The sequence below is a fragment of the Musca vetustissima genome, unplaced genomic scaffold, assembly GCF_032173495.1.
Source record: "Musca vetustissima isolate MV318-11 ecotype Yass unplaced genomic scaffold, APGP_CSIRO_Mvet_v1 utg84657, whole genome shotgun sequence".
NCBI classification, from domain to species: domain Eukaryota; kingdom Metazoa; phylum Arthropoda; class Insecta; order Diptera; family Muscidae; genus Musca; species Musca vetustissima.
This window is the reverse complement of record NW_026872574.1, coordinates 1-134,820: the sequence shown is the minus strand read 5'-3', so window position 1 is coordinate 134,820 and position 134,820 is coordinate 1. Positions and strand designations below refer to the sequence as shown.

Genomic DNA, 134,820 nt, shown 5'->3' with positions numbered 1-134,820 from the left:
CTAATTTTTGTAAAATCGCACCAACTAATAAGGAAAGTACTTAAATATTGAAATTGACGATTAAGACGAGCTTAGAATTTCCGTATGTGGATTTGCCTTAGGTAAAAAAACATTCGGTCTCTTTGACATTTGTAACTTGATGGTACTAAAAAGGTACCGATGGTAAAATTGTACTTTATTCTAAGGTATGTGTTGATGTTACATTTATTTTATTGTACAATTGCTTAGGTTTTTAGAAACAGGTGCTTACCATGTTTTATAAATCGACTGGATAAACACTATCTTTGTGGGTGGGGGTAGAAGTGAATAAATGCGTACCAAAATTTGTTTTAAAATCTCGTCCGAAAAGTTATAATTCGCACCTAATTTAATCGATTTGGTGAACAAATAGAGAAATGAGAGAAATATTGCATTTTCTCATAGCGATACATGTTTGTAGATAAATGTGGGTAAAAAGAACAGTTTTTTTTTGGGAAATTCGTTTTGCAGCTGTGCAATAAGTACAACTATTTACCAAATTTACTACCAAAGGTATTGAGTGGGCAAACAGAGCTACAATTTTAATATACATAAAGAATCTTTAAAATTGTTGTGAAGTTCAGACGAGGATGTGGTTTCGATAATTCGTACAAAAATAATACGAATAATTGTAAATGGTACAAAATTTAGTACAAATAATACAATATTGGTGTTTTGAGTAGAGTTGAGATCGTTAAACGTTCTGTTGCTATTTGAGTGTCTCTATAAAATCTGACCTCAGGTGGTCTGACCCCTGGAGGGTGTTTTGATAGAAAAAAAACTCTTGGCAGAATACTAGAACTTTTGTCACATTCAAAAGAGGACCAAATCTAGAGAGTTTTTTTAATCTATAGAATACCTCTATAGATTAAAAAAACTCATGGAAATTGACTCATGGAAATTGTTTTTAGATGAATTCGAGGTGATCTTAAAAACAAATGTAACCGTCAAATATAGAAAAACTAAAACTTATTTATATATTGAAAACTTGTACAGAACCAAGCTATAGAGAATATATGTATGATATTTTATTTCTGGAACACATTTATAGGATCTTTTTGAAGGGTCTTCTATTCATTTGAATTTATTAACATATTCCAGAAGGACGACTTCGGAACCACTAGAAAATTTTAATTTTTTTAAAAGAACGTTGGGTGATCGGTAAAAATTATATTAATAGAAGATGTTCAGGATGCTAAAAACTCGAACTTATATGAATAGAAGATGTTCAAGATGTATATAATATATCCTAAGAGGGATTGTCTATAAAAAAAATCGATGTTTGATGTTTTCAGGAAGCATTTAAGTTATTTCAAATTATATTTCCATTTTCCATTAGAGCCTTCCTCATTGTTAAGACTGCGGACCAAGTGTGGAATTTGTTGGGCCTCTGTTAGAAAGTCCTACCATCCTCAGAGGCCATTTGAATAGATAGAAAATTTCCAAAGGAACGTCTTCGAGACCACTGTAGGGTTATCACTTTTTTAAGAACTTTAGGGTTTTTAAGGACATTTGGCATGACCTTCTAGGGGAACAAATATGAAATGTTATTTATCTATAATATAACTCAGGAGGGTCTACCTATAGATTAGAAGGGTCTTAAAAAAGTTAGTGTCATTTGAATTTACAGAAATTTCCTGAAAGAGTTCCATCTCTTTTTTTTGCAAAAAGCTTATTTCTGGTAGAGTGAAATCTGGAGACTTTGAGCTTTACACAAGAACACTTTTATATCACTGTGGGCCACTGTTAACAAATGACATGAGGTCAAAATTTCATATTTTTGTGAATATAATTTATATTTGAAAAATGTTATGTAACACTGACATGTGTCAAAATATTAACATGAAATTACGGACAATTAAACAGATGCAACTGGTTATTACAATGAAGGTGACAATTATTAGTAATTTTAACATATTCCTCAAAAATCTTGTATTCAATACCCATAAATACGATTTTGTTGCAAAAAAATATGTGTTCCTAGTGCCGGATGATATTTTAACGGTTATATCACCAATCGAAGCCGTGATATATTCTCTGTTCACAATTTTGCGACCACCGTTCATAAATTTAAAAATTATTGCGGATAGTAAAAAGTAAAATCTAATAAAAAAAATAAAATTGAATCTTATTAAGATAAAATTGGAAGATATTAGTTTGGGGAAAAAGAAATTCATTATGGGAATATAGGACTTTATTTAAAATCCTTCGGATTTGAGCCAAATATGCAACGTTTTGTTGTCATTTTAGTGGTTACTTCATAATGACTCTCTCATAGAAGTCCTGATCTCTTTTTGGAAAAAAGAAAACTCTAGTAATCGATTTTCACAATCCTCCCTAGATACCATTTTTTTCTCATTAAAGAAACTTTGCAATGTAAGAACAAAATGATAATCGTTTCGTGCCAAGTCCGGACTGTATGGCAGATGCATTAAAAGTTCCCAACCAAGCTCCAGAAGTTTCTGGGGAGTCACTGTAGATGAGTGGCGTCTTGACGGAGCACGACACCTCTCCTGTTTGCCAATTCTGGCCTTTTTTGGTCAATTGTAAATGGTTTAAACAGTTTTATTGCCGATTTTAGGTCCTGGGCGATGTTACAACTGCTAACATGCCGGTCAACTTTGATCAGTTCTCCGATTTTATCGAAATTTTCGACTACCGGCCGAACTGTGCATCATTAACATCAAAAATTTCTGAGCGGAATCTACGAAACCAAAATTGCACATAATAGGCTTTTACAGTATCGGAACCATAAACAACATTCACAATTTTAGCCGCTTGGCTTGCATTTTCGCGTTTATCAAGGAAAAACTGTAAAATGTACCGAATTTTCTCTTTGTTTACTTCCATTTTTAACACCCTGTAACTCACAACTGAATACACCAAATATGTTTTTACTGCGAAATGTCACCCTTCCAACGAGCATAAATCCGAAATTGTATGATCGATACTTTACGAAAAATCGACCAATACAGACATCTGCCGAACAAATAATGGATTTCTTTTTCATCAAACTAATATGTAAAAACGTGTTCTATGAATTTTCTGATAATAATTATTTTTTTAAAATTTAATTGTAACAGTTTTCTTTACAAAAAAACATAAAAAATTTCGTATAAGCCAAATTGGCATATATTTTTATTTATAGAACTCGTCTGGAGATACTCCTTTTGTGGAGTATCCTCAGAATATTTTTGCTAATAGAAAACTAATTCGTTGTTTTTTTTTTCTCTGACAAATATTTTGAGAACTTTTCCGTCTGTTCTTTTTAATCATAACTTCTGTTCACAGAATAACTTTTGATATGGATTTTATATTTATTTTCAAAAGAGCGCATTTTTGGCCCAAAAAAAACTTTTCCCTCCATGTGGCAACGTGGCCTACACTTGACAGTGCGTAAATTTTCCTCCTCACATTGTTGTTGTGCTTGCCAAAGGAATACCATGGAAATGAAACAAAGTGGGCCAAAAAAGAGCGCCCAACAAAACACGAATGTATGGTGGAACACAATATGATGCTTGTTCCGTTGTTTTTCTTTAGATATTTCCCCTCTCCCTACCAGACACACACACACCCCGCGGTTGGTCGTTGTTCGGTTGTATCAACAGCATCCACAACATCATTATCGGCCCCAACAAACATCATCATCATCGTCATCAACACGATGTGGCTCTGTCTGTCAGCTGGTTGGTTGGCTGCTGCTACTTTTGCTTCTTTGCCTGTTTGCTTGCCTCTGTTGTTTGGTGCTTCTTTCAAGAGCCTCGACGGAAAAAAAAGCGGAATGTGTGTTTAACGTAAAATTTTACGAACAAAAGTAATGTGAATAACGTTAAACTGTAATGGCACGTTCAGCGGATGGATGCCGTTTCTTTTTGTTTAGTGTGTGAGAACGGTTCTCAAAAAAATAAAATTTGAATGAAATAAAAAATAAAAGAATATTTATGAAAGTTTGAAAAAAAAATTAAACTAGAAGCGATATGAAATTTATAAAAGAAAATACAATAATAAATATGAGAAAAATTTGTTAAATAAAATATCAATTAAAAAAACAAAATTTTAAAAAATTGGTGAATGAAAAGTAATTGAAAAAGTGAAGTGAATGTTTCAAAACAAAAAAAGTAATGTTCTGAAAAATATCTACAAAATTTTATAAAACAAATATAAAATTTTTCAACATAAAAAAGTACACAATTTTCAAATATCCATAAATTTTTAACAAAAAAAAAAATAATCCCCTTTTTTTCTGGAGAAAAAAAAATAATTTAAAATAAATTAAACCCAAAAATTTCCAAGAATAAAGTGAGCACCCAATATTTTTTTTTTATAAATATATATGCAGTGTTATTTCTTTGATTGTTTTTTTATAACAATAAAAAAAAATAAATAAAAAATAAAACACTTTCGTTGGCTGATGCTGCTGCTGCTACTTAACCTTGACATATCACACAACAAGACAACTCTACTCTACCACTCTATATACTACGAAAAATAATAAAAAAGAAGGAAATTAAACGGATGAGCAACATTTTCAAAGCATACCGAACCAAAGATTGAAAGATAAATTACGGAAAATTATAAAAAAAATAAATAAAAATTCCCAATTAAATATTACTTAAATCTAATTTTTTGAAAAGGAAAAAAAATAAAAAAAAAAATAAAACCATTTAGTCCCAACTGGAAAAATATTGTCAAAAAAGAATGCAAATTTATTTGTGTGCGTAACTCTCCCCATTACATACATATATATTTTTCACTCTCTCTCGCTCTTTGGAATATACGCGTGTGAAAAAGTGTTTTTTGTATATCTCTCTTTGAATTTGTCGCGCGCTCTCTCTCTCTCTGATGTTCTCGCTGTAATTTTCCGATGGAACTTTATCTCTCCAGCATCCAGCAACAATAAACACCGTTACAAAACGTATGAAAGGAAAAAGAAATTCTCTCACTCTCTACAACTCAGTGGTCCACATAAACAACTAACTCACTCACACATCTACAACCAACAAAAAATATAAAGAAAACAACAAAAAAGTTTACAACATTATAATCTAAATAATGATTTCAACAAAATAAAAAGAAGAAGAAGCAGAATCAGAACAGATGAAACACAAAATCAAAACTATTCCCAAACAAATGGAAATAATATTTGAATTTATTATTTTTCTTTCGTAGGAAGAAAAAAATCCATAAAATCTACTACTAACAACAAATTTCAAACATATTGTAGGTTTTTCTTTTTTTTAATAAAAAATATGTTAATTATTTTTTCCGATTTTCTTATTTTCTTTTCGACAATTTTCCACTTTCCCTTCCTTACTTTTCCACTTTCCCTTCCTTACTTCTTTACTTATATATATAATTTTCCGTTTTAATGTCTCTCAATACATATATTTATATGTACGACCAACAATACATATACATATGTATATATATCTAGTAGATGTGTTGTTTTTTGTTCGCTTCTTGTTATTCATTTGTAAAACCTGTCCTTCTTAAGGACATTCCAAAGGCAATTTTATACGCGTAACGAAACAAAAAATCAACCAAAAAGAACACCGAATGGAAAGCAGTACTGAGTGTCGTTTGTTTTGGGCGTTGGGTGGATCAGTTGTAAAAAAAGTGGAAAACATCATAGATTTGAAAAAATCTAAACATATTGGAAAAGAATATTAAAAAAATGTTTTTAAGGATTTGAAATTTTCTCAAAAAATTAATTTTATCAGCTTGTGCACATTTTGTATAGGGACCCGATTGTTTCACATTTGTAAAACAATTTCTATTTTCTTCTCGAAGAAAAACAAGCAAGCAACATTGGGAGAAGTGTGAATAGTTGTTAACTTAACAAAAAACATGTATTTATAACTGAAATAATATTTAAATCCAACAAACAAATTTTGGAAATTATCTGTAAGGATGCATGGGATATATACCATACACAATTATATTGTGTGTGTATTTATAAGTTCGTGTGGCCTCAAGAATATGTAACATGTGGGGTCAAATCGGATAATTATAAAGATTCGTATTAGATATAAAAATTTCCACATACAAAATTCCATATAATCATTCACTATAAGGAGTGGATCTATAAATACCTTTTCACTTTAATCATTGCACACTTTCAAAATATGGACCCTTTGTGGGAGAGGTACGTAAAGGAGTGGTTTGGAATAATTCCCACATTCGAACACGATATAGTTTAGTAAAAATATTAGATTATGCAAAGTTTGGATCACAGCGGATAATTCGCAAGGCTTAATTCATTTCTTTTTGAGCAATTTTTTTTTTCATTTGTAGGGGAGGTACCAAAAGGATTTGTGTGATAATCTCCATCTACGAGCTTTACATCCGTAAATCTAGTGTTAAACATTATTTTAGAAAAAAATCGCTATTATAATGTTATAGAAAGTCAGGAATTATAATTTGAAGATCCTTTCCATATTTAAGATAGAGCTTTCAATTATGCTTTAACCCCTTGTACCCCCATTTTTTCGTAATCATAGAACAATTTTCTGTTCAGATATTCAATGTAACTACATCGCTACATCCTTGCATTCGGGAGATACAGTACATTCCTTCTGAAAAATAAAAATCCAATATCAAGAAAAGCAAATGCAAAATCGACGGGAAAATAGTTTAAAATTATTCTCTATATTCTTTTTTACAAGAATCAAAAATAATTGTGATGACAGAATTCGTACAATTCGAACACGAAGCGATTTATATTATTTGGGCTGTATACACAAATTAGTACTGTACACTTATTTGTCCTCTTCTCTACATTGAAAAGCTCATAACTTTACCAAAAAAAAAAAATAATAATTTTTAGATTTTTCTTTTGATATGTGTCGTCCGTAATCAGGCCTTCACATATGAAATCCAAAGAATATATATATATATATATATCTACTAGCTGCATATTAAATATAAGCTCTAAACCATTTTGTTGCTTGTGGCCAACATTGGGCCATAAAGGGTCAATTTTATATTTTTAATTATTGGGTGAAAATCTCCCTACCAAATGATGAACATAGACTCGAGGGGCTTCCACGACCGTTATATCTCCATTGTCCCGATGTGTTGGAAATCATTGGAACGTTTTCAAATGTTATCTATGAAATGTTATCAACTTCGATGTTATCAACATCGTTCTATGAAATGTTATCAACATCGATTAACGCTTTGGAATAGCCATATATATTGTGGGTAACGATATTTGACATTTAATTCGATTTGCAACCGAATTGACTGTAATTATAATTTTTGGTGGTAAATATTTCTGCCAAAAATTATCAATTACGATTAACGTTTTGGTATAGCCCCCTATTTCCGTTACCTTGAGGATGAGTGGCTGTCATTTGACATTCTGGGACCTAAGAGGGAAAAACTTATTTACAGAACACTACACTTTTAGGGTATATATGGGGTATTGATCCAACTCTTGGTAATGGCATACAAATTTAGACCGAATATAATGCCGTGTTTTTGTTTAATTTTTATTATATTTTTTATACCTTGCATAACTATGTTGTAAGGAGATTGTAACGCCGCGAACAAATTATAATTTGTACTGTACACGTCACAGGGGAGACCAAAGAAGACTGGCTTAATAAAGATCGGTCAATGTTTAGTGGGTCAAATTGACCCAGACTTTTGTGTGAGAAATTACAAATTTTGTATTCTATGGCGTATCTATTGACTCCTGAGAAACACCGGTGGAGTTAATAGACCGATTGAGAGCTTGACCTGCAAATTGATAATAAATATATTGATGTATGGAAGAGTTATACGTAAATATATAGAGGTGTATATGTGTTATAATATTGTTTAGTATCACCACTAGAGGGTGATCGCTGATCGCTTTAAAATTTTACATGACGTTCCGGTTATGGTCAAAAACGACGCCAATAATTTTCGATGATGATGAGATAGAAAACATGATTTTTGTCGGGTTTTCTTGACGCCAAAAATGTAACAGAATTCGAATCTTACTCCGAGAAAACATGGTTCGAAAAAGGTGCCGCAGAGGAGCTGTAGAAATCTAATCAGCCAAGAGGTTGCTAATATCGCGAAATATTAGTTTGGGGAAAAAGAAATCCAATATTTTTATATAAACTATATGACTTTATTTAACATGCTTCGGAATGTCAGATTTGGACCAAATATGCACCGTTTTGTTGTATGATTTGTAGCCATTTTAAAGGAAACTTCATAATGTCTCTCTCATAGAAGTCCTGCTCTCCATTTGTAAAAAACTCTAGTAGTCATTTTTCACATTCCACCCAATACCCAATACCAATTTTTTATCATTAAAGAAATTTTGCAATTCCATCCATCCTATTTTTTTTAGTTGGTTTGGAACCTAAACATCGAGCTCCTGTTTGAATCCAGCTTTGTGTAAATGGATTAAAACAGTTTTATTGTTGATTTTTAGTTCCTGGGCGATTTTACGGCTGCTAACATGCCGGTCAACTTCATAATAATAAATTAGCCACACAGCTGATGTCCCAGGAATATTTTGAGTAGAGCTAACCAATTATTGGATATTTGTATGTATGTTTCTTAATTTCTTAATATTTTTTTATAAATCGATTTCGTTTGAGTATGTAAACAACTTAAGTTGGAATAAATATTCGTGTTCCAGCATTTTCTTATTTGGCAAGTTTTGAACAGAATTTGGCAATATCAGCTAAATTTCATAGTAGCTGAACAAAATGTACGAACCTAAAATGGCTCCGGTACTCCAGGCACAAAAGTTTAAAACCCTTGGAAAGAATACTGGTCTGGGGTCAATTTTTATAAATCCTCGCATTTTCAAATAAAAAAAACAAAGCTCTCACAACCAACACATGAAGTGATGTGAAAAATAAGAAGAAGAAAAAGCCAACAACAAACACGCTTTTCATGAATTTTCACTTTAACCGTTGAGATTCATGCTGTGTGTTTGTGTGTGACTGGCTTTTGTGTTGTTTTGTGACTGCCTGTTAACTATCAAGCATCATCTCACCTACGATGTCAGCAAACAACAAACGCACACACACACACACACCTATACAAATTGCATACAACTACACATGTAAGTAGGCATGTTTGAGTGTGTGCTTTGTATAATACACATACAAAAAAGTTAGTTGAGTGAAAAAAAGTCAACGTAAAAAATGTTTTGAAAAGAAGAAAAAAATGTTGTATTTTTCACAAACATTCCTTTCTTGTTGCACAGGCTACAAAATGAACGAACGAAAAAATAAAGTTCATATGCATATAAGCCTGCTGCTGTCATTGTCAGAATGTTTGTTCATAAGTTCTTGTTGGCGTTTTTTTCATCATCGTTTTCTACACACTCAACCTACTGTCATACAGCAATGACTGTCAAGTATCATTAAAGTGTAGTAACGACAGCATGGGATTTTTTTTCAACTATTTTTGTTTTTCATATTTTTATTACGGGGTTTTGTTTGTTAGTATACGGGGGGTATTATGTTGGAATTGTTGTTTGTCATACTTTAAGAGTCCAAAAGTTCAATTGAGCTATATAATTGTTGTTGTATATATATATTTGTGAGTTACAGAATTAGAATTTTCAGCTTGAGTGAATTTTCATGAACTATTATTCGGTCCATTAAGGGAAGTCGAGTTCTAACTACCGCCAGTACATTTGCACCTGTTAACACTTTGGACCCAATTTTCGATTAAAAAAAATGTATTCGAAAAAGGCGATATTTCACCATCAATATTGTGTTGAGCTCTTCCAAGTAGGCGGGATAATAGGAGATCTCACGCAGAGACTCAAATCAGCGACTTTATGAGCGGACCGGCGTAGAATGGAGCATCCGCCTGACTTGGCATCTACTTACTGCTTTCTCAATACGCCTCCCCTATTTGTATCAATTTTGTCCCCAATAAAATTTACACAAATATATTTTCCAAACTATATCCGCTTTTAAAATACCTCCCTCCATATAGGTTTTTTATTTCAACATAACTGAAAAGAAATTCCGTATGGCATTTTTCTAGTTTGTTGCTGTTGTTGTTATTATCGCCAACGATTGTTGCATATTCATTATATGGGATATCAGTACACCATAGTTATAATACACTGGTTTTTGTTTTGTCCCGCTTATCTTTTTTATGTGGTGTCGGCGGCACAATTCTTTATGCCACATAAAGAATTGTGCCGCCGATGTTGTTGTGGTTGTTGTTGCTGTTATTTTATTTTCCTATATTTTTGCATAAATATGTCGTTTGGAATTCTAATCAGTACTGGATTTAAAGCTTTCAAAGATACACATTAAACCTGTAATAGTATTTAACATATTTAAATATTATTACGATTACGATCGTTGATAGTCCGGAATAAGTTATAACAACTAAAATGCATAGAGAAGAGGGTATAGAGGATAGATTTTTTAAAAAAAATATGGTTTATAGTTGTAAAAAGAACGAAAATACTGGACCCAGACCACAGTTCTATTCAAACTATAACAATTCTACGATCTAATATAAATATTTGAATCTTCTGGTGCCATCTAACTGTAGACTCTTCCGCATGACCAACGTAGGTGGTCAATTCTGAACGGAACAACACAATTTGCTTGCCTGACGTATTGGGAGAAAATCGAAAAACAAAAGGAGAATATGAATTTTAAAGTGTTCCACTCCGATTAAAAATCTCCAAGTCATGGTTTTTGAACGCTTCAACAGAATAGGTTTTCGACGATCATCGTTGACCTTGAATTTATTTTTCTTGATGTGCGGAATAAGAATAATTCATGAATGACCACGAGTCATGGCGAGTGACCCATCAATTCCAAACCCGTCAAAATAGTGGTGATATCATCCTTTGGACAATAAGCAGAAAAAAACGTAGATCAATAACCATGGTACCCATCCAAAATTAGCTCTGTAATTCATCCAAAAATCCGAAATTTACTAATGGAAATTTAATCTACATGGATTTGAGGAATAAATATTAAAATTAATCTACCCACCTTATTTCATTATGTCTCACGAATGGATTAAGATTTCTTAATTGTTTTTTTTTTTATAGGCGTATCTCAACCTCTCTGCAAATTTGCATGATAGCCCCATTTTTGAATGATTCCTCAAATTTCCATCTAAATATCTCCATTATTGAACAATTTGTAACATTTTTAATCAAAAAAGGTACAAATGTGCCCTGTTATTGATCGTAGAGTTAAGGCAATGTGTGAGAGCTGCATTGCCATAGTGCAAGCAATGTAAGTATGCTGCACCCCTCAGAATTGACGGTTAAACCTTAATCAAGCAGAACAGATAATCAAGCAGAACAGTCGACACCCGACCAGATTTAATGAAGAAATTGATTTTTCCACGAACACAAACTTTCTGTGGATTTGAATTGTTTCCGAAGGCCCATACGGCCTATTCTAGTTATCAAGTGGCGTCAGGAAATATACTTAGGTCTAGGTCAGAAATATCAATGATTAGCCATCGAACCCTATGATTAAAGAATGCATTAAAATTAACTTCGGTTGAAGTTTTTCTATACTATTTTGATAAACGTCTACCCTCCATTCATGAATGCATTCACATAGGCCTTTTATTTTTAAACACCATTAGGAGACATTTAGAAAGTATTTTGAAGGTAGAAGCTCCTCTATGAACATGTTTCTTTTTGCATGTTTCTGGGAAAAATAGCTCTATTTAAGAATCCTTTCTGCCGACCTTTTTTATATTTCCGATATGTCCGATTGTCCGATTTGGGCCATATATGCAACGTTTTGTTGTATGATTTGTTGAAATTTTAAAGGTAATTTATAATGCCTACCTCATAGATGCCCTGCTCTCTATTTACATAAAACTCTAGTTGTCGATGTTCACAATCCTCCTTAGATACCAATTTGTTTATCATTAAACAAATTTTGCAATGCACGAAAAAAATAATAATCGCTAGGTGCCAAGCTCGGACTGTATGTAATAAAACTTCCCAGCTCCAGAATTTTCTGTCGAGTCACTGTAGATGTATGTGGCCTAGCGTTGTCCTGGTGGAACACGACTCCTCTCCGTTTGGTCAATTCTGGCCGTTTCTGGCCAATTGCTATCTTCAAACGGTCCAGTTGTTGAAAGTAGAAATCAGAATTTAGTGGTTGGCAATATGGATGCAACTCATAGCACATAATCCCCTTCCAGTCCCACCAAATGCATAACAGAACCTTTCTGGCCGTTAGTACTGTTTTGGCCACCGTTTGAGGTGTTTCACCGTCATTACACCACGATCGTTTTCGCACAGGGATATCGTATCCATTTCTCATCTCCACTCCATTTCTCATCTACAGTCACCATCCGTTTAAGTCAACTTCGATCATTTCTCCTATTTTATCGCCATTGTGATAAAGTATTTCCTAGAGTAGACCTTTATGAACATTGATGATGAAGTCTTCTTTGGTAGATCTAAAAGATAGAAACCCTTATATAAGCCTGTCCTTATATTTGCATATAAAAACATTTCTACAGGACTTTTATGTATATTCGACTTCGGGACTTTTATATATGGAATCCCTCTGTGGGATATTATATGTTATAATAACTTTGAAGGACCTTCTATGTATTGGAGCGCTTATACAGACTCTTCACAAATAGAAGTCTATTAACAGTCCCCACCGTCTGTCTACAAGCGTAGATTAATAATGATTGAAGGGCTGGCTGTAAGAAAACTTAACAAAAAAATTCTGGAATGACTGTCTATAGGCATAGAATTTATAAAAATGCATATTTCTCACCAGTTTTCTATTAGACCGTCATAGAATCCTTATGTTGATGAAAATCCATATATAGTCTCCTTTTGATAGAAGTCTTTATATATGTCCTCTATATGTAAAAGCTCTATCTATAAGTCTCGAATATTGTGATTTATTTTGATAATATGTAATATGTGTGAGGAAGAATGTATACAAGCCTCACAAAAATAGAAGTTCTTCTTCATACGCGAAAAATTTAAAAAATATATATTTCAAGAACTTTTGAGAAGATTAGATTAAAATAAATTGAAGTACAGAAGCGTTGACTAAAAAGTATTTTTGGAGGACTTTTTTGGACTATCTATAAGCGTATTATAGGATTTATATTTTGAGGACTGTGTATGAGCGTAGATTTTGTACAAAATATTTTCAAAGGCCTTCCATGAATTACAAGAGGTTTTTTGGCTTTTAATTTGCAACCGAACTTCATCAGGACTTAAATAAAGTTATAACATCTATCATTAAAATAATATAAGTCAGGCTTTAGGACTTCATTGAATAGAAGCCTTACATCCTGACTACATGAGCAGTTTGATGTCCAATTTACTTAAAATCGGGCGAAAATATATATGGAAAATAAATCTGGACCGATTTTCACGAAACATGACAAATATCACCCTGACAAACATCACTCGCTCAATTCAGTACGTTATGCCAAATTTCGTGCAAATCGAAAGATAAATAGGGACTTTGGTGCACCATTTACATGAAATCGGACGAAACTATATATGGGAGCTATATCTAAATCTGGACCGATTTTTACAAAGCTTGGCAGACATCATTCTAGGCTCAATTTAGTACTTTGTACCAAATTTCGTGCAAATCGACAGATATATAGGGTCTTTAATGCACCATTTACCATAAATCGGACGAAACTATATATGGGAGCTATATCTAAATCAGAACCGATTTTCACGAAACCTGGCAGACATCACTCTAGGCTCAATTCAGTACGTTATGCCAAATTTCGTGCAAATCGAAAGGTATTTAAGAACTTTGGTGCACCATTTATCTTAAATCGGACGAAAATATATATGGGAGCTATATCTAAATCTGAACCGATTTTCAAGAAACATGGCACACATCATTCTAGGCCTTATTCAGTACGCTGTGCAAATCGAAAGTTATTTAGGGACTTTGGTGCACCATTTTCCTTAAATCGGACGAAAACATATATGGGAGCTATATCTATATCTGATCCGATTTTTCCCAATTTCAATAGGGTTCGTCCTTGGGCCAAATAAGTGACTTGTGCCAAATTTCATCCAATTCGGATAATAAATGCTACCTGCACTTTGTTTACAATTTAACATGGACAGACGGACGGACATTCGTAAATCGACTGAAAGTGATTCTATGCATATTCTCAAAAGGATTCTATGCATATTCTCAAAAGGGTCTATCTCGATTCCTTTTGCCTGTTACAAACATATGCACAATGACATAATACCCTGTACCACAGTGTGGTGAAGGGTATAAAAAGAAATCTAAAAAAATCAATTTTTTGGTAAAGTTATGCGCTTTTCAATATAGAGAAGAGGGTAAATGTATGTACAGTACGAATTTTACGAATTCTGCCATCAGAATGATTTTTGATTCTTGTAAAAATGAATATAAGATTTTGCTTTTGGTTTTCAAGATATTGGAGTTTTGTTTTTCAGAAAAAGTGTACTGTATCTCCCGATTGCGAGGATGTAGCGATGTCAAATTTTATTCATATCATATTTAGGATAGTTGCATTAAATCTGTGAACAAAAAATTGTTCTATGATTACGGAAAAAAATTTCGGGGCTCAAAGGGTTAAGCATATATTTAAACAAAATTTTCCAAGGACTATATATTTGCAATTGTGTGTGTTTTTTTTCAATTAATTTTTAAACTATATATTTTACAAATTATCTTTCAAGGAATCGTCGCATATGTAGATTTTCCATAATTTACCCATTTGAAATCTAATACAGCCTTCCCTGCGTATGACTTATCTGATTTGGGGGTTTATTACTTATACGCTTTATTGGCCATTCATTTTATGTGTTATTATCTATTTACAAACAACCCAGATATGAAAGCTAATGAATGATTCCCGTTATAACAAACTAATTTCCCAATGAGGAAAATATGATTTTCATCATTATGCGGCATAAATAGGAAACACATGCACCCACATGTATATATGTATACAACCATGCATGATGCTTTATCCTTCACATGGTAACACATTTGTTCATGTAGTTTTTGGCCAAAAAAGACCAAACAAACTACACAGCAATTCAATGCCAGCTATAACAGACCATTCATATTGGCTATTTATACAGAGAGTTTTCATATAATGGATTTTTGGTGGGGGGGATGGTGGTGGTAGTGGTGTTGAGTGTGTGTGTTTGTGAATGGTGGCTAAAGGACATTGTTGAGTAAATTATCAGCTAGAATTTGTTTTTTTTTTTTCATACAAATCATAAACAAATATACGATTATGTACAATGTAAGGATGGTGGGAAGGAGGGAGCGGAGTAAAACTAAAAATAAACCCACAGAAAATTATGATAAAGAAACCCAAAAACTGTACAACATTCCTCGCGGGAAAAATTCAACGATAATAGTTAGCTATTTAATGTTTGGTGGTGGCGAACGGGAAACGAAGAGAATGGAAAACGAAACGGAATACTCTACAGCTGCATTTCATTGAATTGAGAGTTGTAGTTATTGTTGTTGCTGTCGCCAACAACAACATTGGTATTTTGTAGACATGTGGTTTTAAACTATTTTATTTTTTCCCCAGTTGGCTTTCATCATGGATTTTTAGAATGAGATTGTGGTTGATCGTTAATATTATTCAACCATATTCGCTAGCCAACTAGCACTCCTCCCATCTGAAATGAACGATGGAATGTACCCATGGTAAAACCCATGGAAAAAAATTATATGCTAATATTTATACTAAACGAATCGTTGCTGTGGTGCTACTTATTGTTTTTTGGGCATATATAGTGAAAAACATAATTATGAAAGACCAAACATCACGACCACCATCATCGTATATCCCATATATTGTTAATGCACTAACCCAGAACTGTGCCATAAAATATATACGTCAATATACATATATATTTTTTTATTGTGCTCAAAATATTATAAATATTAATAACATATTGTAAACATAAATTGGTATTTGGTAACTTCATCCGGACTCAAAAAAGTAGAACAAAATCTATAAGCTTTATAATAACAGAAGTCCTTCTACAAACATTCATATAGACCTGTTGTTAGTAGAAATACCTATAAATGTCTTCTATAGAGGTCCTCCAAAATTCTGATTTAATTGGATAATGTGTAACAAAACTTCTTTAGAACTTATATAACTCGAAACCCTTCTATATACCTTCCAAAAATATAAGTTCTTCTACAGACCATTATAGAGGTATTCTATTGGAGGAAATTCATGTAAAAATGTTGTAATAGACTTGCGAGCCTTTTAATTAGCAACCGAACTTCATCAGGACTTAAATAAATGGATAAAATCTATGAGCTTTAAAAAAAAAAGAAGTCAGAAGTCTTCTGTGGGTGGATAATCTTATAAAGGCCTTCTTTGGATATAAATCCATACATTCCCAACATTGTGATTTGGGTAACGTACAACAGAACTTCCTCAGAATTTGTAGACCTTTATATAGACCTTAGACCTTAGACCTTTATATACAGGGTGACATAAAAAAACTGCATCAAAGTCAAGCGCCATAATTTTTACACTCTTTTTAAATTTTATTGAATGAAAGCAAAAATGTCGGAAATAGAGTCACATTTTAGAATAAGTTTAGATTTGTTCGAATTGGTCACCTTTGGCGCGAATTTTGTCCTTCAAACGGCAAATGAAACCATCACACGCTGCCCGATTGTTGCTCTGCGGTATTTTGGCCCATTCCCGGCGAAGCGCTTACTTGAGGTGATCGACACTTTGGTATTTTTTAGTGCCAACCTTGCTTTCCAAAATACCCCAGACACAATAGTCCAACGGATTGGTATCAGAATATATTGGTTGGTCCTGTTGGAATGTCCAAGGTCTGCGGCCAAAATGTTTGCGTGCCCAAGGCTTTACTACACGCTCCAGAATATTTTCGCGATAATATTCAGCATTTATTCTGATGATATTCGATTAGTACGAGCGAAGAGCTGCCATCGGCTTTTATGGCGGCCCACACCATCACCATGGCCTGCTCTTGAGTTTTGGTGGCCAACCGAAGGTTCACATTTTCAGCTAACCTCTTTGGCAAGTAAACACGATCATTTTGTTTGTTTACAAACTGCTGGACAACGAATGTTTTCTCATCGAAGAAAACCAAATTCGACAGTTCACTACGTTCGACCATGCTCTTTAGCTCTTTTCAGTCTATTTTCTTTCTGTTCCATCACGAATAACTTTTTTCTGGAAAATTCTTACCAAAATGCTTTTGTATGCTTGTAAACAACATAATGAGCTGTCACTCGAATGTAATGAGCTGTCGGACAAGTGGCTTAGAAATGACAGCAGTCTGAAGTTGTTTGCAGTTTTTTCATCTCACCCTGTGTGTCTTCTGTAAGTGGCAAATCATCTAAAGGCCTTCTTTGGTTCGAAGCCCTAATGCAGGTCCAGTAAAAGTAGAAGCCCTTTCCATAGGTCTCTAACATTGAATAATGTGTAACAGAAGTACTTCTTATATAACTGGAACACCACTGTACAGGTCTTCTTCCTTCTATAGAAATTTAAAGATGTCTACTGTTGTTGGAAATCCATCTGAGGGCCGTTTTTTGCATATAACCTCCTATTTAGGACTCTAAATGAATAAGTCCCTTCGACATGTGTATAGAAACCTTTCTAGAGGATTGCTAAAGATATTAGACTTTAGGTTTTTAATTTGCAGCTGAACCTTAATAAGGGGAAAAATAAACATCAAATTAAAAGTCCTTCTATTGGTCTTTATTCTTAGGTCTTCTGTTGGTGGAAATCCATCTAAATGTCTTCTTTGGATATAAGACCTTAAAAGCTCCTTCCACTGGTCTCCAATATTGTGTGTTAATTGGATAATGTGTAACAGAATTTCTTCTGGAATATCCTCTGCATGTCTTCCAAAAATAAAAGGCCTTCTCTAGACTTTTATAGAGGTTTTCTGTTAATGGAAATCCATCTAAAGGCCTTCTTTGGGTAGAAGCCCTTATGTAGGCCCTGTAAGAGTAGAAGCCCTTTTCATAAGTTCCCAACAGCGTTATTTGATTGGATAAACTGTAACAGTATTTCCCCAAAAATTATATATCTGGAATGATCTTTCTCCTTCTATAGACTTTTAAAGAGGTTTTATGTGGGTGGAAATCCATCTAAGGGCCGTTTTTTGCATATAAGCTCCTTCTGTCTAGTGGATTTCTATGTATATAAGACCTGAGGTTTTTAATTTGCAGCCGAACCTCCTCAGGTCTTAAAAAAGGGAAATAATAAACATAAAATTAATAGTCATTTTATAGGTCTTTATTGAGATCTTCTGTTGGTGGAAATCCATCTAAAGGCCTTCTTTGGATAGAAGCCCTTAAAAGCTCCTTCCACATGTCTCCAATATTGCGTGTAATGTAATAATGTTTAACAGAATTTCCCCTGGAATATCCTCTGCATGTCTTCCAAAAATAAAAGGCCTTCTCTAGGCCTTTATAGAGGACTTCTGTTGGTGGAAATCCATATAAAGGCTTTCTTTGAATATAAGTTCTTATATAGGCCTTCTAAAAGTAGAAATCCCTTCTACAAGTGTTCTATATATAGAAACCCTTCTGCCACATTTTTATGTATATTAGACTTGAAGATTTTAATTTACAACCGAACTTCCTCGGGACAACATATCGTGTTACTAGGACAAACATTAGGATTTTGGTACACCATCTATGTAAAATCGGACGAATATATATGTATATGTGGGAGCTATATCGGAATCTGAACAGATTTTTCCGAAACTTACCACATATCATTCTAGACTCAATTCACTACGCTATGCCAAATTTCGTGAAATCGAAAGATATATAGGGACTTCGGTGCACCATTTACATAAAATCGGACGAAAATATATATGGGAGCTGTATCGAACTCTGAGCCGATTTTTCCGCAACTTAACACACATCACTTTTGACTTCATCCAACACGCTATGCCAAATTTCGTGCAAGTCCAAGGATATATAGGGACTTTGGTGCACCATTTACATAAAATCGGACAAAAATAGTTATAGGAGCTATATCGATTTCTGAACCGATTTTCACTAAATTTAACACACATCGTTCTAGACTTAATTCAGTACGCTGTACCAAATTTCGTGCAAATCGAAAGATATATAGGGACTTTGGACGAAAATATATATGGGAGCTATATCTAAATCTGAACCGAGTTTCACTAAACTTAAGACACATCACTATAGTCTTAATTCAGTACGCTGTGCCAAATTTCGTGCAAATTGAAAGATATATACGGACTTTGGACATGGACAGACGGACATGTGTAAATCGACTTAGAAAATGATTTTATGCATATTCTCAAAAGGAACCATGTCCCTATCTCTTTTCCTTTTGCATGTTACAAACATATGCACAAAGACATAATACCTTGTGCCACAGTGCGTTGAAGGGTATAATAATTTTGGGAGGTGTGTCTACAAAAGTGGATTTTTTAAAAGTTCTTATTTAAGGACTGTGTTAAGCGTAAATTTTCAACAAACAGTTTTTTAAGGAATGTCTATAAGCGCAGATTTTTTACAATAATTTGTCATGTCTTGTCTTAAGTGTGGGTATGTAAAACAATATTTCTCAAGGACTCTCTTAAGTGTACACATGAAGCAATATTTTTGAGATTTTTTACAATAATTTTTCAAGACCTGTCTGAAGCGTAGATATGAAAAAATTATTTTTCATGTACATTCTATAACCGTAGATATTTTAAAACAAATTTTAATTTAAAAAATAATATTTTTTACAACAATTTTTCAAGACCTGTTGTTAAGGAGCGGGAGAAAGAAAAAACAGAGGACTTGTAAGGTTGAGTGTAAATTCAATTCTGATTTTATTATTTAAAATTATTCCTTAAGAACTACCTAAACTAATCTAACTTAGCCTAATACACATAAGAGATAACAATTGAGATTAGTGTGCTCATTTGTTTACATCACCCAAATGAGCACAACAACATCCTTGTGTGTGGGCTGCTATTAATTCTTCATTATCAGCTCACACACACAGAAAACCACATTGTAGTGATCTCTATTTTCTCACCCGCTGAGCGCATGTGTATGGAGATATCCTTTATTAGATATGCGTCTTCAGCAGCGTGGAGTGTTATCAATCCTTATGTGCATACATGCACACACAAATAGATTTTAGGACTGCTTATCTATTATTTACGACATATGTATATGCCTAAAACATCCTAAACTAATACAACCAAATATCATGTTCATATTTTTATGAATACCTGTCTTAAGCATAGGTCGGTAACAATATTTTTTCAATGACTATATTAAGCGTAGATATGAAAAAAAAATGTTTTTCAGGGACGTTCTGTAATCACAGATATTGTAAAAAAGATTTTTCAAAGACTGTTGAAAAGGTCTCCCAAGGTAAGAATAACATTTCTAGCAAAAATCTGTAATCGAAGACTTTAATAAAAAATTAGCAAAGCTTGTCTTAAACGTAAAGCCTAGATCTGCGTAGATTTTTTAATAAATATTTATGGACTACCTTTATAAAATATTTCGAAAAAAAAATTGATGACTTGTTAAGGACTGTCAAAGATGTATATTTTGGAAAGATACATTACATAGAGACCCGAAGTGGTTTAAAAGTTTTTTTTTTATTTTTTTGTAGCATGAATACCTTTTATATATGGCGACCTACATATAAATGGCGGCCATTATTGATTCCACATACAGTTAATGCAGTTTAAAATATAAATCCCATCAACAGGACTTCAGATGGCAGAATATATCCCCACATGTCTGAGCTCTACCAAAACCAAATGTCTTCCGTAAACCAAGCAATAATTATTTGATTTAAATAATTTTGTTTGTATTTCCTTAGAATCGTCAAGAGAGATTCTAAGCAAAAAAAAAAAAAGAATAGAAACTATTACCATTCCACAACCCCTTCGTAACTCAATAGACTAAAGACACTACCCAAAACTGTTTCCTAACTATTTTTAAATTTTGTTTTCTCCTTTTTTATTATTAAGGAATAATTTATATTGCCATTGGGTATTTCATTAAAATTTGACAAAAACGAATATAAGAATCTGTTTTTTTCATTTTTGGTTGTATGTATGTGTGTGCGCTACAACAAAAAATAGCAAACAGATGCAGCACATACAAAATTGGCAAAAACAATTGCTCTGCTCTATGCGAAACAAAACAACAAACTGTACACACATACATACAAAATAAAAATCAAACAACAGAAAAGGACATTGAATACAAAACGACCAATTTAAATATGACCTCCTTAAATAGTTGTCCGTTTCTCTGTCTCACTGTAATGATACACAAAGGATGAAAATGGAATACCAAAAAAAGAAAAAAAAACCGAAGAAAGTCATAGATATTGGGGTGTAATGTGGAGACATAATAAAAATACCTAACATTTTATTTGGTTTTTTTTTGTACTGCCAACATAAGATAGACCATGAAAAAAATCCGCATTTCGAATTTTAAAACTTCTTTTGATATTTGTAAGAAAACTTTAGGCCCAATATCTTTGATAGTCATCGATTTGTTAAAATTCTACATTAACTCTATTAGCTCTACAAAAATTCTTCAATTTACAAAATTTTGAATACATTAATATAACATCGACATTAAATCCTTTGAACCCTCCATACTTTGGGGACATATATTTTTCACTATAGCCAAGTATTTACAAGGGTTTTATATAGTATATGTGCTCTCTATATAATATCCATTAGAACAATTCCCTACAGTGACAAATATATATATGTGTGACATTAAAAAAATCATTCTCCACATATATATATATATATATATATTTTTTTTTTGTTAAGTATAAATTTTCCTCACAGAAAATGTCTTCAAAAAAAATCTAAAAATGGAAAACTTTTCACATATACATATATGGCCAAACTGTCAACTTATAAATTCACATTGTAAACCCTTTTCGCTTTTGTTTATTTCTTATCAGTTGTTTTCGGTTAACTTTGTCTTTCTTCCGAAAATGGTTAAGAACTTAAGTCGTGGTAAACATAGAAACACAAGCACAACTATGGAAAGCAAAAGGTCTCAACATCCACACAGAAGCCAAAAAATTGTCCTTAATACCAACAGAAACCAAATGCTTTTAAGAAATATTCTCTTTACAATTCTCATAAGCATATTGCGAAGCTAGAGAGCAAAAGAAAAACGTTTTTAGATTGCTAAAAATTCCTTCATTCGCATAGTTTGGCATTAAAAACGTGCCAAAACGTCATAAGGAAAAATCACCAACAACAACAACACCATCTGAATATAAAAACGTAACAAATATACAATGTTTTTTTCTTGGCAACACGCACATACTTACGTTGTTACACACATACATGTTAATTTATGTTTACCACACATGGACCAAAGACCAAGTCCATATTTTGTATCTATCTGTGAATGTGTGTCTTGGTGTGTGTGTGTGTGTGCTTGCAATACATTTAGATGTGCTTTAATCGCTGCTTATATTTTGGTTGGGGCTTACAGAGGACTTCTGATATTGGAAACTTACACAAAATATATTTATAAAAGGGAAGGGGTTTACTTAGCTTCCAAAAATATGTTTTTAAGAAATCTAAACATAGAGATAGCAAATAATACTTTTCTAAATCTACTCTTAAAAATATATTTAAAAATAATGTACACTTACCCATAGCTCGTGATAACATATTTTTAAAGACATCTACGATTTTTGATAGTCCTTGAGAAATATTAAAAAAAACTACGCTGTTTGTTAGTCCTTTAAAAAGGATTAAAAAAAACTATTTTTATGAATAGTCATAAAAAAAAAATTTAAAAAAAAACTTCGCCTAAAAATATTCAAAAAGTCTACGCTTATTCCTTGTCCTTGAAAACTATTTTTTCATGTCGACCCTTATTAATTGTTAGTGAATATAGTTATATGGGGAGAATTAAATTAAAATAATGTACGGGTAGTTCAATGTGTATAATGTCCTTCCAAAGATATTTCTACACTCTTCTATAAAGATTGGGATTTATATTAATTGAAAATATTATACCGAACTTGAAAAAATATTCTTTTAAAAAATCCACGTCTAATGGCCATTGAAAAAATATCCTTTTAAAAGATCCACAACTAATGGCCATTGAAAAAATATTCTTTAAAAAAATGCACGTCTTACGGGCCTTTGGAAAATTATTCTTTTAAAATTATTCCTTTGAAAAATATTTATTTAAAAAATCCACATCCTTTGAAAAATATTCTTTTAAAAAATCCACGCCATGATGGACTTTGAAAAAATATTCTTTAAAAAAAATCCACGTCTTGATGGACTTTGAAAAAATATCCTTTTAAAAGATCCACAACTAATGGCCATTGAAAAAATATTCTTTACAAAAATTCACATCTTAATGGCCTTTGAAAAAATATTCTTTTAAAATATCCACGTCTTGATGACCTTTGAAAAATATTCTTTTAAAAAAAATTTACGTCTTGATGGCCTTTAAAAAATCCACATCCTTTGAAAAATATTTTTTTAAACAATCCACATCCTTTGAAAAATATTCTTTTAAAAAAATCCACGTCTTGATGGACTCTGAATAAATATTCTTTTAAAAAAAAAAAACACGTCTAATGGCCATTGAAAAAATATCCTTTTAAGAGATCCACAACTAATGGCCATTGAAAAAATATTTTTTAAAAAAATCCACGTCATGATGGCCTTTAAAAAATATTCTTTTAAAAAATCCACATCCTTTGAAAAAAATATTCTTTTAAAAAATCCACATCTTGGTGGCCTTTGAAAAAATATTCTTTTAAAAAATCCACGTCTTGATGACCTTTGAAAAATATTCTTTTAAAAAAATTTACGTCTTGATGACCTTTGAAAAATATTCTTTAAAAAAATCCACATACTGATGGCCTTTGAAAATATATTTTTTTTAAAAAATCCACATCTTGATGGCTTTTGAAAAAAATATTCAAAATACCTAAAATCCTATATAGGGCCTATGTCATGGTATATGTTACCAGGAGAAAATTAAAAATAGGCGTGTTTTAGGGCTATAAACAAAATTCCATGTTTCTTTCCATATTGAAAATATTCTGAATAGGATCGCATATATATGTCGCTTAAAATATTCACAATTATCCTCTGTTACCTGTATGTGGGTGATATATGTCTAACTATGAAGATGAAACGAAATAAATGAAAGCATTACTTTACTGTCTACCCATACACTGAGGACAAATGGAACGCTAGAAGGAATGCAAAACAACAACAAAAACAACTACAATGGCAAAAAAAAGACAAAAAATGTAACTCATTTTCAATTATGTCCTTCTAGTAGTACCAAAAGTAGCTTCAATTTTTTCTTCGAATCGACGAGGGATAGTACGGAAATTTTAGAAAGATTTTTATTTTAATAATTTATAATTATTCTATATATCTCCTCAAATTAAAAAAAATAAATTTCTATCGTAAATGTCATTTAGTCTGGTCCGGTATATGTTGCGAATGCGTTATATTATTAATACGCACCAAACCATATGTAGCCAATATGTAATGAGAATCTGTCCGTCATAATGAACCTTCAGAAGGAATATATAAGGAGAACTTCTTTATATATAAATAATAAAATATTTTAAATTAAATTGGATATTATTCACATAACGTATTTCTAGTAAAAGATACATGTCCGGACCAGTGTGCGAATGTTTTTCATTATAAATCATACGCATCGGAGGATTTGTAGCAAAAATTATGTAACACAGTTTAAAAGTACCCCTGAAAGGTATTATATTTCGTCTATGGAATACTTTAATCAGTTTTTCTAGTTTTGGGGCACTTTTAAATGGAATACTGTTAAAAAATGTAGAATTGCTTCTAAGTCCATAAAACGCCTAACCACAAAAGTACGTTAGAAGGTTTTTTATCGATAAAAGTCAATAACGAGCTTAAGAGCTATAAAGAAAGAATTTTATTTTATTTTAGAAAAAAATATTTTGTTATTTATTGGAGAAATATAATAATCCTCAAATAAAATAATTAAAAATCTCGAAAATATGTTCAAATAAAATCTAAGAATATTTGAAAAAATACACCGCTTTAGTATTCCTCAAATATTTCTTTAATCTGGGGTTATTGGTAATTCTTAAGGAACCTCGCAGCGTTGATAGCTTTGGAAAAATGTTAAAAACATCTGAAAAAAAAAATCTGTCATCGGAAAAATATTAAAAAAAATTGACTTGATAAAATTTTTGAAAAATCTACACTTATTGATAGTCCATGAAGAAATTTGAAATAATATGTTTACAAAACTGCCCTTTTATAGTTCTTAGAAACAATATTTGTAAGAAAAATCCACCCTTATTGACAATCATTAAAAATATTTACAAAAATTTGATAGTCCTTGAAAAATAGTAGTTAAAAATTCTACGCCAATGAACCATCAATTGGCGTCAAAAATATTTAAAAACCAGTGAGCGGATCAGTATAGTCGGACGGGGCCGACCATATTATACCCTACACAACTGCCACTGAATTTCTACGGATCTATATTCCAAGCCTGGAAAATATGGAAAATAATATCCCAATATTTGCAATCTCTCGACCGATTAGAGATCAAAAGCTATTCTTCGGTCAAACTCAAAAAGATTCAAATTTTGTTATATTACACAAAAAATATTGACCATGACAACACTTCGAATTTATTGGTCAGATGGAAATTTTCTGATGTTCAGCTTATAGTTGCGGCGTCAAGAAAATCAGACAAAAAAGTTTTCGGTCCATTTCATTCACGAAATATCATCTGAGCATCATCGAAAATTATAGTCTTCCATAACCGGATAATTTCAAAGCGATCGGCGCTAGAGTTTCAGCCTCCAGTGATGTAATGGTAATACTAAACAATACCATAACCCATAAACACTTTTAAATATTTACGTATAACACCCACATCCGACTACATGCATCATCTTGGATATACTATCAGCTTTTCCGTTCTATGTCCTTCAGGATTAAATATATACGCCATAGAATAAACATTTCGTAATTTTTCACACAAAGTCTGGGTACATTTGACCCTCCTAATTATTGACCAATCTTCATCAAAACAGTCATGCCCCTTTCTCTATGTAAAATTTCGTGGTGTTCGGTATATTAACCGATCATTACCAAATAATAGGGGTATTCTTTGACCAGGACCCGTCCTACATCACCATAACTGTGGCCTGTATCGTATAGATCGACTCAGCCAGTCGAGATACAACTATCAGTATACTAAAAGGTGGGTACTTATTTCGCGGCGTTGCAAATTTCTGGGCCACACAAAGCTATAATAGCCTTACAACATTGTTGTGTAAGGTATAAATATATACAGATATTGACCATCTCTTACAGAAAATTAGTCCTGGTGATCTACCTCATAAAGAGTAATTTGGTATATTGGATTCTCCATGGTTACAAAATCTTGCAATAATGATCAATATAGGTTCACTAACCAAAAAATATTAATATATATTTACGTTCTGGTATACCTCCGATACAACGGTACCACCCTATGGGTCTAAGTTTTGATATAATTTTCACATAAAAGTCGATATTTTCGATATTTATTTCGATGTTTTTCACTACACAAGGTTCCGTTCCGTACATAATTTTTTGACATGGATCTAGAGCTTATATTTTCTTGGGTGAAAAATAAATCCATGAAATGTCGATAAAATCGGAGAAATGATCGAAGTTGACAGGCATGTTGGCAGTCGTAACATCGCCCAGGAAATAATAATCGACCATAAAACTGTTTTAAACCATTTACACAGAGCTGGATTCAAAAAGAAGCTCAATGTTTGGGTGCCACAACAATTAGCAGAAAAAAATAGGATGTATCGAATTTCCATCTGCAATGCCTTGGCCAAATGGAATGAAATAGATCCATTTCTTAAACGGATGGTGACGGGATATGAAAAATGGATCACATGCGATAACCCTGTGCGAAAACGATGGTGTTCATAGAGCGGTGAAGCACCTCAAACGGTGGCCAAACCATGACATACGGCCAGGAGGGTTCTGCTATTCATTTAGTGGGACTGGAAGGGGATTATTTATTATGAATTGCTTCCATATGGCCAAACGCTGAATTCTGATCTCTGCTCTCAACAACTGGACCGTTTGAAGATAGCAATTGACCAGAAACGGCCATAATTGGCAGCAGGAGAAGTGTTGTGTTCCACAGGACAACGCTAGGCCACACACATCTACTGTGACTCGCTAGGAACTTCGAAAGCTTCGTTGGGAAGTTTTAATGCATCCGCCATACAGTCCGGACTTGGCATCAAGCGATTATCATATTTTTCTTCAATTGCAAAATTTCTTTAATGATAAAAAATTGGTATCTAGGGACGATTGCGAAAATCGACTACTACAGTTTTTGGTAAATAGAGAGCAGGACTTCTATGAGAGAGGCATTATGAGGTTACCTTTAAAATGTCAACAAATCATACAACAAAACGGTGCTTATCGGTCATTCCGAAGCATGTTAAATAAATTCTTATAGTTCATATAGTTTCATAAATATAATTTTTATTAGCCCTCTTCCAAAAAATCTCGTATTCATAATTCCTACCTCGTACATCTGAGGTCTGCATATGTCTCCAACGTTGATTATAGCTACTGATGCTATAACTGATTCTCAAAAAATGACAATACTGATGATGATTATGACGATGGTTGTGTTGGGGTAATGGTGTTTCTCATTTTCAAGCTTGAAAAGATATGAATGAGGAGAAAACCACTTTTTCCAGAAAAAAAAACAAGATGTCACATCTATCTACAAACATTCATTTCTTTATTTCTCTGTTCAAACATACAAACACCTCGATCATATGTGTGTGTACAGACATTCATCATTATATTCCGACATTGAAGTGTGTGAATGTACATAAACGAAATATTCAGTCCATCTTCTACGACACATATGCACACACAAATACATGCACATTTATTACAAGTTAGAAAAAAATGTACATTTTGATTTTTTTTCTGGTACTTCTAAGTGCATTTTTTAACATCGTAGTAGTAGTTGTATTGTCAACAATGTGTGTGTGTTGTGAGTACGTTTACGATAAGTAGTTGATGTTCTCTAAGAAATGGTCATAATCATTGTATGCTAGAATTGGAATTGTGTATTTGGGTATGTGTGTATGACGGAGAGACAGGACGGACGGATGGATGGTGCTGAGAAGAGTTTGAAGTGAAATGAGGTTGCCAGTTCGAGTGTTGATGGAATTTTATTTATTTATTTTTTTTTAACAACGATAGAATACGATTTTTTAATTTAAACACCAAACACAAGCATTGCAAAAATTTAAAAAAAAATGTAGATGGACTTCCCTAACTTGCCAGAGATTTCAGCGGAAATCTTTTTAAGGCCACCATAAATCCCCAACAAAAATCCCCTTTATCTCTTTACCTCAGCACCATGCTATTATTAGACCTGTAAAAAAATCTATTTTGAATACCAAACCAAAAATAATTTTCTAGCAGCTGTGTTGTGTGTTTTTGATCCGCTGTCCATGCTAATGACCAAAATGGCATGGCATCTAATATTTATAACATTACATTGACACAGAAATATATTAGAATAGCTTCTAAGGAGATAACATGAAATTGACCTAACCTCTAAGCTGCTTAAGAAGAAAGCATGCCAAGAGAAATAGGAGAAAGAGCCACAGATAAGGAAATAGAAAATAAAGACATTTCGTTTTGTTTTTGCTTTTGTAAATAAGGTTACACGTGTATGTTTCTCTATGTCATACCTTTTTTTATTTCACACACATTTTTTGTTGGTTATATTTCTTTCCTTGCTATCATGGCATATTCTATCTAAGTTTGTAGAGATGTATGTTAACATCTACAACAAAATGAAGAGTAATACATATGTATGTGTGTGTATTTTTTATATTTCCCAACACCTAACCTGTGACACGGCATTCACACACACACACACATTCACTTGGCAATTTCTCACAGGGTTACAAAGCAACACTAAGTTATGGTCATACATTTTAGTAAATTTTTCACACAGAACACACACATACATAGTTGCCTTTGTATGTGTGTGATATCTCTTTCTCTATTTTTGGTATATCGGATGTCTAAAGGATGTATATATATTTGAGTCTTTTTGAACATGGTCTGTATTTCCTTCTATGGGTGTAGGTTATTTGCAGTGCTTGTTGTTGTGGGTCTTTGTATTAGTGTTTGTAGTTACCTTAACATTCTTTGGTTTATCTTAAATATTGTTTTTATTATTTATGTGCAGTTTCTTCTTCTTAAAGAATCTCTTATTATTGTTATAACATTTTTTACCTTGAATAGTATTTTCTTTTATTTGAAATTCGTCTTACATTTTCTTCTGAGGAAAACGGAAAACAACGTTCCATCATTGTGTTGGTATTTCATTAGGATTTTTATATGAGATATTAGAAGATGTAAATACTGTTATATGAGTTTTATATATATAATATTAATGAATTATTAAGGACATATGTGATCTGATATGGTCCAAAATGTTTCAGTACCAGGTTCGGCTGCATTATAATACAGCCCAAAAGCAGAATCTGAGGCACTATTTGCGACGAGAAAATTTCCCAAAGACAATGACGTTTCGACTGCTGAAGACATTGGACTCATATTTTTCAGAAGATGTTTTTGTTGACGAATCAACATATCTTTTGAAGAATATCAAAAAAATCTAGTTTTTCCTACTCTGCTAACTTTCTTCTCCACGGGTTATTTTGTGTGCATAAATTTTGGCTAACAACAAAAAAATAATATCGCGTACAAATCAAACCCCTTCAACTTGTTTGTTCCAAAACTATCCCATGAAAGGATTACAGTACTTTGCAATTGAAAATAGAAAAGGCAAAGACATCAGTAAGTTCGGTCGGTATGAATATTTTTGTGTGCCACAATCATGAGGAACTAAAAATATATAAATATTTTTCCTATAAAACTATTGGTCCTGATCCACTTTTTATTGTACCTATCTTCCTATCTTGACTAAGTTAGTCGATCTAACCATGCATCCCCTTCCGTCTGTCCATTATAATTTGGAAGCACAGTATTGCATATAACTCCGGTTCGGTTAATACTTAAGAGAAGAAATTGATTAAAAACTTTATTTTTATCTTTTGTTTCTGAACATCGAAAAGGGTGTGATCATTGAATAAGCATGGCAGTTTTGACCGCTTGTGCAATAACAATCAATATCACAGGCAAATGGATGATGCTTCCGGATAGGTCATTCCAAAAGCTATTCAAAACCGCTTTAGCTGTAAAAAGTCATCATGGATTTCATGCCAATTTTTTTTTTTTTTTAATTCTGGAGTTATAATTGATGCCCATTGTGGGAAATCTAAAAATTGCACACAAATATGGAACCAGGCGTTGGAAAGCCCACTTGGGCTCATGTAAAATTTCAAAATTTTATTTATTTGTTGTTTTAATTAAATTTTTTATTAATGTCCCCTTAAATAAATAAATAAATAAAATTTGTTTTTTTAATTCATGTTATTTTCGACATCGATTATATACTTCAACCCGGACTCCGCAACCTTGTATATATCACAAGTGAACAATGTCGGAACTTGCAGAGACGATACCGGCAGCGTCCATGATAGACTGAGCTCGAGAACTAGAGTCTAAATTTTATACTTCAATGAAATTGACCGATTTAGACTTATTCATACCGAATATGTCAAGTAGCTTCTATGATGGGCTAGTCTCGAGAACTTTTAAACCCATTTGGTGTAAATTTATTAATGAACATGTCCGCATCTGACCTCTTGATAAATTGTAAATGAAAAAAGTTGACTACATTGACACACCTATTGTGGTATCTGCCCCAAAAGGATCATATCATTGGTGTGGATCATTAAGGATCATGTCTTAGGTGTGGCCCCATTTAATTGTGTCTCCCGAATTTCAGTAGTTTCGGCACTATTTTTAAGCGAATTGACTTCAGTGGACACGTCCCTTATTCAAGGTTTCAAAAACTGATTTTTTAATTGTTTTTACGAATGTCTTGTTAAAATTTTAAGTGCAAATCTCAAATACTCTTGCAGATATAGCCAATTTATTGTGTCAGCATCAAGCGAGGGCATGAATGATTTTAAACACGATTTTCTCGAAGCAGTGTTTTTTACGGATGTCGAACACGATAACTCAAAAACTAATAATCCGATCTATCTACTATTAAGTAGGATAAATGTAATCGGTGGAGATCTTCCTTATTTTTGTCTTTGGTTTTGGGTCGAAAATGGGCAATATTCCATTTAAAAGGCATTTAAAGGTGTACATTTTTTAAAGATTATTTTTACAAGGCCTTGAGAAGGTGTGGATTTTTTAGAGAATATTTTTAGAAGACCAATATAAGTCAAGTAGTTTTTAAAGAATATTTTTACAAGGCCTATATACAGCGAGGTTTTTTAAAGAATATTTTTATAAGGCCTATATACGGCCAGGGTTTTAAAGAAAATTTTTATAAGGCGTTGTTGTTTTAAAGAATATTCTTATAAGACTTATATAAGGTGTGGATTTTTTAGAAAATATTTTTACAAGACCTAGAGAAGGCTTGTGTTTTTAAGGAATATTTTTACAAGGGTTAAATGACGCGTGGATTTTTTTAAGGAACCTTTTTTGAGGATGGCGTGAATTTTTTTAAAGAATATTTTTAAAAGACCTTATATATGGCGTGGATTTTTTAAAGAATATTTTTAAAAGACCTTATATAGGGCGTGGATTTTTTAAAGAATTTTATTGCAAGGCCTAACTCAAGGCGTGGATTTGTAGAAAAGAATATTTTTACAAGGTCTAGAAAATCAATGCCTTTTCTAGACCTTGTAAAAATATTCTTTTCTACAAATCCACGATCTCAGCCATATGGCCAATGAAGTTATATACACATTGATACGGCAAAAATGTGCCTCATCGAAATATTGCTTTTAGATCCCATGTTTCTTTGGAACAAATCCGTTTCAAACTATTTGGACCAATTTACAAATGTTCGTCCGTTGCATATCGTAATATTTTTTTAAAACATTCCAAGTTCGTAAATGGGGAAAATCGGTCCATTCCTTCTGGTACGTCCCCCGCAATATGATCAGCATTTTGCTGAACATTAATTTTTGCTAATTCCGAGTGAAGTCAATACCAGTCATGTACTCTTTCTAATTGTGTTGGAATTCTGCGATCGGCAATCATTCCCGCCGTCGAAAAAATTACTTTTCTTTAATTACAAAAAAAAAATAAATAAATAAAAATAAAAAAACAACAACAATAAACTCATAAACAGGTCTAATGTATGCTCATTTGCCAGCCGGTTAAAAAATCGAAATTGATCCCTTATCAATATTGGTCCACTTTTTATGGTAAACCCGACAGAATTTACTCTAATGTGATATTTAATGGCTTCGATGGGTATTATGTCTTCCTACCAAAAAATTACTAATTTTGTTTCTCTTCTTTTTATATAGTCTCCATATATAGGTACTCACAATTTCCGTATCTGAAGACTTCAAACATGTTTTCCAAGCGAATTGGTTATCATTCAGTGCAAAAACAGCCTACGTTTTCTAAGTTTAAAAACTTCGGACATATTTTTTAACTGATTTGTCTATAAATTAATATTTTGAGTTGGTTGGAAATCTTCCAAACTATAAATATCCGTCAATCTATAGGTACAGTCCCCAGCACTTTAAAAAGTATTTTGATGGTCTTATGTTGTAATCTTGAGAGGGTAGACAAATTCTTCTGAGAAAATTTGCAATATATGTCTGCATAGTTTCGGTCCAGACCCTATTTTACCAAGGCAAAGGACCTATATACAAGTTTTACCCCCCACCACGTGGTGAGAGTAGAAACTGACTGCATTTGACTAACTATAAAAAATTTGTTTTTACTTTTTTTAATTACCAGAACATATTCTGACAATAAATGTAGGTATCAGCTGTCCTGCCCTTTTCCATCGCTTTAACTCTAACTGAATCCAATTACAAACGGCAATTATATTTCTAAATATTTCTTATGTGCCAAATGTAATATCACTGTATAGGTTCAAATTAAATCTACAGTTATAGGCAATAAATACAAATTTGCAGCGACTTGTTTGAAGGTTGTTCAAATTTGTCCCTAAATATTTATTTCTTCGTCGCATTTTTTACTAGGATATTGTTGTATATTTTCTCGAAACCTATGCTACCAAAAATTTCATATTTTCCTTTACGGATATTTCGTTGCCATTAACAATTTATTAAAATATTTTAATATTAAAAACAAGAAATATATATAAATCTCTCTTCTATTAATAATAACGCTACTCACATGACTTTGTTAATTCTGTGTCTCAAAAAGATAAAAACACACACACACACTCACTTGCAATATAAAAGAGTATACAGGATATACGAAGTATATGTGGCATTTCAAATAAACGTTAAGCAAAAGGAAAACATAATTACTCAGACGCACTCATATACAAAACAAAAAACCAAAAACAACAACAACAGCATTCATGCAGACAACAAAATACAAATAATAATGAAAAAGAAACAACAACACCAACAAAAACCAGCTTAACATTAAGTAGAAAATATAAAGTAAAGAAACAGGATAAATAAAAACGAAAGGACACAATCCACATAATGATGATAAAAATGAATGCAGAAGAATGAATGAAGAGAAATATGCTTTGGAGTAATCATGAATAAAGTAGAAGAAAATGAGGAAGAAAGAAGAAGAGACGAAAATGAGAAATTCGGAAATACAAAAAAAGCATGAATTTTAACCAACAAACAGTAGAATTAACCAATGAAAGGAATTGAAGATAAACGAAGAGGAAAAGGAAGAACATAATGAAAAGAAGACGAGAAAAGAAAATGAAAATAAGTACATATTAACCTTGCTCTCCAAAATTTATATTTGTTTTGTTTTTGTCCTCTCACGTTTCACAACTTTCTCTCTCACGATTAATTGGAAACTCAAAAACCCGGCCCTTACTCACTATGAAATGCTGAAAAATGTTTGAACAGTGTAAAAGAAAATTTTTAAAAATAACAGCAAAAAAAATATATTTTTTGTAAAGAAAGAGAGGAGTAGTAAAGAATGCTGGAAATAATAAGTATTCATTGGATTCTACTCTTTTTACATCACTTTTAAAGGCATTTCCTTTTTTATGATACAAATTCTTTGCCGTATAAAGGCATAGGGTTTCCGATATTTACAAACTTGTAATCTATTTCATGAAATTCGTTGGGACAATACAATTTTAAATCTATATTAATAAAAGATTAAAATAATTGACTGGCTGATTAACGTCCAGACGAAACGGCTGAAGCTGAAATTTGGGGCGAGGGTCATTCTTAGTCCGAAGGTGTCATATAATGCTGATTTTTTGTTTTTAATTTGTACTTGAACTACACGAAAAGTACTAAATGTGGAAACATTTGATAAAAAATATGATATATACAGATGTTTGGAATTTCGGACTATAAGTATCCGAAAAAATGCACTAAAATGTACTACATTTGGTACATTTTCTTAGCATGTGAATGGATAGTGCTAAAAACTTTTAATTTGGAATGCGAATTAAAGAAATAGGGTCGATATAAGGATGTGGTCGACACAAGTACTTAATTTGGTACTATTTGAATTGAATTTCCTGAGGTTTAGTTTTGAAGATTTGTACAATATTGTACTTTTGTACAATTTTAATTTTGGGTGAACCGATAGAGCTGGAATCCTGAAATTTGGATATAAGATTACTACTGTTTTTAAGAATTGAAGTAGGTAGTTTTGGAAATTCGTACTTATGTATACGAAAAGTACTAAATTGTACAATATTTGATACAATTTCAGTTTTGGCTTAACCGATAGTGTTGGAACTTATGTGTACAAAATGGTACTTCATTTGGTACAAATTTAATTGTGGATATAACGATTGGTTGAACAGTTGGATACATATAAGGAGGTGGTATTGGAAGTATGTACTCATGTATACGACAAGTACTAAACTGTATGAAATTTGGTACTATTTTAGTTTGGATGGAACTGGAAACTTGAATTTTTGAAATCAACATTACCGTCGGAGTATAGAATTCGGATATTTTATTGGTAATGGAAATTTGTACTTATGTGTACGAAAAGTACTAAATTTGGTACAAATTGAATTTTGGTTGAACAGATAGAGTTGGAAATCTGCAATTTGGAGTAAGGTTCACTGTTGGGGTGTAGGTTTGGGACATTTAGAAAGGAAATTCGTACGAATGTGTACTAAATGGAACTAAATTTGGTACAATTTGGATTCAGATATTCCGATAGAGCTGAAATTAAGATTAATGTTGAGAATGTAGTATTGGAGAATGAATGTATGTTTGGAAGTTTTTTACTTATTGATTTTAAATGGCCCTAAATTTGGTTTTGAACAGATAGATCTGGAATCCTAAAATTTGGAAATAAGATTACTTTTGGAGTGTAGGATTGGGGTATGTAGAAAGTTTGAAAAATTTGTACTTATGTGTACTAAATGATACTAAATATGGTACAATTTGGATTTAGGTGAACCGATCGGGCAGCAATCCTGAAATTTGGAAAAAGATTTATGCTGGATCGTTGAGGTGTCTCGTCAAAATATTGGTTTAGACCCCATTATTCTTTAGTCCAAATCCGTTTCAGACAATTTGTAGTCGATTTGCGAATGTCTGTCTGACCGATTACATCCAAACTTTACACATCGTAATATTCTTTCCAAACATAGTTCAAGATGGGAAAACGGTCACCTCCTTTTAGTAATTCCGATTTAATCCATAATCCATAATATTACGATGTGAAATATTTCTTTCAAACATAAATAAAATTGGAAGGGGTACCAAGGATTGTAATATCATGCGAACGGACTATCTGAGTTGAACCAAACTTTGCACCACCTATTATCTTTACTAACCCATCGGGTCAATATTTATAAATCCAATATCAGGCGAATGGAATATCCGATTTGAACCAACGCACAATTCATTATCTTTACCGAGCCTATATCAAGTCAGAAGATGGGACCAATTGGTCCACTCCTCGTGGTTTTCCCACCATCCCTCCAATTGATCAAAATTTTCAATATTTACAAATCCAATATTAGACCGATGGAAACTCGGATTGAACCCAACATCGCACAACCTTTTATCTTTACCCAGCCTAGATTTAGTCCGAAGGTGGGACCCTCCCCTTATAAACTTATTAACTTAACTTGAATCGAATTGATGAACCGATTTAATAAGCATTAAATCCGAAACCTCTTTAACCTATTTGATATAAATCGAATTATTAAACCTGTGTGTAATTCTGAAGACTTCCGCAAACCATAGAATGAAGGTATCTCTTTCGGCAACACCGACTGACACTTTTTTACTTGTTTTTGTCATATTTCACACAAAAGTCTAGGTTCGTATTTTTTCCGTCTTTTACACAAATAAATAGGTTCATTCGATCCGCTAAAAATTTACCTTCCTACCATCATAACAGCCATTCACCTTTTATTAAATATTAGGTTGATACGTAGACTACTTTAATTTTAGTACGTTTTGTCATCTGCATCAACATATTATTTAGTTCCAGTAATGACCTTTTTATTCAATAATTTCTTTTAGAACATTTAAAAAAAATAAAGTCGATGCCGAAACAGTTTTGGGCACAGTTAACTAAAATTTGCCAACAGTTTCACCAACGTGTATATTCCTTGGTGAAACAGGACTTCAATTCTCTTAAAATGCAGACATTATTATCGCTACGTGTGAATTGAAATGTAGATCGGTTTATCTAGTATCACATATCATCAACATGTGTTTGATTTTGGGAATAAGATTATGTACTTCTTATAGAGATCCTCACCTAAAGTTGTCATAGCACCCCTTGACGATTGATCTGATGTCTGTGATAATGTTCTAACATTATTTATTAAACGGTACAGTCTATCATCAACCGAAATTCTTTTTTATTACCAATTTTTACAATAACAATAATTGCTTAACTCAAAACAATTCATATACTAGTGCCCCGACAAGAACTAAAGAACCACAGAAAAATCACATTAATTAGTTCTGGTGCAGATATTAATAAGCTAGATCTATGTCTTTTCAATTACACTGATATTTCCAAATATATTACATTACAACACTTTCATAAATCATTGGTAACTCTATTTCCTTTTACCACGTCCTTACACAATAAATTTTACTTTAGCGTTGATTCAATATTGCGAACGGTGCAAAATCTCTCACTTACCCGAACACTTGAACGCGCAGCTGTTGATAATGAATGTTGGGCTGAAAGCAAGAAAAAAACAAAAACACATTCATAGGCAGAGTAAAAAACGAAACACATGAACAAAACGCAAAATAACAAAGAAAGTTACGAAAAATGCAGACACTCACACGCACACACAGACACCTGCATTGAAAAGCTCTGACGATGAATGGCATGCGTATGGCTAGACTAACAACAATTGTTATCCTTCCTTTTTGACCATGTCGATTATTATCACGTTGCCTTTCACATTGTTGTACGTTGGTGTAAAAATATGGCAGAGAGAGGCAACGCGTGAGAGAGTAATTGAGAATTAATCACCTCTCAACACTTTCAATAATGTAGGTGTGAAAAGGACAACTGATGTCCTGTTAGTCAGGTCTGGGTGTAAAATATTACGAACGTTGTGAGTATTTGTGTGTTTTTGCGTACATATGCGGCTGCCTGTATTGGAATGTCATGTGTACGAAGGATGACAAACGTTGGTGATGATGATGTTGTTGTTGTGTTGGTGTATTTATGTGTTTGCTCTTCTTCGCCACATTTTCCAGCCGCCAACTAAAGAAAATTTGTGTTGTGTGTGTGTTTCCACACAATCATATTTGTGTTGTGCGTATGACTGTGTGTCTACCATTTACTAACGACGAAGTTAAACGACGACAATAACAGAAACGAATGCCAACGCAACACAAAGCTCCCTTTTTTCCCCATTGCTCTGTATTCGGATTTATGGTTCTCTTCATTTTCGTAAGCGTTGCCATTTAGAGGTCTATGATAAGAGAATGTTCTGTAGAATAGTTCTGTATATTCTTTTATATAGAATCTTCAATGAAATACCTTCTACAGAAAGTAGGAAACCTCCCATAGAACATTTTCTTTCGAAAATCCTCTATAGTAAATTTTTATATGTGTTTTAAAGAAATTGTTTAAAAATGTATCTCGTTTAAAGAAATTCTATAGAAAATCTTCTCTCGAATATATGTTCTATTGAAATTCTTCTATAGATAATCTTCTATAAAAATTCTTCTATAGAAGTCTATTATAGCAATTCTTTTTTGGAAATCTATAGAAAACATTCTATAAAAATGCTTCTATAGAAAATCTTTTTCAGAATCTTTTATATAAAATACGTTTCTATAGAAAATCTTCTATAAAAAATCTATAGAACATTTTCCAAAAAACTTTTCTATAGAAAATGATATATAAAAAAGGTCCAAAGGAAAACTAGTATAGAAATACTCCCATAGAAAATCTTCTGTAAAAAGGTTTCTATAGAAAATATTCTATATAAAATCTGCCATAGAAAATATTCTGTAGAAAAAGTTATAAGAAAAAATTCCATAGAAAATATATAGAAAAAATATATAGAAAATCTTCTACAGATATGTTGAACAGAAAATCTCCTATAGAAATTTTTTAATAGAAAATCGTCTATAGCAAATCTTATATAGAAACATTTTATAGAAAATCCTCTATAGAAAATTTTTTTATATACAGTCTTCTATAGAAAATTTTCTTTAAATAATCTTCTGCAAAATATACTCAAAAATAAATTTTCTATAAAAAATCTTCTATAGAAATCTTTTATGGAAAATTTTTTATAGATAGTCTTCTATAGAAAATTTTCAACATGAAATCTTCTATAGAAAGTCTGTTATGGAAAATGTTCTTTAAAAAATATTTTGTATAGGAAATTTTCTATGGAAAGTCATATATCACGAATTCCACAAAAAGGTCAACCACACAGGTGAAAAATCAATTCGTTAAGAGAGATATGAAATTATATAGGAAATATTCTTTTCAATCCGGACAATATATTTTTAGTTGAATTTTGAAAAATAACCGTAGTTTTTCTTTTCGTTGTACCATTTTCGCGTGGAGAGTAACTTGGGCATATTTTTATTAGTTTTAGAGTGTCATTTGTCGTAAGTGTGAACGCTGTTAGCTAAAACAATATCAATAATAAATATTAAATTCAAATAAAGTAATATCTTACTAAGAATTACATATATATAAACCTATACATATACCAAGAGAATCCCGTGGTAAGTGCAGTTAAATAGTGTAAGAAAATATGTAACGCGTGCGTGACAAAATTAGCATATGTTTCTATACAGACTCTAATATGAGCATTTTTTTTGATAATGCTGTTATGTGTGGATCTTGAGATGACAAATTCAAATAAAACAAAGTTTGTCTTCTATCTCCATCGAACAAATTTGTATCCGTCACGCACATGTTACATTCTTCCTCAATAAGTTGCTTTAGAACCGAATTTACAGGCAAAAATGTCGTCCATAACTGCATAATGATTTACCAAAGTTCTTGGGGCCACACAAAGCTATAATATCCTGACAACATGGTTGTGTGGGGTATAAGAACTAGCATTTTTAAAACATTCTGTTTTGAATTTAATTTTTTTAGTACATGTGTGTGTAACAGTGCGTTACGAGTGTAACATGTGCGTGACGGTGTTCAAAGTTAAAAAAGTATATCTTAGAAATTTTTTTCTCAAAAAAATTGAATGTCAATATAATCTTGAATAACCCATTATAGCTGTAAAAAAAATCCGCAATTTTATCTCCAGCCAATTCGCAGAAATTTCATATCGAAACTGATATCCAATTTTTAAAGGGAAAATTTTGTAGCGCGTGCGTACGCTAATTTTTTCTTAATATCTCCGACATTTACAAACATATTCATAAAAAAATTAGCAGGTATTGTAAAAGGCGTAAAACTATTTAATAAAAATTGCGAAAGAAATTTCGGAAACAAATTTTTCTTAACTAAACAAACGATTATATTTCGCACGCTGCAACAGTGCGTGACATGGAATTCGTGATATAGAAAATCTTCTATATAGAAAATCTTCTAAAGGAAATCTTCTACAGAAAATCTTCTATATTGAAAATCAACATTTTTATATAGAAAATCCTCTATATAAAAAATCTTCTATATAGAAAATCTTCTATATAGAAAATCTTCTATATAGAAAATCTTCTATATAGAAAATCTTCTATATAGAAAATCTTCTATATAGAAAATCTTCTATATAGAAAATCTTCTATATAGAAAATGTTCTATATAGAAAATGTTCCATATAGAAAATGTTCTATATAGAAAATGTTCTATATAGAAAATGTTCTATATAGAAAATGTTCTATATAGAAAATGTTCTATATAGAAAATGTTCTATATAGAAAATGTTCTATATAGAAAATGTTCTATATAGAAAATTTTCTATATAGAAAATCGTCTACATAGAAAATCTTCTATATAGAAAATATTTTATATAGAAAATATTTTATATAGAAAATCTTCTGTATATAAAATATTCTCTATAGAAAATCTATACATAAAAAATTTTCTGTATATAAAATATTCTTTATAGGAAATTTTCTATAGAAAGTCATATATAGGAAATCTTCTATAGAATTTTTTTATCGAAAACTCTCTATAGAAAATCTTTTATAGAAAATATTCTATATTGAAAGTCTTCTGTGTAGAAAAACCTCTATATAGGAAATCTTCTATATAGAAAATCTTCTATATAGAAAATCTTCTATGAAGAAAATCTTCTACATAGAAAATCCTCTATATAGAAAATCTTCTATATAGAAAATCTTCTATATAGAAAATCTTCTATATAGATAGTCTTCTATATAGAAAATTTTCTATATAGAAAACCTTCTATATAGAAAATCTTCTATATAGAAAATCTTCTATATAGAAAATCTTCTTTATAGAATATCTTCTATATAGACAATCTTCTATATAGAAAATCATCTATAAAAAATCATCTATAACAAATCTTCTGTATAGAAAATCATCTATAAAAAATCGTCTATAGAAAATATTCTATTTATAAAATCTTTTGTACGGAAAATCTCTATAGAAAATCTTCTATATAGGCTTCTATATAGAACATGTTCTTTTATATAGAAAATCTATTATATAGAAAATACTCTATATAAAAAAACTTCTATATATAATAAATTTCTTATATAGAACATTTTCTGTATAAAATATTCTTAATAGAATATCTTTTATAAAGAAAATCGGCTTTGTGGAAAATCGTCCATATATAGAAAATTTTCTTTTAGAAAATTCCCCTTATAGAAACTCTTCTATAGAAAATATAATATTATGTAGAAAACTTTCTCTTGAATATCTTCTCTGCAGGAGTTTCTGAGTTCAAGTCTTATATTTTCCTTTTTGACTATATTTTCTCTTTAAATTGATATGGCAACTCTCTATGCTTTTTCTTCACACACACTTTTCATATGTTTTCCACAAACTTGAAGCAACAACAAAAAGTCCAACAAAAAAAGAAAACGTACTTTCCCAACAAAACGAAGAGCATAATAGTACCCACCACTCGCACACAGACACGCGGCCGTGTCGTATGAACGCAAAGAAAAACAAGAACAAGAAGAAGAAGAGCACAAATGAAGAAGGACACAACTAAATGAAAATGTAATCAAAATTCATTCGTTCGTTATGTTTTCGAAAAACGGATTTCAAGTTACAAAAAAAAAGAAATAGAAAAACACACACAGACAGAGCAGAGCACCAAATGATATTAGACAAAATAAAATAAAATGAAAATCAACTTCCTCGAAACCAATAAAAAAAGTGCTGTTAATTTTGTTAACAAAATAAATTACTTAAAACAATTGTAGTGAAAATAATTAAAACAATACAAAAAATCAAACGAAAACTTCTTCACTTTTTTCTTGTGATTCAAATTGCCATGAAAGAAAAAAAAAATACCTCCGGTTTTATTCGCATACTCCCCCACAACAAAAACAACAACAACTGACTGGTGAAATTGCCTTGGAATTTTTGTCATGTCTTTTTTTTTCTTATTTCAATTTTGTTTATTATTTTTATTTGAAGATTTGTTGGTTTGTTTTAAACAAATTAAACGAAAAACAAGTGCTGTTGCAAATTGTCTATTGTGAAAATTGGTGTTTAGAGAGAAATTCATTGTTTTTTAATGCAAAATAAAACACCGAAACAAAAAAATAATAATAATAAAACAACAGAAGTGTATACAAAATTCCAAAGAAAACAACAACAAAAAATCTAACGAAACAAAATATGTCTACCCTCGATTTATGCGTGTGTACACATCGAATTCAACGATACCAAGCCGAAAAAACCCAGACCTTCAGTATAAGTTTATTATTGTGAATTTGTTGTTAAAAACATAATAAATGCCAATAGAAGTGATGTGAAAATAAAAAAAGATTTTAGTAAAATTAAATAAAATAATAGAAACAAAATAGAGAAATGTGTGAATTATATTAAAAATATCCATGTAAAAATTTACTGTGAAGGCAAAACACAATATAATAGAAAGTGATCCGGCTATACTCGATTTTTCGATTGAATTAAACAATATTCCTGTTTTGGTCCTTACAAGGCTTTGTTAATGTAGCAGTCACATGTCGTTGGATTTAAAACTCATAAAATGGATATAATATTATAATGTTTGATAGTATAATTTAGCATACGCTGGCGTCCTGCATCTCCTGTTAAAGGTTCTTAAATAACCGGCCTCCTGGATTATATTCTTGCATTCCAATCTCACAGTTTGTTGCCATATACTTGAATGAAATTTTAGAGAAATAAATCCCACAAATAGAGTGATTAAAAATAACAATGCATAAACAGATACTGTGAAATATTATTTGCCTAACAATTGTAGTTATTCTAATTTTAAAATTTGACATTTTACATGAAGGCACATTTTAAGGTCGAGTCGTATCACGTTTTGAACCCAAAAACCATTTTAACCAGAAATTCAATAAGTGCAGACAGTTTCGTTCTTTGGGGACTTAAGCAAAACTTAGATCAATATCGCCAAAATGGTGGCTTTCTAGTCACCAAGGGCCCATTGAAACAAATCATGGAGGCCTATTCTGAACAAGTGCCATGTTAAAATATACAAAACACAAGTTTATATTCAAAATATTCAAAGCACTAGGAACTATATCCTAAAAAAAATTGGTTTATTTCAGTGCTTGTCATCTCCTTTCAGGTTGTATTTTTAAGTGAAAAAAACTTCAACGATCAACTAAAACGAATGAAGAAAGCTTGATCTAAAGTTTCCTCAGTTCTCCACAAAAGACAGCAATCCTCAAAAATATATTTACTTACTCTAAATTGATATGCCATTTTCTTAATTTAATGTTGTTTTTGAATTAATTCTAACCTACATTAATTGAAGACTATCCCTAAAACATTTCAAGTGTGTTAGCATCAAGTGGCGGCAAGAGTGATTCTCAAACTTCAAACGTGTTTTAAACAAATTTTGTCATATTTCTATTAATATGAATGCTATGATAAATCCAATCGGTGAAGGCATTCCTTATTTTTAACATATTTTGTAGTCAAAAAAGGGTGATTTTGAAAAAAAACAAATGTCAGCCATTTTGTTATTTTTTGTGCGAAGTAAATAATCCTAGTTCATACGAGAGCCAGACATGTACTCTTTAGAATGCCGTTCTGATTTCAATGTTCCAGTGAGGAGTCATCATGCCCGCCATTTGTAAATTATGTTTTTCCTCTTTTAAATATTCAAGCATATATGTGCAAAATTACAAATCATAAAAAGCATTGGAATTCATTGCGAGCTTTATCGCAATTTCACCCGATAGCCGGGCAGATAAAAGTGCATGGCCAAATCGCCATATATTTCTATTCTATATGTATTTTAAAAGGTGTTGCAAAATGAACAATATGCACTACACCAAAAAAAGATTCGTTCCATTTTAATCACTAAACCTTAACGTGGTCTGTGACATTATAGTTGGAATACAGGCGTACTGAATATCACATATACCTAGATTAATTGAGATATTTGTGATATACATATAAGTTTTTCAAAAAGTGGCTCCAGAATAAATTTTTCGAGGTGTTCCTAAAATCATTTATTATTTTTTAATTTGTTATTTTCTGAACTTCTTTTCTTCCCATTATAATTTCAAATATTTAAGATCGATTGACATTCCTCCGAAGTGGCAATTCAACTCCATATAATAGAATAGATCATTGTTCAATATTATGAAGATTGTACTTACATATTTTTCTCACATTTGATGGCCAAATATTCAAATATTAAATTATAAAGACCGTACATCGATTCTAAAAATAAATATTGCCTATGTATGCATCTGAGATGTATGTTTTTTATACTCTCAGCTGTATGGCTAATGAGGATATATCGTCATCATAAATGCAAACGGACGTAACTACAGAAAAAATCGAAATTGGCTTTTTGTTTGATTATTGTTCGCCTAATCAAACTACATGTTCACACAACATTTTAGACATCTAACGTCAAAAACAGCGATCTAAGTAAAGAAATTCAAACGGACGTACCAATATTATGTTTTTATGAATTCGGAACTTATTTTAATGTTACTTCTGGGATTTTTGCTATTGAAAATAAGATATATCAGCCAATTTTTTTACGGTAGCCCATATAGCGGTATGGAAAATTCAGTATCTGAAAGATTTTCTTAATTGTTTTAACAAATCAGCTATAATTAGGTAGTTGTGTTTGCCTCTGGGTGGAAAAATACGCTGTGCAGAGTTCTATCGCTAACGGAGAACTATTTAATGACTTAAGTGCAACATTTACATAAAATCGGTTGAAACTGTATATGGGAGCTATATCGAAATCTGAACCAATTTTCACGAAACTTCACACACATCACTCTAGACTCAATTCAGTACGCTGTGCAAAATGTCGTGCAAATCGAAAGAAATATAGGGGCTTCAATGCACCATTTACACAAAATCGGACGAAAGTATATGTGGGAGCTATGTGTCTTTCGAACAAATCCGTCTCAGGCAATTTGGAGTTGATTTAAAAATGTCCGTCCGTTCACCTGCCTTTCTTGTTGATTGGTTTGCGCTATAGATCTCGAAGGACGTACCGTTGTCATCCAAAATTTGCACATCGTAATATTTCGTCCAAATTTAAATCATGTTCGAAGATGGGGAATATCGTTTCACACCCTCTGGCACCTTCATCCTGTATAATGTTGGAAGATGTGACTTATCGGCCTATTACTTCTAATACCTCCTCCACAAAGGGAATATCCGATTTGGTCCATGCATTGCATATGTTAATATCTTCACCAATCCTAGATCAAGTCCGAACGTAGCTGGGCCCCATCGGTCCTTTTTTTCGGGTACCTCCCCCACAAAGGATCAATATTTTATAAGCTTGTACATTTTATTGGAAGCGAATTGAATAATCGATTTGATTAACACTAAATTTGAAACCTTATTGATATATAAATATACCTTATATACAGCGAATAATAAAACCTGTGTGCAATTTCGGTATATATCTTCCGATGACACCGACTGACAATTTTTTACTTGCTGTAATTAAAGAAAATGACTGCCGATCACTGGAACATGAGAATCTCAAAATTCCAACACAATTAGAAACCTTGGATAATTGTCTTCACTCGAAAATTGTCAAAATTACGAATCTCGTATAATGGCATATTTTCGGACAAAATCCAGGCTAAAAAATAATGAAGATGTAGACTGATTACATTTATCTTTGTTCATACGATAGCTATGTAGGTATAGTGTAACGTGTTAAAATTTGGAACCGATTGGAGTAATAGTTTTTCAGTTTTCTTGCCCACCCATCGTATAAAACACTATTTCGCGAAAAACGCATTAACTTGTTGAGAAACGATGGTCGAAAAACAGGGTTGGAACTAAAGGACATCACTGCATATGAATCATGGGTTCAAGGTTATATTGTGGAAACCAAAATTCAATCAGTACGGTTTAGTCTACAATGTTAAAATAATTAATAATAACCCGCCAAAACTGTGGTTCCACTATTGCCCTATTATCAAATTCTAATCAACACTTAACTGCCATTGAAGAGCTAAAACAATTATTTTTGTAAAACAAAACCAAAGTTTCAATAGAAAATTATTATATATTGGATTGATTCATTTTAATTTGGACGAAGAATTGATATTCCCCATAAATGCTTAAATTCAGTGTTAAAAAGATTTGTATTCCTTAACCCAGGTTAGAACAAAGTGCACAGAAAAATTGTTTAATTTCAGAAATAAGTTAGCAAGATTCCATCGTACCGGTTCCAACTTCGAATATAAAGTACTGTGAATGTCTTATTTTTTATTAATTCATACCATTAATTCTACCAACAAAAATATCTTACATATATCTTGCAAATGAAAAAAATTATTTTAGTTATTGCTTTTTTTAAAAAGTGGGAATATAATTGAGAATATGTTTAATATTGGTATTAGTGAAAGTATTTTTGTTGTTCTTAGAAAACTCTCCAAGTGAGAATGAATGTGATTTTTTGCGTTTTTGTGTACATGTGTTTTTTGTTACACATGTTCGACCAGAGACACATTGTTTTAGGTCCTTTTTAGGTTTCACATGTTCGTTTGCTACTTCTTCGTTGGTCTTCTATTTTCCTTTTTATGTTGGGAAATTGGCCAAAAAACGAACGAGAAAATAATTAGATTTCTGTAACAACAGGAAAAAAAAAAATCGAAACATTTTTGGCATCCAACTCCACAGCTACCGCATATAACGTTTGTTTGCCATTACATTTGTGTGTGTGTGTGCAACTTCTGTAAAGAGAGCCTGAGTGTGCCAATGGTGTTCGTCGACAATCACACACAACACCAACAACAACAAAATATTGTTCAAGGTTGACAATAGCAAAGCATAATTGAAGAGAATACGTATGAATGTTGGTTGGTTGGATGGTTATTTGGTGCTCCTTTTATCGTCGGTGGCAAACGACAAAATTGTCAACATTAACACACAGACACACACACCAGCACACAAAGAGGGAAAGGCCAATAACAGTCAACTCAAAATGAAATGGAAAAACGTATTTGTTTGGCGTTGTTTTTTTTTTCGTGTTTCGTTTTTCGTAAATGAAAGTGAAATGAAGTAGATGGAAAAAATGGAATAAAAATAATAAAACAGAGGGTAAAAATAGAAAAGGGTACTTCTAGTTGTTATTAGGCACACAAAAAGAAGAGAGAATTCATTTTTGTGTGCCATTATAACAACTTCCGGTTTTTATTTCTAAATTAAAAGATTCTAAAAATAACAAGAGAAATATTAATTAAAATTTATTTGTATTTATTTCTGCTAGTATTTGCTTGTTAAATTTAATTCATCTCCAAAGCGCCAATGACAAAATATAAAAATTTTCCCCATTTTATAAAAGTGAAATCTTCTCGTTTTTCGATTTCAATTTCATTTCAATTTTCATTACCGTGTGACACAATAATTTCCTTTTGACATAGATTTTTACCTCCGATGCCTCCTTTTGAAGGTATTTGTCGCAAATATTTTTGTTATCGTCTCACTTCCTTTAATATTTGAAGATTTTGTGTGTGTGTCTGCCTGTCTCTCCTCTGTGTTTGTGGTTTATTAGGATCGCTGTTTTTTTCGTGTTTTCCTTTTCTATTTGCCTTTCACTAACGGAAATTAACTTCTTTTCACTATTCAAAGGAGCCTTTTGGCATTGCTTCTAGTCGTCTTCTCCGGTACACAATTTGGCAATCCCTTTTTTGGTTGATGAAGGTGCATTTTTGGCAATTTCGAAGCTGTGGCAAATGTCGCCGACGATGGCACACGTCTTAAAGAAAAGGGATTTAATGGAAATGAACAACCACTTAGGGTTCAAAAAATTATTTTTTAATGAAATCAAAAGGTCTATAAATATTTTTAGACCTTCAGAAAATAATTTTATTAAAAATCTACGCCTTTGTAGTCCTTTAGATTTCAGTCCTTCAGAAAAATATTTTTTAAAAAAGTCGACGTGTAAAAACTCTTTGAGAAAAATACTTTTAAACCAGTGAGCGGAGCGGTATAGTCGGACGGGGCCGACCATATGATACCCTACACAACTTCGACGAAAATCTAACTTTCTATGGTTCTATATTCAGAGTTTGGGCAATATTTTGCAATATTTGTACCCTCTAGACCGACTAGATGTCAACAAATATTTCTAATATTCAGTAGACGAGGGCTGTACTTGTCCAGATTCTCTTTACCATGGGTTATGTACGGCTTTCAGTTATGGCCTATAGATCAACTCGAAAAAACACAAAAAATTACGTTTTCGGTCCACTTCATTCCAATATTATTATCTGATCATCAGCGAAAATTATAGGCATTGTCCTTGACCATCATGGAAAATTTCAAAGCGATCAGCGCTATATTTCCGGGCAATGGGTTACCAAATAATATCTGAATTCGTAAGCACCTGTAAATATTTAAGTGTAACTCCCTTATCCTACTACATACGATAATAAAATTGGTATCAATTCAAAGACCAACTACTCCTCTTGGATATACTATCAACTCCTCGGGTCTATTTCCTTCGGGGATATATGACCTATGGAATAAAAATTTTGTCATTTTTCACACAAAAGTCAGGGTCCATTTGAACCACTAATATTGACCGATCTTTATCAAAACAGTCATGCTTATTCTTTGGCTCGATCACCTTCACCATGTAAAAATTTACGATGTGTGGACCATAATTGCGGTCTGGAGCGACCAGAAAATGAGACAAAAATTAAGTATTTGGTACATTTATTCCCCCAAATATTAACCGATCTTTACCAAAAACCAATAGGGGTCTTCATTGGGCCGAACCCATCCTACATGCAAAATTTTGTGAAGATTGGTCCATAACTGTGGCCTGTATCGTCTTTACAAATTATAATGGACAGACGGACGGACGGACACACATGTCTAGATCGACTCAGCTAGTCGAGATATGACGATCCGTATACTTAAAGGTGGGTTAGGGCCAATATTTCGCGGCGTAACAAACTCTTGGGGCTGCACAAAGCTATAATACCCTGACAACATAGTTCTGTAGGGTATAAATACGCCTAAGAAGTCACTTTCTGAGTCAATTTATGCATATCCGTCCGTCCGTCTGTTGCTGTTAAATTATAAACAAAGTGCAGGTCGCATTTATAATCCGATTTGGATGAAATTTGTACGGCTCATTTGTTTGGCCCAGATTTAGATATAGCTCCCATATATACTTTCGTCCGATTTTATGTAAATGGTGCACCAAAGTCCCCATATATATCTTTCGAAATTTGGCACAGCGCACTTAATTGGATCTAGAATGATGTGTGCTAAGTTTTGTGAAAATCGGTCCAGATTTAGATATAGGTCCCTTATATATTTTCGTCCGATTTTATGTAAATGGTGCACCAAAGTCCCCATATATATCTTTCGAAATTTGGCACAGCGCACTTAATTGAGTCTAGAATGATTTGTGCTAAGTTTTGTGAAAATCGGTTCAGATTTAGATATAGCTTCTATATATATGTTCGTCGGATTTAATGTAAATGGTGCTCCAAAGTCCCTATATATCTTTCAATTTGCACGAAATTTGGCATAGAATACTGAATCAAGTCTAGAATGATGTGTTCTAAACTTTGGGAAAATTGGTTCTGATTTGGATATAGCTATTTTCGTCCGATTTTATGAAAATGGTGAACCAAAGTCGCTATATATCATTGCATTTGCACGAAATTTGGCATAACATACTGAATTAAGTCTAGTTTCATGAAAATTGGTTCAGATTTAGATATATTCGTCCAATTTTATGAAAATGGTTCACCAAAGTCCCTATATAAATTTCGATTTCAACGAAATTTGGCACAGCGCACCTAATTGAGCCTAGAATGATGTGTGCTAAGTATCGTGAAAATCGGTTCAGATTTAGATATAGCTCCCATATATGATTTCGTCCGATTTTATGTAAATGGTACACCAAAGTCCCTATATATGTTTCGATTTAGACGAAGTTTGGCATATCGTACAGAGTTAAGGCTAGAATGTTGTGTATTAGGTTTCGTGAAAATCGGTCCGGATATAGATATAGGTCCCTTATATATTTTCGTCCGATTTTATGAAAATGGTGCACCAAAGTCCCTATATATCTTTCGATTTGCACGAAATTTGGCATAGCATACTGAATTAAGTGTAGAATGATGTGTGCTCAGAATCGTGAAAATTGGTTCATATTTAGATATAGCTCCGATTTTATGTAAATATTGCACCAAGCCTCATATATTTTTCCGATTGAGTAGTAATTTTGCATAGCGTACCTGATTAAGTCCAGTTTTGTGTCTAAGAAGTTTTGCTGAGTTTCGTCCGATTTTTTGGTAAATGGTGCACCAAACTCCCAATAATTGTTCGAATGAGGCAAAATTTTGCGCAGTGTACTCAGTCAGGTCCAGATAGACGTATGCTCCAAAAAATATTTTCGCCCGATTTTATGTAAATGGTTCACTGAGGAGACTACGTCTGTTCCATATACACGAAATAAAATTGTGGACCGCTCACTGTGCTGCAGCGTATCAAATTGGAATATACCACGGTTGCTCAATACATAATTTTGCTCGGTTTTATACAAATGGTATATCAAAGAATCGAAGTCTACCCAATTGACCAGGAATTTTTCATAGATTTCAGAATGGTATGTGCATACAAAAATATAGGTTTAAATATGTATGTAGATCACACAATGAAGGGGACCCCCGATTCTCGGGGTCAAATTTTTTTTTAATTAATTCGATTCTACACTAATTCAAGAATGTCCCTACAAAATTTCAAGTGAAAACCTTAAGAACTCTTGAAGATATAGCCGATTTATTGTGTCAGCATCAAGTGACGCCTAAAGTGCTTCTCAAACTTTAAACGCGTTTTTCTCTTTTGCGAATGGCGGGCACGATAACTCAAAAACTAATAACCCAATCAATTTCAAATTTTTACACGTTTCTCTGTGAGTGTATAGCTATCATATGAACTAGGATAAAGTCAATCGGTGAAGATCTTCCTTATTCTTTAACTTAGTTTGTGGTCAAAAATCGGCGATTTTCCAAAAATATTTTTTGCAAAGATCCGCCATTTTGTTAATTTTAGAGCGATGTCAATAATCCTAGTTCATACGAGAGCCAGTCATGTACTCTTTCTAACACCGTTGGAATTTTCGGATTCCGATTTTTTATCAATGATCTCTTTTGCCTAAATTTTTAACAACACCATAGACTATTTGCAACAGCATTTAAACCAACGATACCCACACACAAAATCTAATAAAATATTTCAAATTTTTACCAGTGTTACCATATCAACTATAATTATATTTAAAATGAAAGCTGCATAAATATTTACAAAATTTATTTGAACTACCAACAACAACAAAAATACAAATTTATTTAACAACAACAAAAACCGAGCAACCAGTATTAGAAGAATTACAAAAAATATTAAAAAAAAAAATAAATAAATGATTTTTTCAATATTTCAAAAATAAATAAATAATAAAAATAACAAAACTGCCAAATAACAATTTTTTTTATAATGAAATTAAAATAAAAAATAGAACAACAATCACAACAATAGAAATATGTTTAGAATCAATACAAAAATAACAAAAATTAGAAGCTGAGTGTTGGTAAAAAAATTAAAAAAAAAAATAACAACAACAACGGTAGAAATAGTCTACCAAACATAGCTGAAAGTTACGACCACAACTATAACAAAAAAAAATTAAAACAACAAAGGATTAAGCCTTAGCCAAAGATATATTGCTGAATAACCAACAACTGAGAAAAAACAACAACAAATTCATATTTACCAAACAAAAGAGGAAGCCGCAACAACAACAAGAACAACAAACGCCGCAAAAACCAAACATATTAAATATGCATTTAAGATAATATCAAGCCCCCCTCCTCCTCTTTTACTACAAGTAAACCGGAAGCAGAAACCAAACCAAACAACAACAGCAACTTTAAAGTACACAACACTACAACAACAACTACAAAGAAACCAAAATACATATATATTTTTTTCTCTTTGTCTTTCAACAAAAATTTTTACAACAACCCAAAAACAAAAAAAAAACCTACAAAATATCTCTCTTATCAAAACAAAACATAAATTAAAGTACCTTTAACTTACCTACCTTTTACTTCTAACAAAAAAAAACAAATCTATAAAAAAATTAAAAATTTATTTAAAAAAATATTTGTTTATAATTACAAAAATATACAACAAAAACAAGACAACCTATATCAACCAACAAATATCATTTACAATAATTACTGATACAACCTATGCCACAGAGAAGCTAAAGGATAACGAGCCTCATAAGGATCTACGTACACCATCATCAATTGGACAAAAAGGAAACTAAAACCCCTATTTTTTTCAATGGAAATTATTTCCCAATTGCCAAAACTTCTATTGCTGTTATATCATTTTGAAAACCCCACCCCACGAAGAACTTTCAGTATTATAGTCGTAAGGAAGCAAAAGGATTAAATCCACACCACAAATTAAGCAGAAGTAAAGCGAAGCCGTGTAAAAGGAGCCGTAGTTTTTTTATTACTTCTTGACACCCCCCGTTTGTTAATAAATTACGAACATTTTGGTTTTCCTATTGAAATTTCATAAAACCAAAAAATTGGCTAAGCTGCAAATACCTCCTACCTGTTCATCATCAACCATTTCTCGCATAGATTTCATCGAAAGATGGGGCCTAACACCGGTATTGCGGCCACGACAGGAACAACCATTAAGCGGTGAAAATCTTTCTGAAGCATCGCCCCCTCTTCTGCGTGATAGGTAAGCAAGCTATATGAGAAGTGTAATTATATGTAAGATAATAAAAATAGGTTTTTAAAAAAATCCACCCCAAAGTGGTACAACCGAAAAATATTAAATAAAATAATTATTAAAAAATCCACGACTAAGTGGTACATTTGAAAAATAATTTTTAAAAAATTTAATTAAAAAAAATTAAACTGCGCCTAAGTAGTTCTTCAGAATTTTTTTCAAATCCACGCCCATGTGGTTCTTCAGATTTTTTTAATCCACGCCTATGTGGTACATCCGAAAAATAATTCTTAAGAAATCCACGCCTGGTTCTTCAGATTTGTTTATACCGTCCACCATAGTATGGAGGGTATATTAATTTTGTCATTCCGTTTGTAACTCATCGAAATATTCATTCCGACCCTATAAAGTATATTTTTTCTTGATCAGGGTAAATTTTTAAGACGATCTAGACTTGTCCGTCCGTCTGTCCGTCTGTTGTAATCACGCTATCTTCTGAAGGAATTGATATAGGGTGCTAAAATTTTGTATAGGGCTGTCTTTTGTCTGCAGGCAGGTCAAGTTCGAAGATAGGATATATCGGTCCATGTTTAGGCATAGCTCCCATATAAGGGTACCCCCCAATTTTGGGGGTCTTGATCGTATTTTTCCACCGAATTGGCTGTAATTTAGTATTTTGAGTTCTTAATAGGTTCCAAGCTGTCCACAAACAATTATGAACATAGGCACATTTTTTCGGTTAGCCCCCATATAGGGGTACCCCCAATTTTCGGTATTTTGGGGTTTTTGAGCGCTTTTTTCAACCGAATTCACTGAAATTTGGTACATTGGGTTATTATTGGGTACTGAATGTCTCCACAAAAAAGTATAAATATATGTCCACTTATTCTGGTACTCCCCATATAACGGCACCCCCAAATTTTCAGTATTTTGGGGGTTTTGATCGTATTTTTCCACCGAATTGGCTGTAATTTAGTATTTTGAGTTCTTATTAGGTTCCAAATCTCTCCACAAAAAAATATAACCATAGGTCCATTTTTTGGGTAGCCCCATATAATGGTACCCCCAATTTTCGGTATTTTGGGGTTCTTGAGCGCATTTTTCAACCGAATTCGCTGCAATTTGGTATTTTGTAGTCGTATATGGAAACAAATCTCTTCACCAAAAATTATTATAACCCCATTTTTTAAATTAAAATAGTTATCTGATTTGTTCTGTGTTTTGGGTTTGGTTCTAAGACTCTGTTGTAATCTTTTCACCTGCGGAGGATATCGAGATAAAAAACTAGAACGTAAGGTTCGATAATGAACTATAACCCGCATTTAGACCTAGCCCCTGCGTGGGAGGTACCAGAAGGAGTGGACCGGTATTCCCCATCTTCGAATTTGAACTAAATTTGGAAGAAATAGTAAGATGGGCAAGATTTGGATGAAATCAAAATTTTCTGAAACGGATTTTGTCCAATGAGACATGGGGTCAAAAACAAATATATTTCGATGAGGCACTTTTTCACCGTGTCAAAGTGTACACACCCTCATTAGCCGTAAGGCTGAGGGTATAATTATCCATTTTGAAATTTGTATTATGGTTTACATAATAGGTTTGTAGAAATGTCGGTATAGGTCCACTTTTTGGTATTTTCCCTATATTTTGATTTCAAGTACCTGTCAGTATATCTATGGACATACACCTTTTAATCCACGCTTCACTGGCCCTTTAAAAACATATTTATAAAAATACTCGCCTAAATTGTTCTTTAGAAAAATATACTTCTAAAAAATCCACTAAATTATTCTTCAGAAAAATGTTTTTTTAAAAAAACTACGCCATTTTGGTCATTTAGAAAAAAATCATTTTAAAAAATCCAATCCAAATCATAAAAAATAATATTCAGTACAGCCCTTATAATTACTTGTTAAGATTCCCTTCATTGTGGCTTGTGTTGTGATGTTCGGGTTTTTATTGTGGCCTATAGATCGACTCGAAAAAAACACAAAGAAAATAAGTTTTCAGTTCAATTTATCCCAAAATTATTATCTGATCATCAACTACAATTAGATGCGTTGTCCTTGACCATACCAGGATCTCGGGTCTATGTCCTGCAGGAGTAAATATATACGCTATAGAATACATTTTGTCATTTGACCCGCTAAATATTGACCGATCTTTATAAAAATTGGCATGCTTATGAGCCGATCCCCTTCTCCATGTAAATGTTCGCGATGTTCGGCCTGCGGCCTCTGTAGCGACCAGAAAAACCGACAAAAATTAAGTATTTGGTCCATTTCATCCCCTAAATATTAATATCTTTACCGAAAACAATAGGGGTCTTCATTGGCAAGATCATCATCCTACGTGCAAAATTTCGTGAAGATTGGTCCATAAATGTGGCATGTATCGTGTTTACAAGTTATAATGGACAGACGGACGGACAGAAGGACGGCCACACATGTCTGATCGACTCAGCTAGTCGAGATATGACGATCGGTATACTTAAAGGGTGGGTCTATAGCACAAAGCTATAATACCCTGACAACATAGATGTGAAGGGTATATTCACGCTTAAGTGATCCATCAGAATAATATTTTTTTAAAAATTCAAGAAAAAAAATAAAAAACTACTCCCACGTTGCACTACAAGAAAATGATTTTTAAAAAATCGCCTTTGAAAAATATTTTTCTTTTAAAATTCAAAACCTAACTGATAAACTATTTTTTTATTGAGGTCTAAAGAAGTATTTCCGGAAAAGAGTTGTCTCAATCCGCATATAGCTGGTCTTTCAAAACAATATAAAAAAATTCACACAGAACGTGGCCATCAAAATGTATTTAATTTATTATTAAATTAAATTATTTTATTTTTTTTTAATCCCTGTCTATTCATTTTTCTCAAATTCTCTAAAAAATCAATTATCTTCGATTTTGCTGTCAAATCATACGAACATCTACCAAAAAAAAAAAAAACGTTTTTCAATCACTTCGCAAATATTTATATGTATGTACAAAGGCAGACTCAGCCTTTGTATTTTGCTTGTTCAAATAATACCCTTACCATTCCTTCAACAGTTTTTCAAGATTAAATCAAATAAAATGTTTAACATTTTGAAATATGTATGTTGATACACACAGAAAGACTCACAAACACACATATTCCCATCCTTTTATGTCTTTAACAATAGCGATTTCATTCAATTGTGTGAGAGTGTTTGTGTGTGTTTGAAGTGCATGGATATTTGCAACTATGTACAACAATGTGATCTATATTCTTGTACATGTTATCTGTATGTATGTATTGTCATGGTATTTGCGTTAACTAACATGACACTTGTGTTCATTGTTTTCAGCGTTCTTAGAGGAGAAAGAGGATGTGAAGATAGGGGATAGGCTTCGAATTTAAGATAATTGGAATGATAACAGAACATGAACAAAATAGTCAAGTTTGGAAAAAAATATTATTTTAAAAATCCACGCTTAGTTAAGCTTGGAAAAATATTATTTAAAAATCCATGCTTAGAAGGGAGCTTGGGGAAAATATTATTTAAAAAATCCACGCTTAGAAGGGAGCTTGGGGAAAATATTTAAAAAATCCACGCTTAGAAGGAAGCTTTGGGAAAATATTATTTAAAAATTCCACGCTTAGAAGGTAGCTTGGGGAAAATATTTAAAAAATCCACGCTTAGAAGGGAGCTTGGGGAAATTATTATTTAAAAAATCCACGCTTAGAAGGGAGCTTGGGGAAAATATTATTTAAAAAATCCACGCTTAGAAAGGAGCTTGAGAAACAATATTATATAAAAAATCCACGTTTAGTCACCATTTACATTAAATCGGGCGAAAATATATATGGGAGCTATATCTAAGTCTGAACCCATTTTCAGAAAACTTAACACATATCATTCTATACCTAATTCATTACGCTGTGCCAAATTTCGTGCAAATCGAAAGATATTTAGGGACTTTGGTGCCCCATTTACCTTAAACCGGACGAAAATATATATGTGCGCTATATCTAAATCTGAACCGATTTTCAGGAAACTTAACACACATCATTATAGACCTAATTCGTTACGCTGTGCCAAATTTCGTGCAAATCGAAAGATTTATAGGAACATTGGTGCCCCATTTACCTTAAATCGGACGAAACTATATACGGGAGCTATATCTAAATCTGAACCGATTTTCAGGAAACTTAACACACATCATTCTAGGCCTAATTCATTACGCTGTGCCAAATTTCGTGCAAATCGAAAGATATTTAAGGACTTTGGTGCCCCATTTACCTTAAATCGGACGAAACTATATATGGGAGCTATATCTAAATCTGAACCGATTTTCAGGAAACTTAACACTCATCATTCTATACCTAATTCATTACGCTGTGCCAAATTTCATGCAAATCGAAAGATATACAGGGACTTTGGTGTACCATTTACATTAAAGAGATATATCTAAATCTGTACCGATTTTCAGGAAACTTAACACACATCATTCTATATAGAATTAATTACGCTGTGCCAAATTTCGTGCAAATCGAAAGATATATAGGGACTTTGGTGCACCATTTACATAAAACCGGACAAAACTATATATGGGAGCTATATCTAAATCTGAACCGATTTTCACGAAACTTAGCACACATCATTCTGGGCCTAATTCAGTATCCTATACCAAATTTCATGCAAATCGAAAGATTTATAGGGACTTTGGTGCCCCATTTACCTTAAATCGGACGAAACTATATACGGGAGCTATATCTAAATCTGAACCGATTTTCTTCAATTTCAATAGGATTCGTCCTTGGACCAAATAAGTGAGCTGTGCCAAATTTCACCCAATTCGGATCATAAATGCGACCTGTACTTTGTTTACAATTTAACATCAACAGACGGACGGACGGACTAACGGACATGCATAAATCGTCTCAGAAAATGATTCTATACATACTCTCAAAAGGAACCATGTGTCTATCTCGTTTCCTTTTGCCTGTAACAAACATATGCACAAAGACATAATACCCTGTACCACAGTGTGGTGAAGGGTATAAAAGCCACGTTTAGTCAAGCTTGGGAAAAAATATTTTTTAAAATATCAACGGATTCCTAAGCTTGGAAAATTTGTTTGCAACACCCATACCTACCCTTAAATCTACCTTCCTCCTTCCCCCAACTGTATGCTGTGATTTAGAGCATAACAAATATTTGTTGTTGTAGTTGCTTTTCCCATAACCCTTTGCTTGTGACAAGCTTGTTAACCTATCATCCCCATCTCCTCAAACGGTTTTGGCTATATTCCAATATTTTTTAGACAACAATGTTAGCTAGTTATGTATGTATATGATGAGTTACATTTTATTTGTACACATACATATATACATTTCTGCACTTACTTATTTACATACAATAAATATACATAAAAAAGACAGAAATATTCTACAATTGTCTATTATTGAAGAGGAATTTGCTGCTTTATGGAAGGGAGGGAAAGTAGAGGTGAGGAGGTGGAGAACATACATATTTACACTTGTTGTTGCTATTTTATTCATTTAGACATATGAATTTGCCCTTAGTGACATGAACTAAAATTGAAATTGCTTTTAGGGGTAATGGTTCGGTGAGTGGGGGTGGGTGTGGGTAAATTGTTTGCTTTTCTTGCTGGTTTTTTCCCCGCTCCTTTTCCAATTTTTTATTTCACTTTTTTTTAGAATAAATACAATTTTTACAATGCTGTGTGTCAGAATAATACTCGTGGTTATTTATATATATTATTTGTTTCCATTTCACTGCCTTTTGTCATTTGCTTTTTTTCGCCACAATTACATTGGTAGTTTGGTTTCGTTGGGTTTATTTGTTTGTGAATGTGAGTGTGGTGTTAATAGCGGTTGATTGCAATGCCATGTCATGGCATTAAATGGATTGTGGTAGTTGTGTGCTAGGGAGGGGGTGAATAGGGCATAGTGGGAGCTTTCGGGTTTTATTTGGGGGTTAAAGTCATGGTTGTTTGAAAGTCGCTGAACCGATTAGTTTTTGTTGCTTTTGTTTTTTGTTGTATGGTAAAATTATTTGTTGTGATTATTCAAAGCAATTAAACTATCACCGTTTATGCGATTGAAAAGATAATAGTGTAAATAGTGTTTGTTTTTTTGTGTTTTGTTGCATTGTTAATGTAAATGGAAAAGGAAATACTAAAAGGATTTGAGTATTATAGCCTAGACAGACGACAGCCTTAATTTGCATTAACAGCCTTAATTCAAATTAACTTGAACATTATCCTAATTTTTATGTGTTGTTTATGCACAAAATCAAACTGAATTTATACTGAATTAGGCAATTTCAATATGGCAATGCTGTCGAAAATTAATTGTTTCTTGTCAAATTTATTTATATTTATGAAAATAAAAATAGGAAATGAAGGCAAAATTTCAACCATTTTTTAAAATGGGAGCTGTTTTGCTAAGATCATAGTTGATATTCATCCTTTATGTCATGTATCGATTTCCTAAAGATGTAATCCCGAAAAATATCGAAACAAATGTAAAAAAAATTCATCCTACACACAGACAAACAATTGTTTTGAAGCAAAAAACTGTTTCGTAAATGCAGAAACTCTCGTCTGTCAGGGGTAAATATTAATTCAAATTAAACCATTTTTAATGCAAATTAAGGCTGTCGTCTGTCTATGGTATTAGTATTTTATATATGGTGTTATAATTTTTTGGGGTTTCAATACCAAAAGTAAAAAATGAACTATATAATTGGAATATTGTGTTTATAAAGTAGAAAGAAAATATAAAAAAGGTTGTGAATTTGGTGAAAAATCCATGCTTAGATTCAGAACGTAGCAAAAGTAAAAATGCAGATCTAGAAAATATATATTTTTTAAAATGAGATGGAAAAAATACTGTTTTGAAAATCCCAGAGGCGAAGCTAGGAAAAAAATTAAAAAGAGTTGGAAAAATATTATTTGAAAAATCCATGCGTATTCAGAGCTTGGAAAAAATATAATATAAACCAGTAAGGAAAGTAGTAAAGTAGGACGGGACCGACCATATGATACCCTTCACCACTTTGGGTATATTCAACAGATGAATCCTAACAGACGTCACATTTTTGAAGGACCATTAACATGAAATTGGATCCATAAACATGTCATTCTGCAACCTATACTAAATTTTTTATTCGGTCAGTTATAGAGTTGCTTCTTACAATGGGACAAAGTATATCAATTTAAAGCAAATATCAATCGGACACTCGTTGATTATTTGGATAAATATCTGATATACCAGGAGGAGTTTGGTGCACCATTTACTTAAAATCGGACGAAAATATGTATAAAAGCTATATCGAAGTCTAAACCGATTTCATCCAAATCGGCCACATTTTGAGATCGTGGTGCATCATTTACTTAAAATCGGGAGAAAATATATGTGGTAACTCTATCCAAATTTTAACCGATTTCAACAAAACTTTCCACATGATAGGTTATATTAACTTCAGTATGGTGTGCAAAATTTGATGTCAATCGGCCTAACGTTGGGTCTTGGGTGTACCATTTAATTAAAATCGGAAATTATATATGGGAGATATATCTAAATCGGAACTGATTCATACAAAACTTGGCTAACATTAGGCAATATTTATTTTAGTACGTTGTGCATAATGTTTCAGCCAACGGCCTAACTTTGGGTCTTTTGTGCACCTTTTACTTAAAATCGAACGAAACTTAACACACATCATTCTAGACCTAATTCATTACGCTAGGCCAAACTTCGTGCAAATCGAAAGGTATATAGGGACTTTGGTACACCATTTACATAAAATCGGACGAAAATATATATGGGAGCTATATCTAAATCTGAACCGATTTTCAGGAAACTTAACACACATCATTCTAGACTTTATTCAGTACGCTATGCCAACATTTGTGCAAATCGAAAGATATATAGGGACTTTGGTATGCCATTTACATTAAATCGGACGAAAATATATACAGGAACTATATCTAAATCTGAACCGATTTTCAGGAAACTTAACACACATTACTCGAAACCTAATTCATTACGCTGTGCCAAATTTCGTGCAAATCGAAAGATATATAGGGACCTCGGTATACCATTTACATTAAATCGGACGAAAATACATATGGGTGCTATATCTAAATCTGAACCGATTTTCAGGAAACTTAACACACATCATTCTAGACCTAATTCATTAAGCTGTGCCAAATTCCGTACAAATCGGAAGATATATAGAGACCGTTTACATTAATTGGACGAAAATATATGGGAGCTATATCTAAATCTGAACCGATTTTTCCCAATTTCAATACGGTTCATCCTTGGGCCAAATATAAATGCGACCTGTACTTTGTTCACAATTTAATATGGACAGACAGACGAACGGACGGAGATGCATAAATCGACTTAGAAAGTGATTCTATGCATATTCTCAAAAGGAATCATGTGTCTATCTCGTTTCCTTGTGCCTGTTACAAACATATGCACAAAGACATAATACCCTTATTCATAGGAATGAATTTAAAAAATTTCGGCTAAGCTCTTTGAAAAATATTATCCACCTTTAATCACAGCTTGAAAAAAAAATATTTTAAAATCCGCGTATAGTCAGAGCTTAAAAAAAATACACATACATCTACATACACACCATTACTGGTCTACAAAATAACACAAAAAAGGGGATCAGAACTAACTGCATGTGTATATATATAATGTTTACACTTTGGGTTTTTTCCTTTGGAAATTTGACTCCCTAAACAAGAACCAAACTATTTCCGATTCCAAAAAGGCTACCGTATAAAGTACGATTTGGCCTCAAAACAACGTACCAAATTGAGGCAAAACTGATATATATTTTGTCAACCGATTTAGATTTATATTTGACCCTAGATTAAGTGTTGTTCAAATCGAATTTTGATATAGGTTCCATATATATTTTCATAACAGTGCTTCTAAGTTACACTTTTGAACTACATACACACCGAGGTAACAAAAAAACTTGTGAGCGTCATAGAAGTCAAGCACACATAGAAATATATGTAGGTGACTAAAGGCAACTTTGTTGTTTACTCTGTAGCATCGTCAAACAAGTACGCTGACACACACTCTCTCACACACAACACCTCACAGCTATGACGTCAAACTCGACCAGCAAATAATACGGGGTAAAAAAGAAACACACAATGTCGACCGCTAAACCATCGCAGAGCGTAACGAAACAAACAGAAATAGCAGTTTGTGTAAATATAAAGCACACAATTGGCAACAACAAAAGAAAGGGAAAGTAAGAAGACATAAAAAAAACAAAGTGAATATGACGACGACCAAGAACATTGAAAATGTAGGAGAAGAAAATACAATACCACACAGAATGGCATCGCTATTGCTTTGGCTGCTGCTGCTGCTGCTGCTGCTGATGATGACAATAACCTTTGCAACAGAGAGAAAAAAATAGCGAATGAAATGAGGTGTAATGCTATCCACACACACACACCCGCACGCACATACAAAGTCAACGGAACCAATGACACCAATCACCCTTGTCTTCATTAACGCTTACTGTATATACATATGTGTGTATGTATGTATATAATAATCATCAATTGTTGTCAACTTCATTATTGTCATTGTGTTGTTTTTGTCTTTTTTTATTTTATTTTTGCTTGCCAGCTTGGGTGAAATGATTATTGACATCATTACTGATCAATGGCACTCGAAGTGGCATAAAGATTTTATTTTAAGAAAAAAAGTATTGAATTAATTGTTTAGAAGAGTAATGAAAAGTGTGATATGTTTAAACGAGATGTTTCTTAATATATCATCCACATCAGGGAACTGATTTTATAAACAAATAAATATCATAAGGAATCGCATCAGGGTAGTGTCATCCATAAAAATCGGCCTAAAAGTTGAGTGATAAGAAAAATTTCCAAAACTGGAAATTTCTAAAAAAAAATATTATAATATTTTTGGATTTCATTTATTTATTATTTCTCCTTTTATTTATTTTTTGGTTTTACCAAAATTAACTGGAAAACTTCCTACGTATACTTTAGACATTCCTGACACGTTTTCTTTACGAATTGTGCCCTTAGCCGACCCAAAATTTTCTAAAAGTGATCAGGTCGATCATTTGATAGTAGGTGAGATTTATTCTGAAATTTTACTGAATGGTGTGCAACGAAATGTTTTAGGTTCTCTAGTGGCACAAGAAACTATTTTTGGTTGGGTTTTAACAGGTCCAATTTGGAATGCAAACCTTGGGACTTTTACGACTTGTGTCTCTTTTTGTACGGCTGTAGCGGTGGATAAGATTTTCGACAAATTTTGGAATTTAGAAGAGTCGCCTAAAATCCCAGAATACAGCGCTAAGGACGAATATTATGAGGAGGTCTATAAGAAAACCACCAAGAGATTATCCGACGGAAGATACGTGGTTTCTTTGCCTTTTAAGCCACAGTTTGCTGATGGAAACAATTTGGGGTTTTCAAGAACAAGAGCTTGTCGACAATTTTTGGTAAATGAGATGTCATTGTGCACAAAACCGGAATTCAAGTCCATATATGATAATGTTTTGGAGGAATATGTGACACTCGGTCATATGATGGAGGAAAATACCACTTCAGTGTGTCGAATTAGGGTTAACGTATTCGACAAAAATATTCCTCCCATTATTATAAGTGATACTGCCAAAGACACCATCTACCTAAAATACATAAAGTTCGAGTTATCCTAATCTGAATATTTATACCCTTCACCACACTGTGGTACAGGGTATTATGTCTTTGTGCATATGTTTGTAACAGGCAAAAGAAAACGGGATAGAGACATGCTTCCTTTTGAGAATATGTATAGAATCACTTTCTGAGTTGATTTATCCATGTTCGTCCGTCTGTTGATGTTAAATTGTAAACAAAGTACAGGTCGCATTTATGATCCGAATTGGATGAAATTTGGCACATCTCATGTATTTGACCCAATTGGGAAAAGTCGGTTCAGATTTAGATATTGCTCCCATATATATTTTCGTCCGATTTTATGTAAATGGTGTACAAAAGACCCTATATATATTTCGATTTGGCATGGCGTACTGAATTGAGTCTACAATGACGTGTGTTAAGTTTCGAAAAAATCGGTTTCGTCCGATTTAACGTAAATGATGTACCAAAGTCCCTGTACATTTTTCGATTTGGATGAAATTTGACATAGCGCAATAAATTAGGTCTAGAATGACGTGCGATAAGTGTTGTGAATATCGGTTCCGATTTAGATATAGCTCCTATATATTTTCGTCCTATTTAAAGTAAATGGTGTACCAAAGTATCTATATATCTTCCGATATGCACGAAATTAGGCACAGTGTACTTAATTAGTTCTAGAATGGTGTGTGTCAAGTTTCCAGAAAATCGGTTCAGATTTAAATATAGCTCCCATATATATTTTCGCCCGATTTCAAGTAAAAGGTGTACCAAAGCCCCTATACATTTTCCGATTGATACGAAATTTGGCATAGCGTAATAAATTAGGTCTAGATACACATAACTTCTAGCCTCTCTATCTCTATTTTTTGAAATTTCCCAATTATTATTTGTTGCGTCAGAGTAATCGGAGAACACGCATCATTTTCAATATGTTCTAGGTCTTAGACCTATTTCCATTGATGGCCCAAAAGTGAGGATCCGTTCGAACTTAAGAAAGTTCTCATTTCTTAATTAATTAATATATTAGGTTGGGGAAAAAGAAAACCATTATGATAATGTCGATAAAGTTGAAGAAATGATCGAAGCTGACCGGCAATGTTAGCAGTCGAAAACTTGTCCTGGAGCTAAAAGCTGGATTCAGAAAGAAGCTCGATGTGTGCGTGTCACACCAAAAAAAAAAAAAGGATGGATCAAATTTCCTACTGCGAAGCCTTGGCCAAACGGAATGCGATAGACCCATTTCTTAAACGGATGATGGCTGGAAATGAAAAATGGATCACACACGATAACCATGTGCAAAAACGATGGCGGTCAAAGAGGGTAAAGCACCTCAAACGGTGAAGCATCCCAGGAGTAACGACCAGGAAGGTTCTGCTATACATTTGGTGGGACTGGAAGGAGAGTTTTTATTATAAGTTGCTTCCATATGGCCAAACGCTAAATGTTAATCTCTACTGTACAATTGGACCATTTGAAGATAACAATTGACTAGAAACGGCCAGTATTGGCCAACAGGAGAAGTGTCATGTACCACCAGGACAACGCTAGGCCACACACATCTACAGTGACTTGCCAGAAACTTCGAGAGCTTGGTTGGAAAGTTTTAATGAATCCGCCATACAGTCCGGATTTGGCACCAAGCGATTATCATATTTTTCTTGCATTGCAAAATTTCTTTAATGATAAAAAATTGGTATCTAGGGAGGATTGTGAAAATCAACTACTAGAGTTTTTTGCAAATAGAGAGCAGGACTTCTATGAGAGAGGCATTATGAAGTTAACTTTAAAATGGCATTTAATCATACAACGAAACGGTGCATATTAGGCCCAAATCGGACATTCCGAAGCATGTTAAAATAAAAATAATGTATTTTCCTATATATAAAAATATTTTCAATGGATTTCTTTATTTTTAGCCTCTCTAACCTTATTTTCGGTATATATTAAAAGTGTGATATATCGATTTCCCTGGCTGTAACACCCCAAAAATGCATAATAACCCACATACAAAATATGTCCCCAGATAGTCTTTAAATCTTTGTACTTTGACCCCCAGATGTTGTCCCCATCAACTCTTTTGAATATCTGAAAGTCATTATCATCCACACTATGGTCACTACAATGATACACTTTTGCCATTGTTAACAATTTTGTGATTACAAATGTAAATGTCACTTGACTTTTGTCCTCCACATATACATTGACATCGTCAGCATAACCATTGTCGTCATCCAGCTTCTATGCTTTATTGTTGCTTTGTTGTAGCCTAAATATGGATACTGCTCCTGCACTTGATCGTAATGCCTGTGGTAGTTAGGATGTTGTAGTTGTCAACATTGTTATTTTTTTTTAAACAATTATATTTCTTTTTTAGTTTTTTGTTAGAAATGATCAGCAAAATTGTATATGGCCAGACATTGTTGTAAATAGCCTCAAATTGGCAGAAAGATGATAGGAGCTCGAACGATTTCTTACAATACAGAGTAGTTTTAAGAGCTGTAATTTATTTTTTTACTTATCAAATACATGATCTTAAAACATAGCCAAAACACATTGAAAAAAATTTAATATGCTGATATCATGGTTTTGACAAGATTTGACACTATACCGTGTTAAATGTTAATAATCTTGTTACTACAACTAAAATATTATAATAATAAAAATATTACCTTAAAATTTATTTTCCTCTGGCTTTCACTACTACACGTAATGAATTATATTTACAAAATATTTCGTATTTTATATACATTGTTACATTTATTATCGATTATATTTTTAATAGCATATCAGATGGCCTTTCAGTTTTTATAGAGGTGGCAGCACCATATGAAAATTACTTATATCAATTGTTTGTCATACACACAATTATAAACGAATAAACAATGGCAGCAGCGCGGTAAGGACATTGATTTTGTTTTTGTGTGTGGTTTAGATTTATTGACATTGGATGACGCACAATGACGACAATGTAATGTGAGACAAAGTTCAATGACGCTTACAATCAATCGGTGATTGTAAAATACAGAGATGACAAAGAAAGATATAGAAAAAATGAGTATATGTCTAAAATATTGACTAGGTATGATATTATTGATATTTTAATTTGTTTTTATTTTTATAAAAAAAAATAAAATAATTAAATTTTCAGACATTTCGGTGATATTTGAAGAATGAGTGAACTTTCATATAAGTCAACTAATTGATATTTGCCTTCACATTTTTGTTCTGACATATTTGACTACTACCAGCATAGAAGTATGGAGAGAGCCTTATGCTTTCCTTTTATACCCTTCAGCACAATGTGGTACAGGGTATTATGTGTTTGAGCATATGTTTGTAACAGCCAAAAGGAACAATCAGCACAATGTGGTACAGGGTATTATGTGTTTGAGCATATGTTTGTAACAGCCAAAAGGAAATGAGATAGACACATGGTTCCTTTTGATAATATGCATAGAATCACTTTCTGAGTCGATTTATCCATGTCCGTCTGTCTGTCCATGTTAAATTGTAAACAAAGTATAGGTCGCATTTATGATTCGAATTGGATGAAATTTGACACAGCTAATTTATTTGGCCCAAGGACAAACCCTATTGAAATTGGGAAAAAATCGGTTGAGATCTAGATATAGCTCACATATATATTTTCATCCGATTTAATGTAAATGGTGCACCAAAGATCCTATATATCTTTCGATTTTCACGGAATTTGGCATATCTTTCTTGTAAAATCCACTCTCTAAAATAATATTAAAAAAAATCCTTCAAAATGTTCTTCAAAAATTTTATTATTTTCATTTGGAAATACATCAACGTGAAAAAATACACTTTGCAAAAGTCGCAATTCTCTGATAAAATGACCTGATACCGACGACATCAAAAATGTTCGCATTGTAATGTTTTTTCTAAGCATCTAAGCTTCATTCGGTGATGGGAACCATACGTAGGAATGAATACCAACATTGACAATATGCGGTCAAAAGGTATTCTATCATTTCTATCCTATCTATGGTTCGAAAATAGATATATATCTCTCTCGAAATATCTATATTAAAATGAACTGCTAGAAAACCTGTTATCCTCAGAGACCCTGACATTTAAAATTACAAATAAAGCAATTGGAAAATGAGGATTTCGCCTTTAAAATGCTTCAATTCTGACAATTTGAATGATCATCAGATTTTGGATGGATGGACTGAAAGCAGAGATGAGATGGACCGTTTATATGAGGGCTTTCAGAGGATGAAGACCTCCCACCTTCTGAAAACCGAAAGTAATTATTGGCTTGACGGTTACGGTCAAATACTAGCAATGGTTTCTGAGAAAAAGTTTTTATCCTCTTAAATTGGTTTAGCGTCGAATATCCAGAAATTTAAAGTTTGTGCCTGAAGCACTAAAATATCGAAAATGGGCCAGTACGAATACATAGGGTCTTTACCAAAACGTGAGCAGATATAGCCCTTTCCAATGGAATATGGCATAGGACCAATGTATGTGTAAAATTTGTATCAGACTATGATAACTTTCACAGTAGTCGATTTTCCCGTGGTCATCGTGGTCAAACGGTGCAGTTGTTGGCAGGAGAGATCAGAATTTAGGGTTTGGCCATATGGAAGCAACTCATAATAAATAATCCCCTTCCAGTCCCACCAAATGCGTATCAGAACCTTCCTAGCCGTTATTCCTGGTTTGGCCACCGTTGGAGGTGCTTCACAGCTCTTTGACCACGATCGATTTCGTACAGGATTCTCTTATTTGATCCATGATTTGTTACCATTTTAATGGTAACTTCATAATGCCTCTCTCATAGAAGTCCTGCTCTCTATTTGCAAAAAACTCTAGTAGTCGACAATGCTCCATAGACAATGCTCCCTAGATACCCATTTTTTATCATTAAATAAATTTTGCAATGCAAGAAAAAAATGATAATAGCCTGGTACCAAGTCCGGACTGAATGGCAGATGCATTAAACTTCCCAACCAAGCTCCCGAAGTTTCTGGTGAGTCACTGTAGACGTCCTGGCGTTGTCCTGGTGGAAAACGACACCTCTCCTGTTGAACAAATCTGGCTGTTTCTGGTCAATTGCTATCTTCAGACGTCCCAGTTGTTGCCAGTAGAGATCAGAATTTAGAGTTTTCCCATATGGAAGCAACTCATAATAAATAATCCCCTTCCAGTTCCACCAAATGTATAGCAGAACCTTCCTGGCCGTTAGTCCTGATTTGGACACCGTTTGAGGTGCTTCACCGCTCTTTGACCACGATCGTTTTCACACAGGATTATCGTATATTTACCATTTCTCATCTCCAGTCACCATCCGTTTAAGAAATGGGTCTATCACATTCTGTTTGGCCAAGGCTTCGCAGATGGAAATTCGATCCATACTAATTTCTTCTGTTAAATGGTGTTCAACCAGACACCGAGATTATTTTTGAAACCAGCTTTGTGTAAATTGTTTACAACAGTTTACAACGATTTTAGCTCTTGGCGATTTTACGACTGCTAACATGCCGGTCAACTTCGATCATTCCTCCATTTTTTTTTATTTATTTATTTTTTTTTGAATATGAATAATATAAATAATAAAAATAAATTATTTTTTCGATAACGCCCCTACAGACATGTAAATATATATATATATATATATATATTAATTTCGATATATTAAATTATATTACATTCAGTGTAACTAATAAATATGTTATTTCTCTCTTTTAGGTAAGTGTTCTGTCCTTGATGATAATTTATTATAAAATATAGCCGTAGTTCTGGTAAGTCTTGATTAAACTTGGGATTGTTGTAACTGGATTTTTCGAAAAAGATGTACACCCAGCTCCTTATGTTTAAAGATAAAAGTAAATTTTGATTGAAGTTCCAATTTGAAGTTCGTAATTTTTTATTACCTCAAAATGACTATTATACCATTTAAGATTAACAGCTGGTTTATAGGAACTGTTCATAATGTATTACTATTTTTAAAATCCCTTTTTTTATATTTCGAACTATAAATTTAGTTTATTTAAATTACAAACATTTTTCACAGCCCTTCCCTGCCTCCTCACATATTGCAAGTAACAAGAAAATTACTTCTCTCTGTTTCGATTACATGCCATGTGACATTCCGAGAACAACATCATCGACTTGTGTAGTAGCTGCAGCAACAGCAACCCTTATGACTGGTCACGAACTAACACTAAGGATTAACAACACTTACAAGCTGACACTTGTCCCTCTACTCGGAATACTTAACATAGAAATATTATTCAACGACAGCAACTGCAATAAACCACTAAAGCAAAACCGACAACAACAATAATAATAACTGCTACAGCAGTGATGGTTGGATGTAACGATGAGAATGGCAACTAAACTAAAATAGAGTCGTATATCTTGAGGGGTGTTAGACATGGGGTGGCCCAAGTAAAAATGTGTGATGTGGTGCATGGACAAAATGCATGCCAGAAATACCAGAAATGCAAAAAAAAAAAAAAACAACGAAAGTGGTGTAACCAAGTCAAGAGATTTTTCAATGTCTAGCTATTGGAGAAAAAGAGTTTTGATTTCAAAAATACTTTTTCAAAGTCTAGTGGATCTTTATACCCTGCACAACTATGTTGTCAGGGTATTATAGCTTTGTGCAGCCCCAAAAGTTTGTAACGCAGCGAAATATTGGTCCTGTATACCGATCGTCATATCTCGACTAACTGAGTCGATCTCTACACATGTGCCCATCCGTCTGTCCATTATATCTTATAAACACGATATAGGCCACAGTTATGGACCAATCTTCACGAAATTTTTATAGACCCTTGGTAGGCCCTATGGCGTGGATTTTTTAAACAAATTTTATAAACCCTTGGTAAGCCCTAAGGCGTGGATTTTTTTCAACAAATTTTATATACCCTTGGTAGGCCCTAAGGCGTGGATTTTTTTTAACCAATTTTATAGACCCTTCGTAGGCCCTAAGGCGTGCGTTTTTAAAACGAATTTTATAGACCTTTGGCAGGCCTAAAGGGATGGATTTTTACAAAAAAAAAAAAAAACAAATGTATAGACCCTTGGTAGGCCCTATGTGTTGGATTTTTTAAACAATTTTTATAGACCCTCGGTAGGCCCTAAGGGATGGATTTTTCCAAAATCTTACATTCTTCTTACACGCAGAAGGGCATCGGGTCAAAGAATAAGCATGTCAAATGGACCATGACTTTTGTGTGAAAAATGACAAAATTTGTATTTGTTTATATTTACACCCGAAGGACATAGACCCGAGAAGTTGATAGTATATCCAAGGGGATTGGTTGACCATTAAATTGATACCAATTTTAGGATGTGGGAGTTACCCTTAAATATTTACAGGTGCTTACGTATTCAGATATTATTTAGTAAACCATTACCACACTAGAGGGCGAAAATATAGCGCTGATCGCTTTGAAATTTTCCATGAAGATCCAGGTATGGTCAAGGACAACGCCTATAATTTTCGATAATAATATTTGGATGAAGTGGACCAAAACCTTAAACAATTAAAAGCCGAACATCACAACACAACCCACGGTGAAGGGAATCTGGACAAGTAATTAGAAGGCCTCTACAGAATATAAGTAATATTTATTGACCTCTAGTCGGTCAAGAGGGTGAAAATATCGCCAAATATATTCCCAAGCTCAGAATATAGAACCACACAAAGTTAGATTGTCGTGAATGTTGTGTAGGGCATCATATGGTCGGCCCCGTCCGACTATACTGTTCCGCTTACTGGTTTAAGAATTATTTTCTCAATGCCTGGATTTCTTAAAAATAATTTTTTAAGGCCTACCATCGGGCGGGGATTTTTTTATTTTTTTTTTATAGAACTCCCTTAAGCTCGTCTACAAAGAGTCTCTTAAGTTCGTCTACAAAGACTCACTTCAGCTCTTCTATAAAGATTCCCACCATAACCTCTGTTAAAACTCCTTTGAGCTCATCGATAATACTCCATTCAACTGGTTAATATGACATTTTTCGCTGGGTTACATCCCAGCTACAACCAAAGTGTCGTCCACGAATATGTACATTCTATAGTTACTCACTGTGTCTGACCCATGTACACCACACAACCCCTCCAAAAAAATACCAACAAGAACAACAACACTGATTGCCGTTGTGGTTTATAGAAAAATCTGTGGGACTTTATTTTAGTTTTTTTGCTGTTGTTGTTGTTTTTTGGCAAGTTTCCGTGTTTGGCGTTTAACAATTAACAAGAATTTCAGTTTTTTTACTTAACATGCCATAGACATGTTGTAAGTACCTCGGTATGACCATATATACATATGTGTGTGTGTAAGTGTGTGTTTTCTTACACTCATCAAGGTCATTTGGCTTGATGAGGACATTGATGATGATGACGACGTCGATGTTGATGTTGATGAGAATGATGACGGGTTGTAAAACTATTTATTTATTTAACAGAAAATTGATGGAAGCGATTATTCTTTCAATTGCAATTTTTAAAGATTTTGAAATATCAAGTTTGACAAAAAAGATAGGAAATATTACAAATACATCCTCTTTAGTAACACTCAGATGACTTGGCTGTCGCTTGATGGCAATTCATAAAAACAAAAACTTTTTTACTCGGATTTTCCAAGATTTTTTTTTATTTCCTTGATGTTTTTTGTTTCTCTTGTGTTTCTTGACTGCAGGAAATTATTGTTTTGGCATTAATTGTTGATTTGTTTTTATACCAGTGAATCATAATAATAATTTTGTTTCTTTTTTTTATAGATTTATAGAGTATCTCTTAAGTAGTGATTCGAGGAAATAGAAAATAGATTTATGATCCGCAATAAAAATTGACCGGGAAAACAATTGATTTTTTTTAAATAAAAACATCACAATTGGCAATCTTAAATAAATTTATGGGAGGTCGAGCAGCATGGGATAATCATGGGGGTTTTTTTATTAGACCAATTTCCAATGAAAATTGTTTGTGGTGTTTAAATATATTTTTTTATAAAAATTGTTGTAGTAAAAAAAACATTCTTCAAGAATAAAATATTATAATTACTAAATTATAATATTTAATTATCTCTTCAAGCTCCAAATGGCTGAAGGGAGTATTCGATAGTGCTCTACTATTTTTCAAGATTTAAGGCGTAGATTTTTTAAAGAATGTTTTTTCAAGGGCTACCAAAATTCTTGGATTTTATAAAAATGTTTTTTTCGAGACTTGCCGTAAGGCATGGATTATTTTTCCAAGGCCTACCACAAGACGTGGGCAACCCTGCAGACTGTAGCAACACGTAATGTGATGGAGAATTATCGGGAGAAAAGGAGGAAGGAGAGACTTGTTTTCAGAAAAGAGAAGAAAGAACAAGAAAAACGTGAGCGTGAACAAATCGAGATGTACAGGAGTCAGAATGAAGTCCGGAAATTTTACCAACTAGTAAAACACCAAACCGAAGGTTTTAGTGCAGGCACATCCTCCTGTAGAGATGAAGAAGGAAACCTGGTGACAGATACAGACAGCGTGTTGAGGATCTGGAAGGAGCATTTTGAAAAGCTTCGGGTATCAAATAGTGCGGTTGAAGAAGATACCTCAGAACCAATAAGATATGACGGTATAGAGTGTATACCACTTAGTCCAGATGAGGGCAGAATAGCAATTAATCGGCTGAAGAACAATAAAGCAGCAGGAGCCGATGGGTTACCACCCGAGCTATTCAAGACTGGTGGTCTGATGTTGGTCAGGAACATGCGTCAGCTGATAAATACAATTTGGCTAGATGAATGCATGCCCAATGATTGGACATCAGCATACTGTATCCCGTGCACAAAAAAGTAGACAAGACGATATGTGCCAACTATAGAGGAATAAGTCTCCTTCCCATCGTATATAAAGTGCTCTCCAGCGAGCTGTGTGAACAACTGAAGCTAATGGTCAATGACATTATTGGACCATACCAATGCGGCTTCAGACTTGGCAAATCGACCATTGACCAGATTTTCACTTTGCGCCAAATCCTGGAAAAAAAACCCACGAAAAACACATTGACACATTCCACCTATTCGTCGACTATAAAGCCGCATTCGACAGCCCTATCCGCTCAGAGGTGTTTAAAGCCATGTCTTCGTTCAGCATTCCTGCAAAATTAATACGGCTATGCAGGATAGCTTTAAAAGGTGAACAGAGCCCTTCAATACCGAACGAGTATTCAGACAAGGTGACAGTTTGTCGTGTGACCTTTTTAACATTCTGCTGGAAAAGGTCAACCGAGACGCAAAGGTGAACAGAAATGAGACTCTATACACCAAACCCCACATGTTACTCGCCTACGCCGATGACATCGATATAATGGGTCGAACATTTCGAGCGGTAACAGCAACCTTTGAACAAATTGGAAAGGAGTCTGCCAAAGTGGGTCTAGCAGTAAACGGCGAGAAGACCAAGCTGATGGTATCAACGCGCAAGACGTCCAGTAGACTCGGACCAACTGTGGAACTTAAAACTACAGCTTCGAGGTAGTCCAAGACTTTTTATACCATGGTACCTCCATAAATAAAACGAATAACATCATTTTCGAAATTCGGCGAAGGATTGTGATGGTCAACAGTAAGCAGTTTAGAAACAATGCCACCTCCCGCCAGACCAAACTCACACTTTACAAGACGCTGATACTACCCGTGCTATTATATGGATTTGAAGCATGGGTACTTGCACAAGCATTTGAGCAGCTCTTGGGGTGTTTAAAAGAAAAATTCACCAAAAGATCTACGGGCAGATCTTTACAATTGATACGCGGACATCGACATAGTCAGTCGTATTGAGCTGCAGCGATTACGGTGGCTAGGCCATGTTGTGCGAATGAATGAGAATGCCCCAGGTCAAAAGGAATATAAAACCGAGCCTACTGATGGTTCCCGTAGAAGGCATGGCCACGAATTAGATGGAAAGACCAAGTAGAAAACAATATCTTGGACAAATTGGTGGGTTTGCGCACAAGACCGACGCGCTAGGAAATCTTTTTAAAAAATATTTTTAGGTCTCATTAAATGCCTTTCAGAGTCTCTATAAAAATATTAAAAAGTAAAGACTCCCCTTTGCCCGTCTATAAAGCTTCCCATCAGCAGGTCTTTAAAAAACACTCTGTATCTCGTTTATGGAAAAATTCCCGACAGTTCTCCATAGAGAATCCCTTCAATTCCTATTTCTATACCAAGTGTGAAAAAATTCAGTTCTCATGCTACTATTTCCGGCTATTAATAGTTTTTTTCTTCAAAATTTTTTTTAAATCTAATTTTTTATGGCTCACTTTTAATTTCACATAAAAAGCAGCAAATATCTATGCCATTGTCGATGATGCCGCTGATATTTCAATATGACCTTGCCAACAACGCAACGCCACTACAATGGAAACATCCCAAAAAAAAATCCATAAAAAACATTAACAGCTTCCATTACCATTTAGTTTTTGTTTATTATTATCGGCGGCATAGTGCGAATGAAAACATCAACAACAATTAAGCAATAAGTTCGAACAGTCACAAAAGCAAGAACAATAATAAAATAGAAAAAAATTACCAGAAAATACCACTGCAAAATTGTATAGGCGATGTAGTAGCGGGTTGCCATATTTCATGAATATATCAAAAAGACTTTTTTACCAAAAAATTAAATTCAATTATACAAAATCGAAAGATTTGCCCTCTATGAAGATAGTCTCAAAAGACTTCCGTCAGCTAATCTGTAACGACGCCCTTCAGGATGACTATAGAAAACTATAAAGACTCCCTTCTGTTCGTCTATGGAAGACTTCCTTAAGCTCGTCTATAGAAGACACCCATAAAAATGTTTAATTAAAACTCACACTTATTCCTGGTCCTTCAAAGAATATTATTTAAGCAGTAGCACCTGGTCCTTAAAAAAATATATTTTTTTTTTAAATTCACACTTGGTTCTTTACAAAAAAAAATATTTTTAAAAAATCCGCGCCTATTACTTACTTAGCTGGCTTGTGACAGGACTTTCGTCCCATAAGCCGAGCTTAAAAAAGATTTCCAGGCGCATCGGTCTTTTGCGCAGTTTTTCCAATTTGAAAGACAATTTTCGGCAATGTTGTCTTCGACTTGATATTTCCATCTTATTCGTGGCCCTCCCCTTCTGCGTGAACCATCAGCTGGTTCGCTTTTATATGGCTTCTGGGCTGGGGCATCTTCTCACAACACGACCTAGCAAACGTAGTCGCTGCAGCTCAATACGTCTACAATATCGATGTCCGAGAATAGCTGGTACAACTCATGGTTCATTTGACGGCGATATTCAACGTCAACGCACATCCGCCCATAAATCTTTCGGAGAATTTTTCTCTCAAACACTCCAGGAGCTGCATCATCTGCTTGCGTAAGTACCCATGCTTCAGATCCATATAACAGCACGGGTAGTATCAGCGTCTTGTAGAAAGTGAGTTTGATCTGGCGGGAGGTGGCATTGCTTTTGGGTTATTTGCTCAGACCCTAGTAGCATCGGTTGGCCATCAATAGCCTTCTCCGGATTAAAAAAAAAAACTGATGCCATTCGTTTTATTCCTGGCGGTACCAAGGTATATAAAATCTTTGACTACCTCGAAGCTGTAGTTCTTCAAATTCTCAATTTCCGACTATAACAGTTAAAGTTATCCTGCATAGCCGAATAGGGCTGCCGAATGCGGTTTTCTGGTCGACGAATAGGTGGAATGTGTTGATGTGTTTTTCGTGACTTTTTTCAAGGATTTGGCGAAGAGTGAAAATCTGGTCAATGGTGGATTTGCCAGGTCTGAAGCCGCATTGGTATGGTCCAATAATGTAATTGACCATTGGCTTCAGTCGTTCACATAGTACGCTGGATAACACTTTATATGCGATGGGAAGGATACCTATTCCTCTACAGTTGGCACATATCGTCTTGTCTCCTTTTTTGTGCACGGGACACATGATGCTGAGGTTCCAATCATTGGTCATGCATTCTTCTAGCCAAATTGTACTAATCAGCTTACCAGCATCTGACCACCAGTCTTGAATAGTTCGGCTTGTAACCCATCGGCACCTGCTGCTTAATTATTCTTCAGCCGATTGATTGCTATTCTGATTTCATCTTGGCTAGGTGGTATACACTCTATACCGTCATCTATTATTGGTTCACCGCTACTATTTGATATCAGAAGTTTTTTTCAAAATGCTCCTTCCAGATCCTCCACACGATGTCTGTTTCTGTCACCAGGTTTCCTTCTTCATCTCTACAGGAGGATGTGCCTGCACCAAAGCCTTCGGTTTGGTGTTTTAACCGTTAGTAGAATTTTCGAACTTCATTCTGACTCCTGTACATCTCGATTTACTCATGCTCACGTTTTTCTTGTTCTTTTTCTTTATTCTGAAAATACGTTTCTCCTCTCTCCTTTTCTCCCGATAGTTCTCCATCGCATTACGTGTTGCTACTGTCCGCAGGGTTGCCCTATACGCTGCGTTTTTCATATCAGTAGCATTACGAAACTCCTGATCGTACCACGGATTTCTTGATGGTGGTCTTTGGTACCCAAGTGTTGCTTTTGCTGCAGTTTCTAGGGAGTGGGCAATTCTCTGCCATTGTGCTTCTATATTATTATCGGGACAAGGGGTGCTTTCGTCAAGCAGTTGGGTAATTTATGTGGAGTAGGCCTCGGCTACTTGTTGTGTTTGTAGCTTTTCGACGTCAAGTTTCCGTGTTACGTTATACCGCACGCTTGCTGCTACATTAAGACGAGTGCGTACCTTGGCTGCCACAAGGCATGGGTCCGAATCGATATTCGCTCCCCGGATCGATCGAACGTCTAAAACACTGGATGAATGCCTTCCGTCTATCACAACATGATCGATTTGATTTCCCGTTGTTCGATCCGGAGAAATCCAAGTGGCCTTACTTTAATCTGGTGCTACCATGTTTTTTGCTGCCACAAAGTCCATCAACCTCATGGCGTTGTCAGATGTTTCTTCATGGAGGCTGAATTTTCCGACTGTGGACCAAAGATATTTTCCCTTCCGATGTTTGCATTAAAATCTCCTAGCAGAATTTTAATGTCATGGCCAGAGCAACGGTTATATGCTGTTTCTAGGCGCTCGTAAAATATGGCTATGGTCTGCTCATCTTTGTGTTCGGTCGGAGCATGGGCGCAAATGAGACTGATGCAGAAGAACTTCGCTTTTATATGGATTCGCTCATCTACTGGAGTGAATCCGTTAACCATAAATCCGCAGCCAAATTCATGTCTCGTTTCATGGCAGCTGTAATACAGGGCGTAATCATCTGATTTACTTACGCCAGTCCCTTTACATCGCATTTCCTGGGTTTTGGGTAGGTTGGGTTTTCCGAGAGTGGGAAACTAACCCGGCGCCTCAACCCATTTTTTATAGTTCTTATGGGTGAACTCGCGTCACATATTAGCTCACTATTTCATCGGGTAATGAAAATAGCTACCCCATGTGGCACAGCGGGGAGGTCTGTGTCCACAATTGAGATGAAAGGGGGACCAAGATAAGCCTGGACTTCGCCATGTTGCGACACCATCCCCTACGCAACACCACGCCAGTTGGTCGTTCTTAAAATTTTTTTTTAAAAAATCCACGCCTATTGGTGGTTCTTAAAAAATATTTAAAAAAAATCCACACATATTGGTGGTTCTTTAAAAAAATACATTTTTTTCTTTAAAAAAATATTTTTAAAAAAATCCACGCCTATTGGTGGTTTTTAAAAAATATTTTTAAAAAAATCCACGCCTATTGGTGGTTTTTAAAAAATATTTTTAAAAAAATCCACGCCTATTGGTGGTTTTTAAAAAATATTTTTAAAAAAATCCACGCCTACTGGTGGTTCTTAAAAAATATTTTTAAAAAAATCCACGCCTATTGGTGGTTCTTAAAAAATATTTTTAAAAAAATCCACGCCTACTGGTGGTTCTTAAAAAATATTTTTAAAAAAATCCACGCCTATTGGTGGTTCTTTAAAAAAATACATTTTTTTCTTTAAAAAATATTTTTAAAAAAATCCACGCCTACTGGTGGTTCCTAAAAAATATTTTTAAAAAAATCCACGCCTATTGGTGGTTCCTAAAAAATATTTTTAAAAAAATCCACGCCTATTCGTGGTTCCTAAAAAATATTTTAAAAAATCCACGCCTATTTGTGATTCTTAAAAAATATTTAAAAAAAAATTCACGCCTATTGGTGGTTCTTAGAAAATATTTTTAAAAAAATCCACGCCTATTGGTGGTTCTTAAAAAATCCACGCCTATTGGTGGTTCTTAAAAAATATTTTTAAAAAAATCCACGCCTATTGGTGGTTCTTAAAAAATATTTTTAAAAAAATCCACGCCTATTGGTGGTTCTTAAAAAATATTTTAAAAAAAATCCACGCCTTTTGGTGGTTCTTAAAAAATATTTTTAAAAAAATCCTCGCCTATTGGTGGTTCTTTAAAAAGTATATTTTTTCTTTAAAAAATATTTTAAAAAATCCACGCTTTTTGCTGGTCTTTCAAAAAATATTTTTAAAAATCCACATCTAATAATGGTTCTTCAGAAAATATTTACCAAAAATTGTTACTCCAAAAATCTCCTGCTTTCGTCTTCAAAAACTCCTTTCACGTTGTTTATTTTCTGCTGGAAAGTGGCAACTCTATCACAAAGCAAAATGTTTTTCCTCCAGCTGACGTATAAATAATCTCATACACACACTCCAAAACATTTTGCTGTACAACAACAACAACATCATGTAAATGTATAACATTTTTTTCCAGATTAACTATAAATAATTATCTTCATGATGCACCATTCAACCACTAAGACCAAAGGCAGAGCCACCCATTACTCAGAACAGCAACAACAACAACATTCCTCCACAACCACTGATTGGGTTGTTGCAGATTTTCGTTGTTGTATTTTCATTTCATCTTTGGGTTGTTTTTTCTGGGGGACCACAGAGGGAGATTGCATGTGAGATAGCCCCACTCAGCAGTATCTCTACATTAAGTCATTTATTATGGATGTGCGTGTATGTATGGATCTGTGTGAGTGTGTGTGTGTTTGGATTTCCATGAGAACATGTGTTTTTTTGTTTGCCAATTTTACACACCCAACCACTAAGTAAATGTAAACAGCGAAAAAAAAGAAACGACAAGAACTTGGTTGTACACACACACACGCAAACAAACATAAATTTTGGTTTTTCTCATCCGAGTCCATAGTGCAATGCCAAGTAATAGAGTATTTTTCTGGTGCATAGACATCTCCTCTGAAATGCTCTCCATTGGAAAACATGTGCCACACACACACGATAGAATTTATGGGTACCTCTGTGCCTGCCTCACTGTCAGCCAGCTAGCCTGCCTGCCCGCTCGTCTGTTGTGTTGTTGTCGTTGCTCAAGCAACAAAACTTGATTTTTCGTAAAAATTCTTTTCAGTTTTTTTTCTCGATGTGCGCTGCACTAAAAATAAATAGAATAGATATAAAAATAAAATTGAAAACACACACAAAAAAACTGAAATTGTGTTTATTTTTACAAATAAAATGTTACTAGTGGGTGATAGAAGAGAAAAAGAAAAAAACATTGTGTATTTTAGAAACACTTGTAGCAGCGTAAAGAAGAAAAATAAGAAAAAAATTAAAGATATCAAAAATTGATTGTACATTACATTTGATGATTGAATTAATTTTTTTGTTTTTCCTTCTTAGTGTGTTGAAATGAAATCAGAAAAATGAAATTCAAAAATCAGATTAATTGAATTTAATATCATTTTGGACATCTGGACATTCAAATGAAATTGAATTAACAAGGAAAACATTTTGAATAATTGAATAGTTTTTAGGGGAGGGAGGGACTAAGGAAACATTTTCAAAAACTATGAAAACGGTATTTTTGTGTTTAAATTTAAGAATTTTTATATTTAAGAATTACAAATTGCACTAACTTCGAAAAGTCCATATGAGATGTTATTGGTCTTCATTTTGAAAATATGTCATTGAATACTTTTTAACTTTTCAAAATGGCAAATGGGTTAACAGCATGATTGTATATTACTCCTCTTCAACCTACAAATAAACATCAAGGCAGAAATTCAGACAAATAGTTTAGAGTAATATTTGGAGACTATTCCAGAATTATATTCATGACAAAATATTTCGTCTGACAATAAAATAATAAATATGGGAGAGAGGGCACCTTTGAACAATTTTATGTTTTCAAGGTCAATAACATTTTTAATAAATAATTAAAAAATGATTTTTTTAATTATTGGTCTTTTATAAATCTTAACTTTGAATCTAAACACTACTTATTTTAGTTCGATTTCAATAGTTTTTTACTGCTTTAATGGAGGAAGCCAGACTCAGAATTATATTTATTTATTAAAACCTAGAAGGATTAATATTCGAAAAAAATGTGAGCGGAGCAGTATAGTCGAACGGGCCGACCATACGACACCCTACACAACTACCACTCTAACATTCTGTGGAGTTTTTTTTATTCCGAACAAGGGCGTGATAGTTGCACCATCTCGATTACATGTCAACAGCACCTCTTTCTTACACTGCCATATTTTCCGAATATTACTAATATTCAGTACAGTCCTTCTAATTACTTTTCCATATTCCCTTCACCGTGTGCTGTGTTGTCATGTTCGGCTTATAATTGTGACCACAAATTGTGGCCTAGAGATCGACTCAAAATATAATAATAATAATTAAGTTTTCGGTCCACTTCATCCCAAAATTGTTATCTGATCATCACCGACAATTATAGGCGTTGGTCTTGACCATAACATTTGAAAGCGATCTGTGCTATATTTTCACCCTCTAGTGTGGTAATGGGTTGTTAACTAATATCTGAATATCTGTAAATATTTAAGTGTAACTCCCTCATATGAGTACAAACGAAATATAATTGGTCTCAATTTAAAGGCCAACCACTCTTGGGTATACTATCAACTTCTCGTGTCTATGTCCTTCAAGAGTAAATATATACGCTATAGAATACGGGGTCCATTTGACCCGTAAATATTGACTAATCTTTATCACAACAGCCATGTTTATTCTTTGGCCCGAAAAGTATCTTAGAATATATAAGCCTTAACAACTTCGCGATAATACCATATATCTATCGAGGCCTATTACATATTTCTGGCTAAACCTTCTACTATATATTTCTTACATCCACCGTTTCGGTTGCTTAATTCGGTCAGGACTTGAAACTATCTGAAATAGGACTCTGCCCTCTTTTACAACAAGGATATATAATATTTGTAAACAGTCATGTTAGTCATGGAGAACTCTAAATTCTAATAATGGACAGTTATTTAGGTTGCAATGTAGTGCGAGGTCCTTCACAACAGCTATAATCGAACGGAATCGTTGTGTCAAGGTAATGTCGAAAAAAGTACAAATATAACCGATCCAACATTATTATGCCCTTTGGTACATTCGTATCGTATTAGATAGGTTTGGTGAGTTATAAGAACGAACAGCATACATAAGACTATGAAAACCTACGACCGATAAGCTGTGAGATAGAAGCATGAGCCATATTGCATGAACATCAGGGAGTGAAATGTTTTATTGTCGTTGGATGCCATAACACTGGGCCCTGCAGCTCGTCTATAAAGAACCTCGGGGTATCAACTTCAGGGAGTGAAATTTTTTATTGTCGTTGGATGCCATAACACTGGGCCCTGCAGCTTGTCTATAAAGAACCTCGGGGTATCAACTCGTTTGTAAACACTTTTTGTTCATAAGCTTATTTCTTTGGCTAATCCTTATATCTATAAATAATTCCTGGCTTATTGATGACCAGTTTATCTGCAAACGTATTTTATTTCTCGTATCCACGGAAAATATGACAACCTGACCATATGTACATAATTATGATGTCTGCCTAGTCTTTGCCTCATCTATATAAACCTCCTGCCCATCAGTTCGGAGGTTTTTTCAATAAGGCTTAACTCATATGTTTCGTATCCGAGGCCTTCTACATCATTTTTATAAAGCTGGCTTGTGACAAAACATTTGTTCCATATGCCGAGCTTAAGCAAGATTTCAAGGCGCGTCGGTCTTGCGCGCAGCTCTTGTAATTTGAAAGACCATGTTTCGAAATAATTTCTTCCACTTGATCTTTCCATATAATTCGTGGCCTTCCCCTTCTGCGTGCGACATCAGTTGGCTTGCTTTTAAATGTATTTTTGCTATCCTCATCCATTCTCACAGCATACAATATGACCTAGCCAACGTAGTCGCTGCAGTTCGATACGTCTGCTTCATTCGACAGAAATATTCACCGTAAACGCAGATCTGCCCATAATTCATTCGGAGAATTTTCCTCTCAAACACTCCAAGAGCTGCCTCATCTGCTTTCGCATGTACCCATGCGTTTTGTAGATTGTTAGATTGGTCTGGCGAGAGGTGGTTTTGTTATATCCTTCACCTCACTGTGGTACAGGGCATTAATTCTAAATTTATTACATTGGCCATAGTAGCATCATTTTCCGAAATTCAAAACTGATGTCATTAGTTTTATTTATGGCGCTACCAAGGTATATAAAATCTTTGACTACCTCGAAGTTGTTGTTCTCAAGTTCCACAGTTGGACCGAGTCTACTGAACGTCTTGCGCATTGATACCAGCAGACTTCTTCAAAGGTGGCTGTTACCGCTCGCAATGTTCGACCCGTAACACCGATGTCATCGGCGAGTAACATGTGTTGTTGGGTGTACACAGTGTTATTTCTGTTCACCTTTGCCTATCGTATGACCTTTTCCACCAGTATGTTAAAAAAGTCACTCGACAAACTGTCACCTTGTCTTAATCCTCGTTCGCTATTGAAGGGCTCCGAAAGGTACTCTCCTACTGTAACTGCTGACCTTGTGTCAGTTAAAGTTATTCTGCATAGCCGTATTAATTTTGCAGGAATGCCTAACGCAGATATGGCTTTAAACACCTCTGAACGGATAAGGCTGTCCAATCGTAGGTCGTTTTCTGGCGCAGAGTAAAAATCAGTCAATGGTGGATTTGCCAGACCGGAAGCCGCATTGGTATGGTCCAATAATGTCATTGACCCTTGGCTTCAGTCGTCCACACATCACGCTGGATACCACTTTATATGTGACGGGAAGGAGACTTATTTCTCTATAGTTTGCACATATCGTCTTGTCTCCTTTTTTGTGCATGGGACACAGGATGCTGAGGTTCCAAACATTGGGCATGCATTCCTCTAGCCAAATTGTACTAATCAGCTCTTGAATCACTCTTGAATAGTTCGGCTGGTAATCCATCAGCTCCTGCTGCTTTATTATTCTTCAGCCGGTTAATTGCTACTCTGACCTCATCTTGGTAAGGTGATATACAATATATACCGTCATTTTTATGGGTTCTGCACATATCGTCTTGTCTCCTTTTTTGTGCATGGGACACAGGATGCTGAGGGTCCAAGCTTTGGGCATGCATTCCTCTAGCCAAATTGTACTAATCAGCTGATGCATGCTCCTGACAAGCATCTGACCACCGGTCTTGAATAGATCGGCTAGTAATCCATCAGCTCCTGCTGCTTTATTATTCTTCAGCCGGTTAATTGCTACTCTGACCTGATCTTGGTTAGGTGATATACAATATCTTCTTCACCGCCACTATTTGATAACAGAAGCTTTTCAAAATGATCCTTCCAGATCCTCAATACGCTCTCTGTATCTATCACCAGGTTTCCATCTCCACAGAAGGATGTGCCTGCGGTTTGGTGTTTTACTCATTGGTAAAATTTCCTGACTTCATTCCGCCTCCTGTACATTTCGATTTGCTCACGCTTACGGTTTTCTTGTCCTTACTTCTTTTTTCTGAAAATACGTTTCACCTCTCTCCTTTTCTCCCGATAATTCTCTGTGTTGCTACTGGCTGCAAGGTTGCCCCATATGCTGCGTTTTTCATATCAGTAGTGGTGGTTTTTGGTAACCATGTGTTGCTTTTGCTGCAGTTTGTATGGAGTGGGCAATTCTCTGCCATTGTTCTTCTATATTAATATCGGGAAAGGGAATGCATACAATAACGACAAATCTTGATACTAAGGTATCTCTCCACGTATAAAAGGATCGACAGCAAGAACATAATCGTGCCATATTCTGGTGTTGTCATATACTCACCAATGCCTTTTAATCTCTATAAGGGATTTTCCAGCCCCCAGACATTGACTTCGATTATGTCTCAGAGTTTAAAAATATTTTCTTTGTTGTGTTATTCTAAGATTACTATTTGTCATCAATGAAGTCTCAGTCCCAATTTTCTATATCCTTTGGATATATATATATATATATATATATATATCCTTTGGGTGGATATACCTTCTTACAAAAATGGATTTTTGTCCCGGAATAAATACTTACATTTAAATGGTCATATAATTGCCGTTTGGTCTATTACTCTTTATATCAAGGTTACTATATGACCGCCCGTCGAATGTACCATTTGAACATCTATATTGGCACTTCTAAATCGACAACATAGAATCCCTATTGAATACCTGTAAAAGCTCTGAATTTCCACTCCAAACATATATTCAGTCTTTTGTCACTCAATTTGCATCATGTTCTGTTGTTGTTGCTGGTCTTCCTTCGTATTTTTTTTCTAAATTTTTCAAAACATCTGACCATGTCAAACCTAAATAGACCTGACAGGACACACACACACACATTGAGCCTTGTTCAATAATGGAACAACATGTCATTTTATGGTAACTGGCTCTTAGTCAATGTATTTGGTTTGGAGACCCGAACAAGCTGGATACCCACCACAACAACTTGTCCGAACACTTTAACAGCGTACCACAAAATGATGTGGACATTTTCTCTTTTTTTAGTTTTGTTGGAGCATGTTTCGTGTGATGCAATCAATTAAAATTGACTTAAATTTTAATTAATTTAACAACCCATAAACAATGTTGTTCACTGAGTTCCAGCACTAGAACAACAACAACAAAAACTTTAAAAGTGCGCAGTGCAGTAAAAAAATCGTAACTACGACTATACCAAACATGGACATGGTAGTAACATAACCACAAAAAAACGAAGCACATGACATGGAATCTGTGGAAGTATGGTAGCAGGTGTTCATGATGCGGGAAAGGATGTAGAAGTGACCTTTTTCTAATGGAAGAAGAAGTAAATTTAAATCTTCCACACCATTACCTCCCATAATTTATACACCATTTTCAACCCTCTTGGGAGAAGATAATTTGACGCCAATATTTGTCAGATATCAATAATTATTGCAATGCATGTATGCCCATAATCACTTAGTATTCAATAATCCAATACAACTTCTAATATTCCTGAATTGCTACAAACCTCTTATAATTGATACACATTCTTCGAAGATCATTTGATTTGAAGGAAATATTTTTCACCTATCAAAAATTAATCCTCTTCATTAAAGACCATAACGCTCCATTATCAGAAGGTTTTAAATTTCAATAGGCGAATACATGCCGAATGAAATAATTTCTTTAGTTCCTGAATAGTTACAAACCTCGCATAACTACTACAACTTCTTCAACCTTCAGGGAGAAGGATATCGAGAAATAGTTCTCAGTTTTCAAAAATAATACCTATGCTTTTCAGACCATAACCCTCCAATATCCGGAGGTTTAAATTTCAATACATATCGCCAGGAAGAACTTCTTAAATTCCTTAAAATTCCATCACCTACCCCCTGACCCTTTTAAACACTATGGCTAATGGCATGCAAAGCATGTTAAAATTTACATTTTTATCTAAGCTCCATGTGTACACCCAATACAAAATCACACACATGCATACAGCAAGCTCACAGGCACATACCCATAGACACAACAAAAGCAAGCAAATGGGAATTTAAGAATAATAATCCGTCATCATCATCGTCGTCGTTCTCAACACACAAGAAGGCTGCTCCTGTGTGAGGACCATCAATTTATGCGTGTGTGTTCGAGCGAATGTATACAAAGCCGATTGTGTTTGTTTAGACGAAAAATGCATGTCTGCATCATCACACAAAGTTGTGTGTGAATACATGAGTGTGTGTGCGTTCGTATGTAAACACACATCCTTTTATATTTATATTTTAAGCCCTCTACTTCTGTACTGGCATTCATGCATGGTCACATTGTTGCTTGCTTAGTACCACACTCGACATGTATATATGTTTGTGTACTGAGGCTTGAATTGCCACCATTTACCAAATGTAGAAGTGTTTTGTGTGTGTGTGAGAGAGAGTGAAAATTGCATGCCTCAGGGTTAAGGGATGTATGCCAAGGCTTTCAAGCATCACAATTTACAATTTATTTATTATATTTACAAGAACATGGAGTAGAGTTGCCAGATTGTTGGGGGAGGAAGTTGTAACAAAGAAAGTAAGTAGGAAAATATAATTGTGACATGTTGAGCTCCAGAGAAGTCCGAGAAGTGCTTCAGTCCATAGTCACACTGGCCTAATAGACACAATGTCCTTTCAAAATTTTCAGAATGACTTCGTCCATTGAGACTTTAAGCTCGTATCTAAGAGTCCTCAATTCGTCTATATCTTAACTCACAGAAAAATTCTCTCTTCAGCTCATATAAAAATTCTATTCTTAACTCATCTAAAATACTATTTTAAGGTCGTCTAAGCAGAACATCTATAAAGACTATCCTGATCACGTATAAAATACCTACTTTAAGACCGGCTATAGCAGCTCCATTCAGCTCACCGATGGAGACCCAATTCCGCTCCTATATAATACCCCTCTTCTGTTTGATAGCAACCCACTTCAACTCGAATATAGAGACTCGCTTCAGTTCGTATATAGACGAAGGCTGAAGTCTTCGAGGCACCCTTCAGCTTCTCTGTATATAGTCTCTTCAGGTTCTCTCTAGAGATTCTCTTCAGCTTCTCAATACAGTCGCGATTCAGTTTGTCCTTCAAGGGTGCTGAAGACTACTTTCAGGTAATATATAAAAACTCCCTTTTCAAACTTCAAAGCCTTCACTATAGAATTATCTGGTCAACAGCTAGTCTAAAAAGTTCCGCCAGTCTTCAAATCGCCCAGACCGTCTACCACGCCTTCTGTTCATTAACAAAAAAAAAAAACTCACTCCGCCTAAAAAAACCCATAGACTTCAGTCCGCCTATAAAACTCTTGCTTCAGCTCGTCTATATAGATTCAATGGCCCTTCAGCTCGTCTATATAGACTCACTGGCCCTTGAGCTCGTCTATATAGACTCACTGGCCCTTAAGCTCGTCTATATAGACTCACTGGCCCTTCAGCTGGTTTATATAGACTCACTGGCTCTTCAGATCTTCTATATAGACTCACTAACATTTCAGCTCGTCCATATAGCCTTCAGCTCGTTCATATAGCCCGTCAACTCGTCTATATAGACTCACTGGCCCTTCAGCTCGTCATCTATATAGACTTAATGACCTTTCAGCTCGTCTATATAGGCTCGCTGACCCTTCAGATCAATGGCCCCTCAGCTCATCTATATAGACTCACTGGCCCTTCAGCTCTTCTATATAGACTCACTGGCCCTTCAGCTCGTCTATATAGACTCACTGGCCCTTCAGCTCGTCTATATAGACTCACTGGCCCTTCAGCTCGTCTATATAGACTCACTGGCCCTTCAGCTCGTCTATATAGACTCACTGGCCCTTCAGCTCGTCTATATAGACTCCCTGGCCCTTCAGCTCGTCTATATAGACTCACTGGCCCTTCAGCTCGTCTATATAGACTCACTGGCCCTTCAGCTCGTCTATATAGACTCACTGGCCCTTCAGCTCGTCTATATAGACTCACTGGCCCTTCAGCTCGTCTATATAGACTCACTGGCCCTTCAGCTCGTCTATATAGACTCACTGGCCCTTCAGCTCGTCTATATAGACTCACTGGCCCTTCAGCTCGTCTATATAGACTCACTGGCCCTTCAGCTCGTCTATATAGACTCACTGGCCCTTCAGCTCGTCTATATAGACTCACTGGCCCTTCAGCTCGTCTATATAGACTCACTGGCCCTTCAGCTCGTCTATATAGACTCACTGGCCCTTCAGCTCGTCTATATAGACTCACTGGCCCTTCAGCTCGTCTATATAGACTCACTGGCCCTTCAGCTCGTCTATATAGACTCACTGGCCCTTCAGCTCGTCTATATAGACTCACTGGCCCTTCAGCTCGTCTATATAGACTCACTGGCCCTTCAGCTCGTCTATATAGACTCACTGGCCCTTCAGCTCGTCTATATAGACTCACTGGCCCTTCAGCTCGTCTATATAGACTCACTGGCCCTTCAGCTCGTCTATATAGACTCACTGGCCCTTCAGCTCGTCTATATAGACTCACTGGCCCTTCAGCTCGTCTATATAGACTCACTGGCCCTTCAGCTCGTCTATATAGACTCACTGGCCCTTCAGCTCGTCTATATAGACTCACTGGCCCTTCAGCTCGTCTATGTAGACTCACTGGCCCTTCAGCTCGTCTATATAGACTCACTGGCCCTTCAGCTCGTCTATATAGACTCACTGGCCCTTCAGCTCGTCTATATAGACTCACTGGCCCTTCAGCTCGTCTATATAGACTCACTGGCCCTTCAGCTCGTCTATATAGACTCACTGGCCCTTCAGCTCGTCTATATAGACTCACTGGCCCTTCAGCTCATCTATATAGACTCACTGGCCCTTCATCTCGTCTATATAGACTCACTGGCCCTTCAGCTCGTCTACATAGACTCACTGACCCTTCATCTCGTCTATATAGACTCACTGAGCCTTCATCTCGTGTATAAAGTTTCCCTTTGTCCTTTAACTTGTTTATAATGACACCTTGTCCCTTTCACTCGTCTTTGAAGACTCTCTGGGTTTCAGATACAGATTCATTGACCCTTCAGTTTTTCTATAAAGACTTCTGACCCTCCAGCTCGACCATAGCGACTCATTGGCTCATCAACTCATCTATAAAGTTTCGCTGTCGCATTTTGTATGGCAACCCTAAAGTATATCTTCCCATCCTTGCTGTCAGCAATTTTTCGATGTGTACTTATATTGACCAATTGGTACTCTTAACTCTTTCGGCCAAATGGTTATTTACCAATTTCACCAATACTAACAAAACATGAATTCGCCATTCTTTTTACATGTACTTAAAAGGCCATGAAAGAATGAGGGGGAAAGCGGACATGCAACATCTCATTGTACAGTATTTCCAATTCACTTGTTTCCTGTTCAATAACTTTTATTGTAAACAAATAAGGCAATATACAATGCATATACATGCGAATATGTACATGTGTGTGTGTCGATAGCAAAAATTAAATATATATTTTTTTCAGTTTTACTGCTGCTACTCTACAGCTTCTGTTGCCATGTGTAGCCTAAATGTAGGCAATAAAATCTATAATTTAATGTATTTTTTCGCCTCAAGAACATATGCACATAATTGAAAATTCAACCACATATTCACATATACATATGCATATATTGAAATAAATGTATTTCGAGTACATTTACTGACACATTTCAATATATTACTTTAAGTAACTGCTATAAATATCAATTTATACAATTTATTTTAAATCTCCTCAAAAATATCGTCATCATCTTCATCGTCATAGAGTATGTGGAACACATTTGTATGGCACATTGTCATTCACATACACACACACACACACTCGTTCATACATATTTGCCTAGGTGTGGTGTGAAGTGATTTTAATTTTTTATATATATGTATATATTTTCACTCCACAATATTGAATTTTTCCAAATAGCCCATAAAGCACTCCTTTTGGCATTTTTGTTTTAAGTTAATTTATTTGAAATTGCTTGACTAATTGAGGATAATAATTTTATATGCCGCAAGAGAGAGATAGAGAGAGAGGTCAACATTTGTTTGTATTACATATAGAATTTAATTAAGAAGAATGTGCAATTTTAATAGTATTGCATTACATACATAAATATATGATATATGAATGTAATTAATTTATACAAAGGGATTATACATCTATTTTTAAAAAATGAATTGGAGGGTCGGGGGGTTTCATTGAAGAACTAAAGGGCCACCAAGTCTATATAAAGGAACTGGACGACAGGGAGTCTTTATAGACGAGCTGGAGTGACAGGGAGTTTTTATATGAGCTGAATGTCCTGTGAGTCTTCATAAAGGAGCTGAATAGCCAATTACAGCCAGGCCCAGGAAATCTTTATAGGCGATTTGAAGGGGTTGTTAATTTTTATATCTAAGCTTAAGGACGTGAGACAGACAAGCTGAAGGGCCAGAGAGTCTTCATTTTTAAGGTCCAAGGGGTCTTGAAAGCCGAGATGTAGGCACATGGGAATGTTATAAACGAGGCTAGGACCAGGGAATCCTAACAGATGGACTGAAGATCAGGAAGACTTTATAGGTCACCTGAAGCGTCTGTCAAAGGTCTCGGAGTCTTCATAGGCAAGCTGAAGGTTCAGAAATCTTTATGTCCAAGCTGCTGGGCCAGGGTTTTTTCACGTTGAAGGGACAGGGAATTTTCATATACAAGCAAAATGCCAACGAGCCTTAATAGGCAAACAGATGGGCCATGGACTCTTCATAAACGAGCAGAAGGGACTGGGAGGCCTAAGGATAAGGCCCAAGTAGTCTTTATAGACGAGGTGAAAGTGATAAAGGCCACCGAAGTTTTATAGATGAGATAAAAGCAATGGGAATTTTATAAACGAGGTTAGGACCTGAGCCTGGCGGTATTTATTAGTCGGAAGGGACAGGGAGTACTGATTGACTAGTTGAAGGAACAGGAAATCTCAAACGAGCTGAAGTTGCGGGAGTCTCAATAGACGAGCTGAAGTGTGTCTCTATAGACAAACTCAAGAGAGTCTCTAAGATGAACTGAAGTTAGTCATCATAGATAGACTTAAAAGCCAGAGAATTTCTTACAGACGTGCTGAAGAGTCCCGGAGTCTACAGATGAGCTGAAGGGAGTCCGAGAGTCTTTATAGAAAACCTGAAACGTCAGGGAGCCTTCATACCCGACTGAAAGGTCAGGGAGTCTTCATGCACAAGAATTGAGTCAAATGAGTCATTCTAACCAAATTGAAGGTCAGGGAGTCTTCAAAGAGCCAGGGAATGTTCATAGATGAGCTGAAGGGCCAGAGAGTTTTTATGTGCAAGAATAGGGTTCCAGGAGTCTTAATATCCAAGTTGGATGCCCGTGGGTTATTCATAGTTGACCAGAAATGCCAGTCCTGTATACGAGCTGAATGGCAAGAAGTAATTTCAAAATCCCACCCCTTCAGTTCACCAGGGAGCCTATTAATACAAAAAAGTCAGGGAGTCAAGGTTCAATGAGTCTTAATAGACAAGCTGATGTCTTCGTAGAGCCATGAAAATAGGTAGTCTTGATACGAAGACCCAACTTTAAGATATGACATTTGTTTTTACTGACAGTATTTGATATATTCTCTTTTACCAACATTTTTTTGTTATAATCATCTCTTCCATTATGTGTTCAGCCTTTCACGACCCCTAGACATTCCTCTACATATAAATAAAAAAATACAATCGCCCGTGTTATGTCTAATGACGACCATAAATGTATGAATGAAATTGAAAACAAAACAAAAATCATAATAAAATATTAAATGACTTAATGACGTCACAAACGACATTCAATGTTGCGTCGTAACAATAACGTCAAGAAGAACAGAAACACACAAACAAAAAACAAAGAAAACGCCCGAACTGAAGTGATGGCTGAGTTGTGAATAGCAGCAGCCATGTATAAGTTGCATGGCTGCCACAGCTATTAATGGGCCGTCTAAGTCAACAACAGCAGTAGCTTAGTTTTGATGGTGGCTGTTTTGTATTAGAAGAGAACGAGAATGAAGTCTTCTAAGTCTCTTTTGTTTTCTTCTACACACCAGCGACACAAGCAAACAAGATAGAAGTGGACAAGAGGAAAAGTAGTCAGTTTTCCCCTCCAAACCTCTATCCATAACTCAGGTTTTTTCACGAATGACTTTAAAGTATTACCCAAGCAGATGATGATGATGTTTAAATATTCTGTATCATCCTAGGGTGTTTATGTGTGTGTGAATATATATTTTTTGCTTCGTGCATAAAGATTGAACAAGTGCGTCTGTAGTAAAAAATTAGTGTTATATAGGTTGATGATGTGAGTGAGTATGATACACTCAAACATGTTCACACACACTCACACCCATATCTACACCTCACATTGGCACATATTGCATTTTCAAGTATCCTGCTAGCATAGCAGAGTGTTGCTGTTTACAGGTACTTTTCAACTACTTGAAATGTCGTTTTGTGTCGTTCTGATAGTGGTCGTCGTTGTCGAAGTGTTTGGTTTTTTTCAGTTTTGTTTTGGTTTTTTGTTGTTGTTGTAGCTGAAAATATGTGTTTATGTGTGTTAAATAATAGATTATTTTTTACTCAAACTTTATGTGTGACATTTACATATATTTTTTTTCTAAGGTGTTAGAGTCGATTTGTTTTTGTGTTGCCTACTTTTAGGTATTCCATATGGGTTAAAGAGGGCAGCATGACGTATTAGTAACATACATAAATCATACGCCATATGTGATTTAAATAAATCAGTTGTTTTGTTAAGGAGTATTTTTTTAAGAAAGCAAAAAGCCCTGGTGGGATTATTTGTAAATGAGCTGACGCTATAGTCTTTAGAGAACTGGGAGGAATTGTCGACAATATCTTTAACTACATACTCTGAACGACAGATAGTCTTCGTAGATACCCTGAAGAGCCAGAAAGTCTGTATGGACGAGCTGAAGAGTCAGTAAATCTATGTAGAAGAGCTGGAGGCCCGGTGAATCCATATACACGAGCTGAAGGGCCTGTGAGTTTATATAGACGAGCTGAAGGGCCAATGAGTCTATATAGACGAGGAATTGTCGACAATATCTTTATCTACATACTCTGAACGACAGATAGTCTTCGTATATACCCTGAAGAGCCAGAAAGTCTGTATGGACGAGCTGAAGAGTCAGTGAATCTATGTAGAAGAGCTCGAGGCCCGGTGAATCTATGTAAACGAGCTGAAGGGCCTGTGAGTTTATATAGACGAGCTGAAGGGCCAGTGAGTCTATATAGACGAGGAATTGTCGACAATATCTTTATCTACATACTCTGAACGACAGATAGTCTTCGTAGATACCCTGAAGAGCCAGAAAGTCTGTATGGACGAGCTGAAGAGTCAGTGAATCTATGTAGAAGAGCTCGAGGCCCGGTGAATCTATATAGACGAGCTGAAGGGCCTGTGAGTTTATATAGACGAGCTGAAGGGCCAGTGAGTCTATATAGACGAGCTGAAGGGCCAGTGAGTCTATATAGACGAGCTGAAGGGCCAGTGAGTCTATATAGACGAGCTGAAGGGCCACTGAGTCTATATAGACGAGCTGAAGGGCCACTGAGTCTATTTAGACGAGCTGAAGGGCCAGTGAGTCTATATAGACGAGCTGAAGGACAACTGAGTCTATATAGACGAGCTGAAGGGCCACTGAGTCTATATAGACGAGCTGAAGGGCCACTGAGTCTATATAGACGAGCTGAAGGGCCACTGAGTCTATATAGACGAGCTGAAGGGCCACTGAGTCTATATAGACGAGCTGAACGGCCAGTGAGTCTATATAGACGAGCTGAACGGCCAGTGAGTCTATATAGACGAGCTGAAGGGCCAGTGAGTCTATATAGACGAGCTGAAGGGCCAGTGAGTCTATATAGACGAGCTGAAGGGCGAGTGTATCTATAGTGGACCGAAAACTACTTCGAAATAGTTTTTCTTTCCCCCTTCTATTGAAAGATTACATATGTTAGTATTTGACGTAAGTCATCCCAAAGCCGACTTTAAAAAGTAATACATTCATTGATTTTTTTAACAAGGAACACATTTTACAAAAGATTTTAAAGCACATCTCGCTTAGGCCATCGCTAAGGTGCTACTAAGGGAATTGTAATTTTCCTACCTTCAATTCTTCATTAATACATTTTCTAATTCATTAGTTAATACCGAAGAGCTAAACATCGCTCCACCCCCTCTATTCGCATAAATGTGGGTCAATCATTAAACAATAATTTTATAATCCCATCAAATCGTTGGGCAAGCAAAATAAAAACAAAAAACCTAAGGAAAAAACCCATAATCTTAACGTTCCTCATTATGAGATAATTATTTCCCAGGCGATTGAAAACAGCAGCTAAAAAAAACAAACCATCCATCCAGCATCCTTCTAAAATCATTGCCACTAGAAAAATAGAAAAAAAAACAAAACAAACGAGAAAAAAATAACTTATCCATCCTCCACAGCGGCAATCAAAGTCCACGTTTCAACAACAAAAACAAAAGAGTAGAACAAAAAATAACGACAACTAAGTAATTTAATTTCCGTTCAAAAGTTGTAGCAAATATTTGTGTACCCAACGACGATGACGACGGCAGGACAACGGAAGAAGAGGATCGACGAACGAACTGAATCAGCAGTAGGAACAATAACAAACGCACACAAGTAGAAATCTTCAAGAAATAGTTTCAAGGCTTATTTGCAGCAACAACCCAGGATACTTAGCCTTGTAAGTCAGCAAAGACAATAAAGAAAGCCATCATCAACAACAACAACATCGTCGTCGCTGTCATCGTCATTATCCATCCGCAACGGTATCAGCAGAGCATTTGGGTACTCTAACCCAGTCATAGTCCCCTATGCAGGCAGGGCACCCGGCCAGCAACCAAATCCCTTTACAACAGAGACAATATAACATTTTCAAGGCAAGGCAAAACAACGACAAATTCTTTTTATAAGAAACTATAATTCATATTGAATTTTTATGAACTTCATTGAAGAGGAACGAACGAAAGGACAAAAAATAAAAGAAACCAAAAACTGAAAAAAATGGTAAAATAAAACTTAAAGGACTTTGTAGCAGTAGGATGGCTGGTTTTGAAGGGTGCCCCCATCAAATACTTAACTCAAGAATTCCAATAAACTCAATAACAAGTAATTGTAGTTACAGAATAACCTGATCGATGAATACAGACGACAAAAACAACAACCGGAACGATTTCTATCTCGATAAAATGCTGACAAAGCGATTGCTGCTCTAAGGATGCATAAAAATGTCATCCTTTCTTTTTTCTTAGTTATAAGAGGCAGCATAACTGAAAACTGAGTAAAGTGGCATTCCTTCATACATACATATATTCACCAACATGAACAATCCTATTGGAGTTCCGGATAAAAATTATATTGTTTTTTTCCTATCTCATTGTCAGGGAACAAAATGTTGTCTATGATGGTGTGTGTGTGTATATAGACATACATACTATGTACGAGTAACCTATTTACAGTCGGGTAATGACGTCAGAGTATTCCACTTTTATTGACATAGGAATAGCATTCGGGTTGTGGTCCTTGCATATACACACACAAATATATAATTGTATGTATGTACATACACAATGACGACAACAATAACCGGGAAATTTTCTGGAATAATTATGTGCTGGGAGAGTTTTCAATAGCAATTGAGCCAAAGCAATTTTATGTTGTAAAAATGTATAATACCATGGATATTATATTAAAAAAAACGTACCAGTTTTGTAAAATGGTACAATTTTTAGAAAAAAAATATTTATTAGAAACTGACGATTTGTTAACTTAAAACCAGTGAGCGGAGCAGTATAGCCGGACGGGGCCGACTATATGATACCCTACACAACTTCCACGAAAATCTAACTTTCTGTGGTTGTATATTCTGAGCTTGGACAATATTTCGCGATATTTGCACCCTCTTGACTGACTAGATGTCAACAAATATTTCTAATATTCAGTAGACTGTACTTGTCCAGATTCTCTTTACGGTGGGTTATGTTGTGATGTTGGGCTTCCAATTGTGGCCTATAGATCGACTCGAAAACAAAAACAAACAAAAAAATAAGTTTTCGGTCCACTTCATCCCAAAATTATTATCTGATCATCACCGAAAATTATAGTCGTTGTCGTTGACCATAACATGAATTTCATGGAAAATTACAAAGCCATCAGCGCTATATTTCCGCCCTTTAGTGTGGTAATGGGTTACTAAATAATATATAAATACGTAAGCACCTGTAAATATTTAAGTGTAACTCCCACATCAGAGTACATACGACAATATAATTGGTATCAATTTAAAGGTCAACCACTCCTCTTCGATACACTATCAACTTCTCGGGTCTATATACTTCAGGAGTAAATATATAAGCCATGCAATACAAAATTTGTCATTTTTCGCACAAAAGTATGAGTCCATTTGACCCGCTAAATATTGACCGATTTAGGCATGCTTATTCAAAAATAGGCATGCTTATTCCTTGGCCCAATTCCATTCTCCATGCAAAAATTCGAGGTGTTTGGGTCATAATTGCGGCCTCTGGAGGAAAACCGACAAAAATAAAGTTTTTGGTCCATTTCATCCCCTAAATATTAACCGATCTTTTCCAAAAACAATAGGGTTCTTCATTGGCCAGAACCCATCCTACATATAAAATTTTAATGAAGATTGGTCCATAACTTTGGCCTGCATCGTGTTTACAAATTATAATGGACAGACGGACAGACGGGCGGACGGACGGACACACATGTCTAGATCGACTCAGCTAGTCGAGATATGACGATCGGTATACTAACTTTTGGGGCTGCACAAAGCTATAATACCTGACAACATAGTTGTGTAGTGTATAAAAATGGGTATAATTTGTACTTTTAATTAAAATTGTAATTTCTTTTATTAAATGCTACGTTTTTATCGCCATTTATAGTTGACCGAAACAACGCCCTCTTTAATATTATGCAGTGGTTGAAGTCTTTGCTTATTTAGTGTTGCTATTTTCCACTGGGTGGCGCTATATATTTACATTCCTATTTGTACCCTACACAACTATGTTTTCAGGGTATTATAGATTTGTGTGACCCAAAAAAAAGTAACGCCGCGAAATATTAGGTCCGTCATTTAGTATATCTATCATATCATGCCCTATCCTATCATGGTGTGTCCGTCCGAACGTCCATTATAATTTGTAACACAATTAAGGCCACAGTTATTGACTAAATGTCACGACATTTTGCATTTACGATGGGTTCTGGCCAATGAATACCCTTATTGGTTTTGGTAATGATAAGTTAATATTTAGGTGATGAAATGATGTTGTACGTTTTTTCTGGTCGCTCTAGAGGCCATCATATCATGGTGTGTCCGTCCGAACATTCATTATAATTTGTAAAAGAATTAAGGCCAAAGTTATTGACCTAATGTCACGAAATTTTACATCTACGATGGGTTCTGTCCAATAAAGACCCTTATTGTTTTTGGTAATGATCAGGTGATGAAATGGACCAAACACTTTAATGTTGTATGTTTTTCTGGTCGCTCTAGAGGCCATAATTATAACCCGAATATCACAACATTTTACACAGACAAAGGGTCTGACATTATAATAACATGACAGTTTTGCTGAAGATCGGTCAATATTTACCCAGATGTTTGTGTGAAATATTAAAAATTTAATTTTCTATGGCTTATGTATGTTCTACTGAAGGACATAGACCCGAGAAGTTGATAGTATATCCAAGAGGAGTGGTTGACATTTAAACCGATACCAATTTTATTGTTCTATGTCCCGCGTTAGAGAACATAAATTTTCAAGCTGCTGGCTAATACATTTTGCATGGGGTTCCGATTATGGACTAGGACGACTCCTGTAGTTGTCGATGATGATCAGATGATATTTCGGGGATGAAATAGGCAGTAAACTTTACATTTTCTGGTTGTATAGTCACTCTAGGCGTCACAATTACAAGCCGAACGTTAGAAAATGACCATGGCTCTGAACAACTAATTCGAATGGCTGTCATGGTAATGAACGGCCAAAATGAACCAAAAATTGTTTGTGTAATATAGCAAATTTTGAATCTTATGGAGTACATTGTTTACTCTGGGAAAAAATGATTCAGAAAAGATTGCGTGTAGAAGATGTTGACCTCCTATCTGGCAATAGAGTACAAATACCGTTAAAGTCAACCAGGTGGGGAATACAGATCCGCAGAAACTTAGAGCTCAGTGATAGTTGAGTCATTTGGTCACCCCGTTCGGCTGCTCACTGGCTTTTATTTTAAAGATTGGTACGTTTAATGAACAATTGGTACTTTTTATTAACAGAAAGTGAACTCTTTATGTCCTTTGTAGAAAAGAAGTATCCGATTTTATTGAAAATAACCCCTTTTAAGTGGAAAAGGGTATTGTTTTATCAATCGTTGCCTGATACAACGACCCCTTGAATGTTAAGGTGTGGTTGGAGTCTTTGATTATTTGGTTTTGCCATTTTCGTATTGGTGGCGGTATCTTCTGTCATTCCTATGTTATCCTCTTTTATTGATTTTGATGCCAAGATTCTTTATCAGAATATAAAGAGGCTTCGGGGGGGCTTTACTAATATTCAAAAAGTGTTTTGAAGGAATTTTTCCTCATCCGCTGATATTCAAAACGGGATCCTTTTTGTACTGTAGAAGTTTGTCTACCCATTGGGATTTACTTACTATTGGTTCTTTTTAAAACTAACTGTCAAACTAATAATTGGCCTGTATCGATCCCGGCTATTCTCGCTTGGTATGCGTTTAGAAAGACTAACCATCCTGGCCGGTTCTTCTGAGAAAAGACTTATCAGCTTCGGCGACCGCTAGTGGTTGGCAATGAAGGCTCATGATCATTGACAGCATGCTGGACTGTCTGAGTGTGAACAGATCTCAGGGATATAGCCTGTGACAATTGTTCTATGTCCAATGCAATGACTTCCTGGATGTCGTTGCTATATGGCATGATGCCCTTCGAGTTGTAATAAGAGGATAAATTCAGAACCACTACTATCAATAGTTACCTGAAACAACGCCCTCTGAATGTTGTAAAGCGGTTGGCGTCCTTGCTTATTTTAGTGTTGCTATTTTCCTCTTGATGGCGCTAACTTTTTTCTTTATCATCATTTTATTATTTTTCGTTAATTTTGATGTCAAAGTTATATATTGGAAAATGTTTGAGGCTGCTGATGCAGGCAATTTGCTTCGAATATTCCATTATACTTTTGTTAAAAATCTATAGAATAGGTTAATCTATTTTGACCTTATTCATTACCGACAAGTTTTTATTGAGAAGTACCCCTTTTTAATAAAGGTGATGTTTAGTGACACTTTGCTGGACTGTCGGAGTGCGAATCGTATGATGTCCTTCCGGATACGTCGTGGTGATGGATCTGCCTAAGAGTATCCTTGCCTCCTGATGCAACTGATTCATATTTGTCATTTGGACACATACGGTTGCAGAGGCAAGGATGATACGATAGCTAGATGACACTCTTTGTGGGACGCCCATTCTTATCATTCGTCTTGACGACTTTTGGTCCCTGTACGCTTCTGTACTTTTGTTGTCAGCCTTGTAAAGTGTCTGGACAGGAGGCTATCCAAAATTTTTTGGGGTTTGGGTCGTTAAAATGGTTTTACCTCTCATGGATATGTGAAGTTGCCGCTTGACCTCCTTATTCTAAGATGTCAAGATAGTATCGCTTGATTTAGATTAGGAAATCTGTATATATCTTACCCTGAAAAAATGTGGTAACGCATGATAAATATGTGTTCATTTTGTCTTCGACGACATCTGCTCCAGAGGTATAGATGGCACGGGGACGAGATGACACATCCTTGTGGGATACCCATTTTTATTTACTGGCTTGTGGAGTTTTGGCCTCTGCATTTTAGACGCTCGAGACGGGAGAAGTGATACGGGTTTGACAGTGGTATAATTTTGTCCATCTTGATACCGAAGGTATCACGGACCGGATACACATGATTTAGCATGAGCATCGAGATGTCGTCTAGCCCTAAGGTTTTGATAACTTGACCTTGTAGGTTATGCCCATTGGCGTGAATTCTTCGAAGCATCCTTTTGCAAAATTTTCGCTTTCCTGAAGTCTGCTTGTTTTATCCTCATTCCGTTCCATTGGATGTTCGACAATATTTTTGAAATTGTTGTTTCACATTAAATGTAAAATCTTCATTCTCATAAAATGTTCAACATTGGTATACTTTTCAGGGTAATTCCCATTTAAATACGCTCCTAGATTTCGATATTTTGGTGTACTCCTACTATTCCATATTTTAGGCGTATTTATCAACCGAATTGGCTCTTTTTTGGTATTTTGAGGTTTTTAGTGGGTGTCGAATCGCCATACCAAAATTAACAATATCGGTCCATCATCAGGTAAAGTCCTCTAATTTTCGTTATTAATTGAATATTAATCGCTATAATTGAATATTCCGGTACCTTCACAGAAAATTTTCAATATAAGTCCACGGTCATTGGCATTGGCCTCGTATAAAAATTCGACCGACTTTAGTTATTTTAAACGGTTTTTACAAAAGTATGCCTTCTCGGATTTGGTTCTTATGAAACTACTACTATTTCTAATTCTCCTCATTTTTAACAGTTCTGTTTCTTCAGTGAATGTGCTAATGAACCAAATTCATGGTAGATGGTGAATAAATGCTATGCATTTACCAAATGCACTTTTGCCGAGTACATAGAAAGAGATAGATAGACAGTCTGTCAGCCACACAGCCAACTATGGAAAATAAACTTCTACCTAACACTGTACCTATATATATAACGAAAAGGTATATAACACATGGTATATATGCGGCATGTGACGTCATAGATTATGGTATATAGGTGAGGGAGAAAAAATATCACTTGAAACACGAATCACAGAAAGAGAGAGGGAAATAGAAAGACAGAGAGTGGGAATTAATACGTCCTGGCCGCCTTCGAATGGAAGTGCATGACGTTTTAATACCGTTTGTTTGCGATGAAAAAAAAACTGACGTTGATGATTTGTTTTCATGGAACATAACGAAACGAATGAAATGAGAGACGAAGAGAGCAAGACTGAGAGAGAGGTGGATGAAATAAGAGCGGCCTTAAAGAGAATATAACATTTGACCCAATTTCAATGCAAATGCATGCATGCATCAACAATGCACACAGAGCCACAAAGGCAAAAAAGAAAACGTGTATGTAGTGAAAATTCGTCAGTATTTTATAAGGTTGGTTATATAGAGAAGAAATGTACATAAATCATAGATATGTACACAAAGTCACCTGTATATATACAGATAACAAATGATTTGTAAATTGCTGTTTATTGCCATTACACCAATTCTAAGGCCAGTCTAAACTGATTGCATTGGGTTATGAAATATTGCAATACTCATAAATCATATTTTGAAAATAAACACTTTTAAGAGGATTTAAAAAAAGGAATTTAATTTTCCATAATACAAAATATTTATGAAGCAAGTGGTTTCTTCCATTGAAAAATATATATGAGAAATATTTAAAAAACAGAAGTACCAATATAAGAGGATATTCTAAGCCATGATCACGATTTTTTTAATTGACAATAAGTTGTGATTCCTCGAATATGAATCTCCTTGCCTTGAGTCAACTACTGTCGAATACGGCCTCCCTCATTTGCCGCCTAACTACTGCCTGAAAATATTTATCTAACAAATGCTAGAAGGTTACACGGTAGTATATAGCGGCAAATATACCATACCGTGTTATGTATAAACGTGTAGTTGTATATAGCTATAAATATATATGTCATCTGTGTATATATAGAGGCATATATAACTAAAAATAGTTTAGCCTTGTCTTTTCTATTGCCTGAGGAGGGGGCAAGGTAAATGTGGTGGTGTTGGCTGTTGAAAATGACGATTGAATTTGACTGTTGCGCTTGTCTTTAGCAGTTTATTGATGAGAAGTCAGTAGGCCGCCACCCGCAATCGTCATGAAGGGGAGATGAATATAACGGCAATCATGGCACGGCGTCATAGACAAGTGCAATTACATTTGCAATGTTAATTTCTCACAAGAAAAAAATGAACTATGAAATCATTGAACCTTTTCAATTGAGTGAATCGATAGGACCTGAAAGGGAAGGGAGGGAGGTTAGAGAAATGATTTCTGTATATTGGGGGATAATAATAACTTGAGGCTGATTATTCGATGACATATTTTTGTCAATAAAAATGTTAAATATATTGTTTTCTCTGACTTTTATAGGCGTCAATTTTTTCAAAATATTTTTTCGATGACTGTTAAGGCGTGGCTTTTAAAAAAAAAATTTTCGATGATCGTTAAGGCTTGGCTTTTTGAAAAAAAATATTTTTCGATGAATGTTAAGGCGTGGATTTTTTAAAAATACATTTTTCAAAGATTGTTCTAGCCGTGTATTGTTTTACCCTTCACCGCACTGTGGTACAGGGTATTATGTCTTAGTGCATATGTTTGTAACAGGTAAAAGGAAACGGGATATACCCATCGTTCCTTTTGAGAATATGCATAGAATCACTTTCTGAGTCGATTTATGCATGTCCGTCCGTCTATAGATGTTAAATTGTAAACAAAGTTAGGGTCGCATATATGATCCTAATTGGATGAAATTTGGTACAGCTCACTTATTTGGCCCAAAGACGAACCCTACTGAAATTGACGAAAATCTGTTGAGATTTAAATATAGCTCCCGTATATAGTTTCGTCCGATTTTATGTAAATGGTGCACCAAAGTCCCTATATATCATTCCATTTGCATGAAATTTGGCACAGAGTTTTGAATTAGGTCCAGAAGGATGTGTGCTAAAGTTCGTGAAAATCGGTTCAGATTTAGATATAGCTCCCATATATAGAATTGTCCGATTTTATGTAAATGGTGCGCCAAAGCCCCTGTATATGTTTCTATTTGCACGAAATTTTGCATAGTATACTGAATAGTGTGTGTCAACTTTCGAGAAAATCGGTTCAGATTTTCATATATCTCCTATATATATTTTCGTCCGATTTAAGGTAAATAGCGCACCAAAGTATCTATATATCATTCAATTTGCACGAAAATTGGCACGGTGTGATCAATTGAGTCCAGAACGATGTGTGTTATGTTTCGGGAAAATCGGTTCAGATTTAGATATAGTTCCCATATATAGTTTAGTCCGATTTTATGTAAATGGTGCGCCAAAGCCCCTATATACCTTTAGATTTGCACGAAATTTTGCATAGTATACTGAATTGTGTCTAGAATGATGTGTGTCAAGTTTCGAGAAAATCGGTTCAGATTTAGATATATCTCCCATTTATATTCGTCCGATTTAATGTAAATGGGGCACCAAAGTTCCTATATATCCTTCAATTTGCACGAAAATATGCATAGTGTACTGAAGTAGGTCCAGAATGATATGTGTTAAGTTTGGAGAAAATCGGTTCAGATTTAGATAAAGCTCCCATATATAGTATTGTCCGATTTTATGTAAATGGTGCGCCAAAGTCCGTATATATCATTCGATTTGCATGCAATTTGGCACAGAGTTCTGAATTAGGTCCAGAATGATGTGTCTTATGTTTCGTAAAAATCGATTCAGATTTAGATAAAGCTCCCATATATAGCATTGTTCGATGTTATGTAAATGGTGCGCCAAAGCGCCTATATATCTTTCGATTTGCACGAAAATTTGCACGATGTGTTCAATTGAGTCCAGAATGATGTGTTTTAAGTTTCGAGAAAATCGGTTCAGATTTTGATATAGCTCCCATATATAGTTTTATCCGATTGTATGTAAATTATACGCCAAAGCCCCCATATAACTTTCTATTTGCACGAAATTTTGCATAGTATACTGAATTGTGTCTAGACTGATGTGTGTCAAGTTTCGAGAAAATCGGTTGAGATTTTAATGTAGCTCCTATATATATTTTCGTCCGATCTAAATTAAATGGGGCACCAAAGTCCCTATGTGTCATTCGATTTGTACGAAATTTGGCATAGGGTACCGATTTAGGTTCAGAATGATATGTGCTAAGTTTTCAGAAAATCGGTTCCGATATAGCTCCCATAGTTTTTATCCGATTTTATGTAAAAGGTGCACAAAGTCCCTATATATCGTTCGATATGCGTGAAATTTTGCATGGTTTACTCAATTGAGTCTAGAATGACGTGTGCCAAAAAATCGGGTCTGATTTACATGTAGCACCCATATATATTTTCGTCCGATTTATGGTGAATGGGGCTCCAAAGTCCCTAAATATCTTTCGTTTTGCACGGAATTTGGCATGGGGTACTTAATTTGGTCCAGAATGATGTGTGATATGTTTCGTGAAAATTGGTTCAGATTTAGATTTAGCCCCCAAAATCTATTTTCGTCCGATTTAATGTAAATTGCGCACTATAGATTCAAAGTTTACCCGACCGGCACACAATTTTGTACAGTGTACTGAAGATACTACAATTGAATGTTTTATACGTTGAAGTACTTCTAACAACCTCTTTACAAGTGTATTTACAGAAATTTTGTTTTTTTCTGGTTTTCTATTTACACTTGATGTTGTTGTTTTTCTGCATGTTCATGGGGATGTTCGTACCTTTGAAATGCAAATCTGTCCCTACCATAGCTCGTGTGTTAAGTTTCGAGAAAATCGGGTTAGATTTAGATTTAAGTTCGTTCAATTTCATGTCAATGTTCCTTCTAAAAGGCGACGTCTGTTAGGATACATATGTGGAATATATTCAAAGTGGTGAAAGGTATCATATAGTCGGCCCAGTCCGACTTTACTACTTTCATTACTGGTTTTAAAATATATTTGTCAAATATTGTTCTAGGCGTGTATTCTTTTAAAATATATTTTTCAAAGATTGTTCTAGACGTAGATTCTAGTCGTGGATTTAAAAATTTCGAAAGATTCTTCTAGGCGTGGATTTAAAAAATTACCAAAGATTCTTCTAGGCTTGGATTCTAGTCGTGGATTAAAAAATCCAAAGATTCTTCTAGGCGTGGATTTTTTTAAATAATATTTTTTCAAAGAGTTTTCTAAAAGTGGATTTTTTAAAAATATTTTTTTCAAAGATTTTCTAGTATTGGATTTTTCATTTTTATTTTATATGCTTTAAAATAACTACAAATTTTTTGTTCTTTAGTTTTCATGCCCATATCACTTAGTGCCCATTAAATATTCATACCAACAAAAATTGAAATACCTAATACTTCCAAAAGTACAAGGTGTTACCACCAGGAAATATATATTTTTATTACAACAACAAATTCCATTTCCACCGCAAATGAAAAAAAATATATTTAAACGATATCACACTTTATTATGTGGCGGCAAATTACAAATACATATGCCCAAATTGATTTAGATTACACTGTGTGAACTTTAACAAGCACTTTTGGAAATTTTTGTCAAGGAGCCAAGAAAAAGTGGCCCCCTAAAGTGGTCGAAATGTTCGTTGTGTTTGTGTGTGCGATGGTTTAAAAATTTGTGATTGCAATTGTTGATGATTTTGCTTACAAGTGGTTGAACAAACATGGGTTTTTTGCAAGCACTGGGTTTGGGTGGGGACTGGTTTTTTTGGCAACATGAAAAAGATCTAAACTGGCAGGACGACTGGCAGACTTGGCTCGTAACCTGAAGAAGGCTTTACAATTTAACAAGGATTTTTTTTCAAATTTTATGACAACAAATAAAAACAATTCTCCATAGGCTAAGTGTTTAAATTGCATTTATATATATACAAAAAAAAACTATTATGACAATAATTTATATATTTTTTTCCTTCTATGTTTTTTCTCCCTTTAGGTCTTTACCCAAATTAAGCAGTCAAGACGAAGAAGGGGGGGCTGGTCATGGCTATGGTGGCGGGCCACAACACTTTGAACCCATTCCTCATGATCATGATTTTTGTGAAAGAGTTGTTATAAATGTAAGTATAATTGTGTGTTGTTGTTATTTTTTGTTAGTTTTAAATGTTTAATTTTTTTATTATTGTAATTGTGGTTATGGATTTTCTGATGATTATAAGATGATATATAAAAGGAAATGTCCTGTAGTAGTCCAATCTTTAAAAAATTAATTAAATATACAATTGTAAACCCTCAACCTTGTGACTGATGGGGTAACTTTTATACGACAAAAATATGCCTCATCTATAGACCCCATGTAACTTTGTTCCAAATCAGTTTCCGACATATCTGTCTGGCGGTTGCGCGCGATAATTCTCGAAAAGAGTAACCAATTTCATACAAACTTTTAAATATAGATCAAGTTCAAAGATAGGATATATCGGTACAATCCTTCTAATTCTAAAATTTGTAAATCAAACATCAAACGAATGTAGTATTCGATTGGATACACATTTTGTACATCGTAATATGTTTATCAAACCTAGATCAAGTCTGAAGATGGCATCCACTCCACTCTTTCGAATGAGTAGTTCTTTGATACAAAAATACATTCTTTAGATCTTCAATATATAGAAAACCGTCTAGATGTGTTCTCAGCGCAGATGACCTGCTTGACGTTGTCTATAGACAGAAATCAGCTTTTCCTTAGTTCAGATGTCTTTTTTATAGAAAGTCTTCTTCGTTCTTTCTAGAAAAAGGAGAAGCACTCACAGAAAATCTGCAGGGCATCTATAGACCCGTACACAGAAAATCTGTAGACCCCATATAATGGTACCTCTATGTTTTGTTATTTTGAGGATTTCAGCTATTTTTATACCCTACACAAGTATGTTGTCAGGGTATTATATCTTTGTGCAGCTCCAAGAGTTTGTAACGCCGCGAAATATTGATCCTAGACCCACCTTTAAGTATACCGATCGTCATATCTCGACTAGCTGAGTCGATCTAGGCATGTGTGTCTGTCCGTCGGTCAATTATAATCTGTAAACACGATACAGGCCACAGTTATGGACCAACCTTCACGAAATTTTGCACGTAAGATGGGTTGTGACCAATGAAGATCTTTATTGTTTTTGGTAGGGGATGAAATGGACAAAAACTTTATTTTTGTCTGATTTTCTGGTCGCTCCAGAGGACTCAATTATGGCCCAAATATCGCGAATTTTTACATGGAGAAGGGGATTGGGCCAAAGAATAAGCATGCCTGTTTTGACAAAGATCGGTCAATATTTAGCGGGTCAAATGGACTCAGACTTTTTTTGTGTGAAAAATTACAACATTTGTATTCTATAGCGCATATAAATACTCATGAAGGACATAGATACGAGAAGTTGATTATATACACAAGAGGAGTGGTCGACCTTTAAATTGATACCAATTTTATTGCCGTATGTACTCGGGTGTGGAAGTTACATCTAAGTATTTACAGGTGCTTACGTATTCAGATATTATTTAGTAACCCATTACCACACTAGAGGACGGTAATATATTTTGAAATTTTTCATTAGGATCCAGGTATAGTCAAGGACAACGCTTATAATTTTCGGTGATGATCAGATAATAATTTTGCAAGAGGGTGTAAATATCGGGAAATATTTCCCAAGCTCAGAATATAGAAGAACAGAAAGTTCGATTTACGTGGAAGTTGTGTAGGGTATGATATGGTCGGCCCCGTCCGACTATATTGCTCCGCTCACTGGTTACAACTGAGTTGTTCCAAATTTTCTTCAGTCTAAAAATTTTAAATTTTGGTCCATTATTTAGTATTGTGTACATATAAAGGTGAAAATTTTCAGTTGTTGGTCCCAGACACTTTTCCAAGCGAAGTGCCTATATTTTAGTATTTCGTGAACAACTTCTTCTACCGACAAATAAGAATAATCAAATCTTTTAGATACAGATAAGTGTCCTTGGATCTTCCATAGGTTTTCTATAGACAGAAGATTTTCGTCAGGTATGTTATGGACTGCAAATTTTCCCTAGATCTTCTATTGACAGGTATAGTAAGGACATATAAGCATCTTAAATTATTCCAATCATGTGGAGAGCAAAAAGCTGCAGAATACATTTTTAGTCCTTATGTGTCATTGATAGAAAACATTTTCCGTGGCGAAAAAAAGAAACATCTCTAGTACATCTATTCACGTAGGATCCATGCACAGTAAACCTGTCGGGAGTCTTCTATAGACAAAATATCGTCCTCAAGTCTTCCAGAGACAGATAAACGTTCTCCACAAGACTTTCCTCAGATTATCTCGACCATTCACATATTTTCTGTATGCAGAAGACTTTTTCAAATATTTTATTAGCAGTTCTTTCCAGGAGCCTGGGAAATATTTCACGATATTTGCACTATCTTGACCGATTTAAATTAACAGCTCCTCTGATCCACTATAGGAAATTGTGATGTTCGGCTTTTAATTTTAATTAAAATTTAATTGTGGCATCTAGAGCGACTAGATATCCAGACAAATATAAAGTTTTCGATCCATTTCATCCCAGAAATTTGTTGGCGGCGTCCTTGTCCATAACCGGAACCTCATGCAACATTTTCTAGCCATCAGGTCGAAATTTATACCCAATATCGGGGTAATACTAAACAATAGCAAACTACGTAGACATTAAAGAAGAACTCCAATCCCTGACTAGATAGAACAATAAAATCAGTATGAAAGGTCATTCACTTTTCTTGGACATATTCTATCAACTTCTCGGTTCTATGTACTTTAGGAGTATATATATACGCACTAGAATAAGAATTTTGTCATTTTCCACACAAAAGTCCGGGTCCATTTGATACACTACATATTGACCAATTTTCATCAAAACAGTAATGATTATTCTATTGTCAAATCCTTTTCTCTGTTTAAAATTTCGTGATATTCCGGTCATAATTGTGGCCTCTAGAGTGACCAGAAAAACAGTCCATTTCATACAATAACAAACAGTAGGGATCTTCTTTGACCAGAACTGGTTCTGCATGCAAAATTTCGACTCGAAGATTGGATCGTAACTGGTCCATCATAGTTTCGTGTTTTGAAACTATGATGGACAGACCACAAATGTCTAGATCGACTCAGCTAATCGATATATGACTATCGGTATACAAATAGGTGGCTGGCGTTATAAACTCTTTGGGGATACACAAAGCCATAAAACCCAGACAACATAGTTTTGTAGGGTATACATATCGGTTCATTTACCAAACCCTTGAAACCAAGAAACAATGCCTCCTTGATTTTGCTCATTGGTCGAGATCCTTGTGTATTTCCCTCGGGGTGGCGCTATCTCCTGCCATAATTAATTTGTGTTGTTCTCACGTGTTGATACCGAACTTCTTTATAAGAATGTCAGTGGGTTCGGATGTATTCCATCTGATATGATGATGTGCGTGGAAAGAATTTTTTAATTGATCTTAGTGAAGACACCAACCAATTGTATATTCCCCTAATTGTTGTTATTTGAAGGATTTTGGACAAGTTTTTCAGCCGTGTTGGCCCTAATTAGCATTTGAATAATCATTGGGTGGCATAGCCCCTGTATTCAAAGTCGGATCGTTTTTAGGTATTTTGGATGAAAGAGTTCAGATCGGTTCACATTTTAGACAATTTGGAAACCTATCAACATTACAATACAGTATCCGGTCCTAAAAAACAATAATCTATTAGATTCCATTTGTAAGAACTGCACTCGTCGATACCTATTCTTAATAAGCGATATTTTAATTTGGTTTTTGCCTATTGAAGTTCTAGGAGCCTCAGATAACCTCGAGGGAAAACCTTCCTCGTGCCCTCTATTGATAGATATCCCGAAAAAAATGTTCGTAGGTTTATATAGAAACAATCTTTCTCAGGTCTTGACAGAAGAATCTGTAAACCTTGAACCTAGATCAATTCTAAAGATGCAACCCATCAGTCTACACCTTCTGGATTAAAAATTATTCTAAATGTCTTCATGTTGGAGGGAACATATTTTTCAAGTCTTCTATTGACAGATAAAATAAATTCCGTAGGTTTTATATAGAAATATTCTTTCCCAGGTCTTCCATTATCAGATGAATTTCCCCAGATATTCCCTGGATAAAATGCCTCCCTTAAGTGTTTTAACGAGATAAGTATTTACCTAGGCATTCTTTAGACAGACGGCATAACTCAGATCTTCCACTGACGCAACCCATCAGTTCACAACTTCTGGATTAACAATTATTCTAAATGTCTTCATGTTGGTGGGAACATCTTTTTCAAGTCTTCTATTGACAGATAAAATAAATTCCGTAGGTTTTATATAGAAATATTCTTTCCCAGGTCTTCCATTATCAGATGAATTTCCCCAGATATTCCCTGGATAAAATGCCTCCCTTAAGTGTTTTAATGAGATTAGTATTTACTTAGGCCTTTTTGAGGCAGACGGGCATAACTCAGATCTTCCACAGACGATACCCTCCTTTTAGTATCTCCTCCACAATTCGGTCAACATTTTCAAAAATTGGAAACTTCTTATAAGTCAAACTGAATCTAGATCAAGTCCAAAAATACAACCCATCGTTTCACACTTTCTTAATTTTACAGGATTCTAAATTTCTTCATGTTGGAGCTTATAAACACCTCGAAAGGCAAACGTCGATGTTATTTTTTTTTATATATTCATTATTTTAATCTTCCAACTTTTCTTTAATTTCAGGTAAGCGGGTTAAGGTTTGAAACACAATTACGAACGTTAAATCAGTTCCCCGATACGTTACTGGGGGATCCAGCTCGGAGATTACGGTACTTTGACCCGCTGAGAAACGAATATTTTTTTGACCGTAGTCGACCGAGCTTCGATGCTATTTTATACTATTATCAAAGTGGTAAGTTCGAACAGTTGCCAAGAACTTTTCTATATATATATATATATATATATCGCTTACAAGAACAATAACAAAACAACACTTTACAGCCAGGACAGGCTGGACACACTTAACATTTTTATATAAAAAAACTATTTCTGTATATAATAAATTTTCTATATATAATGATATTGAAACTAACTAATCTTGTAATATTTTTTCTCCTCTTCTTTTATATTATAAATAATAACCAAACCCAAAAAAAACAACAACAATATCTACTACTACATCTACAACGATAACAACAACAAATAATATATTTATATTAAAATATGTATTTATTATTTAAACATTTTTTTTATTTATATATTTTAATTTGAATTTGTTTTTTTTTATTTTCAATTTCTTTTGTTGTTTTTGTTTCTTATTTACGTGTTACAATATCCCTGTTACTACCCCGCCCTCTCCCACCCTCCGAAAAAACGTAATTTATGTTATCCTGTTGTGCATCATCCTCCTTTGATTTCCTGCCTGCCTGTCTGACTGCTGCCTGCAAAAAAAAAAAAAAAATATTACCAAAACTCTGTATATGAATATGAACAATGAAATTTCTAGGTGGCCGACTACGGAGACCGGTCAATGTCCCTTTAGACGTATTTAGTGAAGAAATAAAATTTTATGAATTAGGTGATCAAGCAATTAATAAATTCAGGTAAGATTTAATTTACCACCTAACTGCGTTAAATGTACGTTAATCGTTGAGTTTTATACATAAATACAGACTTTGCCAAAAAATTGATTTTTCGAAATTTTATAAAAAATTAAAAATTATTATTCTTTGTGCCACAACAAAATGTGCCTCTTTTATTTTTTTTCTTTCAATTTCCAAAATTATAACCTTTATTGGCCGTAAAGAAATAAACAAACAATATTTTCTAATTTTATTTTGTTTTTTGTATTGGAATGATTAATTAATTGATTGTTATATTTGATATTGAAAAAAATATATATTTTATTTGTTATACCAAAAAACCGTATTTGTATGAAATATCCACACAATTGCAATATTACTTTAATTTTTTTGTTTAAAATTATTTCCTTTTTTGTGGTTATTTAGATAAGAATAAAATTTATTGCAAATTTGCTTTCCATGTTAGTAATTTGACTTTGAAAATAATTTATCATTTTGGAAAACTGTCGTAGTTTGTTTTATGTTTTTTTTTTGTGCAATTTGTTGTTTATTCTTTCGAAAACAAAAAAAAAAAAAAAAACATTATAAAACAAATATTCTATACTAATATACGAGAACAGTGCGTTAAGTGTGTGTTAATAGGGAGCTGATGGCATATATCAGAAATGTCTATATTTTTAAACGAGTAAAATGATTGACTGACTTAATGATTCATCAACGACCAGATGGTACGGCTGAAGCTAGAATCTTGAAATTTGGGATGAGGGTCACTCTTAGTTATGAGTCATTTATTTTGAAAGTGGTTTAAGTCCATGGTAAGTCCATGATACAAAGCCACAAACAAATTTTATACCACTTAACAATATTTTTGAAACAAATCATATTCAAAATTTTAAATATCTGTATTAAGAACCAGTAAGGATAGCATTAAAGTCGGACTGGGCCGACTATATGATACCCTTCACCACTTTGGGTATATCCAACATATGGAATCCTAACAGACGTCGCATTTTTGTCATTCTGAAACCTATACTAAATGTTGGTCAGATATAGAGTTGCTTCTTACAATGGGACAAAATTGTGTAAATAAATTTAAAGCAAAATATCGAAATCTAAACCGATTTCATCGAAACTTGTCACATGTTAGGTTACACTTATTTCAGTATGTATTTTTGCATTCGCCACATTTTGAGTTATTCATTAACTTATAAAGCCAAATTTCGTGCAAATCGAAGGATATACAGATATTGGTTCACTATTTACCTAAAATCGGACGAAAATATGTATGGGAGTTATATCTAAATCTGAACCGATTTTCACGAAATTTTACACACATTGTTCTAGGGTTAATTCAGATTGCTAAGCCAAATTTCGTGCAAATCGAAGGATATATAGGGCCTTTGGTGCACTATTTACCTAAAATTTAGCTATATCTAAATCTAAACCGATTTTCACGAAATTTTACACACATCGTTCTAGACTTAATTCAGTACGCTATGCTAAATTTCGTGCAAATTGAAGGATATATAAGGACTTGGGTGCACTATTTACTTAAAATCGGACGAAAATATATGTGGGAGCTATACCTAAATCTGAACCGATTTTTCCCAATTTCAATAGGGTTCGTCCTTGGACCAAATAAGTGAACTGTACCAAATTTCATCCAATTAGGATCATATATGCGACCCTAACTTTGTTTACAATTTAACATCTATAGACGGACGGACATGCATAAATCGGCTTAAAAAGTGATTCTATGCATATTCTCAAAAGGAACCCTGTGTCTATCTCGTTTCCTTTTGCCTGTTACAAACATATGCACAAAGACATAATACCCTGTACCACAGTGTGGTGAAATTTGGATTGAGGGTCATTGATGGATAGATGTACCAAAGTTTTTTTTGGAAATTCGAACTATAAGTATCCGAAAAGTTCTAAAATGTACTAATTTTTTTATAGAGGATAGAACTAATAAAATTCAAATTTGGAATGCGAAACAAGTTTGACAAGTAGGATTTATATAAGGAAATAGTTTAGGAAGTGCGTACACCTGTATGCGAAACATACTAAACAATACTGAATTTTATACAATTTTAAGTTGGAAGAATGGAATGAATATTCAATACAGTATGGATTTGAGTGAACTGATAGAACTGGAACATTGAAATTTGGAAATAAGATTACTACGGCATTATAGAATTGTGGTATGTAGGTAGTTTAGGAAATGGTACAAAATTTGGTACAATTTCAATTTTGTGTGAACCGATAGAGCTGGAATCCTGAAACCGGACCGCTTTTGGTGTGTAAGATTGGGGTATGTAGGAAGTTTTTGAAATTCGTACTAATGTGTACTAAATGGTGCTAAATTTGCATTTTGGTGAACCGTTAAGGCTGGAATCTGAAATTAAGAAATAAGATTCCTATTGGTTGGATAAGGTAGTTTGGGGAATTCGTACTAATGTGCACTGAATGTTACTTAACTTGGTACAATTTGAATTTTATGTGTACCTATAGAGCTGAAATCCTGAAATTTGGAGGTAGGAGGTAGTTTTGCAAGTCCTTTACTAAATCATACTAAATTTGATACAATTTGGATTTGATATGGAGTCTTAAAATAATAATTTTATTGGATTGTATGATATAGGCGGTAATGGGAATTTGTATAGGTACAAATAGGTACTAAATTTGATGCAATTTAGATGTCGGTGATCCGATAGAGTTAAAATTTGTAATTAATATGGAAAGTAGGATTGGAAATTTAAGTAATTCGTTCTTTTGGTACAATTTGCATTGTTGAGGTTGATACTTATGGACATTTATATTAATTTGTGCTAAAAATGGTACTAAATTTGACAAATATTGAATTGGAGGAACCTATATAGCTCGAGTCATGAAATTTGATACAAAATAGTACTCAAGTTGGAATTATACCCTACACAACTATGTTGTCAGCGTATTATAGCTTTGTGCAGCCCCAAGAGTTTGTAACGTCGCGAAATATTGATCCTAGACCCACCTTTATGTATACCGATCGTCATATCTCGACTAGCTGAGTCGATCTAGACATGTGTGTTCGTCCGTCCGTCCGTCTGTCCATTATAATTTGTAAACACGATACAGGCCACAGTTATGGACCAATCTTCACGAAATTTTGCATGTAGAATGGGTTCTGGCCTATTGTTTTTGGAAAAGATCGGTTAATATTTAGGGTATGAAATGGACCAAAAACTTTATTTTTGTTGGTTTTTTCTGGTCGCTCCAGAGGCCGCAATTATGGCCCAAACACCGAGAAGGGGATCGGGCTAAAGAGTAAGCATGCCTGTTTTGATAAAGATCGGTCATTATTTAGCGGGTCAATTGGACCCTGACATTTGTGTGAAAAATAACACAATTTGTATTCTATGCCGTATATATTTACTCCTGAAGGACATACAGCCGAGAAGTTTATAGTATATCCAAGAGGAGTGGTTAACCTTTAAATTGATACCAATTATATGGTCGCATGTACTCAGATGTGGGAGTTACACTTAAATATTAAAAAGTGCTTACGTACTGATATATTATTTAGTAACCTATTACCACACTAGAGGGCGGAAATATAGCGCTGATCGCTTTGAAATTTTCCATGAGATTCCAGTTGTGGTCAAGGACAACGCCTATAATTTTCGGTGATGATCAGATAGTAATTTTTTTATGTTTTTTTTTCGAGTCGACCTATAGGCTATAAGTCCAACTCACGGTGCTGTTGACCTCTAATCGGAAAAGAGAGTGCAAATATCACGAAATATTGTCCAGGCTAGAAATAAACATCCGCAGAAAGTTAGAGTTCCGTGGTAGTTGTGTATAGTGTCGTATGGTCGGCCCCGTCCGGCTATACTGCTCAGCTCACTGGTTATGTTCAATATTGGTGTCAAGGTTGATTAGATTTCTGACATATGCAGTCTTCTGTGAAAGCAAGACATGTTTAGGTTGGGACTTTATTTAACATGCTTCGGAATATCCGATTTGGGACAAATATGCATCGTTTTGTTGCCATTTTAAGCTAACTTCATAATGAATCTCTCACAGAAGTCCTTCACTATATTTGCAAAAAAAACTGTGGTAGTCGATTTTCACAATCTTTTCTAGATATCAATTTTTTATCATTAATAAAATTTTACAATGCAATAAAAAAATGATAATCGCTTGGTGCCAAGTCCGGATTGTATCGCGGATGCATTAAAACTTCCCAAAGAAGCTCCCGAAGTTCCTGGCGAGTCACTGTAGATGTGTGTGGCCTAGTGTTGTCCTGGTGGAAGACAACACCTCTCCTGTTGGCCATTTCTGGCCGTTTCTGGCCAATTTCTATCTTCATACTGTCCAGTTGTTGACAGTAGAGATCGGAATGTAGCTATATGTAAGCAACTCATAATAAGTAATCCCCTTCCAGACCCACCAATGCATAGCAGAACCTTTCTGGCCGTTTTCGCACAGGGATATCGTATGTGATCCATTTCTCAACTCTAGTCACCATCCGTTTAAAAAATGGGTTTATCTCATTCCGTTTGGCCAAGGCTTTTCTGTTAATTGGTGTGACACCCAAACATCGAGCTTCTTTTTGAATCCATCTTTGTGTAAATGATTTAAAACAGTTTTATGGTCGATTTTTAGCTCCAGGGCGATGTTACGACTGCTAACATGCCGGTCAACTTTAATAATTTCTCCGATTTTATCAAAATTTTCGACGACCGGGCTAATAGATTTCTAAATCACCCACAATGAGTTTATTATAAGGACTAGCAATAATTTTCTATTCTATTTGCTATTTGGTTGAAAATCGTCTCCAAACTTCCCTAAAAACGAATAATGGGGTGTCCCGAAATTTGGTTCAATACTGATCGAGTTATCATAAGGATTTTTTCCAACAAAATTTAAAATTAAATAAAATTGCAGCTAACTTGGTTGAAAAATGTGTTCAAAATTCGTGATAATGGGTGTACTTTTATATGAGGGCTACGCCGAAACACTAGTCAATATTGAAAATTGTCTCTATGAATATTTTCTTCCCAATGAGAATTCAAAATATACCGCTCAATTTAGAGTCGTGGTAACCGGGTGACAGTCCTTATTTTTATTATGATTATAAATTTACTTATCTGCAAGAGAATTAAAAATTTTAAGAAGGTCGCCGATTTCGCCGGATTTTACGCTGAAGGAAATCTGGTCAATGAAAAAGTTAGGAGATTTGGATGAAGATTTTTTAACGTGTAGCGGGTTAAATTGACTTTTGTCTAAAAAATACACCAAATCCGAGATATGAGATAACGTCGAGATAAGTTGCAAGTTGTATGTACTCGAATATGGGATTATATTGTTTAGTATCGATAGAGACGGAAATGTCGGACAATTGCATATGTTCGGGAAGTGCTGAAAGTTTAACGGCAGATAAAGTACAGTGTACTACCTTTGCCTATAACTATACTATAGTTGTAAACTTTGCCCTTAACTTCAAAATTATCCTTAGATTCGGTAACACTTTTTCTGGCAAAAATTCTTCCGAGCTACAATATTTTGAAAATTTGAGTACAAGAAACAATCTCAGGGGCCAGATCTTTGGGTTCGCTGGTTATTCGAAACTCATGTTTTCGTAGTGGATTCTTACGTTTTAAATCGGTCTATCGATTTTTTATAAAGTGAAAACTTTTTTGAATATAGTATAGTATAACATACATGCCTCACCGCCCTTACCTGTTTCTTGACAATTTTCTAGTTTCTGCCTCAAACTGATAAATACAGAATTCTTCTCCCTCAGCATCTAAGTGGGGATTTGCCTATTTGTTGTTCCCCTCTAATAATATTTTATCTATTTAGAAAATAAGTGCTTATTAAAATACAAAATATTTTGAAATTAATATTCTGAACATATTACTTTTATAATAAAATTAGTTGCGGACAATTTTATAACCAATAAATAAACAAGCATATAATGAATAATATATATTTTTGTCATACGCGAAAACTTTACGCACTGTCCTCGTATACCTACAAAGAAAGTAAATTTGAACAAATTATAAATTGATTTATTGTTTGTTTACAGTAATAAAACAAAAAAATACAACAAAAACAAAATATATATAAATAAAACAACAAATAATCTGGCCCAATAAAAACACATAAATATATCAATACAAACAAACAAGATTCACACATACATACACACAGACACACCTGTACACATATATATACTCCAAATACATACATAACATAATCACACACACACACATATCCACATACACAGACACACAGCAAGCAATGTTGTTTAGGCATTAATTCACTTGACCACCAGCTTAAAATTTTGTTCATACGACAAAGGGGCCGGCCCGTGGTATCAAGTTGAACGAAACTGAAAAACAAAACAAAAAAGCAAATGAATTGAATTTTTAGACAAATTCACATATTCACACAGACACCAACCAACCGTAAAAAAAGAAACACTTTCGTTCAAGTAACAATAATGAATGAAGACACACACACTCACAAAACACCCAAAAAAAAAAAAAAAAAATGTGGGCGCAACCTACCCCACTTGGTGGTGGCGGCGGCACATCATTCCGGCACATCCAACATGAAGACATGGGGAAATGTTTTCTTGTTGCCAAAAAAACATAATAATATATTTTTTTTTTTTTTTTTGGACCAAGTCAATACTTCTTGTCGTCCTGTTGTGTGTGTTTGAGTGTGCATACAGCCAATCTCCCCCCGAGCAGGATATTGTGTTACGCCCACCAGCATTTTGTAGAAAGCAAAAAGCAATTAAGGCAAGAATGCTAGAAAAAGCATTGCATGAGCTTTTTTAATTAGATAAGATGTGATGTGTTTTTGCTGTGTTCGTTCTCTGTTCAATACAAAAAAATAATAAAATAATCACTTGACTCAACTCAAGCGACGATCTCTCTTTTTGTGACATAAAAACACAGCCTCTCAAAAAATTGTCCTGAATTTTCCTGAGAGAGAATGTTTTTAATTACAAAAAGATAAAAAACTTAGAAAAAATGGTAAACATGATAAACATTTACAATTACTCTACACGATGTGAAACATAACACAATTTTAATACAAATGTAAATGTCACAAAAAATATATACAAACATAAAATGATAAATTAGGTTATATATACAGTTTGGCTTTTCGATCAATCGATTAGTTGATATTTTATAAAAATATATATTTGGAGGAAGTCTATTTTTAAGGTAACAATACAAATTTGGGTATTGAGAAATGACAACATAAAATTAATATCGATCATTTCTATTATCGTAATATCAGATCCAAATAGTCAAAAATATATAAAAGTAAAAACATCATTAATTGCGACCGGGTCCAACTTTTTATAGATTCCACCAGAAGGTGGAATTTTAAAATATCAGTAATCGTTTGGGACCTTCATAAATGTCGAGGTGCCAAAAATACCCAAAATACCGAAAATGGCATACAGTTATTTGGAGGATATCTTAAAAAGTCAACCAATATTACGTAGTAGAAAGATTTACTTCTCTAAGATAATTCAAAATACCACATTATAGATAATTCTGTTGGAAAACTTGCCCAAGCTCTCTAAACTACAGAATAATGGGGTACCCACATTTGGGTATGGAGAATTGCTATGTAATGGAAACGCAAAGTACCAAATTAGAATGCAAATTGATTGAAAATCGTTCCAACAATCACCAAAATAATGAATATTTGGGTCATATACCAACACGTGGACCGATATATCCACCTCATTTTTACCAGTCCAAGGTGCCCAATTGTTGCCCTCTCAAACCGATGGTGGTTTATTTGGATGACCCACGTAAATTACCCTCCAATAAACCATATCTTAGGAATCTTTGTCTTATTCTCCTCTCCAATTCTTGTCTTCCCAATGGTGGAGGAGACTACTTTGGATACATAGTACGCCTCACCCATGACACTACTCGGCATAGAAGATTTCTTCAAACCTACGGCAAGGATACTTCCTGCTCGTGAAGAAGTGGAATGTCTTTTTTTAAGATATATAACGACCACTTCTTCATTATTGTTCTGTGGAGGGAAAAAAACTCGAACAAAGAGGAATGTTCTTCATACTTAGCAGTTTACATTCGATTGTCTCACATGAGAAGACAAAATGGGGCAATAGATATTCCACCTTGAAATCACAGCTGGACAGAACGATTGAGTCCTCACCCACCTTGAACGATTGAGTCCTCACCCACCTTGAACTCGCAGCTGGACAGAACGATTGAGTGCTCACCAACTCGCAGGAGGTGATCCAAGGTTATTGTTGTTGATCGCATGCACCACCTCTTTTTAAATCTCCTTATTTAGTTTGCCGGACCCACTATGTTCGTCGATCACTGTATATCAGATCCTGACTACCATTTGTTGCTGTTTGATGCGTCAACCAGCGTCGACGAAGAAAGGACACCCTCTTTTCGGATGCATGGAAAAGGCTCAGCCAACTCAAAGCCAAAAGAGACTGTCACAAGAATTAATCGTCTGAGGGCGGCAAGATCGACTCTAATATCCAGCAGACTGGAATTAACGAAAGAGGTCCTTTTGGAGATTTTCGGTCTTTGCGGAAAGTTTCCCTTTGATGCGTCAACCAGCGTCGACGAAGAAAAAGATACCCTCTTTTCGGATGCATAGAAAAGGCTCAGCCAACTCAAGGCCAAAAGAGACTGCCACAAGAATTAATCGTCTGAGAGCGGCAAGACCGACTCTAGTATCCAGCAGACCGGAATTAACGAAAAAGGTCCTTTTGGGATTTCTCCGTCTTTGCGGAAAGTTTCGAAAGTTTCCCTTGAACTGACAACTAGCGATATCGACTTGGTTCACTCACATGCAGAAGGTTATCCAGGATCTTGATCTTGACCACATTCATCAACTCTTTGTGCACCCTTCATACTTAGTTTGCCGGAAGTGTTATTTTCTTCGATCACCGCATATCAGGACTCGTATCCATTTGATGCTGCCTTCTTCCTCTTTCGTTAATTCCGGTTAGGCCCTTTGAGTATTCTCGCCTTACGGAAAGTTTCGCTCATCTTCGGGATACTGGAGCTAGGTTTTGCTGTCATCAACCTATGGATTCTGATCACAGTCTCCATTGGCTTTGGGTTGGCTCAGTCGATCATTGCATAACAGAGCTCCTTAGCAGCTGTTGTTGCCATATTCGTATTTCGTGATCTCCGGTCCTTTGTTCTTACCTGTTTATATTCGATTGGCTCGCGTGATAAGGCAAAGGATTTAACGCCTGTTGGCGGATCATTATATATTCCGCTTTGAACACGCAAAGGGACAAGTCAATAAGGTTCCCCACTTGCAGGAGGTGATCTTTGTGCACCTCCTTACTTAGTTTTCCGGAAGCTCTATTCTCGTCGATCGCGTACCTGTACCTGTAATGTCTCCTGCGACCATCGCGTGGCAACAATGGCGGCTTCTTACAATTTGTTGCTGCCATATTCCTCTTTCGTGCAGTCCAATCCTTTTGAAATTTCTGGTCTTTATGGAAGATTACGATCTGGCACTCGTCTTCTACATACTAGGACCGGCTTTGACGCCCTCAGACAATTGATTCTCGTGACAGTATCTTTGACTTTGGGTAGGCTTAGTCTTCACTTTGTATCCTACGATAGAGCGCTCTTTTTTCTTCTTCAATGATTTTATTTTTTTCTGGATTTCCCGATACATAATCCTCTTCGCCGTTTCCAAAGAAGTAAAGAAATGTCCGACTTATCCTAATTGGGTTCCGAGAGTTGTACGTTTGATACACTTTGATACGGCAAATATATGTATCATCGAAATACTGGCTTTAGACCCCATGTTTCTTTGGACGAAATCCATTTAAGATTTAGAGTTGATTTACACATGTCCGGCAGGCATTTGCGCACATTAATGGAGTAAGCATTTTCATTAAAAATTAGCACATCGTAATATTAATTATAAATATTTCTAGCTTTACATTGAACTGAAAAGTTCTGGACACCAGTTCACCGCTAAAGATTTCTTGGCGACCAGCAGATCATCAGTAATGACTCCTTATTCTTCTGTAAGAATTAACTCATATCTTTAAAGTAGGAGATCTGAAAAACTTCTATTTTCAAGTTGTGAATTAGGGAAAGTTTTATCCCGGACATAAAATATCCACCCTTTATCGAAAACTGCAAACGGCTGACAGATTATTACCAAAATTACATCCATCATCTATGTGGAAATTACTTGTATTAAAATGAAATCCTATGGGTTCAATAGAAGAGATCTCGGTCAAGGCATGTTTCGAGATACACACTGGGGTTTTAATTCGAAGAATTTGTCTCCATATTCCTATAATTTTACCATTGAGACTTTCCCATGCGATTTTCAATATTTAATAAAAAGCGATTGAACACAAAAGAAAAAAGTCTTTAAGTTCAGACGTATTGAACTTGTTTACCCTCCACCGTGATGCAATAATAAGGTGTTATATAAAAAATAATTTTTTGTCTAATTGATTCTGGTAATATTTCTCATGGTTGGCAACACTGCAATTTTCCAACTAATCAGATGGAGTACCTCTTTATTGTGTCATCCACTCCACCATGATGTAGGCATTCAAAATGCTTAAAATCGACCAGGAATTTTACATGTTAATTTTTCGTATGTAGATTTTTGACACTCAATGACAACCTATAATATCAATTTGTTACCAACTCTGGTAAAAACGTGACCAAAATTAATAAGTTATAAGTCCCACGCCGAAACTTAAATCAATCATTGCCCGGCCATTTTCGATAATTTTATTTATAATGGCTCTTAACCTATAAAAGATATTTTTATATTTAATATTCAGTATTGCCTTAAAGCAGACTTCCTTAAAATAATTTAAAAATGTAAAATAATCGACAAAAAAATGGATTTTTCGATAACATCATCTGTATATACGCCCAATTTACAAAACCTACGCATTCGTTGTATTTCACACAATGAACAAAAACCAACACTTCACACAAGCAAGGATAATTCTAAATAAAAAGAAACAGCCCAAGAAAACACTCCTGTACATGTGAAGCAAAAAAACGTTCAAGAAAACAGAAACAACAGAAATAAACTCAAAACAAAATCGAACAGTCGTGTGCTCTTCATATTCTAAGAATCTTTTCGTTTCCCTATACCTTTGATTTGTTTTTTTTTCAAATATTTTTATTTTCTTGATTTCAAATAATTTCTTTGTGATTTTATTTTGAAATGTGTAAAAATTCAAAGTTTGATACAATTGGTAATTTGTACTTCAATGAAATGATGACGATGATGATGGCTGTGGTATCGTCTTTGAATTTTTCTTCCTGGATTTGTGTGATTATGATTTGATTAACAATTTTATAGTGCAATTGGCCAAACTAGAAAAAAAATTAAATGAAACAAATTAAAAAAAAATCAAAAAATCTCAAAAATTTTTTTTTCTTAGTTGTAGTAATAATTTAAATTTTTTTATAATTATTATTAATGTTTTTTAATTATAATTGTTTTTGCAAATTTTTTTGTGTATAATTTTCTTCTATTATATTTCTATATGTTATACGTTTGTTTTTTCTCTATTTCCCATTTCTTCTTCTTCAATCACCTTTAGAGAGGATGAAGGCTTTATTAAGGAAGAGGAAAGACCATTGCCGGATAATGAAAATCAAAGAAAAGTTTGGTTACTTTTTGAGTATCCAGAAAGTTCACAAGCCGCCAGAGTTGTAGCCATAATTAGTGTATTTGTTATATTGCTATCAATTGTTATATTTTGTCTAGAAACATTACCCGAATTTAAGCATTATAAGGTAAGTGGTAAACGTCCAAAGGACAAAAACCGAAAAAGCAAAAACATAATCAATTTATTGTGTGTTAATTGTGCGTTAATTTCATTATTTTATTTTGTATTATAATTTAAATTATTTATATAATTCTATTTATTTTTTATTATTATCGTATACCTATTTTTTTTTTTTTTTTTTTTTGTATATAAACATGAAGATCTAGTTATTTTCCTTTTTTATAGTTTACAAATCCAAACAAAAAATACTATACCCATTTGATAAAAAAAAACTTAACGAACTAATATCTTTTCAATTTGAAGCGTATACTTTTTATTGCAGATAAATAACTCCCCACCATACTTTTCCCCTTTCCCTAATTATCCCCCATAATAACTTTCCCCGTTATTTTTGCATTATAGCCAATAGTTTAGATCAGGATAGAACTCTCTTCTATATAGTAGAAGCTAGCTGAAATTTCTTTTGCACATAACAATTCTAGATGAAATTTTGTGCACATTGGGCGATTTTTAACAAAAAAAAAAAAAAAAACAATAAGATTTTTGTTAATTATTAATAATTGTTTTTGAAAATTTTATTTTTGTTTCCAATTGGATTACCAGAAACAACCAGATTTTCTAAATTCAAAAATAGAAATGGTCTTGGAACAAGAAGTAAGTTGATTTTTTTGGTCAAAATTTTTATGTAAAATTATAAAAATAAAATAAAATAAAATAAAATATAATTAAAAATTATAAATAATAAAAATCATAAATAAATGTTATGTAATATAAATTAATAACAATAAATTAATAGAATCAAAGCAACAATGAAACAAGTAGTAATACTAATCGGCGTTAAATTTTCATAAATTATTGAAAAAAGTTCGTAGTTACACAGCGAACGATCGAAACGATGATATACGACTACCACTTCATTAGATTTTAATTAAAAAATATTAAAAAAAAAACTTCGTAGTTACACAGCGAAAGATCGAAACGATGATACACATGCCCTTCAATATTTTTAACCGCGTCAGTCTTTTTAAATATCTCCTCTTAAAGCACGATATATGGCTTTGGGAGAATAGTCCTTTTTATACAGTATTTTTCGGTTATTTGCACATCAAAATTTGCACAAGGACCAATTATTCAATACCCGCTTAATTGAACTGTTTGTTCAATTACAGAAATCACACTTCCGCTTTCTCGCGGTTTTTCCTTAGCAATAAACAATTAGTAGAGATGTACCGTAGTGTTATTCATTAATGATGTCAAATATGTATGTAAAACGAGTAAGAAAAGTAATAAAGTCGGACTAGGCCGCCTATATGATACCCTTCACCAATTTGGTGTGTTCTACATATGTATCCTAACAGACGTCGCTCTTCGAAGGAACATTGACATGAAATTGAATGGACTTTAATATGTGATCTTTATTTTATATTATTTATGTGAACCGACTAACATCAATCCATACATATGCCATTCTAAAACCTATGCTAAATTTCAAATTAGAAATTTGGTGCACCATTTACCTAAAATCGGAAAATGGGAGCTATATCTAAATTTGAAATTTCATCTAAATCGGACCTGTACTTTGTTTACAATTTAACATCAACAGACGGACGGACATGCATAAATCGACTCAGAAAGTGATTCTATGCATATTCTCAAAAGGAACCATGGGTCTTTAAAAATGCCTGATTATTTTTCAAAAACAATGCAATTAACCGGTGAAAAATAAGAGGAAATTTATTTGTATGACACGATTTTTGAACCAATTAAACGGGAAAATCAATTAACAGGGATTAATTATCCGAGAACATTTACCATCATGTGGTTCAATTAAGCGGGGAAACCAATTAACCGAAAAATACTGTTGTAGGTTTCGATAATTTATACACGATAGTGTGACATATGTCGAATTTTGGTCCCATACTTTTGAATCCCCGAAATGGATGACTATATTTCAATTAGACGGATGTAAGATATTTTGTAAATGTTTTATTGAACAACTATGTTATCAGGGTATTATAGTTTTGTGCAGCCCAAGAGTTTGTAACGCCGGGAAATATTGGTCCTAGACCCACCTTTAAGTATACTGATCGTCATATCTCGACTAGCTGTGTCGATCTAGACATGTGTGTATCTAGGCCGCTCCAGAGGTCGCAATTATGTACATGGAGAAGGGGATCGGGCCAATGAATATCCACGCCTGTTTTTAAAAAAGATCAGTCAATATTTAGCGGGTCAAATGGACCCTGACTTTTGTGTGAAAAATTACAAAATTTGTATTTTGTTTGCGTATAGATTTTCCACTGAAGGACCTAGACCCGAGAAGTTGATAGTATGTCCAAGAGGACTGTTTGACCTTTAAATTTATACCAATTATTAAATATTTACACCTGCTTACGTATTCATATATTATTTAGTGACCAATTACCACTCTACAGGGCGGAAATATAGCGCTGATCGCTTTGAAATTTTCCATGAGGTGCCAAGTATGATGAAGTGGACCGAAAACCTACATTTTGTTTTTCGAGTCGATCTATTTAGTACAAATTTCCAAAACTTCCTGCATATCCCAATACTACACCACAGCTGTAACCCTAACTCCAAATTTCAGGATTCGAGCTCTACCATTTCACGCAAAATTCAATATGTACCAAATTTAGTACACATTAATATCAATTTCCAAAACTTCCTGCATACCCAAATCCTACACACCAACAATGATCCTAACTCCAAATGTCAGGATCCCAGATCTACCCAAAATTTAAATTGTACCCAATTTAATACTCATAGTACGGTTTTTACAACATCTTCCCACCTATCTCAATTCTGCACCCCAACTGTGGTCCTAAATTCAAATTTCAAGATTTTAGCGGACCACCCAAATCCACAACTGGTACCATTTAGTACACATTACTAAAAATTTCCAAAACTTCCTACATATCCAACAAAAATTTCCAAAACTTCCTACACTCCAACAGTGACCCTAACTCTATCGGTTCTCCCAAATCCAAAATGTACCGAATTTAGAACCATTTAGTTCTTTTCAGGATCCCAATTCCATCTGTTCCTCAAAATGCAAATTGTACCAAATTTAGTACAGTTTAGTACTTTTAGTATACATGTGTACACACTTTCAAAACCACCTCCTTATATCGAACATACTTCTCAACCTTACTTCGAATTCTAAATTTCAATTTTTTATCTCTTTCCGTTCACATGCTATGAAATTGTACCAAATTTAGTGCATTATAGTACTTTTGGGATACTTATAGTTGGAATTTCCAAAAATCATGTGGTGCATGTATACTACTCTGCATCAGTGATCCTCATTTCAAATTTAATAGTATCTATCGGTTCGCCAAATACAAATGTTACCACAGCTACTACTTTTCTTATCGTTCTAGTACGAATTTCCAAAAACACAGCTTTTATTTGATACCTTTGGACCAAGAGTAATCCTCATCCCAAATTTCAGATTCTAGCTTTTTTTATTAGTATAGGTAAAAATGCTACACATTAGCGCGGTCCAAATTTTTTGTCGATTAAATTCAGCCCCTAGGATGACTCTATGGACAATTCTAAGCAACGTTGGTGAAGGAACCATAGGTCTACCTCGATTTTCGAGTCTCCCACTTTTCAAAAAATGATTTTTTCCCTATAACATCATTTTGATTCAAAATTCAATTTTTTATTCATTGTTATATTATCTTTTTTATGTATATATGGGGTCTTTGGGGTCGATTTATTTTTATACCTGTGACCACCGCCAGAGGGCGTTTCTTACATATTTATTTTTTGAGAAAAGCGTTTCGGTAAAATTGATAAAAAAAATCGAATTTTGAATCAAAATGATGTTATAGGGAAAAATCATTTTTTGAAAAGTGAGAGATTCGAAAATCGAGATAGACCTATGGCTCCTTCACCAAATTTGCTTAGAATTGACTATATAATCATCATAGGGGCTGGATTTAATCGATTTTTTTTTCGGTTTAATATAAATTAGCCCGCCCTAGTACACATTGTTCTTAATGAGAATTGATAGTTCAAGAATTCTAAATATCGTGAAACATCGACCAATTTTGATAATATTTGGCAGAAAGATGTATTACCCAATGAGAAGTCAAAATACTAATTTAGCCAATTCTGTTGAAAACTTTTCTTAGGCTCCCAGATGTACAAAAAGAGTCAAAAATCAGAACTGATATATTCCCTTTTTAATACCAAAAATCCTACGGGTAATAACAATTTATATGCAAAATTTGAATACTCTATTATGACTTCGGCAGACCAATCGACAGACCAGCATTAATAAATCGTATGTGAATTTTACTCTGATAATGAATATGGGGTCTCTGAAAAATATTTCAATCTCTTAACTATACACATTATTAAAAAATAAGTACAAAGATCAAGGATTCAGATGCCGGAGAACTTCTTTCACCAACATATACCAACAACCAACTCCGCTTGTGATGCCGATGCACCCCAATAGCATTATATCATAGATCCATTCGTCAACAAAATGAACGAATACAAAGTTCCAAAACAACTTCCTATCCTCAAAATGAAATTGAAATAATTAAATAAAACCAGTGAGATGCGCAGTGTAATTGGTCGGGGCCAATTACTTTCTGCGGATCTATACTTCAAACCACTTTTTCCGAATCATGTTTTACTAGAGAGAACAATTACGGCATAAGATTAAAATGTTGTTATTTTACTCACAAAATTCTTGGCTCATTTGACCCGCAAAATATTGGCCGATCCATTCTATAATTTAAATATTAGCCTCTTGCTCGACTAGAAACCCCGGAAAAAAATAAAGTTGCCCGTCCAATTTATCTCCAAAAATGTGGTATGTTATGTGACCGAAAATATAAAATATTTATTGATTTGGATATACGGAAAATATTTGTAAAAAAAAAACTTTATAATTTAGTAATTGGATATACAGTAAAATATATCGCCACGTTAGCTAATCAAATATAATGGATATAAAAATAATATAAAAATCTAATTTATAAATAATAATTTGTTATATACAATAAATATTAATGCAATAATGAAATGAATGATAAAACATAATTGAAATAAAGCTTACAAAAAATATAATAAAAATATAGAACCAAAGATTGTTCCACTGCCATACATTATAATTTTAAAAAATTATAGGTCAGATATAAATAAAAATAATAATGAATATAAATATTGAAAGAAAAATAATATGCATACACATATAAATATATATTGTACATAATAAAAAATATAATATAATAAATAATAACTACATATAAATAAATATTAGTATATAAATAAAAATAAAAATTATAGGTTTGAAGTCCGCTATAAATGTGCAATTTCCAAAAAATGCTTCAATTTTAATTTTCTTATTTTTTTACATTAGAAAACAGAATTTCAAGAAATTTCATACATAATTATTTTTTTATGAATATTCAAGCTCCTGTAAGTAGTGGGTAAAAAATGATAACTTATTGCATTTTGCTTAGATAGAGTTGCCATACTTTCCCATATCCAAAACCTTGTTATCCTTATTCCTTATAATAAACCTTATAATATATGTATATATAACTAAATCATTTTGGGTATTTTTATAATTAGAATATAGTTCTCCTCCTCCCCCTCAAACCATTTTGTATAGACTTATTTTTTCTCTCTCTCTTTACCCCCCGCCTAGTTTATTTTTTCATTCCTCAAATGCAAATTATTTTTCTTGAATATATTTTCAGGTTTTCCATTTTATTATTATTATTGTTATGATTATTCAATTAATTATTGTTTTTTTCTTAACCTTTTTTGTAACGAGATAAACTAATCCGTTTTTTATTTTGCAAATAAACAAATTTTGAATGTATATCATTATAGGTGTTCAACACAACTACAAATGGCACAAAAATCGAGGAAGATGAGGTGCCTGACATCACAGATCCTTTCTTCCTTATAGAAACGTTATGTATTATTTGGTTTACATTTGAACTCACTGTTAGGTAAGATAAACTATAACCGCCCACACACCACACCCACTTCAAGGAGTGAGGCAACTGCTAACTGAACGCTAACTAAACACAGAACCTCGTGGTTTACTTTGGTGTGATGGAACTTGACAAACATAAAATGAAATGATGTTTTACTTTAAAGGGTGATATTTTTTTTTTAATATTGCTGCTTTTGTATATTTTCTATATAATAATTTATTATTTTTTGTATATATATATTGCTGCCAACCAAGTGACTATCTCAGGGATTTTGTAAAATATTATTAATAACTCCTAAAACCCCAAGTCAACCCCCACCCCCCTTTACCACGTTCTTCTTCTTGCTCCAAACCCTCTTAAAAAATATTACTTGCTTAGTTATGCAAAGTACTCGTATTTATTCTGCGTTTTGTTTGCCGCTGAGTAACACCACAACAACAACTGATGACCAAAACTATACTTGGACCCCCAACAACAACAACAACAAATGGCACAAATTGGGAGAATTTTGGATAGATTTAAGGCATCCGCAGTTAACCCACAATAACCTCTCGAAAAGGATATAATCAAAACCATCAAAACCAAATCGAAAATTCAAACAGTCTCCCAAAAAACTCATGGCATGCCGTAGAAAAAAGAGTCCCTTTTTATAGAAATTGATTGAATTCTATATTTTTTCTGTTCCGATTTTTTTCTTTTCTTAGTCTTAGTCTTTCCATGTCTGTTACTACTGTCCTCCCGTATGAATTCAAAAATGTTTTCAAAATTTGCAAAATTAATTTTTTTTTTAATTTTTTCTTGTAATTTACAATTTCCAACTCCGTTTTGGCAAATACCGAATTTTTGGGGCCCCCAATCCAATCTTTACAAAATTTGTGTGTAGTTAGTCGTACCGATTCGTTTTCGTTTATTTATAACTAGAATATCCTCTCTGTAATGTAGCAACCAGTATTGTGGCATGGTAGTAATCTTCAACAACAACCAAACCAACCAACCAACCAAACAACTCATGTGTCATTCTTTTAACGAAAGTTGTTAAAAATACGTCCTATGGAAAATGGAATTGAACCAGGACACAATTTTTAACACAATTCTACAATTGTGTTCTTGCAAAAAGTTTAACGGACATGCCACACATTATGAATTTTGATTATGCGAAATGTGCAGGAACTATGTTAACCATAAACGCCAACCACCAACCACAATCACACCACAATCGTCTTCTTCTAACTTCTTCCAAAACCAACCAACAAAATCACCCTTTCTTCTCTCTCTCTCTTTCAAAATCACCGACCACCCAGCCCCTCTGAAACATACAACGATTTGACTGAATCTTGGTGATGGAGTTCTTGATATTGTTATTATTGATTTATGAGCGTTTCTATTTTGTAATGCAAAAGAAAAAATATATAAACTAAAAATATATGCATGTGGCAACACTGTTATTTTTGGGAAACGTCATACAAATAGTAATAAGTACACAAAAGTTCCATCACACCAAAATAAACCTTCTTTATATATATATATGGAAGAACATAAAACTACTAACACTACTCTACTCTACTGTCTTAACAAACTTTTTCTCTTTATGGCTGTGATTCTTTACTCAAAAAATCTCACATTAAGGCCCTGAAAATAATGAACCTCTACGGTACTCTGACAAATGTCGTCTATTCTGTAGAAGCCCCCTTCGAAGGTATCTTCCTCTATTGAAGATTTTAATGGATGTATCCTATAGGAGCTCCATGCGATTCTATATAAACCTCTTGCAGAAGACTTCTACTCTGTCAAAGCCTCATACGAAGGTGTCCTATTGTAAAGAAGCCCCTTAAGATGATCTGATAATCTATCGAAGATTTCTACGGAAGTCCCATAATCTAATGATTCTTCTTAAGGAGGCCTGTTATACTATATATGATTACTCCTGTGTCCTAATGAGGTATCCTATTATACCGAAGCCTACTACATTGGTTACACATTTCATTGATCTTTTTAGCAGAGGTCTCAAATGTTGTAGAAACCTTCTACGGATGCGTCACACTATATAGAAGCTTCCACAGAGTTTTACTATTCTATAAAGGCTATCTACGGAGGGTTCTTCTTCAATAGAAGCGTCCTACGGATGAATCCTACTCTCTCGTAGCCTACTACGTTTATATTCCACTTTACCGAAGCCTCTCATGAAGGTGTAATTTTTCTATAGAAGCCTCCTATATAGGTCTCCTATTCCATAGAATCCACCTCTATTGTAGGAGACCAAAGGTATCTTACTGTATCGAAGTTTCCTAAAAGGATGTTTATTGTATAGAAGCCTTCTAAGGACGTGTTCTCTGAAACCTCCTACGTAAGTCTCCAATTTTATTGAATCGTGCCTTCTAACCTCCTACATAACCTGTCGACGTTCCCTACTGAAGCCTCCTAAACTATAGAGGTCTCCTACGGAAGACTTGTAACTTATAGAGGTCTCCTAAGGAAGACTCGTAACTTATAGAGGTCTCCTACGGAAGACTCGTAACTTATAGAGGTCTCCTACGGAGGACTCGTAACTTATAAAGGCTCCTACGGAGGTTTCCGTAACTACAGAAGTCTAGTACTGTGGTTCTCTAATCCTCCTCGTCTACGGAGGTGTTCTATTCCTCTGAAACTTCCTACGTAAGTCTCCAATTTTATAGAATCCTGCTTCCTAACCTATAGAAGTCTCCAAACTGTCAAAGTTCGCTACGGAGGCCTCCTAACCTATAGAGGTCTACAGAGGACTAATAAATTATAAAGGCTTCCTACGGAGGATTCCTTAACTACTGAAGTCTCGTACGGAGGTCTTCTAATCTATAGACGACTCACACGGAGGTCTTTCTACGGACGTGTTCTATTCCTCTACGAAGGAGGCTACGTAAGTCTCTAGTTTATAGAAGTATGCCTACTAACATATAGAAGTCTCCAATTTTATAGAATCCTGCTTCGCTCCTTACCTATATAAGTCTCCTACAGAGGTCTCCTAACCTATCTAAGTTTCCTATGAAGGAGTCCTAACCTATAGAAATCTCCTAGAGAGGACTCGTAGCTTATAGAGGCCTCCTACGGAGGTCTCCTAACATATGGAGGTCTCTTAACCTATAGAAGCCTCCTACGGGGGTCTTAAAATCTATATAAGCCTCCCATGGAGGTTTCCAAACATATTGTTATATATAAAATCTCCTCAGAAGGATGCGATCTTCATAGAAGATTTGAATGTGTTGTCTTCATATAGATGAGCTGAAGGGTTTCTTTCTTCATAGAATAGCCAGAAGGTCTTCTTCAAAGAAGAGCCCATGGTTATTAGGGAAGACCAGAAGGTTTTCTTCCTCCTCATAGAAGGCCCGAAGGTCTCCTACATAGAAGGTCAATAGGTTTTCTTCCTCTTCGTAGAAGACCTGAAGATATCGTTCATGGAAGACCCTAAGGTCTTCTTCTTCACAGACGACCAAAAGTACGCTTCGCCATAGAGGACCCGAATGTATTCTTCATAGAAGAGTAGAAGGCCTTCTTCATAGAATACCAAAATTTCCATGAAAGCCTGAAAATTCTTCCTCATAGAAAACCAGAAGGTCTTCTCCAATTGAAATCGAAGGGTCTTCTTCAAAGAACACTATAAGGGAACCCCTATTCTTATTCGGTAGGGCTTGTTCATTTGAAATCGGAGGGTCTTCTTCAAAGGACACCATAAGGGCATCCCTATTCTTATTCAGAAGGGCTATGCATCTATTGACCTCGTATGCGATCGTATATTCTATAAAGGACCCAACAAGGGGTCTCTACTCTATCGTAGAACCTCAAGAGGTGATATATTCTATAAAACATTCTCAAGGTGTCATTATTGTATTGAACATATGTTCATTGAAATGTCATTTCAATGAACATATATAGGTATATATATCATATATACCCTATAAAAATGGGTCAATTATCTTGACTATGACAGACACATCATAGATTCTATAGAATAACACTAAGTGACTTTCTTGTTCTATAGAAGATCCCTCTATAGTTCAAGGGGTCTTTAATTCTGATGAACAACGTTCAAGGTAAGTTCTCGTTTGAAAAATACCTCTCACGAAAAAACACTCTAGGTTTCAACGATTCTTTAAAGAGACCCTAAAGGGTTCAACTATTGACTTGATGGCCGCTCATAGGCTCTTATATTCTTCAGAAATTCGTTTTTCTTTACAAAATCCTCAGAAGGTCTTCTATTTTGTAAACGAACCCTCAAAAGTTCTTATATTTTATAGACGAACCCTCAAGGTTTCAACTATTCTATAAAAGGGCACACTGGGTCTGCTAGTCTCTCCTTCTCGAAAGAAATATTTTATCTATATGTTGGACCTATGGAGATACCACTGGGTAAAGAACGATAGCCTTTAACTACTACACTTAACTCTAACGCCACACAAACACTCTCTGTCCATAACAACAACTACAACTTTCCAAAAACTACTCTCTTTCTGCTCTTTATACTAACAAACAAAAACAACAACAAACCCTAACCTCTTTACAAACCAAAAAAATTAATCTTTATTTCAAATTATCCATCGTCTACCTTTTTTTGGAATATTCGAAATCAACAACCAACCAAACAACAACAACAACAAACAAAACAAATAGGTTCCTCGCATGTCCGAACAAATTAAATTTCTGCAGGGATGTCATGAATGTTATCGACATAATCGCCATCATTCCTTATTTCATAACATTGGGTACTGTCGTAGCCGAAGAGGAGGATACATTAAATCTTCCAAAAGCGCCAGTTAGTCCACAGGTACGTTCAAATTGTTTACATGTCTTTGTAAGAAAGAAAAAAAAATACAACAACAAAAAAATAAATTACAACAACATATATATATATGAAAAAAAT

General features: G+C 34.3%; 1 protein-coding gene across 1 annotated transcript; it reads left to right on the top strand.

The window, feature by feature from the left end:
• Positions 1-52,856: 52,856 nt before the first annotated feature.
• On the top strand, positions 52,857-134,794 carry LOC133329973 (potassium voltage-gated channel protein Shaker-like; the record flags this gene model as incomplete). The annotated part of the gene is made up of 7 exons (XM_061538468.1): positions 52,857-53,056; positions 106,508-106,631; positions 111,292-111,460; positions 112,055-112,151; positions 123,754-123,949; positions 129,823-129,944; positions 134,571-134,794. Coding segments are annotated over 7 exons (1,132 nt in total), but the record flags the coding sequence as incomplete, so codon positions are not given.
• Between the last annotated feature and the right edge of the window lie 26 nt (positions 134,795-134,820).